The 105,712-nt window shown below is 32.2% G+C and overlaps 2 protein-coding genes across 4 annotated transcripts; one reads left to right on the top strand and one right to left on the bottom strand.

Moving 5' to 3' along the window:
• Positions 1 to 3,572: 3,572 nt before the first annotated feature.
• LOC134686131 (collagen alpha-1(XII) chain-like) lies at positions 3,573 to 11,414 on the bottom strand. Of its 2 annotated transcripts, XM_063545802.1 has the most exons (6): positions 11,211 to 11,414; positions 10,527 to 10,609; positions 8,954 to 9,259; positions 7,630 to 7,905; positions 4,347 to 4,413; positions 3,573 to 3,682 (listed from the first exon to the last, which is right to left on the bottom strand). In XM_063545802.1, the coding sequence occupies exons 2-5, from the start codon at positions 10,585 to 10,587 to the stop codon at positions 4,361 to 4,363; spliced, it is 696 nt and encodes a 231-aa protein (XP_063401872.1). In that variant the 5' UTR covers positions 10,588 to 10,609; positions 11,211 to 11,414; the 3' UTR covers positions 3,573 to 3,682; positions 4,347 to 4,360. The 2 variants fall into 2 exon arrangements, with proteins under 2 accessions (XP_063401872.1, XP_063401873.1); XM_063545803.1 differs by lacking the exon at positions 10,527 to 10,609 and having other exon boundaries at positions 11,211 to 11,274.
• Positions 11,415 to 14,557: 3,143 nt separating this feature from the next.
• LOC134687119 (cytochrome b5 reductase 4-like) lies at positions 14,558 to 97,094 on the top strand. Of its 2 annotated transcripts, XM_063547121.1 has the most exons (16): positions 14,558 to 14,692; positions 18,872 to 18,947; positions 55,026 to 55,324; positions 67,929 to 68,029; positions 71,067 to 71,151; positions 72,790 to 72,837; positions 74,092 to 74,140; positions 77,745 to 77,896; positions 82,422 to 82,454; positions 87,298 to 87,420; positions 89,111 to 89,251; positions 91,398 to 91,544; positions 93,454 to 93,607; positions 94,721 to 94,807; positions 96,181 to 96,348; positions 96,745 to 97,087. In XM_063547121.1, the coding sequence occupies exons 3-16, from the start codon at positions 55,093 to 55,095 to the stop codon at positions 96,797 to 96,799; spliced, it is 1,575 nt and encodes a 524-aa protein (XP_063403191.1). In that variant the 5' UTR covers positions 14,558 to 14,692; positions 18,872 to 18,947; positions 55,026 to 55,092; the 3' UTR covers positions 96,800 to 97,087. The 2 variants fall into 2 exon arrangements, with proteins under 2 accessions (XP_063403191.1, XP_063403190.1); XM_063547120.1 differs by lacking the exons at positions 14,558 to 14,692; positions 18,872 to 18,947 and adding an exon at positions 34,502 to 35,305 and having other exon boundaries at positions 96,745 to 97,094.
• Positions 97,095 to 105,712: the final 8,618 nt, after the last annotated feature.

Genomic DNA, 105,712 nt, shown 5'->3' on the forward strand with positions numbered 1-105,712 from the left:
TTAATTAGGCTGATCTACTAAAGCTTACTTTTGTCATTTTCTCCAGGGGCTTGTGTTTTCATTGATCTATGTTCAGTTTCATTATTTATATAGATCTGTTTTGATTTACTAAAAATTAGTCTTAATAGATTAGACAGATTTTCACTTAATTTTTATGGTCAACTGATTTACATGACGTCCAATAAAGCAGTAGGATGAGAAACATTTCGGTACAAATTTAACATGTCTACAGGTCACAGTACTGCCTTGCATAATTGGCAAAAAAACTTGATAAAGGGTAATCTACAAAAAAAGGCATAATCTGCCAAATGCCAAATTGGTTAATTCAAAAAATAAACAGCACTCAGGTCACAATGTCATGTCAGAATATTGTAAGGTGTTGATATAACAGTGGCCACTACCTGTTGCCAGCATTAGTTCAACTGAAATTACAAAAAGCACCAAAACAGCAATATACTTGTAAAAAAAGGTAATTGTTCTTTTAAAGGCATAATCAATTAGAAAAGCATAAGTTCTGGAAAGTGTATCAACAACATATAGTTTTTTAAGAATTATCTATGGAGTAGAATTAGAGATTTGGCGATTTTAAGACAAATTTTAGAAGGGTTTTCGCCGATTTAATGTGCTTTCTATACATATGTTCACCCATTTTGTAAGAATTCAATCAGTAATATTTCAAATGGTAATTGAGATAAATGCATTATTATTCAGATTTTCAGTTGAAGTTCATCAAGCCAGAGTTGTATGCTAAATTTTACTGAAATCTAAGACATAGCCCATTTACTGTAACTTGACCTTAAGTACAATTTTGCATATATAAGGAGTTGAAACCTTGGGTTTTTTTTAGCCTGCAACTTCTCTCGCAGAAAGGTCAACATAGGGATAGTGATCCTGCAGCCGTGGTGAAGGCGTTGGTTTACTTCTTGAAAACTTTATATTTCAGTCGATGAAAGACCTGGATGCTTCATACTTTGTACATAGATGCTTTATGTTACAAAGTTTCCGTCTGTCATATGTCCATTGTCCTTGACCTCATTTTCATGTTTCAATAAAATTGAGAATGGAAATGGAATGACCACTTGAAAAAAAAATGTTTTGTAATGTTAATCTCTTTCTTTTTATAAGTAATAGGATAACTATAATAAGTATGTGCGAACCTTGCAAGGTCCTCATGCCCACCAGACAGTTATCATTTGACCTCGACCTCATTTCATGGATAAATGAACAAAGTTAAGTTTTGGTGTTCTATATCGTAAAAAAGAAGATGTGGTATGATTGACAACTCTCAACAAGAGACCAAATGACACAGAAGATACTAAAAGCAATGTCTTCTTTATTTTAGTGTAAGATGTACATGCCCAACAGGCAGGTGTCACCTGACCTTGACCTCATTTTCATGGTTCAGTGGTCAAAGTCAAGTTTTTGAGTTTTGGTCATTTTATAATATTATATGGTTCGAGACCACAATTATTTCGTAGTGCATTTCTTTTAGAACGAAATGAAAATAAAAAATCCAACCTGTGCTCTCTCAGAGAAACTTTTACAGTGTGTTGTACTACTTTTGGGACAAATTATATTAAAATTATAAAAAAAACTTCATCGTCTCTTTCTCAAAATATGGACAATTTTATGTTTAAGGCTTCTTGAAATCTTTTGACAGCTTCCGAAGTGCTAATTTTAAACCTTTTTCAGCTGGACCAAATAACTACTTTCCTTTAAAATTCTGGACCCTAATTTTTTTACAGTGCAATTTCCCCCCCCCCCCCCCCCCTCCCTGCAATTTGAGGCATTTAACATGGAGAAATAAATTTGGAAGGGGTATAAAAATTAATGGCAAGTAACCCACTGTCAACACTAGGGACTATATTTGTGAACAACAAAAGAACAACGAAAAAAAAATGGTGGTCTCGGACCATATTCAATAGGTCAACTATATTTGGTGTATGGAATGATTGTAAGATGTAGATGTCTGTCAGGAAGATATCATCTGACCTTGACCTCATTTTCATGGTTCATTGGTTAATGTGAGGTTTTCATGGTTAAGTTTGTTTCTCAGATTCTATCAACAATAGGTCAACTATAATTGATGCATAGATTGATTGTATGGTGTTTACATGTCTGTCTAGCACGGTTCATCTGACATTGACCTCGTTTTCATGGTTCATTGGTCAATGTTAAGTTTTAAAGGTTAAGTTTGTTTCTTAGATAATATAAGCAAAAGGTCAACTCTATTTGGTGTATTGAATGATTGTAAGGTGTACATGTATTTCTTATTTGGTTTATCTGTCATTGGCATCATTTTCGTAGATCATGTAAAGTTTATGTGATACGTGTATTGTAAAACTTTATGTTTAGGACTATCAACTCAATGATTAGTATCAAAGGTTAACCATGTCGATCCCAATATGGCGACGGCAGAAATAGGTAAAAATTTTTCAGTCATTTTCCTGAAATGTAGCCCGTTGTTATCACGAGTTACTCATCTGCAAGGTTTTTCTATACCATAACATCATATTTGAATCGTAACGGTGCACTATGATTGTCTATAAGCGCTTAGAAAATTGCCGTCGATAAATTCGGGATGATAATCGTAATTCAATGGCATATTGCCATATTGGGATCGTTATTCCAATTACGGTTATCAGTTTAACACCAGTTATTACTGGTGGCCTAGACATTGTCGTTTTAAAACACTTCCCTGCGAAATGTGTTATCCAAAAGCCCGAAATATTGGAAGAGGGTAATGCCAGAAAATTGGTTAAACACCAGAAATGAGACATGGATACTATTTCCAAATGGACTTAGGCTGTGAGGTCAATGATACAAATGAGAACTAAAATAAATGAAAGGGTTCCGCGAAACCCAGTGTCTCGCCTACTTTTGCTGTAAATCACAGGCTCACTGACAAAAATGAGGGGAAAAAAAATTCAAATATTCCTCTTTATACTAAAAAGCTTCTGTCCAAGTTTGGAAAAAAAAAATCCAGGATAGTTTATGAATTTAAAACATTTGGTGCGTCCTCAGTGTGTTACTTAACAAAATTCCCCCCCCCCCCCCCCCCCCCCCCAATTCGTTTCCTGGTATATACTGCTTCTATTGAAGTGAATGGTATGGGTTCAAATTACTATTTACAAAGTTTAACATCATCAATAGTTTGAGTGTTATTACTGGAATCCTAGCTTTTCAAGGTCCCTTTCCTAGTAAAATCAATCTATGTGAAAGATAATACAATGTAAACATGTATTTCAAAACTCGTTATGATCACCGACTTCTATTAATACTTGTACCTAAATGGTAACTGTATAAAAGGAATATGGTTACTTTTGGTCTTCTGGATCGGGCGTTTGGCAGTAAGCGATGAATAAAGTCTTAACCACTGATGGTCAAAATGAAGACGAAACTTGACTTGAACAGTATAACGAAGCTATTATTCTTTATTTGAGTATTTTACCAAATCTTTTACATTAATTAATAAGATTTGAACAGAAAACGTGGTTTTGTTTTCAAAATGAAACAATTTGATGGGTCCCACACTAAAGATTAAACAATAACTAACGTTAACAGAGGGAAAAAAATATTCACAGACTTTTAATAAATATAACAAGTTTGTAATTTTTTGCAGGTTTAATTTAGTATCTGAAACATTGTTTAGTCTCGTCATACAGAACCTGGTACATGCAATCTGGAAAAAAAGGCATAACTTTATACATGGAATCAACAATGACAAGATAGTGGCATGGAATTTTCAAAATAGAAAGGTGAATTGAATTACAGAAATAACCAATAATTTCTTATATAATGCATATTTAACAAATGTTACTATATCAATATGGTGCAGAATCAAAGACAACTGATATTGAACTGAATTTTAATGTGCGTATTGTTATGCTTTTACTTTTCTACACTGGTTAGAGGTATAGGGGGAGGGTTGAGATCTCACAAACATGTTTAACCCCGCCGCATTTTTGCGCCTGTCCCAAGTCAGGAGCCTCTGGCCTTTGTTAGTCTTGTATTATTTAAATTTTAGTTTCTTGTGTACAATTTGGAAATTAGTATGGCGTTCATTATCACTGAACTAGTATATATTTGTTTAGGGGCCAGCTGAAGGACGCCTCCGGGTGCGGGAATTTCTCGCTACATTGAAGACCTGTTGGTGACCTTCTGCTTTTGTGTTTTTTTATTTTGGTCGGGTTGTTGTCTCTTTGACACATTCCCCATTTCCATTCTCAATTTTATGATAAGATGTAAGACTTATGTTATTATATTCTCCTTTAACACAGCTCGTATGCCGTGCAGACAAGATTATCTAAATAGAAGCTTTTGGATGATTTTGATAAAATTATTACCTTTTTTCTTTAATTCAATTTATTCTGAGTCCATTAAATCTAGCATGTGGCTTGATCACAGAACCAACTAAAAAATAAACATATGTTGTGTAGTTAAATACATCCTTAGATCTTTAAAAAGAGGTGATAGTAATTAAATTGCATTTGACATAGGTTTGATTGGTCATATTTTGGACAAAACATACCCTCACTATTGTGTTTATACATTTTGATGTACAACTGGACGAATTTGTTTTTAATACGTTATTGTCTCTCAAAAGTTACACAGAGGATGTAACTTATTTCGGACAGATCCAGACGTTTTTATATACAGTTCTTCGAAAGGACATTTAACGTATGGTACCGAAATACGCACGCAACACAAGTGCACTTTAGTATTTAGACCTTTATTTATATGACATAGTCGACAGAAAAATTAAGGACGCAACATGCAGTGTTGGGGACATGGACGCAACATACATAAATCAAAGTACTGACGTACTGAACATAGGATGACCGCAGGTTCTTGTGGATGGTCAAAAGCACATGTCACAGAAACAGATCACATCTCTATACCTGAAACTTGGGTTAATTTACAGAGATATTTTTTCTGATACAAGTTCGTGCTTGGATGATGAATAAATGACAGGAAATTCAACCTCACCGTAATAACTATTATATTGTAGTGCAAGAAATCAGTATACCTTGGACTATTATACTTATATAATAATAGTCGTAGAGAATACACTGGTTTGTTTTTATATATATTATTAATATTAAGATATTAAGATTGCATGTATATCTAATTTTCTATCTGTATATGATAATTCTATTCTACTATTATTAAAGTGCAGTGCAAGTGCATGGTGGACACTCTTCTGTAAAAAAAAATCAAAGCCTTAAAGGCTGTAAAAGCAATTGCTGCCATGTTAATGTTTTGGGGACTTTTAATTTTCATCTACATATATAAGAATTAAACCTGACAGGACATGGTTGTCTAGTGAAAAGCAAGAAGGTTTTGACTTTATATCAATAAAAGACTTAAGCAGGAAATCATTTTTAATATGTTTTATATTTCACAAGGAGACAACAAGTTTACCAGGCTAAAGTTGGGGGGTAATTATGGATTATCCCCTGGTAGTGTTTGTAACTGGGCAATAATTACTTTTATTTATTTAATTTTAACAATTTTCATAATTAATTTAAATTAACCATTCAGTTAAAATATTTCACCTTTCGAGACGCTAATGTTGAAAAATGGGACAGAAATAAAATAACTTGCAAGACATAAACATGTAAAAAATAAATATATATTTCAGCTTACTAAAAATATTTTCATAGTGTTACTTTGACATCATTTCTTAAAACTAAGTCCCACACATAATTGTTCATTTGATATGTGTCATCCTCATGCGATACGAGAAGTTTTCATGTCGCTAAATAGTCTTCTTGTCGCTTAATTTATTCTTCTTGTCCGTTCTCGACGCTTTTTGTCGCTAAAGATTCTTCTTGTCGTTATTAATGAGACCGCTATTTTTAGATTACAGGTGGTCATTTACACTACACGTATAACCTGTGTAGTGATTTTTATTTCACGATAAATTTATGAATGAACGATATTTTATGAATGAACAAGAGCACCTGACCTCTTTCTGAAACACCAATTAAACATATATAATCGTATTTATTAAGATGTAATTCAGTCAAATTTTCACCACTAAATCAACAACTGAAATGATTCCATATTTTGTTGAAACATCGTACAACCGGAGAACAGAAATCGCAGGTATGAAAATGCACTTTTTTCACTGGTGTTGAAAACCCAAAACTAATTTGACTATTATTTATGAATGACGGAAATTTAAGCGATAACAATACATCGGAGTGACCTCAAGGTCATCCTCTGTAAAAAGTAACATTTGAATCGATATCGATGTTTAGGATATTCAATAACAAACGACAATCGTGCACGTATAACTGGGTTTAACCCACAGCACAGACGGTCACGCTTAAAGCAAAGCATTGTATATAGATTACAAAAGTATGTGGTGTACGTTTTTCATATAATTACATCTTTGTTTGAAGTAATTTTTAGAGGAGTTGATTGCTGATGGGCTGTTGTAATGCATTGAATGTAAAATGTGTAATTCCTGTGATTCTTTTTAAGTGTCGTAACAGTATTCATGTAAATAGGATATACGGGAACCTTCTATGGGCTAGTTGGAAATTGGTTGAAAGTATGTAAACTGTTGTAGCGAGAATTTGTGAAAGATTTTATGTCTGGAGAATTTCAGAAAAGGTATCAAAAATTAAAATGCATAGGTACTTGGATCGAGACAGGACAAATTTTTTAAGCCCTCTTCCTTTTTTTCCAAAGTCAGTTATTTTTTTGCTTTCTGTTAAATTCCATTATTCCCGCTTGTGTATATCAGTACTATGAACATACTTCTATTATCTAAAATAAAGTGTATTTACTATTAACTTTCAATTCCAAGTTTTGTCTCCATGGCGATTACTACTGCTGTATTATATAGAGAGTCTCTATGAACGCAAAACGGGTTGTGTCCTGTCCCTGAGTACTCGTATTGAAAGTATGTGCAAGTTTTAGGTGGCACGGTAGTATTTGCTTTCCAGAATTTAGGTTGCTCTTTTAGGTAAATGTATCTAAACAGTGTGATTGGACAAAAAATACAGTATCAACTGAACATACTTTCCCAAACTGAGTGATGAAGCAGGTGTAGAAAAATATGAAATAATTTTATATACAGATGAAAATGAATTTTTGAGAATTTTTTTAAATTTTGCATTCACTACACCATAAAAGACCTAAAAGTACTAGTGGCCTTAGGATTTTAAAAATAGCAAAAAAAGTAAACGGTCATGGTACATATCCAAATTCATTTCTGAATGGTAAAATGAAATTACTTCAGTTAACTGTGAATGTAGAATTTTTTGCAGTGTTAGAAAGTGGTGAAAATTCTAAAAAGGCTATCATTATCCCTTATGGCCAGGAAATACTACCGTGCCACCTTTACAGGGAGTCTTTTATGACATATAATTTTGTCTGATGACGAAAACAATATCCGGACGCTTTTATTTTCATTTCCTCGCAATATAACCCAAACAGAATAGTCATAAAAATGGATGACAAATGCGACTATGCATGGACTGGTACCTATAGGACACATGGGCATGATGATTAATTTATAGTGGAAGGAAGAGAAGCGACACACAAATTGAGGTCTTCTCGTTTAATAGTATAGAAGATAGATAAGAAAAAACAGTGATTACAAAAGGAACATACCACTACATGCAGTCTCCGTAATAAGAAGACTAGTAGAAGATTTCGATAATTCGACGAAATTGTTCACTTTTAATGCCCAGTTCGGACTAGCTCTTTTCCGACCAGTAGATGATATACCGCGAACTTCACTCCAGTCAATACCACTGCCTATCCCCACAGAAAATATTTTGACGCCAGCATTCTTCAAGTTCCTAGCTGCCTTTAAGGTTCTACTTTTATGCTGAGATTGTCCATCAGTAAGGACAATGGCAATTCGTGGTACATTGTATCTGTGCCCTGCAGGCAATAAGAATAAGTCATTCAAAGAATTCATGTTTTGGGGGAAATTGTGATAATATTGTCAGACAATTACAGTAATTAAACAATGTAATACTTATATTATGCATATCGTTTGCAATTTTAGAAGTATGGTAGACAGTTATTGTTATGTAAATAATTTTCCAATATTTAACGTTGGTTATAAAAGGTGCGCGTCACACTCATTTCTTTTTGCGACGGTTAGCTCGGGAGCAAAAGTTTAGCAAATGGTTAGGAGTATTAAAACCAAAAAACCTTAATACATGACTAAGCTGATAGCGTTTGAGGTCAACTTTGCTTTCAGTAGTTTATTAGCCTTTTAGTTCTAACACAACTAAATTCATTGGCGGATATAGGGGGAAAGGGGTTGGAACCCCTTTTTTGGACAATCAATGCATTTGAATGGGAGCATATAGTTGGAACCCCCAGTGGCGGATCCAGAAATTTTTATAAGTGGGGGTCCGTTCCGGTCATGCTTCAGTGATTCCCTATATAAGCAACCCCCTACCTCCCATTAAATCCGCTTCTGACCCCCCTTTTTACTCTCGGTTGGGACCCCCCTTTTTAAAATGGCTGGATCTGCCCCTGACATTGTTTCAGATATGACTTCATAAACAAATTATATTGTTTGTCATCATTGGTTGAATGTATCATCTGGAATTATAGTCCATTTATTTATTAGTACTGCATGGTTAAGCTCTATTATTTCAGTTGTACGCGTAATATTATAATCACTATGTTTATAATATTATTTTCAACAACTGTCAAGTCGTTGTAATATATTATATCTTTATTTCCTGCAATAATTTCAATATGCAGAAGATGTTTTTTTTAAATTAAAATCATTACTACCAGCACATTTTTTACCATACATATTTATTTGTGATGAAAGAAAGACAAATGTTTATTGAATTACAGATATATACTTTAAAAGAAACGTGTAAATGAAATTTTTCGAGGCATGTAAAGTATGTCGACACAATATATTCATTCAACAGATAAGTGTAAATATTTTTTCTCTACATACCATATCTATATGAGAAGCTGTTATATTGAACATGATTCAGTCCATGGTGAGTATTGGTCCAACCTCCTTTATACTTTATTTTTTTTATGGCACGTTCAAGGTAGTATCTGTTGTTATAGTCCTTCAACTTTATTGCTGTTTTGACAGAAGTTGAAAAAACATCGACTCCAATTTGAGTATTGTAAGGTCCAATGTAGAAATTATCTGCAATGCTGGCAACAGTATTTAACATTAATTTGAAATTGCGAAGACCCACACTTCCTGACATGTCCAGTAAGAAAACAATATCTCGCTTGCCTTCACATCCTATAGAAGAGAAACATGTTTTAGAGTCTAAAATTCTTATTAAAAAGTCGAAATGTACGTTGAGTAAATGTAAATGGTATATACTATATAATATACAGTTTTCTGTTCTGCCTTTTCCAATCACATTGTGCATAATATTGCATAATATTGTTGTGAAATGATGCCCTTTATGGGTTCTTGATTAGATTAATAAAATTCTTATTCTTATTCTAACACATGTATATTATATTTGAATATTCGATTCAAAAATATTTAACAATTGAACTTTTATTTGAAAATCTTTACTTTTTAATTTGATTAAAATGGAAGATGTTTGATTTCCTATCATCAACTTTGCGCTTATTGTTGTGGACAAAGAACCAATAATGAAAAAATACTAAAGGGACATTCAAACTCATATTTCGAAAATATACTGACAACGCTATGGCTAAATCTGAAAAAGGACCAATGCTCAAGGGTGAAGGAGCAAGCCTGACATCGAATTAATTAAACAGCTTTGTCAATATAACATACCAACAATATATATATCAAAATGTTCTTCCAGTGAGGCGCTTTGCTAACCATAAATTATAAAATCAGGTATAAACCACTATAATCTACGGAAAATTTCTTTATCAGGAATATGACATTTATACTCCAGTCGTTCCAATGTTTCATGCAGTGGAGCTTATGATTTTGTAAGTTTTAATGGACTATAATTTACTTTATTTTGTATAATTGTCATTACATTTTTTGTACGCCCCGTTTATGGGCATTATGTTTTCTGGTCCGTTCGTTCGTTCGTCCGTCCGTCCGTTCATCCGTCCGTTCGTCCGTCCGTTTGTCCGTCCATTCGTCCGTCCGTTTGTCCGTCCGTTTGTCCGTCCGTTCGTCGTACCGTTCGTCCGTCCGGTAGTCGGTCCGTCCGTCCGTCCATTCGTTTTTTTGTTTCCGTTCGTCCGTCTGTCTGTGTCGCTTCAGGTTAAAGTTTTTGGTCGAGGTAGTTTATAATGAAGTTGAAGTCCAATTAACTTGAAACTTAGTACATATGTTCTTTCTAATTTTAAAGTCAAATTGGAGATTTTAACCCATTTTCACGGCCCACTGAACATAGAAAATGATAGTGCGGATAGGGCATCCGTGTTGCTTTTAAATATTGGTAGCAGAGTATTGACAAACAAGCCGTTACATGTTTATGACTACTGATAGAATATTTCATGATTGAAATCCGATTGTCCCCTTTTTACAATGATTAATTTCAATTTATTGAAATATACATCAAACTTACTTGCTTCGACTGTGATAACTTTCAATAAAATGAATAGCATGCTTCCTATCAACATCCTCATTTTGATGGGTTCTTTTACTTTGCTGAATAATATAAGATTTTAACATTAAATTTGAAAATACCGTACGAAAATAGAACCTCGCCCTTCCCCAGTTTCTTAGCCTCATACAAAAAAGTTTATACTTTTCTGACATTGACCTGATATTTTATATGGTTGAAAGTTATATAAACATGTAACTATACTATACAAATATTAATATAATATATAATAACAAACCAGAGTGTACTGATTTGTATCACTACTATATAATAGTTAATACGGTGAGGTTTAATTCCCTGTCATTTATTTATCTTATTTTTTTCTATGTCCCTAATACGCTTCCGTACACTCACAAACTTGTCTGAGAAAAAAAAAAATCTGTACATTAACTTCACTGCCAGGTAAAGAGATGTGATTTTTTTTTCTGAAACAAGTGCTTGTGATCATCCACAAGAACTTGCGGTCATCCGATGTTCAGTGCCAGTACGGCAAAAATAAACTTTTCGCACTATTAGTTTACTTGTTGATTTCTAACAATTGTTCGGTTTTTCATATGTTACATACTGACTTTATCAATATTGTAATAAAAAAAACCAATAGAAATATTTTAGAAGTAAGAATAAAAAAATATTTACGCTACTCACTTTGATTTTCGATTAAACGTCTTGTACTTTCAAACTGCAGGAGTGACAACTACAGCAACATGTTACATGCAAAGACCTATATATTTACATACAGCAGCACAAATACAATGTATTGAGTTTCATGATGTTTATTTTTACAGTTCTTGGAATTTTTTCTATTCGCTGAATAGACTAAATAAAATAGAACATCAACCGCATTTTTACACTATATTTGAATTATACTAAGTTTATAGATTGAAAGTGAATAAACATTGTTAAGAAAGTATAGCAAAGTGGTATACAACACAGATTTACCGTAATCAGATTCAAAATGCAGATTATAAAATTCAGAATTGAAATTGGGACACGTGTCAAGGAGACAACAAACCCGATCAAATGACAAATTATCGACGGTAGCTAGTGCCCATTAAAAGGGCTAAAAAACAAAAATGTGACCAAAGACTTGAACTTTTTGCGACCATATGGAAATTAAAATATAAATATTATTCTATCATTTAAATCATTTGCAGCCGTGTGTTATTCCGGAATATTGAACTCGTCTTTTTCAAGGTCAATTGCAGCAGTACGAATACATTGTGCTGTTGCGTAATACTTAGTAAATCTGACAACCTGGCAATCTCTGTTGTCAGACTATTTAATGAATGGCTATTATCTATTTTGAATTTATTGAACCATAAAACTAATTTTTGACTCTTCACATTGAATAATCCGCGAAGCGGATTATGTAAAATGTGAAGAGTCAAAAATTAGTTTTATGGTTCAATAAAATCAAAATAAATTATTGCCATTCATTATAAATAAATTTTCTATCAAAAATAAGTCTTATAGAACTTTCTATATTATTTATATTAACAATAAAAACGTGCACACATGTTGGCGTATGAATATACAACCGTCAGAGTGGGCGTGTCGCCATCAAAATTGACAACATTGAAAATAAAACTAATAATTTTAACCAATCAGAAAACAGTAAATACACCAAATTTATTTATAAACAAATAAAGGGAGGTTATCTTAAAATAGTTGTAAACCGAGTCACCAAAGTCTAATGAAAACTGCTCTAAGCATTTATGATTGAGTTTATTTCCTAAAACTGGAAAATCCCCCTTTTTTAATGAATGAAACCCAATAACTCGAAAACGCACGGTAACATCTATAAGTTTTATAAAAATCGAAAGGGAGCTAATGTCAATAGATAAAAACAATTGACCAAAGTTTCTTGCAAATTGGAGAAAGCAATTTTGAGTTATTGTCTGAAAACAGGGGAAAAAACAACTTTTTTTTAATGAATAAAACCCCAATTCTCAGAAACGTAAAATCTATGTCCGACATGTTGATGACGGACGGACGGACAGACAGACGGTCCACTTACGGTATACCTCAATATGTGCCGTAAACGTCCTTTAAAAACTTGAACAGCTACAATAAGCATGCATACATAGGCCTACAAAGCCAAAGAAAAAGGGGAAAAACAACCCGAAATGTCAGAAAGTACAGAAGAAATTATGTGAAAAAAGCACATGAAGTATTGCTTTTAATTATAATTTTAAATTAATCCAGTACACCATTGTCTTAGTTATTTTAATCGGAGACATGCTTATTAACTCTTACATTACAAGTTGGTTTAGTAAGGAAGTCGGTAAATCATTTTATAGTGACATTTGTAAATGTAAATATGCCTGGGCGATTTCAGCCATTTTTAAAAGGGTGTCCTAACCCAGGATAAAGGGGGTTCCAACCACATGTGCCCATTAAAATGATCCTAACGAATCAAAAAGCCATTAAAATTTTAAAATCAGATATAAACACACCATCTAAAGTTTTACAAATTTAGAAAACATCTGTGCAAAGTAGAATATCCCATGCGTAAGACTGACAGAAAGGTTTAATTGTAATATTTTCAAAGAAAGGTGACGTATACAGGATTGTGACAATTTGAAAGAGATAACCTACTATCTATACCAGAAAAAGTCTATTGAAAGGCCATCTAAGGCAGAACCGATGTTGTATTTGACAACAAATTAATGGAAGAACAAGCAGGTTTTGGTAAAGGCAGATGTTGCATAGAATAATTATTCGCCCTCCGAAATATATAAATAGAGCACTACATAGAGTGGAACACACCTTTGTTCATCTACTTTTTATATATTATAAAAATCCTTTGGTGTGACAACTTGCACAGAGAAATCTTGTGGAAAATAATTGCAGCATGATACGGAATTCCCCTAAAGATTATATAAAATACAAAATAAGAAGATGTGGCTCGATAGTCAATGAGACAACTCTTCAGAAAAAACCAAATGACACAGACATCAACAACTATAGGTCATCATATCATCGGTCTTCAACAATGAGCCTCGGAACCGAAATCCCATGTCGCACACTAGTAGTTAGCTATAACAGACCACGAAATTACAAATGTAAAACAATTCAAAACAGGAAAACAAACGGTCTAATTTATGTACAAAATAATGAACGAAAAACAAATTTATAATAAAACAAACGACCACTGAATTACGGCAGGCTCCCAGTGATTTGGGACATCCTTCAAAATGTAAGAATATACATAACCTCTAATCATATACAAATTTACTCAGTGTAACATATGCATGCGTAAACCATGCAGGATCATATAATAAAAGACCTTTTCAGTGAAATTTTACTTACAAATAGCAGAGACATATAATGTGTCTGCAAATAAATATATAAAATAATGAACTTATTGAAGATAAATCATGAATATAATTTGTACGGTTTGCAAGAAATCATATAGTGAAAATGTCACACAGTTCATTTAATAAAAGTGACTGCATCAGTGGAGGGTCAATTGAGTCTGGTGTTTTCTTACCTCTTTCTGATTCTACTATAACTCATGATTTAGTAGTCTCAGTTTCTTACAATATGTCGTTAAATTTTGTTCATAATTTACATCAGGGACCAGTGGCGGATCCAGACTGATCAGTTATAAAGGGGGCGCTGACTGATATAACAGGTGGTGGGGTTAGGGGTGTTACGCTCCAGTCATGCTTCAGTGCTTCCCTAATAGGCTATGCGACCAACAAATGATTCCCACAAAAGGGGGGGGGAGGCCCTGCCCCCCCTCCTGGATCAGCCAATGAGGACGTATAACTAATAAATAAATATAAATAATGTCTCCGATTAAAATAATTAAGACAATGTTGTATTGGGTTCAAAATTTTAATGACAATAGATATTAAATCCATACATTTGTATAATTATACGAAATAAAACATGGCCGAAACTTCCACTGCGAAAACAAATAAGGCCGAACTGGTTTCAAGGCCGAAACTACATGGTTCCTTTTGTTATTTATCTCCCTTCAATAACTTGTTTACGGTCTTCCTTTAGGTACCAGTAGAAGTATCTTCAATGACTTTTTGAGCTTTTTAATAGACTTTTTTAATATAAATTTCAATCCCGTTAACAGTTATCTGAATATTGTACACCGAAATATTGGAAAAGTATGAAACAATTCATTGATTTTATTAAGTTTTATGATAAATCTAGGTTCAAACAATTTACAGTGTAACAAGTTAAAATCAGTCAACATACAGTATGATGAAGTCAAACTCAATCCAGGGGTTTCACTTCATTTTGTTTGAAGGGGCCAATTAGAGATTTAAGCAGGCCCAAACCTAACAGGGGGGGGGGGGGTTTGGGGGGGCTTGCCCCCCCACGATTTTTTAAAAATTAGACGCAAAATCCTGCATTCTGGGCATTAAATTATAGTTCTGAAAATGTCACTTTTACCACTAGCCCACCTCAAAATTTTAACAAAAAGGCTTAAAAACCTGCATTCCTGGCATAAAACTATAGTTCTGAAAATGTCATTTCTACCACTTTCCCCACCATCAAAGATTAAAAAAAAAAAATAGACACAAAATCCTGAATTCTGGGCATGGCAGAAAATTATAATTGTTCTAAAAATGTCACTTTTACAGTACCACTGTTAATGTACAGTAGGCAACCTAAAGTTTTTCTAAGTAAAAAAATTGAATTTAAATATCTAACATCACTAAGTCAGAAAGTATAATATTGAAATATTTTCATTTATATCACTTCACTAAGAGATTAATTATTAGAATGATTGATGGATACAATTCAATGACACTTATGTATAAAAACATGTTATTCATGCCAAAATAGAGTTCACCAGCAACAATCGTCCTCAAAATCTGATCATCCTCAGAATAAAAAAATACTACATTGAGCATCATAATTTATTTCTGGCTATATAATAATTGTTGATAAAAGGTTACATGTAGTAGCAAAAACTCTGAACCTGAAAAGAGGTTAATTTTATTTAAATAGGGACATGGGACAATAAGAAAATTATGGTGCTATTTACATTTAAAACCAGATACTTGTCCTACCTTTGGGGACCCCTAAAAAACTTGAATTTGGACAGCACTTCCCCTGCACGCAGCAGTTTTAAATATCCCCCTTCCCATTATCCCGGTGGTATGAAAAGATGTGTTAAGAAAGAAAAAGAAGAAGTGCTGGCCAGGCTCATTTATAAGAAAACTTGAGCTTCCACTTCTTCTAAATTTCGTTTGATAGCTTTTAAAAGGGTTACATACCTCACAACTGAAAGTATTATCACCAGAAATATATCTATGATTTGGAACGGGACCAGAAGTTCTGCCAAAGCAATTTTTCATCGATGTACCCTGCCCCCTTTTCGGATGCTTTGTAGTTGCCGGCAGATCGACGGGGTCCGTTGTAGATCACCTAAACAGTAAAACTATGTATGTATGTACGTAGATCCCTCCGTTTACGGAACACCCCATGAGAGCTGCGAGGGTACAGTGGAATCCGTGTACATTACTATTCATTCAATCATAACAACGATAAGCACGTGTGTCAAACAGGAAGTCTGAAATAACAGCCAATGAAAATCGTCGTTGCAACCGCATGTCGGTTTAAAATATAAACACAAATCTTCGAACTCCGTTGTCATGATTTTAATATAAAAAGATCTGATAAAAAAAATCGGACTTTTTTTTTTTTTTTTTAAGGACAACTGAACCGGCCAGAAATTGATTTGAACAGTTCAAAATGGCCGGCGGCCGGTTCTTAATGAAAACACTGCCAATCAGTCAATAACCCTTAGGAGATTGTTTGGTGTGATTGTCAATGAGACAGCTATCTTCCAAAGTTCAATGGAGGTGGATGTAAGCAATTAGCAGAGTAGGGGCAACCATATGGCCTTCAACATTGAATGAAAACCGAACTGTATTATCTGCTATTTGTTGTGATCCAGAGTATAACTAAAGACCAATTATATATACCTTGGATGATTGTTCCTGCAGTCAGGAACTGCCGATTGCTCTTCTAGTCAGAATATAGACGTCTGCATTAGCCATTGGTTCAACCAGAAGAGGATGCTTTCTGGCCTCAGATCACAATTAATTCCCTTTGTTCGTGGTCTAGGAATATAGTTCCCAATTATTATATAGGGTATTTCTTCCCAAGTAATCTGTCTTCTTTGAAATGTTTACTTTTTAAGTGGTCCTATCAGTTGCATATATATTGAAATAAGTAAAACTGGTGGAAAAAAAATATTGTTGAAAGTGAAAGTAGTGATTTGGCCAAAATGAAAGTAGGGTAGAAATTAGCTGTCGTCATTTATTCAAGATTCAAATCCTACCATTGGCATGCTAATAGGGCCTTCAAAAGAAAAAGCACTGATGAATTGTCCTGGGACAAGCATATTTTATTAAAAAGATTAATGGTCTATAAGCAGTTAAATTTATTTCATGTTTGTAGCGGTGCAAATTTTTTAATTCAATTTGACTTTAACTAAAAAATGCATTGTAGCCAATGGGACGAATAATTGTGTTCTGAGGCCTTCTGTGAAGTTCTTCGGACATCTCTAGATGGTCTGTCTGATGGCCTAAAACAAACCCTATGAATACTACTAATTTAACTTAAAGCCACTAGTACCCAGGGTTGGCGTTTCTGACTAGCCTTTTGGGTATAACTCTGCTGACAGCACTTGCCTTATTAAACAGTTTTTCCAATAGATAGGTATCTGTTGACACAATTTGAATAAGAGTTCCTTCCCTTTTTAGCTCACCTGGCCAGAGGGGCCATGTGAGCTTTTCTCTTCACTTTGTGTCCGTTGTCCTTCGTTAGCTTTTAGAAAAAATCTTCTCCTCTGAAACTACTGGGCCAAATTGAACCAAACTTGGCCTGAATCATCATTGGGGTATCTAGTTCAAAAAATGTGTGATGTGACCCGGCCAACCAACCAAGATGGCCGCCATGGCTAAAGCTAGAACATAGGGGTAAAATGTAGATTTTGGCTTTTAACTCTGAAACCAACCCATTTAGAGCAAATCTGACATGGGGGTAACATTGTTTATTAGGTAAAGATCTATCTGCCCTGAAATTTTCAGGTGAATCGGACAACTGGTTGTTGTGTTTCTGCCTTTGAATTGGAAATTTTTAAAGAAATTTTGCTGTTTTTGGTTATTATCTTGAATATTATTATAGATAGAGATAAACTGTAAACAGCAATAATGTTCAGCAAAGTAAAATTCACAAATAAGTCGACATGACCAAAAAGGTCAGTTGACCCTGTTAGGAGTTATTGCCCTTTATAATCAATTGTTTATAATCTTGTAAATTTTGTAAATTTAAAAAAAAAAATCCTCTGTAACTAATGGGCCAAACATATTATAAATTGAGATAATGAGATAATTGTAAGAAGCAAGAATGTTCAGTTAAAGGTCAGATCTACAAACACATCACCATCACCAAAACACAATGTTGTCATGAATCCATCCAGTGGCGGATGCAGGTATTTTCGAAAGGGGGGGTGCTAGCCCAGGGCAAAGGGGGGGTGCAGGGGGGTGCAAACATATGTCCCGATTCAAATGCATTGATCGGCCAAAATAAAGGGGGGGTGCGGACCCCCGGAACCCCCCCTCTGGATCCGCCACTGCCATCTGTGTCCTTTGCTTAATATGCATGTAGACCAATGTGAGCAACACAGGCTCTTGAGAGCCTTAAGTTTGTTATTGCCATGTTGAAGGTCTTGTCCACAAATTATTTCATAAATGAGCTGAATTCAGTTTGTTATATATACTACCAATAAAAGTAATCATGTTAGTATCAATTTGCATTTTCATGGATTTTTTATTTCGTGGTTTTGCCATTATATTAGTAAGCCAATAGAAAATTTGTAATTTGATAAACATTTGAAGTTGTGGTTCTCCTGTCCCCATGAAACCTTTAAGAATAATAATGAATCTACAGTATGATACTGCATGATAAATAAATTTCACTATTTTTCTTGAAAAAGAATCTTATAAAGAACATAAATGTTTATTTTATAAACTTTTGATAATATATGTATCTCTTATCATTGAGAAAATATGTTTATTGTTTGTTTGTTTGTTTGTTTATTTTTGTATTTGTATTTTGTAAATGTCGGCTGGTATCATTTCTGTATAGGAATTTACACCAATAAAATCATTTAATTTGATTTAATTTATGTACGAAAGAATTGTCAAAACACATAAGATTTGGTTAGTGACTAAACAACATGAACAATGAATCAAAATTTAATTTTTGAAGTTAGCATCAATTAAATTGCACAGAAATGTTGATTTTTTTCAATTTCTAAATTACAGAATAAAAGAAAGACTTGAAGGTAGTTAGCATGGTTAGACAAAGTGTATGCTACATGTAGCTTAAAAGCCCATGAAGGTAAGTCATGTGCTATTACATTATGCCTTTGAATTTCTTGCTGATAATTGTCATATTAATATTTTAAGTAATGCTAACTGAAAGGACCTTTTTTTTGTCATCTGAATTTAACATGCCTAATGTCTGACTGTAACAATAGAATCAAATGGAAGTTGCTCCTTTAAATTGCAGATACAATGATTTGTTGGCAGTGTTATTGTTAGCCTCAAATTACCCCTGATATTCGGCTTTTTCCCCTAAAGAAACTTCCCAATTACAAAATAAAATGGCTTAAAATTCCACCCAATAAGCTGTACATTTTTCCCAAACAGTGATGGCATCGGTAGTAATGCTTCATAAATTTAGTATTCATGTTATTATTTTGATATTAAGAAAGCCTTATCAGGGATTCTTATTAGAATCATAGCGGTGTTTGTAACACACATGGTTTTCGATGTATTATATACCATCATTGTATTTGTTTCTTTTCCATCCCCCAAATGTTCCTTTCAAGTTAAATATGCCTCAAAATTTCCCAATTTCACTAAAAAAACGATGCATTCCCCCCAAAAAAAGGGTAGAGGTAGTTTTGAAAAAAGACAACAATATCACCGGTTGGGGCGCCACATCAAGGATGTGAGAAACCTATGGCTTCTACTTGGTCAGTTTTTGCCAAAAGAAGAATGGATAGGCCAACAGCGATTTTTTGCAGCCTTTTTCTTAATATTATGTTTATGTACATTATATTTTTTGTAGAAATCTTGCATATCAATTTTGAAAAAAACATAAGTTGCCAATTTTTATTAGAATTTTACACATAATTTAAGTTATGCACAAACACCAAAAATGTGGAATGAGGATTACAAAAATCACAAAATTGAAAAAAACATTTCTCAAACACTGAAAAGTCCCAAAATGTGGCTAGGATACCAATGAAATATTGCACAGTTGTTCTTACTATTTTGTACTGTTCTCAATTTAAAAAACCTTGATTTTGGTATAAAAAAAAAAGAAAACTTTTGAGTAACTTCTCTCAAAACAGTGGATATATAGGGTATTTCCAATTGAATTACAGTGTCTAACTATAGATTTTAAAATCTCCCTGTAATAGTATTTTTATTCCCCTGCATAGTGCAGGGAGCATAACGTTTAACCCATGTCTGTCCATCTGTCTATACATTACTAAATTGGTTTCCATTATTTTACTTTTGTTAATTAAGCTCAACCAAATGTTATGAAACTTATACACAATTTATATAACCACTTGACTATACACAAGTTAAGTTTGAATTAAGGTGGCATCACTTTTACCATTCTAGAGTTATGTCCCTTTATAATGTTGTATGTCTTCTGTTTGCTGTTTTGTCTAAATTATTTAAAGTGTTGGGATATTGTCTCTCACCAAGTTTTCTTTTGATATTTTTCTGATATTGGGATATTTTGGAAGTCAATTTTCACAGAACTTGCACTTATTGTTGAATCTGATGATGTATTATTTTGAGTTTCTTTTAGATTGATATCACAAGTCTCTACCCAATATTGAGAGGGTCAGACATGTAACCTTTTGTTTCTGATATATCACTTTCATGCCCATGTTATCTTAGAAAGAAAACTGATTTTTCAGTGGTAGATCTATGGGGTTTACTGGGGATGGAACCCTTTTTTTTTTGGATGATCAATACATTTGAAAAGGGACACATGGTGGGATAACATCCCAATATACATATACTACATGAATATATATATTTCTCTAATTCTATGGAAATTTATCCCTTTTCGAACCCATTGTATAAAAAAATTTAATCAACGTGTGGTTGCTGGTGATCTCAGAAGATCATTGGATGATTTTAAGGGTCATGACCTTTTTGGCTGACTGGATGAACCAAAATATGATAACAGGTGTTAATGAAATTGACAACTTCGTGCAATGTGAAAGGCACTCGAAGGGGATTTTCGGTAAACGAAAAAAGAAAATGTCTTTTTAATCATAAGAGAAACAGATTCTTACATAGTTACTCGTGGATTATCGGATTTATCCAATCTCGATAGTTAAATTATAAATTTTAAAGTACTCGCCGAGGCGGCTCGAACTTTAAAATTGATAATTTAACTATCTTGATTGGATAAATCCGATAATCCACTGGTATCAATGTAAGAATCTATATGTATCAAACGAAAAATAGAAAACTGGAAATTCAGTGTAACAGGACCTTATTTTACAGTCACTCTCTATAAATATCCTTTTCTCTGTTTTTTCCTTCAACTATTTTTTTCTGGCTTTTTTGTTTGTGCCTGGAAGTTGGTTGTTGAGTCAATAAAAGCTGAGACACTGATGTAATTACATCAAATTTCTAAATCAATTAAATTCATCAGATAAAAACCACTTCTTATTTAAGAACAATGGATTTTATTCTCTCAGAACATTTTTCCAGTATTAGATAATTATCTTTAGTTAGGAACTATATAAATCATGATGTTATTCAATATTTTAATTAAGAATCCTTGAATTTAATAAAATTGAATGAGGTTTGTTTAAATTGATGTTTGCTGATGTTATTGAGTTAAATTACATTGAATTTCTAAATAGATAAAATACATAGAATAAAATCTTATACCAGAATTTGAAAGGCTAATAAATAGTTTAATACCACATGTACACGTATACTTGAGGGTTGTGTGCTCACAATCATATTTAAACTAGTTATATTCTTATGATCCTGTCACAAGACTATTTAAGGAAGTTTGCTTGTCATGTTTTCTCAGATTTTCGGAATCCTCTGGTTTTATCCATTTGAATGCCTTAAAAAATTTTGCCAATGAACCCTAATTTTTGTCGAGCCTTCGATTTTAGTCGAAAAAGCGAAGCTAAGCGATCCTACATTCTGTCGGTGTCGGCGTTCACTCTGTGGTCAAAGTTTTTGAAATTTTAATAACTTTTAAACTATCCTGGGTTTGTACCAAACTTGGACAGAAGCTTGTTTATGATCAAAAGCTAGTAACTAGAACAAATTTTTATTCAAATTTTGTACCTGTTTATCTGTTTTTTTACTTATAAATGGACTTCGTTTTTCTTCCAGTTAACATTACAAACAGTCTGCAGTTAAGTTTTTAAAACATTTATTAGATTCATAAACTATCCTGGATGTTTACCAATCTTGGACAGAAGCTTCTTACAATTAAAATATAGTATCAAGAGGAATATTTTTATTGATTTTTCCCCTCATTTTTGTTGAGCCTGCGATTCACAGCAAAAGTAGGCGAGACACTGGATTCTGCGAATTTTTCTTTTTATAAATCTTTTACATGTATAATTATAAGCTATTTGTATTAGTCTCATAAAATCTTATTATACCCCCCCCCCCTTTAAAAAAGGGGGGGTATACTGTTTTACCTCTGTCCGTCCGTCCGTCCGTCAGTCCCATGAATATTTTTCGTCGCATTTTTCTCAGGAACTGCAATACAAGGATTTCTGAAATTTGGTTTCAGGGTTTATCTAAGTCAGCTATACCGTGTGATGCGTTTTCAGATTGATCACTTGACAACTTCCTGTTTACCGAACACTTGTATGATTTTACACATGATAGCCAAGTTGAAAATTTTCGTCACACTTTTCTCAGGAACTACAATACAAGGATTTCTGAAATTTGGTTTCAGGGTTTATCTAAGTCAGCTATACCGTGTGATACGTTTTCAGATTCATTACTCGACAACTTCCTGTTTACCGAACGCTTGCATATTTATACACTATTTATATTATCCACTTGCGGCGGGGGTATCATCAGTGAGCAGTAGCTTGCAGATTCACTTTTTTTTATTTTTTCATAGTATTTGAGAACCTTGACTGATCAATGTTAAAGCTATGAAAAATCAAGACAGTACATTTTCCCGCCAAAATTCCAATGGCTAATACCTCGAAAACGAGCAAATTGACCCCTATATTTTTTTTGCTTTTTTGAAACCTCAATTAATCCCCTATTAATATGTACTAGTTTCATGAAAAGTTATTTATTTTGAAACTGAGCAGCGAACATCCTTAACTGGGTTTGTAATAACATTATCAACACAATGGGTGCCACATGAAGAGGAAGATCTGTGTGAACTTCCAGAGCATCTGAGATCACCCTATTTTTTGTCTTGCTAAGTCTTTAGTTTTCTATGTTGTGTCTTGTGTACTATTTAATGTCTGTTTGTCTTTTATTTTTTAAGCAATGGCATTGTCAGTTTATTTTCAATCTATGAGTTTAAATGTCCCTCTGGTATCTTTTGCCCCTCTTTTAAATTAGTGGTTGTCTGTGGTTGCTGTCTGTAATTTTTTTCTTCTATTGTTCATTCATAAATTAAGCCCTTGGTTTTTCTTGTTTGAATTGTTTGGCATATATATGTCTGCGACTTCTATAACTGACTGTCTGGAATGAATTTTTTTACTATTAAAGCTGTAGTGACCTTTAGATTTTATCAAAATTAAATCCTTTTTTTTGTACAAAATGTGAGAAACTTTGATAAATTATGCTACATAGGTGTTACTTTTCAGACTGGGTTGAAGGATTAAAGCTTATACCCTTTGAATTTAGTTAAAATTAATTTGTCTTTGCAAACATTGACAAGGGAACAGAAGCTCATACAGATTTAATTTGATATCTTTATTGAAAACATGACTACAAATTATTTAGATGAAGAAAATTGTTTTCATTCTTTTATTTTCTACATAGAAACGAACTTTCTTAAAAACAGGTAAATTAATTTCTTATCAATTTAAAACTTTCATATATTAACTGGATGGTTCAATTTCCCTTGTAGCTTATACATTGAATAAGAGGAGTGGTTTTGTAATTTTATTAACCGGATTTTTGTGACAAAAATGTCGGTTATTGATTTGGGGATATAAGGCGGGCAGTCGGGCGGCAATCAAATGTTGTCCGTGCATTAACTCATGAACCATTCAACCAAAGCTTTAAAAATTTTAATATGTTGTTACTGACAACTAAATGAAGGTCAAGTTCAATAATGGCCATTTTTACTTTTACCGTTCATGAGATCTGGTTCTTGAAAGATTGAAAAATGGAGTTTCCAGTCGTGTCCGTGCATTTACGCATGAACTGTTTTACCAAAGCTTCCCAAATTTAAATATGTTGGTACTGATGACAAAATAGAGGTCAAGTTCAATAATGACGATTTTGACTTTTACCGTTTAGGAGTTATGTTTCTTGAAAGATTGAAAAATGGAGTTTCCAGTCGTGTCCGTGCATTTCCACATGAACTGTTCTACCAAAGCTTCCCAAATTTTGATTTGTTGGTACTGATGACAATATTGAGGTCAAGTTCAATAATGACGATTTTGACTTATACCGTTCAGGAGTTATGGTTCTTGAAAGATTGAAAAATGGTGTTTACAGTCGTGTCGGTGCATTTTCTCATAAACCATTCAACCAAAGCTTTTGAAACTTTTATATGTTGTTACTGATGACAAAATAGAGGTTAAGTTCAATTATGACAATTTTGACTTTTACTGTTCAGGAGTTATGGTTCTTAAAAGATCGTAAAATGGTGTTTCCATTCACGTTGTTGCATTTACTCATGAACCATTCTATCTAAGCTTTTCAAATTTTAATATTTTGATACTGATGACAAAATGGAGGTCAAATTTGATATTGACTATTTTCACTTTCACCATTAATCAGTAATGGTTCTTGTGATATTGCCAGGACACAAATAAATGTTAGTAAATCCGGTTTGTTGTCGTTGTGACAGCCTCTTGTTACATATATATTATATATGTATCCAATAAGAATATTCTTATTGCCTGGGATCATTACCTACCCAATCCCGTGTATTGAAGATCTTAGGGCAAATGCTTAAACATTATTTTTAAAAATACATAAATAAGTTAACAAACTTGGTTATTCTGATAAATTTGTATACTTGTTTGCATGATTGGTTACAGTTTCCTTTAACCTGCAGGGTTTGCGGACTGGCTGTTGGTTGTAAGAGTGTCCAAGAAAGAACAATTTATAATTTTTTTCCTTAACATACATTTGTTCATTTAATGTTCTGTTTTGTATGTATATTTAGGGAAAAATAATAAGTTCCTTATCAATTTAGAAATAAAATGGGATGATAAGTATAAAAAAATATTGATAGGCGAATTTATTTAAGAAATAATTAATGCAAGCTATACTTTATTGTAGTTTTAACATAGGTAGGCATTATATTAGTCATAAAATAACATGAATAAAATGCCTACCCATGTTAAAACTACAATAAAGTATAGCTTGCATCAATTATTTCGATTCTGAATAGGACAATTAAGGTAATTTCTATGTCCAATAAGTGTAAAAGTGTTTGTGTAGGCTCTTCTATGAACCTCCCTCTTTTGTTTGTAAAGAAGCAAACGGCTGGCACTTTTTCCTCAGACGGAGGAGTTTGAACAGCCAGCATGAACGGTTGTCGTATCTAGGTCAATTATGTCAACTTCGTAATGCAACACATTACAGTCATAATAAATGAATAAGTAACATCGTGTGCACCATTTAAGAGTATGAAACTGTTTTAAAGTTAAGGAAATATATTAAGTGGATGCTTATTAATTTGATAAAAAAAACTGTTTTAAAGTTAAGGAAATATATTAAGTGGATGCTAATTTGATAAAATTCATTATTCTGAAGAAGTCAGTATTGCATGTGTAAACAAAATTTATTGGATTTAGAGCATGGGTTTGTTCACAAAGCGAAAGAAGCATGTCAAAGTAAAATTCATATTTAATTTTAGCAAATAATCAGTAATCCTGGCTGTTGGTTGTAAGAGTGTCCAAAACAGAACAATTAATAATATCTTTTCCTAAACATACATTTGTTCATATACTGTTTTGTATATATATTTTTGGAAAAATGATAAGTTCCTTATCAATTTAGAAATAGAAAGGGACGATTAGTATCAAAAATATTTGATTTTTTTTGTTATTAAATTTTAGCACACAATCAGTTAGCCTGAAATAACCTTGCAAATGAAGTCATGAGATAAGTGAAATAGTTTTAAAATGATATTTCCAAATAAAGCTCAAATTTTCCTAGTATCTTAGCGTGTCAGTAAACAGGGGGCCTCAGTGGTAGAGTGGTCTAAGTAGTTGCTACTGTAATCACTTGCCAGTCTAAACCCCCCTCGTGTGGGTGCACTCAACTCTAATCTTAATTGACTAGGGTTGTAAGTCTTCCTATGGAAGGTCGTGGTTTCTCCAGTCCCTCTGACTTCCTCCACCAATAAAAACTGGCAGCCAGTAAATATACTAAGCCTTAATGCGGTGCTTAAAAAATTATAGCGTCAAAAACACATAAAATAAAATATAATCAAATAGTAAACTGATGTTTCCAATCATAAAATCCATGGTAACTGCACGTTTGAATCAAAAGTTTTAATATTTTCAAAATCTGGCAACTTTGATTATGATTATTTGCACAAAGTTTTGAATCCTTAAATGACCTAAACTGCAATCAGAGTAAACCATATGGTCTTGTCTGAAAGTCTCCATGCTGCATCCTAAAGTTACAGTGAATCAATAATCATTTAATATCAGATATATCTTCCCATTTCTACTTCCGCAACTATTAAGACCAATCAAAAACTTTCAGCTATGAAATAATACCAAATATTAACTTTTTATACACTTTAAAATGCAAACATATGAATAGTATAACGATTGCTTTAGCAATGACAGCTTGTCTCAATTTGTTTTGCATTTTATAATGGCGTTGTCAGTTTGTTTTAGATTTACGAGTTTGACTGTCCCTTTGGTATCTTTCGTCCCTCTTTTATAAAGATTTTTTTTTTTTGATCCTTTAAACATTTTAATAATGTTTACATACATATAGATTACAAATAAGAGTTAACTATATATCTTTATTTGCAAAACATACAAAAACCAATTTTGGTTGTGGCAAATACATTAACAAACAAACATATAAATGAAACATAATGAAAACTTGACAATATTATAAGAAATATGATAAAAACAGTTACTGTTCTCCTTTCCTCAGTTCTAATGACACAGTAGCTTAACATCTTTATGCAAATAATAACTTTTCAGTTCTTGAGAAAAACAAATGAGAATGGCCACAAATATGTCATAAAAAAGAAGAAAACTACTGAATTTATGCAGTTTTACAACCATTTTTAGCTCACCTGGCCCAAAGGGCCAAGTGAGCTTTTCTCATCACTTGGCGTCCGGCGTCCGGCGTCCGGCGTCCGGCGTCCGTCGTCTGTCGTCCGTCGTCGTCCGGCGTTAGCTTTTACAAAAATCTTCTCCTCTGAAACTACTGGGCCAAATCAAACCAAACTTGGCCACAATCATCATTGGGGTATTTAGTTTAAAAATGTGTGGCGTGACCCGGTCATCCAACCAAGATGGCCGCCACGGCTAAAAATAGAACATAGGGGTAAAATGCAGTATTTGGCTTATAACTCAAAAACCAAAGCATTTAGAGGAAATCTGACATGGGGTAAAAATGTTCATCAGGTCAAGATCTATCTGCCCTGAAATTTTCAGATGAATCGGTTAACCTGTTGTTGGGTTGCTGCCCCTGAATTGGTAATTTTGAGGAAATTTTGCTGTTTTTGGTTATTATCTTGAATATTATTATAGAAAGAGATAAACTGTAAACAGTAATAATGTTCAGCAAAGTTAGATTCACAAATAAGTCAACATGACCAAAATGGTCAGTTGACCCCTTTAGGAGTTATTGCCCTTTATAGTCAATTTTTAACCATTTTTCATAAATCTAAGTAATCTTTTACAAAAATCTTCTCCTCTGAAACTACTGAGCCAAATTAATCCAAACTTGGCCACAATCATCTTTGGGGTATCTAGTTTAAAAAATGTGTGACGTGACCATGTCAACCAACCAAGATGGCCGCCACGGCTAAAAATAGAACATAGGGGTAAAATGCAGTTTTTGGCTTATAACTCAAAAACCAAAGCATTTTGAGGAAATTTGACATGGGATAAAAATGTTTATCAGGTCAATATCTATCTGCCCTGAAATTTTCAGATGAATTGGACAATCGGTTGTTGGCTTGCTGCCCTCCAATTGGTAATTTTTAAAGAAATTTTGCCGTTTTTGGTTATTATCTTGAATACTATTATAGATAGAGATAAACTGTAAACAGCAATAATGTTCAGCAAAGTAAGATCTACAAATAAGTCAACATGACCTAAATGGTCAATTGACCCCTTAAGGAGTCATTGCCCTTTATAGTAAATTTTTAACAATTTTCATTAATTCGGTAAATTTATGTAAATTTTTACCAAATATTTTTCTCTGTTACTAATGGGCAAGGTTCATTATAGATATAATTGTAAGAAGCAAGAACGTTCAGTAAAGTAAGAACTTCAAACACATCACCATCACCAAAATACAATTTTGTCATGAATCCATTTGTGTCCTTTGTTTAATATGCACATAGACCAAGGTGAGCGACACAGGCTCTTTAGAGCCTCTAGTTATATATTGGTATCATGTAATCATCGTTGTCGGAAGACATTTGGTTTTTGTCTTATAACCTTAGTATATAAGTAAATAAAAATCCATGAAATTTAAACACTAGGTTAATGACCATAAAAGGAAGATTGGGATTAATTTTAGGAGTTTTGGTCCCAACAGTTCAGGAATTGGGGGTAAAAAAAGGGCTTGAATAAGCATTTTTCTTGGTGTATTTAGATTCTTAATTTTTAATCCTGTTTTCAAGTGGTCTGCATTAAGGTTCAAAGGGTAAAAAACTAAACTTAGTTTGATTTAAAAAAAAAAATGAATTCTTGGGGTGCTGAATCTGAACATGTGCTTAGATTTTTGATTGATTTTGAGCCCAGTTTTCAAGTTGGTCCAAAATAAAGATTTGTTTGATTTCAACAAAAATTGAATATATTGGGTTCTTTGATATGCTGAATCTAACCATGTATTTAGATTTTTGATATTTGGGCCCCGTTATCAAATTGGTCCCCATTGATGTCTAAAGAGTCCAAAATTGAACTTTATTTAATTTCATCAATAATTGGATTCTTGGGGTTCTTTGATATGCTGCATCTAACCATGTATTTAGATTTTGGATATTGGACCGTAATAGGTAAATGTCCAATTTAAATTTTTTAAGTTCATTTAAATTTTTTAAGTTCTTATACATATGTACCACATTCATTCTGTGTCAGAAACCTATGCTGTGTCAACTATTAAATCACGATCCAAATTCAGAGCTGTATCAAGCTTGAATGTTGTGTCCATACTCTACCCAACTGTTCAGGGTTCAACCTCAGTGGTCGTATCAAGTTGCACTCTGGAGCATTTTATTCCTTCATGAAAACATAATGCTAAGTCAAGAAACAACAAAATAAATATGAAGGGACTTTATTATAACTATTGACATAATCTTGCCAAATATAGAGTTGTTTCTTAGTTGCAATACATAACAGTTTTTTAATTTACAAATTAAAATTACAAAATATACAAGATTCGTCATGGTTTGTTGCCATGGTATCTCAATAAATGTGACATTTCTTCATATTTTCTTAACACCTTGTACCTTGGTATAGTTTGGACAAATTTAATAACAGGTATGATAAACTTTTAATTTGCACTAATTTTTGGTCTTTTCACCCACAATAACTTTTAAAGGAAAATGCAAACTGTTTGATGAATATTATAGTATTGTTGTAGTTAGAATTATGTGTAAATAAGGAGGTGTTGTATGATTGGCAATGGGAAAAATCTCTACAATAGATCAAATGACACAGAAATTGAAAATCTATAGGTCACTGTGTCACGGAATAGAAGTTCCTTCATAACATAAGTTCCAAAAGGAAAGAATATTCTGGAATATTATTTCCACAGGAATAAATATTACAGTTAATGTTCCTAACGGAATAAATGGTATAGAATATTTGTTCCATCAGGTACAGGTATTATGACAATGTTTATAATAAAGTTTCCATTGGAACTTCTGTTAGGTGGAACAAATATACGTTGACAACTGTACAGTATTTAACAATGAGTAAGATGGGGATACAGCATAGTGTCGTAATAGTGAGATAAAAAAAAGCCCCAAAATGACAACCCTCTCCTAACTGGGACAGTGGTGTAACAGTACAACATAAGAACAAATGAAATAATAAACTGAAAATGGTTTAACTAATCAGATCAATATAAAGCAGAACTACACATAACAAAACCACAGAGTGGACTTGGTTGGGTACTTGTACTTCCCAACAACAAAAAGACACTGATCTGAGAGAACTAGCAGTTATAATTATTGACAGCTAGTTCAAAACCAAAAACAACTGATAATAAAAAGATTATAAAAAAAACCATGCGTTTACAAGAGGGAAAAAAGATACCAGAGGGACATCCAAACTCATTGATCAAAAATAAACTTACAACCCCTTGGCTAAAAAAGAAAAAGACAAACAAACAAACAATAGTACACATGACACAACATAGAAAACTAATAACTTATAAGCAATGCAAACCCTCAGGTGCTACGGAAGGGTAAGCACATGAGACTCAAGAATATGTGTTTCTATTAATACGATTGCCAATGTCAGAATCAACTATCAATAAAGACCAAAGGACAAAGATTTGAGCAATTATAATTAATGGCTTTTAATGTCAAATAGTGAGGGAGAAAAAAAATGATAGTTTGAACAAACTGGCCAAGGAAATTAACAGCTGGAACAAATTTGCATTGTTATTTATAAATTGAAATATCATAGGAACTGATTAATCTTCTGAGATAATTCGGTTAAAATAGTGATTTTCTGATTGTTAAACTGAAAATATTGAGAGATCATTATTATGGATGTCTGCTTATTGTTGAAGATCATGTACATGTAGTATCCTGTAGATGATTATTTTTTTGCTTCATGATTTGAGTTTGTTGTGGCGACTCCTGAAATGTTTTTCCATGTCAAAAATGGCTTTTATCAATCTGACATTTACTGTTAATAGTAAATTGAAGTCAGACTTTCCTAAACGTTACTTTCAAGTTAAAAGCGGATTTTCCTCCAAGAGAGGTGATGACATTACATTTGAAATCATCATTTACATAAACTAATACTTTTTACAGGCATTCAAAGGTGTTTAAAATTGATATATTTTGTATACTGTGGATTCATTTATTTTCGTGTGTACCTTTTTCTAGGAATTAAGGAAAACTTGCATGTTCCTGGATATTCAATTTTGTTGTTTTGCCGAAGTCTGCATCATACAAGCCTATATAGAAGTTTGTATTGGTTGAACATTTATATTTGTGGTTCTGCTGTACCCACGAAATCCACGAAAATTGGTATCCAACAAATAATAATGAATCCTTTCAGTACTCATTCAAAACCATAAAATATTAGTTTTAAACAAATGGTTAAATAACTGTAAACTAATTTTAATAGTTCATTTGAATGGAATATTAAAAAAAAAAATCATATTGGGGAAAAATTAGAATTTCCATATTGTTAATGATCTTTGAAGAGTTTAGTTCTCCTTAAATAAATTTGAATTATATGAAATAAAACTGAGAATACATACATAATGACAAGAAAAACGTTTTTTTATTTTATAAATCAGATTTAAAAGGCCCATTTACTGATGTTGACACAAGACTTGATGTTGGAATTTGTTTAAATAATCATCTAGTTTTATGAACTATATTAGATTTATATGAAATGCCACTTCAGACATTATATTAAAGGTTTATGAAATGCACTTGAGACCTGATATGACATTATTTTTACTTGAGATGAAATTAATTGATAGAATGTTTAGATTATTTTGTCGCGGATCTAAATTTCAGTGTTGCCATGTATAATATAGAGAATGCATGCTAACCCTTACCGAAAAAATCAGCCTCCTGCACATAGTTGCTGCAGGTCTGCTGCGAAGTTGCTGCAGACTTGCAGCGAACATAGAGTCTGTGTTTGCAGCGTGTTTGCTGCAAATACGCCGCAGGTCTGCTGCAAACAATTTACCATGCAAATGAGTGTTTGCTGCAGACCTGCTGCAAACATTTTTATGCAAATGAGTGTTTGCGGCAGACCTGCTGCAAACATTTTTATGCAAATTAATCTTTCTCCTGCGTGTTTGCAGCAGACCTGCTGCGTGTTTGCTGCAGACCTGCTGCAAACATTTTTATGCAAATTAATCTTTCTCCTGTGTGTTTGCAGCAGACCTGCTGCAAACATTTATATTCAAATTAATTTTTCTCCTGCGAGCTTGCGGCAAACTTGCAGGAACTACATAAATGATTATACAATACTAACCAATTAAGTCATGTTGTGTATACACATGACATTATCTTTATTACACAGTAAATTCTAAAAGTTTGGTTACATACATACATATAATATTTCGAATAATTAATTATTTGCATAATTATCATAGTAAAGGTTTATTCCTTTAAAGATAAGTCTTAAGATTTCTTGTTGTTGAAGTAAGTGCTAAAATGAGTTGAATGCATATCTAAAATAAGATAAAAGGTTTATTTGAAATTTATTTTGTAAATAAATACTGCTTTTTAATTAACATTTTAATATAATTCAACTTGAATTAGAACAACACAATATCTTAAAATAAGTTATAATCTCCAAACATTCTTGACTCGTGTACTGTATTATAGTTGATGCGTGTTTGAAAATGTTTTTCAAAACTTCATGCATGTATTTATTGACGGGACGAATTTCATATACTTACACGTCTATGAAGAATCAATACTTACAACAAATGTCTTTGAAAACTTTTCTATTAATTTCCAATCTAAAATACTCCCTAAATACTAATCCATTGTATGATAACATGACTCAAACACCTTTAACATTTTCAAATTTTAAATCTGTATCTTCCAGGAAGTTACCAATGGGCATGCTCATTCGTTTTATGTAATTCTTGCAATGTTCTTGCAAACATATAGAATTATCAAAGATTCCTGCAATCTAGCTGCGAACATCCCTTAAATTCTAGAGTTTCCTGCAATCTTACTGCAAACATAAAAGTTTCTGCAAACTTGCCGCAAGCTTGCAGCAAAAAGCTGCAATGTTTGCAGGAGGTTCGCAGCTAGCTGCAAACTTCTGCAAACATTATTCAAAGGGTTCCTGCAAGCTTTTTGTTTGCAGCAGACCTGCAGCAAGTATGCTGCAGACCTGCTGCAAACATTTCAGTTCTGTAAGGGAAGAGATCAGTGGCAGATCCAGATTTTTTCATAAGTGGGGACCCATTGACTACCTAAGAGGGGGCCTGCTGAGGTCATGCTTCTATGATTTCCCATATAATGTACCAATTTTAAAATTATTGTCACTGGGTATATGTTCTTGCATGAGCAGCATGTATAGGTGTGACAAGTGGAGCAGAATCTACTTACCCCCTAGCACCTGAGTTCACGTCCAGTTTTTTTATGGGTTTGTGTTGCTCAATCTTTGGTTTTCTATGTTGTGTTTTGTGAACTATTGCTTGTCTTTTAATGCCCCCACCTACGATAGTAGAGGGGCATTACGTTTTGTGATCTGTTCGTCCATCCGTCCGTACATCCCAGTTCAGGTTAAAGTTTTTGGTCAAGGAAGTCTTTGATGAAGTTGAAGTCCAATCAACTTGAAACTTAGTACACATGTTCCTTATGATATGATCTTTCTAATTTTAATGCCAAATAAGAGTTTTGACCCCAATTTCATGGTCCACTGAACATAGAAAATTATAGTGCGAGTGGGGCATCTGTGTACTGGGGACACATTCTTGTTTATATTTTATTTGACATTGCATTGTCAGTACCTTGAGTTTGAATATGTCAATTCTGCATACAAACCTATAGAAAACTAATACTTTAAATTTGTGTTTAACCTTTACCCACAAAAAAATCATGAATCTATCATATAGTCTTTAATATTTTGATTCCTGTCAAGGTTTAGAAGTCTGTATCACAAAAAAACTTACGATTGAGATAAATCGTAAGTCAGGAAAAATTCAGTATACTTAAGATAAATCTTAGTCGTAAGTATTTTTTTGAAATACTCTTGTCTTTGACGTCATTTATAAGGCAAATTTTGTCTTAATGTGAATCAAATGAATTAAAATGGACACATTTAAATGTTATTCATCTACACTAGAAAGTGTTAATTTTTTAACTGAAAATGTTGTTGGATCTATGTGCAGTTTACAACAGTTTACACATACTAGAATAGCTATGAATATAAGTGTGATGGATTTATGGAACTTTTTAGCTGCTGTGTTTGTTTGTATAAAGGGAAAAAACGACACCAACAACTGGAAAATCAATTTTTATTTATGTTTGATTTAACTGTATAGATATTAGTTTCTATTGAATTAACAGCATTGCAAATACTGATAAGTGAAAGAGTAATAAAGTCTGATAAAAATTTACTTTATAGAAATGAGGAGAAATATTACAATCTTTTATTACATTAACTGTCATTTATAGATATAGATTGCATTATTTAAGCATAATTGCTCGAAACTTTAATAATGTTATAGATTTTTATGTGAATTGGGCTTTAGCTGTACTTATTGTCATATGTCGTGATTACTGTATTTTTCTGATACAAAGGGAAAATTCAATATCATAATCAGATGCTATGTATTGAGGTTAAGCACAGATTTATTCAATAGCTAAAGGATATTGACGTGAAAAATGGTAGTGTTGTAGATGTGATCTATTTATAAATCGTACATTGCACATGGTTGTTTATTTCTGTCAAAACAATCATGTTGAATTTTAAGCTTATAGCATGGGTTGCTATCTGATCGAAGCTAATCGGCAGTATGGAACTCAGTTTGACACAGTGGAAGCATATTGACGTTGATTACTATTGTACATTTCAGCGAAATATTTTATTGGATTTTCAGACATGAACATGGCCAGTTAGAAGTTTATTAGCTAATGATTTTCACATGTTTCTATACAAAAATTTGTGTAAAAAGTGAGTTACATTATAAAGCGATAGAAATTAAACAGCTAAAATATTTGAAGAATGGCAGATCTTATTGTATGGAGTGTATTGATTACTATAACTGTGGATAATTAAGAAACTAGGCAATTAAATGTTAATTTTACAAATTGGACAAGACAAATAATGCCGATAAAGGAATAACTATGTAGCCACTGCCTAGCAATGCTTAAAAGTGGTTGCTTTATATAAACATGCTAAAGAACATTGCTCAATTTATTACCATGTAAATTGTATGCACAGTTAACATTTTATGACATTTCGGTATACAATCACCGGGGACAGCATTCAAAAACATTGAAACCATTTTATATTCCTCATGATTCTGAGTACAAATTAACAGATGAAAAGTAGAATTTGCTTCATATGATTTTATAGGATTTAACATGGGATGCACAAGGTAAGGTTATAAATCTGGTTTTTTTATGGAATAGGTTTTTAAATTTGTGTTTCATGACATATGGTATAGATTTTTTTTAATTTTTTCGGGGGTGAGGGGGAGGGGATTTGTTGTGCAATTGCCCTGGTTTAACCCCATGTCCATATGAGTGTGGAGTTGGTAGTTCAGCATCACACATGATTTGTGAAAAAAACTATCTGATATATATATGATACTCCCCCTTATCCTATTCATGTATGACAAAATTTATTACCCTTTTGCCTTTTGTCATGTTTGTATGCAATAATACTAAGACTGATAGTTTTACTACTGTATGAATATCAGAAGCCTTGAAAAAGAAAGTGAGAATCAACCCAACAACGAATGACATTTTATAGAGGTCACTGTACAAACTGTAAGTTTGTCATACTTCAAGAACTAATAATTACATTAGATGTATGTTTCATTATAATACGTTATTGTGATTGGCTAATTGCACATCACATGTTATTCCTCAAGCAATTGCATGAGACAATAACATTTTTCATGATGACACGAGGTCCCACAATAAAGTGCACAGGTGAATTTAAAAATTAAACTTCATGAAAATCGTGTTTTTATAATCCTAGCTAAAAAATGTAATTATAAGTATTGAATGCTTCTTTTTGTAACTTTATAGGGTTGTAAAAGCGTTGACCGTGCATACATTTTTAGAATGAAGCGCGGAAGTACTTTGGTCAATGCTTTTACAACCCAATAAATTTACAAAAAGAAGCATTCAATTCTTAAATGAATGTCACTGTTTATGAAATAATATCAAGACAGCAGAAATGACTTTAAATCTGACTTCAAGTATCTGCAAGGTAGAATTTTATGAAATACTGAATACTATAAAGAATATGTCCACTTGTATTTGTAGTATTTGTATCCATCTGATGAGTTAAGTCTTTTTCAGCTGAATTTTTTAGTTCGTACTTTTGTTGTACTGTTATAGCACAGGGAGTTTCCCAGGTTAGGGGGAGGGATGAGGTCCCACTAACATGTTTAATCCCGCCACATTCTATATGTATGTGCCTGTTCCAAGTCAGGAGCCTGTAATTCAGTGGTTGTCGTTAGTTTATGATTGATTGATTGTTGGTTGCTTAACGTCCAGTGCTTTAGTTTATGTGTTGCATATTTGTTTTTCGTTTGTTTTTTTTTATAAATAAGGCTGTTAATTATTTTGTTTGATTTGTTTTACATTGTCATTTCAGGGTCTTTTATAGCTGACCATGCGGTATGGACATTGTTGAAGGCCGCTTGATGACCTATAGTTGTTAATTTCTGTGTCATTTGGTCTCTTGTGGAGAGATGTCCCATTGTCAATCATACCACATCTTTTTTTATAGACCTCTAGATCTGCAAACACAGAAATTCAATTTCCTATAGGAACTCATTTTATGGTGTCACTTGGAAATTTTTATAAAAAAGATATACAGTCATTTTGACAGTGTATAAAAAATAGAAAGTTTATGTGCAATTCTATTTTTTTCAAATGTCAAAACAAAAGGCTGTGCAGCATATTTTCAACCTTTAAAGGCCCCATGCAAACTTTAAACTTATACTATAAAATTCTGTATAACCCTTCTATTAACTTTGGGTCTTCCTCATCAGAATTCAATTTGGTTGCTATCCATGTGTATTTACTCTGGTAACCTACACCAGTTGTGTCCCTCTGAGATGAAGCATATCATTAATAACTGGAAACCAGCAGGTTGACAAAACAAATTATTTTTGAATATTTAATTTCTCCCCAAAAATTTTAGAAAAAATCTGCATACATATATATTTGTAATGTAAAGGATATAAAAATGTTAATATTTGATATTGCGTTAATCACCAATTTGCATATTCCTATTTATAACAATCTCACAATTATTTCTGAATTTTCCTGATTAAATTTCTATTGTTAACATTTGTGGTTGTATGTGTTATATGCTAAACTTGATATTTGCATCACATTGATATTTTCAAGTCTAGAAATGCCTGAAATGTTTGCCAATGGATGTCAAACCCCAGCATATCATTATCATTATCATCATCACCTGAGCATTACCATCAATGTTGGTAACAATTTTTTAACATTTATTGACAGATATAAACTACGCATCTGTAAAATTAGTAATTTATTTTTTTCAGTATTAAAACATTATTACTCATGTTAATTGTCGATATTTTTTTTCTTCTTTTCTCTGCGAAAGCACAACTTTTCCTTGTGAAAACACATGTTTCTTAAAGAGAGTGTTGATTTTTAACTTGAAAAGTAGTTGTTTTGTAATTTAGATTCAGGCTTTCTGCTTCTTTTTGAGATTATATGCAAATGTTTGTTTTCCACAGTGTTCATTGTCAATAGTTTGTTGTATAACATTCAAGGTTTTTCTCTGACAAAGCTTGTTTTGCTGGAGAAAAAGCTTTAAAGAAAAACAAGTAATAAGCTATTTCAGAAAATTTAAAAAACACATGTAAAGCTGTTCAAATAAAATAAGAGTTTTGCAGGAAATATGATTGCTCAGACAGTCATATTTACATATTTTTGTGTGTAGATCATATATTTTCTTTTGTTTATTTTTAAGTTTGGCAGTTTGCTAACAAAAAATCATTCAACCTATCTTATTATCCAAATTATGTGCACAGTATTTACTCACATGCATTACCTTTCTTAAAAGTTAAAAACCATCTTTGTCAGAGGCGGATTTAGATAGGGGGGGCCCCCCTTTTGAAAAAAAAATTTGGTTGCTTATATAGGGAATCACTGAAGGGTGACGGGAGCAGGCCCCCTCTTACAGCAGTCAGTGGGCCCCCACTTATGAAAATTTCTGGATCCACGACTGATTGCCTTTAAAAATTTGAATCTGTGTTCCAGTTTAATATGTAGCTTACCACTTTTCATGTCTACTGCCAATATTCCTTCTCATTTTTTTTTTAAAACAAAACCCACCACATTTCATGTCTACCAGTTCCAGCTATCTGTTAGGAAGGTAGCTACCAGGCAGTATCTATAGTACATTCAGATGCAAGGGTTGTAAGAAACAGAGCAGAGTATGTATGCTGGATTTTCTCTCTGTGTGGAAGACCCATTGGGGACCTTAGCTGTTTTCTGCTCTATTAGGTCGAGTTGGGGACTCTGACACATTCCCCATTTCCATTCTCAATTTTATCTGTGAGAAAGGTGGCTGCCAAGCAGTGTCTATACATGCACATGATGTAAGATAATGAGAAGAGGGAGTCTGTACCAATTTAGGCATTGTGAGATATTTGTCTACCAGGCAGTTATTCTGTTCTATACATGCAGATGATGTAAGAAACTGAGCAGTGTCTGTACTAAATTCATGCTATCTGTGAGGAAGATGTAAAAACAGCTATCAGACAGTTTCTGTTCATGCAGGTGATGGAAGAAACAAAATTGTGTCTATACCAATTCAGGCTGTATGTGAGAAAGAGGCCTTAGCCAGGCAGTATCTATACCTCAAGATGATGGAAGAAATAGAGCAGAGTGACTGTACCAAATTCATGCTATCTGTGAGGAAGATGTAAAAACAGCTATCAGATAGTTTCTTTTCATGCAGGAGATGGAAGAAGCCAACAGTAGTGCGTACAAATTCATGCTATCGGTGAGAAAGTTGGAAAGATAGTTGTTCGGTGCAAAAATGTGTTTCTACTTATGCAGGGGATGTAAGAAATGTCGGTGCTATATACTTTCACCAGTTTTTAACTGCTCAACCTTTTTGGAAAAAATGCTTTACAGAAACTAAAAGATACAAAATCTAAGATAATATATATAACATATAAAAGGTCAACAATGTTTGGTTGTAAATTAGTTGTAATGAGCATGTGTGTATGTGACAGCTAGTTTCATTTGATTTAAGTTTAATGACCTGAAATGGGAGAAATTTTCTCACCTCAACTCTAAGGGAGGTCAGCAATGTATTAGTTTGTGGTTAGTGTTTAGGTCAGTTAATATAGTGCCACTAGTAGTAGGTCAATGCTATTTGGTAAGAAGTTTTATTACATCTCATTTCCATGGGGTTTATAAACTTTATTATGCCCCACTTCCTCAGTCCTAATCTATTGCCTTAATGACACTTTTGCCTAGAGTTTACATGTTAAAGTTCCTAATTAGGTCAGTATGAGACGAACCACTAATGGTAAGTCAATGATATTTGGTATGCAGTTGTATGAAAATTTCAACAATTCATTTCCATAATTATTATATGGCTCTACCCTCTCTTCGTGTATCTTATACTTCAAAAGTTTGGCATAGTTAATGTGTCAGTGTAAAAAGCACCACTCATGAAAAGTCAATGAATTTTGGTATGCAGTTGTATTAGCATTTGCAACTCTTATTTCCATGGTGAATATTTGGTACTTGTGTACATATGTTATTAAACAATTGATAGTCTGTTTTTTTTCATGACTTAATTTTGGCATGGAAAATGTTAGTTCGCTTGTACTCTCACCAATATTCATAGAAAATAATTTATATTCCTCAGTCACCTTGAATCCCTCATTAATTTCTCATCTCTTACATTGATTGATTTGTTTTTCCTGGATATAATCCTGTATTTATGTTTTAATGTGACAAACCCTCATATCATAATCTTTCATCAATATAATTAGTGGAAGAAAAATCATACAAAATTAATATAAATTTTGCAATGTTTTTATAATGCAATGAAAACTCCTATATATATATATATATATATATATATACAACTCGTCTAAACATCAACCCAACAATGTTAGATCTGTAAATTTGCTTTCGCAAATTTTTGGTTCTTCCCTCGCCGGGATTCGAACCCATGCTACTGTGATATCGTGACACCAAATCGCCTGCACTGCAGCCGTCCCGCTAGACCACACGACCACCTGGGCTCTCTAAAAAGAGCTTTCGGTGGCCATATGTTACCTTTCCACGTCAGTTTTAATCTAGCGGCGTACTACAGTACATGTTATATAAGGCATGAAGATGTTATTGTTACAGATCAGCTAAATTATCTATAGTAAAGGATCCTACAAATTAATGTAAGATACAGTCACAGAAAATAATTATATTCATAAGTACGTCTGAGTCAGTGACAACCCTACAACAGATGTATCCATCGGATCGCCATCAATGATGGTGATACATGGCTGTGTACATAATGTATATACAACTCGTCTAAACATCAACCCAACAATGTTAGATCTGTAAATTTGCTTTCGCAAATTTTTGGTTCTTCCCTCGCCGGGATTCGAACCCATGCTACTGTGATATCGTGACACCAAATCGCCTGCACTGCAGCCGTCCCGCTAGACCACACGACCACCTGGGCTCTCTAAAAAGAGCTTTCGGTGGCCATATGTTACCTTTCCACGTCAGTTTTAATCTAGCGGCGTACTACAGTACATGATATATAAGGCATGAAGATGTTATTGTTACAGATCAGCTAAGTTATCTATAGTAAAGGATCCTACAAATTAATGTAAGATACAGTCACAGAAAATAATTATATTCATAAGTACGTCTGAGTCAGTGACAACCCTACAACAGATGTATCCATCGGATCGCCATCAATGATGGTGATACATGGCTGTGTACATAATGTATATACAACTCGTCTAAACATCAACCCAACAATGTTAGATCTGTAAATTTGCGTTCGCAAATTTTTGGTTCTTCCCTCGCCGGGATTCGAACCCATGCTACTGTGATATCGTGACACCAAATCGCCTGCACTCTAGCTGGACGGCTAGATACAAATTTTGTGTTCAAAGTTCTAAATCTACAAAAAGAAGTAATGTTTTTGTCATCTAAAATATCAAAGTAAGTTTCGAAATTTAAACTATTTTTGAATAACTTATAATTTAGAGCTTATTCTGTACAGTAGCATACCATGTCTGCCTGAACTGGTCAGTTAATCTTAATTTAACAGTATCATGCAACCAGTTTTTACTTATAAAATATTTAGAGTTCCATATATTTGATAGTCCACAATTATCAAACACATTTTTACATTCTTGAACCAAGCTCAATTTCCATTATAACTACCAGGAACAAGATTGTATAGAATAACAGGAAGTTTCTTATCTTCTCCAGTTACAAGCTTTTCCCAATAATTAATAGTACTTAAATATCCAATGGGAATCGACCAAGTTCCCCATACATCATAAAATCAGGCATGGACTTTTTAAGATTAAGCAGTAATTTACAAAATTTTAGATGAACACGTTCTATAACAGAGGTGTTTATTATGTAACCCATTCCCCAGACTTCACACCCATATAATAATATAGGCTTAACTACTTTATCAATTATTTCTAGCTGGCTTTTAATATCTAAATTATGTAATCTCCCCTTTTTTAGAAAATTGTACATAGCCCTTGTTGCTAATATCAGCGTGTGCCTTTTTATACGACCGCAAATTTTGAAAAAATTTTCGTCGTATATTGCTATCACGTTGGCGTCGTCGTCTGCGTCGTCGTTGTCGTCGTCGTCCGAATTCTTTTAGTTTTCGCACTCTAACTTTAGTAAAAGTGAATAGAAATCTATGAAATTTTAACACAAGGTTTATGACCATAAAAGGAAGGCTGGTATTGATTATGGGAGTTTTGGTCCCAACATTTTAGGAATTAGGGGCCAAAAAGGGTCCAAATAAGCATTTTCTTGGTTTTCGCACTATAACTTTAGTTTAAGTTAATAGAAATCTATGAAATTTTGACACAAGGTTTATGACCACAAAAGAAAGGTTGAGATTGATTTTGGGAGTTTCAGTTTCAACAGTTTAGGAATTAGGGGCCAAAAAAGGGCCCAAATAAGCATTATTCTTGGTTTTCGCACAATAACTTTAGTTAAAGTAAATAGAAATCAATGAAATTTAAACACAATGTTTATGACCACAAAAGGAAGGTTGGTATTGATTTTGGGAGTTTCGGTCCCAACAGTTTAGGAATTAGGGGCCAAAAAGAGACCCAAATAAGCATTTTTCTTGGTTTTCGCACCATAGCGTTAGTATAAGTAAATAGAAATCTATGAAATTTAAACACAAGGTTTATGACTATAAAAGGAAGGTTGGTATTGATTTTGGGAGTTTTGGTCCCAACAGTTAAGGAAAAAGGGGCCCAAAGGGTCCAAAATTAAACTTTGTTTGATTTCATCAAAATTGAATAATTGGGGTTCTTTAATATGCCGAAATCTAACTGTGTATGTAGATTCTTAATTTTTGGTCCCGTTTTCAAATTGGTCTACATTAAGGTCCAAAGGGTCCAAAATTAAACTTAGTTTGATTTTAACAAAAATTGAAACCTTGGGGTTCTTTGATATGCTGAATCTAAAAATGTACTTAGATTTTTGATTATTGGCCCAGTTTTCAAGTTGGCCCAAATCGAGGTCCAAAATTAAACATTGTTTGATTTCATCAAAAATTGAATAACTGGGGTTCTTTGATATGCCAAATCTAACTGTGTATGTAGATTCTTAATTTTTGGTCCAGTTTTAAAATTGGTCTAAATTAAAGTGCAAAGGGTCCAAAATTAAACTAAGTTTGATTTTAACAAAAATTAAATTCTTGGGCCTCTTTGATATGCTGAATCTAAACATGTACTTAGATTTTTGATTATGGGCCCAGTTTTCAAGTTGGTCCAAATCAGGATCTAAAATTATTATATTAAGTATTGTGCAATAGCAAGTCTTTTCAATTGCACAGTATTGTGCAATGGCAAGAAATATCTAATTTCACAATATTGTGAAATATCAAATTTTTTTTTAATTAAGAGTTATCTTTCTTTCTCCAGTATAGTAAGCAAGAAATATCTGCAAGAATTTTTTTTAATTGGAGTTATCTTTCTTTGTCCAGAATCAACTTAAATCTTTGTTATATACAATATACATTCACTTTTTACTACCAACTGATAAATTTAAATAATCTTTACCATTCAGTGATAACAAGCAGTTTTTTTACATCTTAATATTTTATGATGTATTTAAATGAGTAGTAATTGTTGCAAACTCCATTAGAATATTTTAATTGAAATTAGTTTTGGAATAAGGGAAAGGGGGATGTGTTTAAAAAATTGGGTTCAATTTTTCTCATTTGAAATTTCATAAATAAAAAGAAAATTTCTTCAAACATTTTTTTGAGAGGATTAATATTCAACAGCATAGTGAATTTCTCTAAGAGAAAACAAAAATTTTAAGTTCATTTGAATACATTCATTCTGTGTCAGAAACCTATGCTGTGTCAACTATTTAATCACAATCCAAATTTAGAGCGGAATCCAGCTTGAATGTTGTGTCCATACTTGCCCCAACCGTTCAGGGTTCAAACTCTGCGGTCGTATAAAGCTACGCCCTGCGGAGCATCTGGTTTGCTTTTGTGTAACCTCCTGTTCTAGAAAATAATCCTCGTATAAATTTTTAGGGCATAATGATGATTAAAATAGTATGCAGCATTGCTTAAAATGGCAATAAGAAATGCACTTCAAAAAATCTTAAATTTAGTAAATATGATTTTTTTTCTAAGCTTATATATTATTAATGGAAGTTTATACAATTTTGGTAAACAAAGAAAAAAAGGCAATACAAGGTGTTTTTTTTTAGAACATATTGTCTTGAAATACATAGAAAGTTGTTTTATGTGTACCTTACCGGTGTTCATAAAAAATGTCAGATGTTTTTAAGTTGTTATTTAACTCCAATTTTATAGTAGGAAATCTAGTTATAAATGCATTGAAAAGTGAATAAATCATGCAAAAAGAATCTATTTCAATTAAACGTCAATTTAAAGTACTCTGACGTTTTTTTAAAAACATTTTTTTTTAAGAGACAATTAAAAGTTTTTTTTCAACATTTTATCAAGGATTTGTATAGTAAGACTTACTATACAAATTCTTGATTTTATACAGCTGATTTTTATTTAGAGAATCACTTGCCCATATTTGTTACCTTTAATGTATTTTGTCTGATCTAAGATATTGAAACGAATTTATCAGTGTCTTTAATGTTTGTTTGAGAAGCTAGTTCAAGAGTTCTTAAAACATCTATCAGAATCATTGATACAAAATAATACAACCAGATAAGATGAAATAGCTGTAAAAAATAACTTCAAAGCTGTCAGTGTTGTAATTCTGTTATGAGGGTCTTCATGGGGTTTATAGAATAGAGAATAATGGACCAAGTCAACGAAAAAAGATAGAATAAAAAAATATATAGAGTAAAGAAATAAGAGCAAAATTGTAATGAAAACAGAATACAATTTTTACAAGAGTGTAAAAATTAAAAGAATAGGGAATAATTGATAAAATAGAAAAAATAGAGAAAATATTTACATCCTAAAAAATAAAAAAAATACTGAACTGACGGACCATAGCTTCCAAAACAGGCATGTATTCCAGACATTTATAATTTTACCGGACATTGTCCACTTGGGAAAAGCATGAAATAATCATCTACATTTTGGTTTACAAGATTTTCTTCAAAGTCATTTTAACATAATTCAATTTGAAAATAAAGTGATCTTTTTGACCCGTTACCCTTTTGCCTTAAACAGCCACACGTTTCCAGTCATAAAAGTGATGTGATGATTAAAAAGTACTACCAAAACCACCCCTACTTTAATACCTTCTCAGAAATAAAGGACCCCCTCTTTGAGACCCTCTATTATTGGTTCTTAGTATCTATTTCATCTATGTTAGAATTAGAGATACAACTAATGTGTTACATTAAAAAGCCTTTTACATCTTTCAGAATCATTAGATATCATTTTGTTGTTATATTCTTCAAGGAATAGCTTCTAGGACATTTATTTACGGTAATAAAGAAAATTGATAGATTCAATATCAGTTAGTCTTCTGAAAAGATTGGTCCAAAAATGGTGATTTAATGGTGTAGGTCTATTGATTTTTCAGCTTTTGTGGATTGTAAACTAATAGCTTTGAACTTGTCTATCTTTTCTCTTTGAAAATAATTGTTTCTTGTATTGGAGAAATGTTTTTTTTGTAATTAATTCATAGATGTTGTATTTGACCAGTACATTCCATTATTTCGTCTGATTGGTGAATGGTTTATAATGAAACACTTAAAGTGTTGCATTGTGGGTATTCGTTGAAATAATTTTTATTGTCTATTCTTTGCAGAACGTTGATTGTAATGCTCCTTAGTATGAATTTCAACCCCTTCAATATTTGATAATAAATGCACCCCTGTAATTAAAACATGACTGACCACGCAAAGGACAATTTACGATTAAGGCCATTTTTTTGGCCCCCTCTTCAAATAAGTTTACAATGATATCATTGATGGTCTTAGTGTAGACACTTGAAAAAATAATGATTGTATTGTGTTCCGGTGAAAGGAAGGTTGCCTAGCAACGGTTTTTATTAAAGTTTGGAAACTGCTATTTTTCTGCCCTTTTCACAAATCTTGAGGTCTTTACAGCAACAGAGCATGAATAATATCAGGGGAAGTTGAAAAATCTATGATGTTAACAAAAATATAGGTGTTAAACTTTAAAAATATAGTATTATGATTAATGGCAAGTCACTTTTAATTTGAACAAAATTAGGGGGCCGTTCTCTGATGCATATCGTACCTTGTCCTTTCCAAATAAAAATCACATGTTGATAATCCTTGCATGTAAATAATTTCAGTTGTCAAATTAATGGCAGCCCATTTTTAATGCTTCCAATAGGCAAAGTTGTGCAATACAACACCGTCATCAGAAAAAGCATAATTTCCCCCTATGAATGACAGCTCAACAGTTTGTTCTTTCGGCTAATTTGTTGAGCACTGTGAATGAAAAATGCTTCAGTTTGCCACAATAGTTTGTTTGTTTCAGGTCTCCTTGACTTTTGCTTGTATTTTGAATCTTAGAATTTAATCTTGAAAGGTCAATTAGGACCAACAGTGATAACTGGCTCTGCACTCTAAATGCCAATGCGTAGATATCTGGAAATGTATGCAAACTGTTGGCAGAATGTGTCAGATCTTAAGGAGGTAAATGTGATCAAAATAAACAGAGCAAAATTAACTGTATTAACATTTATTGTAACAAGTTCAGAGAAACTTATGTCCTACCTCTTTTATAAGTAGGTGAACAACATCAGCATCGAAATTAGATTTCACACATATCAAAATGTTATTAAGACAAAAGTTCAAGATATACAAACTGATAGTTAGTAAGATATGTAAACTTGTTGTACAGTGTCATTGACAGATTTTATATGAAGAAATGAATGACATTGCATTTGACTGATCTTTATATAGATATAGGAAGATGTGGTGTGAGTGCCAATGAGACACTGTAACTCTCCATCCAAATAACAATTTAAAAAGTAAACCATTATAGGTTAAAGTACGGCCTTCAACACTGAGCCTTGGATCACACCGAACAACAAGCTATAAAGGGCCCTAAAATTACTAGTGTAAAACCATACAAACGGGAAAACCAACGGTCGAATCTATATAAACAAAACGAGAAATGAGAACCATGTATATATTACATAAACAAACGACAACTACTGTACATCAGATTCCTGACTTAGGACAGGTGCAAACATTTGCAGCGGGATTAAACGTTTTAATGGATCCAAACCTTCTCCCTTTTTCTGAAACAATAGCATAACATCACAACATATAAAAACATACGATGAAATATCAATTGTCAGACTTAACTCAATCAAAAAATGTTTATGTTTATAAAGTCTCTGTAGCAAACTCTTTCAGATTTGCAGTCTTGTATTTGTAATTTATTTTGATACTATCTATGACATTTTCTCTAAGGTTGTAATGAATGGTTGTTTTATCAAAAAATATTGTCTTGAAATGTACCTAAATGTGCTAAGAGTTGTATCTTTACTCTGTGTTATCAAAAATGCAGAAAAATGTAAGGTTTTTTTTTTCTATTTTACTCAAGAGTTGTATCTTTACTCTGTGTTATAAAAAATGCAGAAAAATGTAAGGTGTTTTTTTTCTATTTTACTCCAATGCTTTAGCCAAAAAGTTTAGTTATATATGTTAAAAAAAAAATGCATGCAAAAAAAATTACAATAAAAAATTTAAAGTCCTTGCAACAATTTGCTGAGGGTTCCATAGGTGTAAACTGCATGACAAAAACCGTGAGTCCTCCAGTATCCCACATACCTCATTTTCCAGTCCAAACGTCATGCCCTTTATCCCTGTTGACTTACCTTGAAATAGTTGCCACTGGCAGTTAAGCAAGCAAAAATCAAAAAATTCATAATTGTCTTTCAGTTTAGATTAATTAAGATAATGATTTGTTGACTTTAGAATTTGATTGGTTTCTGTCTAAATAATTAATATAATTATAATTACAAAGCTATTGCAAACAAGATGATTGACTGGAGGGGCAAACAAATCACAATCAATCACTAAACATGGGGGATAATCTTAAATGAATTTTGAACTTGATAAATTTCCTGTGTCAGAAAATGGAATTCCTAGATTGAAATCAAATGATATATCCTTATGAAAAATGATTTAAGATTTTTGACTTACAAAGATTTATCATGTAGAGAGGTTAAATCAGTTTGGAGAACTTAATATTAATGAATTGGATGATTTTGTGATGTTTATTTTCAAATTTTAATTGTGAATCAATTTGTATAAGGATAAGCAGATTTGGCATCATTGTCTAAGAGACAACTTACCACCAGATCCTTTTCTGGATATATATTGTAAATAAATAAAATTAAGAATGGAATGTGGAATGTGTCAAAGAGACAACAACCTGACCATAGAGCAGACAACAGCTGGAGGCCATCAAACTGTTGTATACCCCATTTATGGTAATTATGTTTTTCTGTTTGTGCATCCATTTGTTAGTTTGTTCATCCCTCTGTTTGTCCTGTCCATCTGTCCCTCTTCAGGTTAAAGATTTTGGTCTATGTAGCTTTACATGAAGTTGAGGTCCAATCAACTTGAAACTTAGTACGCATTTTCCCTATGAAATGATCTTTTAAATTTTAATGCCAAATTAGAGTTTTGACCTGAATTTCATGGTCCCCTAAACATGCTAAACATATAAAATGAAAGTGCAAGTGGGGCATCGTGTACTTACACATTCCTGCTTTTTTTCTAGGTTCATAAAATTTACTTTATATACTTTGCTTTTTTTACTGACCGATCAAATTGTTCAAAAATTTTCCATGTTATATTTTTTTTCAGGGATGCATTTGCTTTATTTAATTTTATGTTCTGAACTCATCAATGAATATTTTTTGTGGCTCGATATTTTATGAAAGTTATTGGTAGATTGAATGATTTTTAAAAAGTTTTGAAGTTACAAACTTTCAAAACTAAAAGCTAAAAGCCAAAACTTAAAATTATAAATAATTTCGTATTTATATAATGAATCATGGATGTATATCATAATAAAATAATTTGCCAAAAATGTGTACTTCAATAGCAAAATGGATCCATCCTCTAGGTATTAATTAGAGTAGCATATTGTAACCTGCAGAGTACTTTATAACCTCTAATTGTAACCTACCTAGGAAACTAGCTACTGGTATGCTAATTACTTTTGACATGTAGTTGTCTATAGAGAAATCATAGTTATATTGTTTTATTTTTGTTACATCCCTTCACAAATTGCTTCATACAGTGATATTGGTCCAATTATATTCGGTTTATGTGTTATACCTGTCTGACATGCAGATACCTGGAGAGAGTTCTTAACATGTAGCTTTCCTGCACCAGAAGCAATCATCATGGAGATGGAAATATATGAAATAACAGATGTAAATCAGTTTTGTCCTAATTGCATCAGTATTTGTACATTATCTGAGCAACAAGTCTTTTGATTCATAAGCAATATAATAATCCGGTTACATATGTTATGTAAAAAGCCTTTAAATTCATGGGCAATGTACCAATCCTTAAGTTGCATATGTTATGCAACAATCCTTGAAGTTCATGGGCATTATGCAACAGTCTTTAAGTTACATATGAAAACTTACAAGCCTTCAAATTCAAGGGCAATGTATCAGAGCCTTTAAGTTCATTGGTAATGAAACAGTTTTTAAGTTACATATGAAATGTAACAAGCCTTTAAATTCATGGGCAATATAACAACCCTAAAGTTCCATATGTAATGTAACATTGAGCCTTTAAATTCATGAGTAATGCAATAGTTCATAAGTTACATATGTAATGTAACAACCCTTAAGTTGCATATGTAATGTAACAACCCTTAAGTTACATATGTAATGTAACAAGCCTTTAAATTCATGGGCAATATAACAACCCTAAAGTTCCATATGTAATGTAACAAGCCTTTAAATTCATGGGCAATGTATCACTATTTAAGGCCGTGTTCACATTGACCTAAACTCGGTGTTGTGTTAGTGTAACTCACACATAAACTAAACATCATTACGTTCTCATTGATAAAACGTAGTGTAAATCATGTTTTGTCTACATGCAGTCGATAGTCGATGTATGCCTTGTGTAGGTTTAAGTGTACACAAAACTAGGCATTCAGAACTTTAATTTTCCCATGTATATTTAAAAAAGAAGCAATTTTTATATAAAATTGATACTTATTACACTTATTAATAAAGTTCTTTGCAGAAGTATTTGTCAAAACTTGATATATTTATTTGTTATAATTTTTTTTACGTAGCCTTATTAACCCCTTATTAAGACAAACAAGACCCATCCATCATCATTGCCGAACACATAATGCATTTGAAAAGGTCTTCCCGAATCGACTGGACGTACACACTGACAGAAATACTTGCCACTGGTCTTTACTCAAACAATGATTCACTATTAAATGCATTACTGAAAAGTGTGAGGCTAATTGTTTGTTTGTGCAGTATCTCAAGTCCGTTAAAATACAGTTAGAAAAAACCATAACCCCCTCCTTTTGCTAAATACTCCTTAAAGAAAAAATACCATTTAAAACAAAAAGATAGAAATGTAGTGATCCTTAACATCGCAATTCTATTTCTTCGTCTGCGAGACATCTGAGTCGGAATTTTTTCCCGGGCGAAAGTTTATATATTTTTTTTTTCTTTCTATGGTACCAATTCAATATTTGACACTATAATGTATGGGCAAACTTTGGATTCAGAACATTTGTTCATTCTAATCATTTGAATGACCCGATTTTAAAAAAATCAAATAGTGGTAGAGTTACCCCCTTTTTTTAAAGTCAAGTGGGCGTTCCCTAACTGCTAGAAAAGTTGTTCGGAAATTTGAATTCTGTTCTATGTAATGAACATTTAAAGGAGCACTAGCTACGATATATATAAAAAAATAAAGCATATTTTTTTTTAGATTAATCATTAATTAGATTGGAATAATGAAATAATAATTTGCTTTTAGCAATCAATTTGCTTTAATTTTGTTGAAATAAGCGATTATACATAATTTTTGACTGATTCACTTGCAAGTGAAAACGTCATCATCATTCTAACCGGTATTCATGTGAACTTAATTTAACCCCCTAGCTAGAGACTGACAACGCATGCATTGTACGTGAACTGGTTATTTAAAGAAAAAAAATGTCAACAATGAAAGTGAAACTACGGTAAATCATTTGATTACTAATTCGATCCACTTAAATCATTCTTATACGGTTAAAAACAATGAGAAACTTATATTTTTAATCTATAAATTCAAATCAAACAGACCTATAAAAATCCAATTGCACGTGCTGGTTTAACCTATTCATATCTTTATTTGTGTTTACCATGTTTACATCGCTTATATGGTCATCTGAGGTCAAATCGATAGTTAATTAGATGGCGTCTGGATTTAAATACACACGAAACGAACCTACATATCATCTACCCCATGCTCTGTAAACTGTTTATTTTAAACGTTTGATAGATTGGATAAATGTTTTACATTGTTATTAATAAAATATGAGAATTTGAGTCAAATTGGTGACCATGAATTTGACAGCTAGTGCCCCTTTAAATAACATAATAATATAGTTTACAAGTGTGAACAAAACTTATGTACAGGTAGCTAAACAAGGTGTATAGATGTGAACAAATTTAATGTGAAACTAGTGTGCATTACATTAAACCAAATGTAAACATGTTTACTGTACACAGCGTTTGGTGTGAAGACGGCCTAAGTTACATATGTAATGTAACAAGCCTTTTATTTCATGGGCAATGCAATAATTCATAAGTAACATATGTAATGAAACAAGCCTTTAAATTCACGGGCATTATGTAACTGTAATTGAGTTACATACGTAATGTAACAAGCCTTTAATTTCATGGGCAATGCAATAATTCATGAATTACATATTTAATGTAACAAGCCTTTAAATTCATGAGCAATGCAATAATTCATAAGTTACATACGTAATGTAACAAGCCTTTAAATTCATGGGCAATGTAACAATCCTTAAGTTACATATGCAATGTTGCAGTCCTTAAGTTACATATGCAATGTAACAAGCCTTTAAATTCATGGGCAATGTAACAATCCTTAAGTTACATATGCAATGTTGCAGTCCTTAAGTTACATATGCAATGTAACAAACCTTTAAATTCATGGGCAATGTAACAATCCTTAAGTTACATATGCAATGTTGCAGTCCCTAAGTTACATATGCATTGTAACAAGCCTTTAAATTCATGGACAATATATAATAATCCCTAAGTTACATATGCATTGTAACAAGCCTTTGAATTCATGGACAATATATAATAATCCCTAAGTTACATATGCAATTGTTAACTGAAATCAAAAGACATTGATTCTCTTTCATAAATTTCTTTTTACTAAATAACGAAGTTACATCTGTATAATTGATTACTTTATCCTATTTGAATAAAGGAAGGAAAAAACCTGAAGGAAATCCGTAAGAATTCATAATCAGACCATTAAGAGTTCAAAGACATTATGTCTTATTTCTTGAAGTCGATAAGAATAATAAGATCATGGTATTTGTCAGTTTATCAATAAAACACTCCAGTTTCTGTGGCTGTTTTGATTATAACAAGAGGTTCAATACCGTGTAGTTAGGCTGACATGAAAGAATTGTATATGACTTGATGAAATCATCTTGTCTGCCAATAGATCAAGATACAATAAGACAGAATGCATAGTCCACAAGGAAGCAATAAAACTAGATTAGAATAAATAGGAAGAGTATAGTCACATGACAGAATGCATAGTCCACAAGGAAGTAATAAAACTAGATTAGAATAAATAGGGAGAGTATAGTCACATGACAGAATGCATAGTCCACAAGGAAGTAATAAAACTAGATTAGAATAAATAGGAAGAGTATAGTCACATGACAGAATGCATAGTCCACAAGGAAGTAATAAAACTAGATTAGAATAAATAGGAAGAGTATAGTCACATGACAGAATGCATAGTCCACAAGGAAGTAATAAAACTAGATTAGAATAAATAGGCAGAGTATAGTCACATGACAGAATGCATAGTCCACAAGGAAGTAATAAAACTAGATTAGAATAAATAGGAAGAGTATAGTCACATGACAGAATGCATAGTCCACAAGGAAGTAATAAAACTAGATTAGAATAAATAGGAAGAGTATAGTCACATGACAGAATGCATAGTCCACAAGGAAGTAATAAAACTAGATTAGAATAAATAGGCAGAGTATAGTCACATGACAGAATGCATAGTCCACAAGGAAGTAATAAAACTAGATTATAATAAATAGGGAGAGTATAGTCACATGACAGAATGCATAGTCCACAAGGAAGTAATAAAACTAGATTACAATAAAAAGGAAGAGTATAGTCACAAGACAGAATGCATAGTCCACAAGGAAGTAATAAAACTAGATTAGAATAAAAAGGAAGAGTATAGCCACATGACAGAATGCATAGTCCACAAGGAAGTAATAAAACTAGATTAGAATAAATAGGAAGAGTATAGTCACATGACAGAATGCATAGTCCACAAGGAAGTAATAAAACTAGGTTACAATAAATAGGGCGAGTATAGTCACATGACAGAATGCATAGTCCACAAGGAAGTAATAAAACTAGATTAGAATAAATAGGGAGAGTATAGTCACATGACAGAATGCATAGTCCACAAGGAAGTAATAAAACTAGATTAGAATAAATAGGAAGAGTATAGTCACATGACAGAATGCATAGTCCACAAGGAAGTTATAAAACTAGATTAGAATAAATAGGCAGAGTATAGTCACATGACAGAATGCATAGTCCACAAGGAAGTAATAAAACTAGATTAGAATAAATAGGAAGAGTATAGTCACATGACAGAATGCATAGTCCACAAGGAAGTAATAAAACTAGATTAGAATAAATAGGAAGAGTATAGTCACATGACAGAATGCATAGTCCACAAGGAAGTTATAAAACTAGATTAGAATAAATAGGCAGAGTATAGTCACATAGGTCTTTACTTATAAGGTTGTAGTTGTCATTCTATCTGATATTTGCCATTAATTGGAATTACCATATGCTGGTTTGATATTATCATGCAGACTTTCTGGTGCCTTTGCTCAAAAATAAATTTGAAAAAAAAGTAAAAACATCTTTACTTGATATTTGTAAAAAATGTCATTTTCATCTAGAAATAGACGATTTACATGACTGATCCTTTCAAAATTTAAACAATAGTTGAAAGTTGCCAATGACTAGTAATGTAGACATGTTGTGTTACTCACTTATAAGTGGATACAGACAAGATTCCTGGCATTTTGGATGTAGTTTCTTGGTAATTAGATATAGGAAGATGCGGTATGAGTGCCAATGAGACAACTCTCCATCCAAATAAAAATGTATCAAAGTAAACCATTATTGGTCAAGGTACGACCTTCAACACATAGCCTTGGCTCACACTCACTCAGCAAGCTATAAAGGGCCCCAAAATTTACTACCGTAGTATAAAACCATTCAAACGAGAAAACGAGAAAATATCTAGATTTGAACATAACCATAGCTTTACTTTATGTTTGTTAAAAGGACAAGAGTCTAGAAAGATTTAAAAATATAAGATAGATAGACCCTGAAATAGCTATTGTAGATGAAAGATGAAATGAAAGAATGTAACTTTAAAGCTAAATGCTGAGATATATATCAATAACATATAAACGATATTCACAAATTCCTGATTTAGATGGTATGAAATAATGTTTTGTACATATACTACCAGTACTATGCAGATATTTTTAGTTTATCTTGAACAGTAAACTCGCAGAACTTTAATGCGGATTGACTGTATCAGAATCTAAAGGACTATGGATAATTTCATTGTTTGTACCCCAAAATGAAAATACTGTCACATCATTGGTGGAATTTTCAGAGTTTTAGACATTTTATTAAAATCAATCAAAAAGTTATATACACTTTTGAAAATATTGCCCTGTAATTGCATTATGTTTTTAAACCGTGGATTAGTTACATTTGTACATAACAAACTGTTATTTATACTGTAAAGTTGAGTTTTTAACTAGCTGCAAAATATAGTGATGTTTGAGTTGTGACTGAACTTGGACACAATTTTATTGGAGAGCTAGCTGAGGGCCAGCTGAGGACCATCACCGGTGCAGAATTTTCTCGCTGCATTGAAAACCCATTGGTGGCCTTCAGCTGTTTTCTGCTCCTTTGGTCGGGTTGTTGTCTCTTTGACATTCCCCATTTCCATTCACAATTGTATTTTCTAGATAAGTACCATGTTAAAGACATTCCTTATTATTAATCTGCTGATAATTATTTATATTTTCAGCTCATCAATTGCAAGTGAGAAGAAGCAATCACCTTCCCATAGCAGTAATAGTTCGGTAGATTTCAAAATGGCGGGACAAAATCTCCTCCCAGCATTCCCTGCAGCAAACAGTCCACAAAGACTACAGTCCACAGGCAGGGCAAAGGTTGCACTAAAACCTGGGAGGTCTCTAATGGACTGGATACGACTTGGACGTAGTAATCAGGACTTGAACGGATTCAAAGGCAGTACTATGGATATATCAGTGGAAGAATTAACAAAACATAACAAGCAAGAAGATGCATGGATTGCTATCAGAGGTAAGCTTTAATAACCTTAAGAGACAGCAACCCAATGCAGTCTTCATGCTGAATGGCAGCCCAGGTTTGTAAAATTGCTCTCTGGTCTGTAAAATTCATATCTACAGGCCAACAGAATCTAACTTAAAAAAATCAAAAATTCAGCTCCAGGCCTGTAGATTCATTGTGAAGACTGCCAATGACAAGAAATAACTAAAGACTCTTAGATTGGTCTAAAACATTGGAAACAAGTGCATACACAAAAATAACCAGTTCTGAATCATTCAAAGTCTAGAAAGGTTATTGAAGAAATTAATAATGTGGATTCATTTATTTTGTGGATTACGAAAAACTTGCATGTTTGCGGATATTGAGTTTCATGGTTTTGCCAAAGTCTTAGCATGTAAGCCTATAGAAAATTTGCTATTCATTGAACAGTTATTTTCATGGTTCACCTGTACCCATGAAAATTGGTATTCAACGAATACTAATGAATTCACAGTAGTCTGCCCAAGACCTGCCAACAGTATATACGTCTCTGAATGACAAAATTCATTGAGATATCTGCTGATGTTTGTCCTATGGTTAAACTCTTTTTGACCAGTGTATGGATTAAACTCAAGTATGTCTGTGTCTCCTATTTGTAAATTTTGCTTTTTATTGAAAACAAATAAGTTAAAAAATCTATGATGTATCATGTTGCATGCATGTATAGTGAAATACCAGTATCTTTTAAATGTCATTTGCCTACAATTATCATTAAGCTTTCTAATCAGGAAAATTTGAAGTCTAGATGAGGTTCATTTGTAAGATTAGATTATATTATGTGTTAGTTTGCCATTCTACAAGTTATATACTACCAATAAATAGATTAGCTTCACATCCCACATCTTTTCATCAATGTTTCAGACTTCTAGAAAACATCATTATTAACTTATACATAAATAGCCTCCATACATCTTAGAACTCTTAGATATTTGAATCATAATACCATAACCGAGATTTGTTGACTTACTGTAAATACAGAATTTGTTATATGTATTTGTTATTGTGTTTTTAAAGAATGGATAAAATGCCAGATTAATAATTCCAATTTCAGAAAAAATCTGCATTTATCAGGTTGTGGTTATTAACCGAATTTTTAAACGAAAAATCGGTAATTGATTCAGGGTTGTAGGGTTCATACGGGTGTGCAGCAGTCAGCTGTCAAAATGTGTCCATTCATCAACAAGAAAACATTTGGATGAAATTTTCACAAATTTAGATATGTTGTTTCCTTTGTTTCCTTTTAAAAAAAGGTCAAGTTCAATTTTCACGATTTATCTTTTATTGTTGTTTAGTTGTAGAATTTTCATTGTCATTGCGATTTATCTTTTATTGTTGTTTAGTTGTAGAATTTTCATTATCATTGCGATACCCATTGCATTATTGACATTAATTAAAAAATAAAACCAAGTCTAGTTGTTGTTAAAAGAAAAAAAAATAATATATACCTTGAAGTCCACCTCTGGGTGCAGGTTTTTCTTGCTGAGTTGAAGACCCATTGGTGGACATCATCTGTTTCTTGCTATTTGGTTGGGTTGTTGTCTCTTTGACACATTCCCCTTTTTATTCTCAATTTTAAATAAAATTTGTCTGTGGAAAAAGGACAATAACACAGATAATTTTATTTTTATTGTTTCCCTTTTTTGAATTGAGTGAATGGGGAGATTAATCAACTGAATGTATCTTCCATCTATTATTTTTGTCTTTCACTCGCGTGGAGTAGTAACTTTAATAAATATTTTTAATAATGACAGAAATTCCCCTTGCATCATGATTTTATTTACTTCAAACAGAGGTTAATTAATCATATTTCGTGAGAAAAAATTATATGCAAGAGCTTGATAGTCAATGTTCTCAACCAAATAATTTGAAATCGCCAAGTGTGATATTGTTTTGTCATAAATATATGTAAAACAGATCAATTTGAACATATATTTAATGAATATGTATGCAAAAACCTTGATATTCATGTCAGGTCTACAGGCAGATTAATTTGGCTTCACACCGAAAAGCTCATGCATGAAACAAACTTGTATCACAATAAAAGAGTTCTTGGAGAAAATGAGGGATAATTTCAAAAGAGTTTTAATTCTCCTGACAATTAGACTCTTGATTGGCTTTAATGAGCATGTAAATGTTGAAGTGTTTCTTCGTACTTTGAGATAGTCTCTAAAGAAGCTTTAATTAAATTGATTTTTGATAAACATGATCAACCGAAAGCTTAAGGAAGACATCAAATCCTTATTGGAACGTTGAGTTTTAAAACATGTTGAGGATTAAATTGTTTATTGAAACTAGCTGGTATTAAACTTTTATACAAAAAAGTAACAATGTTTAGAGGTTACACTGCAGTGCAGATGCACCATAGTTTTACTATTGTTTTCATTTTTATGTATTTTTCTCTTGATTATATAAACATGGTTAGGTTTTTTTGCAGTGAAACATCTGCTCTGATGAAGTAAGAAACTTCTTGTTTTCTGTTATGTTTAACAAAGAAAGTCTGTTGTACCTATCATAGTTATTAGCAGCATATTTATTTTGTTTTGGGGCCTCTAACTTTATAAGTTCAAGAACTTAGTGCAAATTTATCGATACGAGAGTGGATGATTTTGTCTTTTGCAGTAATATTTTCTAAAAAGAGACTATTAAGTTGGCAATGGACAGTACAGTTTAACAAATGTACAGAAAATTACAAATTTAATGTATCCATCTTTTAATGTAAATCTTTGACAACTGACAGTCCGTTATTGCTGACTACATGAGTACATGTATACACTATAGGTTTGGTTTATTGTTGAAAGCCGAATGGTTAATTACCAGTGTAGTTGCTTAATTTTCTTAATTTAGTACTTTTTTTATATTTGTCTTCACTGACTCTTCAGTGGCAATCATACCCCATCAGGCCATCACCCTATTTTATAGTTATATGTGATTCTTTGTAAATTATAGTACTGTTGGATTTCCATGCTTTATGTGTAACTTTAATTACCACACCTTTTCTACTTTTAACTTCTGTACTTGTTCTAATACTATTAAAGGTTGCAACTCCCTCAGGAAAGTTCACCAAAGACAGCTATGGCTTTTCTTTTTTGGCTTGCTTGGTTATAAGTTCATACAAGTTTATATTAGCATGATTAACATGATTAACATCTAAAGACAGTCTGTCTTGGAGGATACACCTAAAATAACAAAGGCAAAGATTAAAGAGATCCAACCCTATTTATGCTCTGGTTCAACATTTTTGAACACTTTTGATATAATCTGTTTTTACAATATCAATATGCAGATAATCTGATAATCGATTTATCAGGCTATATTTGCGTGTTTCGGAAGTGTTTTCTTTGTTTCGCCAGCACACAAAAGATGACTTGATAAGTTCGGGTCAAAGTTATTAACGTCGGTTCAAACATTATGACGTCGCTGATAAGTCCGGGTCAAAGTTATTAAGGCCGGGTCAACGTATTTGACGTCACAAAGACATGATACGGAATAATATTAAGAGCTGAACAGAGTGATATAGACAGAGGGACGACCGATAAACCTTTCTATAGGTAAAACCATGGTATCAAACATCAACAAAGAAAAAGAACTTTTCTTGATAAGGGACGATACAAAATATCGATGTAGGATAAAAAACTTAAATCAAATAGTTTGGGGGTGGGGGGTCAACATTGCTGCAACTTTTGTTAATCCAAAATCGATTTTACATATATCCATGTAGGTAAATAATTTTTTCCCGAATTAAGTTAAGGGGGGGGGGGGGGGGGGGGGGGGTCTGTGAAAAAAAAATATGTGAATTAAGTCTGTGAAAAAAAAATATGTGAATTAAGTCTGTGAAAAAAAAATATGTGAATTAAGTTTTTATCCTACATTGAACTTTTGATGTTGTCCCTAACTGACCAGTTGCAGAGCTATATGGACTTTGTACAATAATGTTTGCAATTGTAACTATACTATATATATATATATATAATTGACAAAATTAAAGTGATTTCAGTTCAGAATTGAGTGAAGGAAATAGGTTTCAAGGTTTAAACAACAGATCAGTTGCAAGTCTATATGGATTTAGTACAGGATTTTTACAATTATAATTAACACGAAAGAAAAGAAAGAGATTTTAGTAGGAAATCGTGTGATGATGGATAGGAAGCGTATTTTCCATTACAGCTTTACAGTCATGTTAAGGTGTAATGGTTATACTCTCAATCAATAACTGTTATTGGTGTTTATTGACTGTTCTGTAAAACTTAAAGAAGACTTGCACCAGTAATTAATGAACAAAGAAAACACTATTGCGGTGTCAATTTTCATTAACTTAATTGCCATTTTCACAGACGAATTGGAATCTGTTTTCTCTAACAAATTCTCTGTTTGAGATGAAGAAGTTGTTCTGATGTGTAAAGAATTTGTAAATCGGGAATGTCAGAAGCTATTATTTCTTCGTTAGTTTAATGGTAATAAATGAACAAATCATTCATGTAGAATGACGTTTTAATACTTCAGATCCAACGTAACTTGGAAATAGAAATTAAGCATATTGGGACAAATTGTCTCTATTTATTTCTGTTCATTTGTCAGTCTTTCTGTCTGCCTGTCAATGTAACAAAATTTTGGTTTCCATATGTTGCTTTTTAAAAGTACATGGCTTCATGAAATCTTTGTAAACTTTACCATTTCATTTTAAACCATTAATTTAAAATAATTTGATTTCTTTTTCATATTTACAGTGAAGAAAATTATAAAACAAATTAAGATTATTCAAATTTACTAATTAAATACAAGTTTAGAATAAATCTGGTAAATAACATTTATTAAAATATAAGAGTAATGCTCCTTTGATGTTGATCAATTAGAATATGCTGATGCGTCTGAATGAATTGATACGAAAAAAACTGTAAAAATAAAGCTCTTGTATTTTGAAATTTTCTGTCATCTTTCTATGGACATTATAAAAAAAGAAGATGTTGAATGATTGCCAATGAGACAACTCTCAACAAAAGACTAAAATGACACAGAAATTAATAATATAGGTCACCGTATGGCCTTCAACAATGAGCAAAGCCCATACAAGCACTTTTCTAGTTTTCAATTTTGAAATCTTATGAAACTAGGTAATTTGACTCTTTTCTGGTTAATAGTCAAAAGTCACATCAAATAAGGTTCTAAGACTTTTGATAAAATTGTTGTTTTTATTGATCTTCACAGACATTACATATGGTTTATTGCATTCCGTAAGGTTTTGCAGCAAACAAATTGGTAATTGCCATTTATAAACAAATTCCATCTCATATCAGTCATAAAAGACGCTCCGCACAGATTGAATCTGAATCTGCAAAAAACACATTATCTACGATTTCTTGGAAACATAACAATATAAATCTCCGCACATAATAAATCGTGGTTTTCATTTCTTCTATCTATACTATCTTTACAGTATGTCTTGTATCTCATTTAGTTTTATAGCAGATTCGAGATCAATCGTAGAAAATTTGATTAAATTGGATCCGCTGACATCTTTTGTCATTATCATAGGATTATATACTAATATCAATATGAAATGGCCTTTGTTGTTTACTGAACTTAGATTGATAGAATGGTCTTTGTTCGTTTGCCGAACATACATTGTTCCTGCTTATTTCTAGTGTTATATGTTTTTGTGTTAAAACAGAAGAATCATTATTGATTTAAAAAAAGCGTGATAAAATGTATGCTAGAGTTCTTCCCATTCCAAGGACAAAATGTGAATTGTATAAACTGAACATTTTGTTGTTGATCAATTTACAAGAACACAGTGTAGCTTGAAGAAAATCTCAATGAAATATATTGTTGAAGATATCACCCACGATTCAATGATAACTATGTAAAGTGAGCTACCAGTTGATTTTTAGGGGGAGGGGGGGCTAGGATGAAATTTGAAAAAAGAAAGGCAGGATGAGACACTTTGCAACAAAAAAAAACAGGATGACAATTTATGTAAAAAAATTGGGATAAACTTATAAAAAAAAAAGGAAGACAGGACCAAATAGAGTGACAAAAAAGGCAGTACAGAGATTACAACTGAAAAAAAAATGCAGGATAAAATTTTCACCATAACCCCCATAAAAATCAAATGGTAGCTCCCTAATCAAACTTTCTACATAAAGTCTGCCATCTGAAGAGGATTTAATCTTTTTTCTTCAAGATACATGACCTTCCTACTATGCAACAAAGAGTAAACATGGCTCATGTTTTGCTTTCTCTTAGTACAATTTCTGTTCAGGCCGAGCAATAGTTTGCTGTGTCAACTTTCCACATGTTTTCCATTTTTCCAGATTTTACTAACAAATGGATTTTTTTTTTTACAGTCAGCATTTTTAAAACTCTGTGGTTACAAATTAAATGTCAAATAAGTTTGTCAAACGAAATATTACAACACTTGGACAGAGCTTCATCTTAATAAAAAGATATGTACATGAGCAATTTTCAAATTCATTTTCCCGTATTTTACTTTATGGCATGCATAACACTTTTACATTGACATCAGCAATATTAGATGAGACACTTGGGGAAACCTTTATGAATTTTTAGATTGGAAATTGACACCTAAGACATGATAGATAATCCTGGAAAGTATTAGAAAATCATTTTATGTCAACTAATCTTATCCAATTACTTATACAAAAACAAAATAGTTTTTCTTGCATAAAGCATTATAAAAGTACATTTGTACCTTTTGATTAAAGGGAGCTGACTTGTCATGTTTTGGATTTTTTGTCATATTTTCAGAATCCTCTGGTTTTATCCATTTGAATGCCTTGAAAAAATTTGACCGGTAACCCCATTTTTCTTTTTGTATATCTTTTACATGTATAGTGATAAGCCATCTGTTAAATTCTTATAAAATTTTAAGTACTTTTTAACAGTTTTTTGAGAAAAATTCAACTTGTCAATATTAAAGAAATGAAAAGTCAAGAGAGAATATTTTCCCGCCAAAATTTCAATGGCTAATATCTCGAAAATAAGCACGGTGACCTATATATATTTTTTGCTCTTTGGATTCCTTTATTAATCCCTAATCAATATAAACTAGTGTTTTGAAAAGTTAATTACTTTGAAACTGAGAAGCAAACTCCCTTAAAGGGAATAAAGGGTATAATTGTGATTCGCTGCAACTCAAGAACATAACATTAAAAGAATGGATTAAGGAATTCAATCACAATTTTAGCTAGAACCACACTTGAGCTTATGTTTTGAAATTGATAACTATACCGAATTTCAATATATCTTTTGTATTTTCATATAAAAGTTTGTTGGCAAAATTTAAATAAATTTGAATAAAACTAGTTCTTAGACCATATGAAACATTTTGGCCCATTCAACTTTTTTGCCCAGTACAAAAATAGAAAATCAATCATTCATAATACTGAGTTTTATGAAAAACTATTGTCTGGGTTTGCTTTTGGGATAGTACAATTTACCTTCAGTGCGCAGGATCCAGGATTTTTCATAAGTGGGGGCCCACTGACTGACCTAAGAGGGGGCCCACTCCAGTCACGCTTCAGTGATTCCTTATATAAGCAACCAAATTTTTTCCCAAAATCCCTAAATCCACCTCTGACCTTTAGTTTTTATCTGTCAGAAAAAAGTACATCAGACATTTATCCACATGTTTATTAAAAACGATCCCAACCTATTAATTATCATCTTCTTGAATATGGATCATTAACAATGATAGATTTATATATATTTTGTTTACACCATCATATTTCATATTTTTACATTCTCTTCAAAGATGATTGATTAAATGTGTAGGAGTCATGCATTGTTATGGAATAAATTGTAAAAACAGATGAAATCTTTCTCATCAACATCCTATAGCTACTGTGTAAATCTTTATCCGATTGATGACCAATATAAAACAAAATTTTCAGAAAGGTAAATGCAATACATGTATATGCAAATGTTGATAGCAAATAATGGTACACGTACAGTGTAATCTGTGTTATCTGACACACTGGGGGACCAGGAAAAATGTTGGATTTATCTGTTAGGGTGTTTAATTTATTTACTCAGTTTTTTTCTGAAGGACATGCATATTTTCTAACCATGAAAACGTGTCAGTTAAAGCAGGATGTTGGAATACTCAGGTTTTGGATTAGGCAGGTTACACTGTAATTTGATTTTTATTTCATATTTGTCACATTTCAGATTGTGTTTCATCAATTTTTACAACATTTTTCTTTTTCATTAGGCTTATATAAACATGAAGAATCTTTTTTTTACTAGGTCTTGAAGCAGAAACTTATTCTTACAAACACAACTTACTTTTAGCAACTTGTTATTTGTGAAAGTCATGGTAGCCTGCTAATGGCAAACAATTAAATAACAAAAACATAAATAAAATGAAAAGTTCTGTTACATCAGTGTGAATTTTTTGTTTTTTGGACTGAGAGTTTGTTTGTTCGTCTGACTGTCCTGCTTCAGGTTAAAAAATTTGGTGAAAGTAGTTTTTGATGAAGTTGAAACTTAGTACACATGATATGATATGATTTTTCTAATTTTAATGCCAAATAAGAGTTTTGATCCCAATTTTACGGTCCACTGAACATAGAAAATGATTGTGCGAGTATGACATCCATGTACTATGGACACATTCTGTTTACAGCTAATTTCCTAATGCATGTAAAACAAAACTTTGGTTAGCTTGCTTGGTTGGTTTTTATATTGTACAATCCATAGGATAAAACCCAATTAAATTCAAATATAATATATTCAGGTTAAATAATGCCTATATATATTGTTTAAAGATGTCAATGTTATTTACAAAGCTTGTATTAACAATTATACAAACAAAGCAAACAAGCCAAACAAAGTTTTATTTGCAAGCATTAGGAAATCAGCTGTAATAGTATTTTGATAAAGAACAGGTGGTTCCTCTCATACGGATGGAAATCATAGGTTCAATTAAAAGGGAAAAGGACAATCTCTGATTGTTAATGGCATGCTTGTGGATTTTCAAAAAAGATCTATATGAAAAACTTTAGAGCTAATTTCCTAATGCATGTAGAGAAAAACTTTGGTTGGCTTGCTTACTTTGTTTGTATAAATATTTATTCAAGCTTTGTAATTAAGATTGACATCTTGAAACAATACATATGAGCATAGTTAAACCTATATATTAAAAGGAGTAGGTCCGGTAACGGCCGATTTTGGCCTCAAATTTCAGATTCATCTTACGAAATATTTTGGACACTATTTAAATAATTTAGTGTCTATTTTACTTGATTCAATTCGTTTATGTGAAAGATTTTTAAGTGATTAAAAGTCATTAAAATTGCTCCGATTTGAGCTTAAATATGAAATATCTATCAAATATGCCAAAATTCATCATTTTTCAGATGGTTTTTGTCAAAAATGAAAGTGGCCGCATCTGTGTTCATCCTCAACCTTTATATATGTTATGTAATATCATCAAATACAATTTATGTTTCAATATTATGAATGAACCAAATGCGGCCACTTTCATTTCACACGTAAACTGTCTAAAATTTAACAAAATTACTGAAATTGTGAAGATTTCAGTAATTAAATAGCATGACTTAATGATAGTAGTACACAATATATGCGCATTGTATTGTCAAAAACAGGCCATATTTGTGTAGCAGAAGCATTCTGCTTTCCAATAAATAGCTAAAAGATTACATTTTCCCAATTTTGTAAAACTGCTATATTTTGGGGCCAAAAAGCGGTCTTACTGAACCTACTCCTTTGATTGGAAGTTAGTCAAATTACTATATATTGTACAATAAACAAACAAAGCAAGCAAGCTAACCAAAATTTTGCTCTACATGGATTAAGAAATTAGCTGTAACACATCCTTAGATCTGGAGGTCACTGATATTATAACTGCTTTCTCATTATCTAAAATGGTAATTTTTATGTTCCGGATTGTTAAGCAATATATCATATATTGTTCTTAAAATCTGTAGGGAAAGTGTTTAAGATTATAATCCATCAAGAAACAGGCATTTTTACATAGTTTTATCAGTAAAATGGTTGTTTTATACAGAAATCAGTTTTTGTTTGGATGCTTGATATAACTGTGGGCTCTTGGGAATGGATAAAACGGTTAATATATAAGAATCAATACCTGTTGGCAGTGATTTAAGAAAACTTGAATAAATCGGAACTAAGCGCTTATTTAAATACAGTCTAATCCTTGATTTGTGTGACTTTCATGAACTAGCATTGTTCTTCTCATCAATATATGTCTGACTATCGACAAGTTCTTTGTTTCAAAATTAGATCAACGTCAAAGAAGAAATTAATAAAATGAATTATTCAAATTCTTAAAGCATTTATATATCTATCTCTTGCTTTTAGTTTTGGTCATAATAAATATTTCTAGAATGAAAAGTCAAAGATATATATATAACAGTAAGATAATTCATGGATTGCTGTAGTTTGAATTTTCCTATAGAATTTTTATCATCAAATAGGGAAAAACATGTTTAATAGAGACTTAACTGACCTAAAATAAGGACATTAGACATAGATAAAAATATAATTCCAGGAAAAAATAAATTAAGTGTCTATCTCCATTTTTTGGTTTTAAAAATGTTCCTCCACAGTGGCTTACAAAAAGATTTTAGGCCTGTATTTGATAAACTCATATTTGTGTATTTGCATTGTGACCCATGGTCATCCATCTCCTATGTAACATTATTTACTAGATAGAAGAGATAGCCTGTATCCCTGCACTATAAAAGTTCATCAAGCCTCATCCTAGTTGTCATTATGCAGGAGAAAGTAGAAATAACTAGATATAGGAAGATGTGGTATGAGTGGCAATGAGACAACTCTCCATCCAAATAGCAATTTGAAAAAGTAAACCATTATAGGTCAAGGTACAGCCTTCAAAACAGAGCCTTGGCTCACACTGAACAGCAAGCTATTAAGGGCCCCCAAAATTACTAATGTAAAACAATTCAAAAGGGAAAATCAATAATGTTTGTTTTGCAGGTACTTAACAATCAAAATTCCATTATGACAACAGTGCTGACTATCAATTATAATTTTTTTTTTTTTTTTTTTTTTTTATAATGAATTTTCTTTATTGTAACAAATAGACTAGCACAACATGTATGAACAAAGGTGTACAGAATGGCATTTTCGCACATAAGAATTTAATCTGCTGAATAATTCTTGAATATAGGCTAGCATCATACTTTTCAACAACTCGCTCAACATGGGAAGAAAGTGATAATATCCCTAAACACAAGCAACATTGTTCACTATTGAAAACCAATCCAATTATATTACGAAAAAAGCAACAATCTTGAAGGTGGACTATTAAGGCATAATGTATTATGATGTTATAGTGTTGCAATATGTCCTCTTATCTTTCCTTTAAACATTTTGTTAGAACTTAAAAATCTCACTAATTATATACCTTGATTTTTTTTTTATTAATAAGATATTATGATCTGACTGCTAACCTTTCCAAGTGTTGAATTACTTTCTTAAGTGAAAATTTCTAATTTTATTGTTACAAACTTATGTGGCTTTCATAATTTATCATTTGACATTGACTATAACTCCAGTTTGTTCCTGACAATTTCCGTCAAGATTTACTAATGATTAGAAAAATAAGTCTGATTGTCTAATCATGGAAATAACATAGACAATAACAGTTTCATGGTCTTATCTAATTCGATGATTTCCTCACTTGTCATTGCAGTATTATTGTTGGTTCTTAGTGAAATCTTGATATTATTCAAAGATTTGAAAATGGGCATCTGCTGCTTCTTTATTTAGCTTTGGTATTAAGAGTAAGAGCAGGACTGGTTGGCCATACCTGTCAACTGACCCGTATTCTGCGGGTGTGACCCGAGATTTTCACAATTCTGAGGGATCACCCGGGACACCCGCCGGGTCATTGAATAACCCAGGAATTCCGAAAACTTGGCTCAAAGTTGAATTATATAGATATAAAAAGATGTGGTATTAGTGCCAATGAGACAATTTGTAAAAGTCAAAGTACGGTCTTCAACTCAAAACCTTGGCTCAGACACCAAACAACAAGCTATAAAGGGCTCCAAAAAACTTAAAAGTGTAAAACCATTTGAATGGAAAAAACAACTTTCTTATATGTTTCGATATGGTGACACGTTTTCCTACATACTGTTTCCTTGTGATCTACACACTAAGAATCAGACCTTGAGCCAATAAGTGAGTAGAGGGTTGATTTCGTTCAAAGCAGATTTTACATTCATATCACATACTTTGGATTCACTTATTTTTGTGGGTACCAATTTTCATTTACCTGCATTATCGTGGATATTTGAATTCGTGGTTTTTCAAAAATTTTCATTAACTTCTTATTAAAAATATGGGATTTGTTGAATATAAATTGATGGCTTACCTGTACCAACGAAATCCACAGAAATTGGTATCCAAGGAATAGTAATTAATCCACAGTATTCTATATAAGCGTGCAATGTTAGCCACTGAACATTTAAAAAAAAAAGATAACCCTTCTATGCTTATTGTGAAGAATAATCACAAGGTAAAGATTGAAATTTGTGTGTTCTATTTTTAGGTAAAGTTTACAATGTAACTCCATACATGGAGTACCACCCTGGAGGAATTGAGGAACTGATGAGAGGTGCTGGGCTGGATGGTACACAGTTGTTTGATGAGGTATAGTTATGTAATCAATGAGAAGTGATTTGCTCCTTGTTGAAGGCTGTATGGTGACCTATTTCTGTTTTATTTTGTCTCTTGTGGAGAGTTGTCTTATTGGCAATCATACCGTGGTGTAGTGGTTAGTGCATCGGACTACTAACACAAAGGTTCCTGGTTCGATTCCCGTTTGGGATGAAAATTTCAGGAATTCAATTTTCGACTCTCCCTTGACACCATTTGCGAGTATGGTCTTGATGAAACGATGATAGTCCGTCGGACGGGGACGATAAATGGCTGACCCGTGTTAAGAGAGAGCAATATCTCTTGCACGTTAAAGACACCCTTGTAGATTTCGAAAAAGAGTAGGCTAATGCCGCTACAAGGCAGCACTCGCACCCGCAAAGTGGAAAGGGATTTATATAAGTTGTAAAACTTGTTTCCCGATCCACTATAAATAAATATGTTTAAACTAAACTAAAACTAAACCACATCTTCTTTTTATATTGGCTGAATAGAACATAGTTATATGAAAAGGTATAAGTTAGTGATCTTAAAAACGTTTCTGTTTATATCAGACTTTGTCCATTGCTCAGCTATTGGAAGACTTTGGATTTTTTTAAAGTTCAAGGTCAGGTTTCAAAGGTCAAATAAAGTCAGTGACTTGCAGGATTACAGATTTGTAGGCGTAGTAGGGATCTAGTCATGCTTCATCTTCATCAACTGTAACATCATCCAATAATGAACACTGCATAGAACTTATTTAATCCAGAAATCTTTGGTAAAAAGTCATGATGACCTTATAACGATTTAAAAAAAAATTAACCATCCAAATAAATTTGAATTGTGATGGAATGAAAAATTTTGCAGTGCCCTTGATCTGATTCTTGAAAAAAATATCAAAGGTTCTATAGGTTTTGTCAGTCAAGAAGTTCATGTTTGATTTCGTTTGAATAAAGATATAATCAGTTTTCTTGGTAAAGGTCATTGACTTGTTCTTAGGCAATCTACAAGCTTTTATTGAGATTGATGCATTCTCAATGAACAAATGGCTGCTATGGCATGCTTGTCAAACTTTTAAATGGTATTATATACTTCTAAAAATTGATACATCTCAGTTTAGTCAGCTAAAAAAATCGATATATATTAAAAGCCCAGATTTAATTTTTTTTTCTCCCAATTTTCCCAAACCCTATCAATTTATATTTTTATCATGTTTATTAACCTTGATTTTAAAATGTCTTTGAAATATATTTATTAATTACCTGTTGTATGTTAAGAAAGTCATAACTCTGAATTTTTAATAAACACTTCAATGATAGAAAGCAATTTATTCTGAAGCCTGTGTATATATTAGTTGTATTAACTTTGGCTGTTTACATGTTTTGGGGGTGTTGGTTTAATTAGTTTATGGGTGAAACTGTTATTTTATTTATTGAAAGTTCTGTATTGAAATTGTGTTTTTTCTTATTATGATTGCTTTGAAATTCAATATTACTTTCATCAAGTTTTTCATTAAAATAAGATGAGAACATGTCTGCAAAATGAAATTTCATTATTTTCTTTTTTAATTGGCATTCTTATATTGCAAACTGTATCCAAATTCAAATGTTAGAAACATAAAATAATACAGAAACTAGGTATTAAGGTGGTACCCAACACTTTCACTAAAATAAATTTGGCTCGTTTAATTTTCATTAAATTTTGTTAGAAAACTTACACTGGTTATATAAAGTAGTTTGACAAACACCAATTTTGATCATTGAGAAGCTTATTATTACCTTTACAACACAATGTAATTAAAGCGTTAAGCTGATTTTACAGAGTTGTCTCCCTGTAGTGTTAGGTACCACCTTAAACAAAATGATTGATTTATGAAGATGCTTTTTAATTTACTGTATCTGTTTTAACATTTCCAGTTAATAGCATATAGCCTTTAGATTGCTTATAAGTCCAGTTATGAATGATAATTTAGTTTCCTGATCTAAGATGTTTTCCCCTCCCCTGTTATAAACTGTTTTTAAGGGAAGTCATGGGTATTGATTTTTCCAGCATTGATAGCATATACAAATGTTACAGTTTACCCTTTTCTAGTCAAATTATAATTTAGAAGAAAGTCAAAAGTTTGCTTCAATACTCTTGCCTCTACCATTGGTAATGAAATTTGGGTTTTTGGGTTGCTTCACTATTAACATATAATTGTTTCCAGTGGCAGATCCAGGGAAGGGTTCCAAGGGGTTGGACACCCTCCCCCCTTTTAATTTAAATGATCAATGCATTTTAACTAGGATATATGGTTGGAACCCCTTTTGAAAATGTCTGGATGCACACTTGGTTTCTCACAGACCCTTATATTCCCATAAATTATATTGAGATATCTTTGAAAGTCAACAATATAAAGGTGATGTTGTATGATTGACAATGAGACAACTTTCCACCAGAGGCCAAATGAAGTGGATTTAAGCAACTATACTTCACAGTACATCCTACAACAATGAGAAAAAAAATTGTATGTATATAGTAAGTCATAAAGACTCTGTCAAGACAAAATGGAAAACTATTCAAACGAGAAAAATAACAGCCTGATTTATGATCTGTTGTTGTTTTCAATTCTGCTGCAAAACAGACAAGATATATGGCTATGTAACACATCTTTCTTCCATCAATTATATAACTGTTCATGGATATATTCTCAATAAAAATGATGAATTATTTTCTTTTACAGAACTTTGCATCGCTTGTCTGATATATACTTTATTAAATCATACAAGCCTTTTCTGATATATACTTTATTAAATCATACAAGCCTTTTCTGATATATACTTTATTAAATCACACAAGCCTTTTCTGATATATACTTTATTAAATCATACAAGCCTTTTCTGATATATACTTTATTAAATCATACAAGCCTTTTCTGATATATACTTTATTAAATCACAACAGCCTTTTCTGATATATACTTTATTTAAATCATACAAGCCTAAAAATTCACTGAAATAAAGATAAAATATAATTTCACATGCTCAATCTATATATGTTTGATATTTTGAAGGTCCACAAATGGGTAAATTTTGAGTCCATGTTGGAGAAATGTTATATCGGTAAATTAAAAGTCACTACTCCTATACACAAAAGAGGTTTGTATTAACATTTGATATTGCATTTATAATGTATGTCTGTCTGTCTGTCTGTCTGAGATCCACTGAACATATTAAATGATAGTGCGAGTGGGGCATCAGTGTACTATGGACACCTTGCTGTTTTATCATTATTTGTATATATATCATACAAATCAAAAATTCAATAATAAAATATATGAACACATATATAATAAAATCAAAAATAATGTTTTGATAATCCTTATATAAGTAAAAAAATCTTAATTTTTACAGTTCAACTTCTGAAAGAAAAGATTTTATGACAATGACTCGCTAAAAGATTAATTGTAGGGCCAAAAAAATATATGTCTGTTTAAGGTTACATACTTTAAAAAAAATAGGGTAGGTAGGTTAGTTCTTCCAATTTATTTTATTTTTTGGGACATGATTTTGAGTCATGCAGTTTTGTCTTGTTGGGGTCCGAGTTAATAATTGGCTGAGTTTACCCGTATTTTCAATGATTAGATTATTTCCCTTTGTTATTGGTTGGAAAAAAACGGTGGCAAACTGTTTATTTCATCACACGAGTTGCGAATTTCTTTAAAACAGCTGTCATATTCATTAGGTTGTATCAGGCAATTGATTTATAATAATTGTTTCACCTATGACACGAGTTCAGTTTATTTTTCACTCTACGACAGAAATAAAATGACTTGGGGTCGGTGCTCAAAAGTAGGGTTAGACGGGTACCCGCAAACAGTCATATATTTTTTTGGGGCCTAGTAGGGCATTCAAAAATATATTTATGATGAACTGTAGTATTATTTAATTTTGGATAAAAAAAAATCCATTTTTGAATTGTTTAGTTGTCATAATGATAATTCGATTGCATATGAATTAAGTGCATCAATGACGCTACTAACTCCAAATAAACATCTCTCATTAAATTTGTTTATAAACATCTAAAACAAAATGTCAAACTATTTTATAATTAGCTTTTTTGTAAATTTAATGTCAATTGAGCAATTTCATTATGTTCAGAATACAAATTGTATCTAAATGAGTATGAAAATTGTAAAAATATAAAGATGCAAAAACCATTAAAATAAAAACTCACAAGTTGTACGATTTGATTGATTTTATAACCCAAAAGTATGTAGAGTTAATTGCTTTTTGAAATAATCTAGCTATTGCAGTCGGATTTCATCTTGGGGTTAAATTCTTATTCACCCTGTAAGAAATATCAATTTAAAAAGGAGTTAAGTGTACAAGACTGGGTTGGAGCTGGAACAAAGACTGACTGATTTTCAAATAGTCCATTGAAAATTGAACCATTTTGTTTAATGACTGCGGTTAAGGTTTTATGCTCAACCTGTTTCAGAGGGGGCATTAACTTTTGCCTTTGTTGGTCTGTACGTTTGAACATATGTATGTCTGTCCTTCCAGAAGTTTATTTCTATTCTCTAACGTTAGTTTGCCTCAACCAAATGTTATGAAACTTATACACAATGCTTATTACTTTTAGATGTACTTGGATACTTCAGGGTGTTAAAATACCGATATCTGCAGATATGAATATAGATAACTTATGATATACTGAGTAGTTAGGAAATAATGTTTGATAACTATTATATGTAGTATAAAACAAGTCATAATATTTATGATTCTTTTTTCCAGAAAGCACACCTGCTCAACCAGCTCAGATAAAAAATTTACAACAAAATGGTGAGTTCTTTTATATGTAGTGAATATTGTAATATCTAAATACTGAAATATAAAAAAATCAGCACACTTGTCTTAATGAGCTTATTATGTTGCTTTGTTCACATTAATAAGACTATCACAATCTTGGTTTAAGATGCATACAGAAAATAGCCAGGTCAATCTTACCTGCTTTTTGTATTTCATTGACTTGCTCTTTTATTGATACAAAAAATCCAGGCTTTAAATCAAATTAAGAATTTATTTAAGACTGAAACATGTATTTTTAGGACCCATTTATGGGCATTATGATTTCTGATCTGTGCATCTGTCCGCTCTTTTGTCTATTCGTTCGTTTGTCCCAGGTTAAAATTTTTGGTGAGGTAGTTTTTGATGAAGTTGAAGTCCAATCAACTTGAAATTTAGTACACATGTTCCCCATGATATAATCTTTCTAATTTTAATGCCAAATTAGAAATTTTCCTCCATTTTCATAGTCCATTAAACATAGAAAATGATAGTGCCGATGGGGCATCCGTGTACTGGGGACATATTCTTGTTTTTCTCAATTTCTATGATGTGGAATAATATACCACTAATGTATTGGCTATTTTAAACCATATTTTCCGTTACTCTTTTGAAATGTTATTACTGTCAATATCAAATCTAAATATAGATAAAGTAATGGCTTTTCTCATCACTTCGTGTCCGTCGTTGTCGTCGTCTGGCATTGTCTGTTAACTTTTACAAAAATCTTCTCCTCTGAAACTACTGGGCTAAATTTAAACCAAACTTGGCCACAATCATCATTGGGGTATCTTGTTTAAAAAATGTGTGGGTGACCCATCCAACCAACCAAGATGGCCGCAACGACCTAAAAATAGAACATAGGGGTAAAATGCAGTTTTTAGCTAATAACTCAAAATACAAAGCATTTAGAGCAAATCTGACAGGGGTCAAATTGTTAATCAGGTCAAGATCTATCTGCCCTGAAATTTTCAGATGAATCAGACAACCCGTTGTTGGGTTGCTGCCCCTGAACTGGTAATTTTAAGGAAATTTTGCTGTTTTTGGTTATTAAAAATGGTGTTATTCTTTTTACCATCAATTTTGTATTAACAATGATTTTTATTGAGAATATAAAATAAAACTATTTATACCACTTTTAAAACATTTTAATAGTTGTTCTATTGTCTGTATGAAATTGCACACATTAATTCATTTGTGTATTTCAGAAAAAATTAGCAAAATTTAAACAGCCTGAATATTTTTTTACAGGGCCTTCATTAGCAGCACTAAAACCTCCATCAGGACCTGTACCTCCCAGGTAGGTTAAAGCTGTATTTTTTACATCAGAATCTCGTGATTTAAATGGCATGTTTTCGAATGAAAATTGATTTACATGTATTATGTCATGGACATGCTGTTATATGTCTGCAGAAACTGTTTTTCCTCTTATATCTAGTTGTAACCTGATAAAACTTTGATAAGTTGGTTTTTGGCATAAAGAAAACTGATCGATTTACAGATTCTGGCAATAGATATTAGAAGATGAGGTATGAGTGCCAATGAGACAACTCTCATCCAGGTCACAATTTGTAAAGTACCGTCTCCAACACGTCAAGCCTTTCTTTAAAAGGAAAGGCTAACATGGAAAAACATCTATGTGTACTGAAAACTTATTACATTAGACTCTAAAATAATGTTCAATGGAATTATCTTATATTTGATTTCTGGAGTTTAATTATGTTTAGTTGTTTTATGTGAGTTAATTTCAAGCCTGTCATGTAGAAAATAATGTTTGTCGATGGTTTGAAATTCAACATTTTCAGTTAGCTTTTAACATTTTTCAAAATTTACTCGGCTCCTTGACAGTGATTTTTGTCGAGCCTTGACTTTAGTCGAAAAAGCGAGACTAAGCGATCCTACATTCCGTCGTCGGCGGCGGCGGCGTCAACAAATATTCACTCTGTGGTTAAAGTTTTTGAAATTTTAATAACTTTCTTAAACAATACTGGATTTCTACCAAACTTGGACAGAAGCTTGTTTGTGATCATTAGATAGTATCCAGAAGTAAATTTTGTAAAAATAAAATTCCATTTTTTTCGTATTTTACTTATAAATGGACTTAGTTTTTTCTGCGGGGAAACATTACATTCACTCTGTGGTTAAAGTTTTTAGAATTTTAATAACTTTCTTAAACTATCCTTGGTTTGTACCAAACTTGGACAGAAGCTTGTTTATGATCATAAGATGGTATCCAGAAGTAAATTTTGTAAAAATAAAATACCATTTTTTTCGTATTTTACTTATAAATGGACTTAGTTTTTTCTGCAGGGAAACATTACATTCACTCTGTGGTTAAAGTTTTTAGAATTTTAATAACTTTCTTAAACTATCCTTGGTTTGTACCAAACTTGGACAGAAGCTTGTTTATGATCATAAAATAGTATCCAGAAGTAAATTTTGTAAAAATAAAGTTCCATTTTTTCCATATTTTACTTATAAATGGACTTAGTTTTTTCTGCATGGGCAATTACATTCAATCTGTGGTTAAAGTTTTTAGAATTTTAATAACTTTCTCAAACTATCCTTGGTTTGTACCAAACTTGGACAGAAGCTTGTGTATGATCATAAGATAGTATCCAGAAGTAAATTTTGAAAAAAAAAAAATCCATTTTTTCTGTATTTTACTTTTAAATAGACTTAAATTTTCTTCCAGTTAACATTATGTACAGTCTGCAGTTAAAGTTTTCAAAACATTTATCAAATTCATTAAATATCCTAGATTTTTACCAAACTTGGACAGAAGCTTCTTACAACCATAAGATAGTATCAAGAGGAATATTTTCATTGATTTTTTGCCACATTTTTTTTTAGCCTGCGATCAACAGTAAAAATAGGCGAGACACTGGGTTCCGCGGAACCCTTACAAATTTTTATGTCCTTTTTATGGGCATTATGTTTTCTGGTCTCTGTGTCCATTCGTCTGTCTGTTTGTTCATTCGTCTGTCCTGCTTCAGATTAAAGTTTTTGGTCAAAGTAGTTTATGATGCAGTTGGAGTTCAATCAACTTGAAACTTAGTACACATGTTCCCTTTGATATGATCTTTCTAATTTTAATACCAATTTAGGGTTTGGTATCCAATTTCATGGTCCACTGAACATTGAAAATGATAGTGCAATTAGGGCATCCTTGTTCTATGGACACATTTTTGTTTTCATATTTAATGTGGAGCTTAACTTTTTTTTATCAGAATTAAAAACAGAGGTACTCCTTATTTTTATGCCCCTCTATGATACACCTACGATACTAGAGGGGCATTATTTTTTCTGGTCTGTGTGTCTATTTGTTCCTCCGTCTGTTTGTCTGTCTGTTCGTCTGTCTGTCCTGCTTCAGTTTTTAGTCAGGGTAGTTTTTGGTGAAGTTTAAGTCCAATCAAATTGAAACTTAGTACAAGTGTTCCCTATGATATGATATTTTGGTCATTTATTTTTTGGTTTATACAAGTAGAAATTTGTTTATACTTTATAATGTGTAGCTAAGACGTTGCTACTTTGTGTTTGGCAAAAGTTTTTAATTTTACTGAATCCTCATAAATATTATAATTGATTGTTGTCTGTTTCGCATGTATACAGTTATCTTGATATGAATGTTTCATTGATAGTTTTCTTGGCTTGTATTCAGTAAGAGCATTTGTAATGTCAAGTTTCTATTGTAAAAAAGTGGATTTTCATATCTGTCATGCAGCAATGCAACTTCATGCTTGCACACAAGCAAATAAACGAAAAGCATGAGAAAAGTGACATTTACAAATATTTTAACAATAAATGCATAAAATAATTAAAAACAAAAAGCATGAGAAATGTTATGAACACAAATGTTTTTACAACAAATGCATATTTTAATCATAAAACAATGAAAATTGATATCCCACAATTTGGTATATGATTTGAATAGAATAAAACAAAACAAAACACAAAAATGATACATGTCTTTGGAGAATTAATTTGTTTTCACTTGATAAAGAGATGGATGTTGAACATGCAACAAATTATATAACATGATAAGATATGTTAGAATAATGAATGAGATAGAGAGCCTAGGAATCCTTTTTTATTCCAATTCTATCTATTTTATTGTGTTATTTTATTATGTATCAGTTAAATGAGGGGGGATAGGAGGGGTCCTGATCCCGAAATCCCGAGCTTAAAAACATGAAATCCCGTGGCCCCGAATTTAAATAAACTAAATCCTGACGTCCCGAAATCAGAAAAGAAGAATTCCCGGATCCCAAAAGGGTCAATCCCGAAATCCTGGGCTTAAAAACACCCGATCCCGGAGTCCCGATAAAGGTCCTATCCCCCCTCTTAAATTGATAGGGTGACTTAAAATAATTTGAAAAAGTCACTTTATGATTTTTTCCTTTACTTACAGTAACCTGCTTGTAAAATCTTAATAAAACTTTCTTCTGTTCTTTGCATTTTGTTTCTTGTAAATGGAATGCAAAAAAATGCAGAAATGAAATAGTCATTAAATTAACTCATCAAAGATACCAGGCTTATAATTTTGAATATTTGATGAGAGGGAGTAGAAAGGGTACTGATCCCAAAATCCCCGGCTTAAATACATGAAATCCTGAGGCCCCGAAATTGAAAAAAAATAATTCCTGGATCCTGAAAGGGTCAATAATGAAATCCAGAGATTAAAAAACGCCCGATCCTGGAGTCCCGATAAAGGTCCTATCCCCCTCTTTGATGGCATGAGTGTTTGTACCAAAGACTCATCAGTGATGCTCAAGTAAAAAAATTGAAGAAAAAAAAACCCAATAAAATATATTGTCAACACCAGCTAACTTTATACCAGCCCTATTTTTATATCCATGTTTTTTTTTACAGTATCTCATATTTTTTTGTGTGTATTATTTCAGATTTGACTGGTTTCAGAATAAAAACTCTGTGTCACTAGTGATATATACCAAGTGTAAACATATGAGAAGAGACTGTGTTATAATACGAAGATTGGAATTAACATTATTATGTATATTGTATATAGAAGATTATAATTATTTTGTAAATATTGGTAAGTATTTTTTACTCAGTCAGAAGTTCAAATCTTGTAAATCCAGTAGGAAGAGACAAATTTCGTTTCAGGGTTTTTAATGGTCAGCTATACTGTGTGATGCATTTTCAGATTCATCACTCAACAAGTTCCTGTTTACTGCACACTTGTACCATTTTACACATGATAGCCAAGTTGAAAATTTTCGTCACATTTTTCACAGGAACTACATTACAAGGATTTCTGAAATTTGATTTCAGGGTTATATTTAAAGTCAAAAATTATTTGGGCTAAGGTATCATCAATGAGAAGTAGCTCACAGTTTTACTTGTTGAATTTAAAAAGAATGAAAAAGCTTGTCAAAAATGAGAACATTTTTTGTATCAGCCACTTGTTTGTAGTGCTAAATGTTTTAATCTTTTATTTGTCATATAAGTAACATTATACTTGTGACATAAACAAAAGTAACAACAACAATAAAATAACTGAGTTGAACACACACATATCTATATATATATTTAAGTAAAACCATGGAAGTATTATATTAACAGGAACTCCAACAAGTGGACTTCAAACGTTTATAGTGCGATGCCGCAAAATCATTAAGTATCTGTTAATTAACGCAACATGTCAATGGATGCATGGGTTCCGATCAAATTTTTGGAACCTCGTGAATGATCGTAATTACAGAACATACCGAAATAACTGGATGTGTACTTAATTGTCAAGGAAATGACATTTACCGACCATGTGAATGGCAAATATGTCAGTTTTTACGGGTATTGCTGCTTAAAAACAAATAAAAAGAAACGAAACGAAATCCCAGCGACTGTTTTCACAAAATAAAAAAAAGAAAAACTGAAGAGTAAGAAGATTTCAGTTTAAGTTGCAATCAATTTTAAAATAGTAAGCCTTTTATTCATGAGAGGGCCGTTGGCTAAACACGTGTAACTGTTACATACATGTTGTCCCATGTTAGGCTTGCAAATCATAAAATTCTCATGTAAAGTAAACGAAAAAGTACAGGATTTAAGAGCTCTGATCCAAAAAAATATCAAATATTTTGATTTATTGTTTACTGAAAGTCCATTGGCAAAAATTTCATGCAATTAAACAAGAAACAGAAACATAATTTCTTAGCATACGGTGTAAGATATTTCAGAACTGTTAAGCTTTTAAACACATAAATAAATTCTAATTTGGTTTCCATTATAAAAAAAAATTAAACTGCTTAGGTCCCATCATGGTGATCTCTTTAAATGCATTCAGATATATTTAAAGTCATCTGTAAAAATAAATCCGTCAGATGTCAAAGTAATCTCGGACTAGGTTGAATGTTTAAGGTTTTGGAATTATCATAAAAGGTGTAACAATTCATCTGCTTGTCTCATAACCTGATATTGCCATGTAGAGGTCATCACATGCGTGTAATTATTAACCTCTTTTAGTCTTTAAAACATATTTGATAAATAAGTTAATAACATCCCAAGAGAAAATAAATCTGGAATTCCACTGGAATCCCAGCTGGAATTTTGATGGGATTCCAAGTGGGATCCCACCTAATTCCACCGGGATAAAATTTCGGGAATCCCACCAAAAGTCCGGGATTTCCGATGTAAATCCCAGTTGAAATATACTGGGATCCCACTGGGATATTGTGGGAACTCAATTGGGATCCCACTGGGATAAAATTTCGGGATTCCCGCTAAATAAGCGGGATCCCGATGTAATGTACTGGGATAAAATTTCGGATTCCCGTTAAAGAAGCGGGATCCCGATGTTAATCCCAGTGGAAATATACTGGGATTCCCGGAAAAAAAAGCGGGATCCCAAAAATAAATACCAGCAGGATATACATGCACCAATTCAAATTGCACTGCCACTGGGATTCCTGGGTTATTTATGCAAAAGGATACATGTCATGTTTTCCTTTCTGTTAATTAATTTGCTGTCTGTACGTCCAACTAAAGTTGCTGAGTAAATTATGGTAACTGGAATATCTGCATGCAATCTGTTTCGTTGGCAGCTCCATTTAAAAAGATCAGTATATCCCCTAAAAGTATGAAAAAAATCCACAAAGAATCATTTGTTCAATACGTTTTGAAGCAACAAATTCAATAGAAATATTATTGCATTTTAATGTTTATAGAAAACAGTAGATTGGATTAGCTAGTCCAAATAATAATGAAGTCTCGGAAGGTTATTTTAATCTTTTTGCAAATTAATTACCTTCCCCCTTTTTTTAATCCCCTGAAGATAAATAACTAGCGACTTATTATTTTCACCAAATAAACATAAACACAACTGAATTAAATTTTGACATACCTACTATTTATGCCTGTTATGTGACAAGTTAACAAGTTTATTCATTGTATATATGTTAAAAATAAATACGTCTGAGTCGGAATATATTTTCAGTTTATGCTTTCAGACTTTCTGATGTTGATTTGCTCAGATAAAAATCATACAAATCATAGTTCCTCAATTAATTATATTTATAATCATTATATGCACATATACACATGTTAGAATCATGTTAAATTAAATTATTAATGCACTTATCTGAAAACATCCAGTATCTTCGTCCTGTCCATAATTCAGCGTAAACAAATTTTGATGACGTTTTTACCAGTACACAAACGTCGACGTGACAATCTCGCCCCAAATTATATCGGCCAAGTTGATCTGTCTCCGTAACGGTATTATTAATAAATTAAGGTTATCGCATAAAAGTATTAATTACTGGCCAGTTTTTACTAAATATAAGAAAGGAATACTTTAGTAATCGGCACCTGGTGCATGCGGATAAGATAGTGGCCCCATTATTTAGGACAGTATTTTCTTGGGTCGAACTGTTCACTACAATTGAAAACAAAGCACGTGGTCATCATTTTTACATAAGTTGAGAAACCAACGTTTAACTTTTACGACGTCAGTCATTATCTTATCATTGATACCGGACGACAACAAATAGAAACGCACTTATGAGAACTTGGGGAACATTAGAAACGCCGAAGCTTGTCTGGCAAAACACCCGTTGACATTTCCTCGTACGACTTGTCATTTTTATCGCGAAAATCTCGGCATTTTTCTGACTTATAAATATCTGTCAAACTGGATATTAAGTGACACTTAAATGTGATTGGCTTCACCTGACAGCTTTGGTGTCATACACACATAAATTAATTATGGTTCATACAATTTCCCGTTTTAACTAGACTGGGATCCCAGCATCAGAAAATTTTCCCGATTGGGATCCCGGCTTTAAACAGTTCCTATTGGGATCCCAGTGTCTGATATTTATCCCGTTTCATCTACACTGGAATCCCGGCTTCAGACATTTATCCCGAATGGGATCCCAGTTTCAGATATTTATCCCGATTGGGATCCCGCCTCCAGATGCTTATCCTGGCTTATCCCGACAATTTCACCGGGATTGCATTGGGATCCCGATCGATCCCGTTTTCGTTTTCTCTTGGGATTTTACAATATTTTACGATAGAGAAAACCATAAATATTTGTGATACACTCAATAAAAGTTTTCAATCTTTAACTTAAAATTTGGGTTATCTGGCAATATCTGGCACACTACACGTGCATCCCATTATTTTCTGCAAACACTCTACTTCAGAATCATGTAATTTTCATAATCGGATATTTCCCGATTTCCAAGTTCCAATGATTAAAACATACTCAACAAAACTAAAAAATAAGCTTGCCCTCTTTCCGAATGCAGTTAATTTTCTTATGTTATTCTGTTAAATGTGGACCAATTTTTTCGATCTTTTCAGCTTTGTTCTTCATTTATTGAACGGACACAGGTGTTGTTATTCATGTGGCGATTCACAAATAACTACGGGAGTTTCCGTGTTTATATTCATTGGTAGGTAGATAAGACAATCGATATCAAATCACGTGATGAGACCAGCTTCAGTTAAAAGAACAGGCGAAGGCGGCATCACAGATACCCCACAAAGGAGTTATCACGTACTTGACAAACTGAGTCGGAACCTTTTATTTTCTTTAAGAAATCAGTGGGATGGGAATGTGCTAATTTTTCGTTGGAGTTCCTGTCAATATAATACTTCCATGGTAAAACTAACTAAGAGTCACCTGTCCTCAGCTCTAAAGACTGTTTTATAAAGGAACCTGTTTTTTTTTCACTTTGTTTATATTAGAAGGATTTAGGAGGACTACTAGTTTTTGAGTATCAGATAGATTTGGAAACATAGGATTATCTATTGCCATGTCTCTAAAAAGTTTTATACATAAAACATTATTAATTTGACAGTGGAGGAGAAAGTGATTTTCATCTTCTAAGGTTTTACAAGTTGGACATGTTCTATTGTCTCGAGGTATTTTTAGATATCTGCCCTTCTCAATGAGCAAATTATGGTCACTAATTCTAATTTTTGTAAATAAACGTCTAGTTTCAAAATTTTGATAGTTTGATCAACACTGTTATGTCTTATGTGTTTTTTTTTGTTCTTGTGTTATTCTTAAAAAAACAAATATGTATTTTTAAAAATGCCTTTTTTCATTTCAGAATTAGAAAATAAAATTAAAGATAATTATGATGGTAAGCATGCTAAATCTTATAAGAGATATGTTTTTCCTGCAATTACAACCCTTTTTTCATGGAAATTACTTAACATATGTAAAGAAATTGTGTGCATTAGAAACATTGATATGGAATGAAAAAAACTGATGATTTTGTGTATAAAGGAACCTCATGTTCATAATAACTTGCATACATTTTTCACTAAGAAAACACTAATTTGGCTGTTTTTACTTATTTTTATTCAGTAAGCACATATAGATTAGACCGTTGGTTTTCCCGTTTGAATGGTTTTACACTACTAATTTTGGGGCCCTTTATAGCTTGTTTTTCGGTGTGAGCCAAGGCTCCTTGTGGAAGGCCGTACATTGACCTATAATGGTTAACTTTTATAAATTGTTATTTGGATAAATTTTCTCATACCACATCGTCCTATATCTAAGCATATAGCACAAACAAATATTATCAAAGATACCATTGTTATTTCTTCTTCATTATCCTAATCAGACACTCAAATCAAAACATTTTGAAAACAAAATCAAATATCGAAAGGTAAAGTGCACTTAAAACCCAAAATTCTCACAAAGTTGGGCCAATAAAATCTTATATATAAGCGAATCAACAAATTAAAGTAGAAATTCTTGTACTTGCTTTGTCATAGTAAATTGATTTTCTGTTCATTTAGACACAATCATTTATGTCTGCTGGTAAAACTAAATGTTCTTAAAATTGTCTGTGAAAAACTACATTTGGAAAAGGATCTGAAATCAATGTCAATGAGCTTTGTAATCATCTAAGTTATCAGAATCAATCTCTTATAATCACTTTACTTACTGTATTCATTTACATATCAAAGCACTCACAGTCCTTTAAAAATTGATTTAAAAGAAATTATTTGGATTTTATTAGTGAAAATAGATTGTCAGAACTAATGAAGATCAGACTGACATTAGTTCAGGAAACAAGCTATGATATATAGATATCATCAAACTTGCTGGGTGTATCATATAACTTAAAATTAGAAGAACATACTTTTGAGATTGCTTTTGGGTATGAATTTGATATATGCTGTTGGGAAAGAGAGTGGTTAACTGTACAATACCTGTCTGTATGTTCCATGAAATTTTGGTCTCATTTTTCTTCAGGACTATAGTTCATTGGTATCTGAAATGGGGCTTTATATGAGCATTTTATACTGTGTGATGCTTTTCATATGCATTGCTCATCAAATTGCTTATATACATTTTTTCACAAAAATGGCCATGTATAAGATTTCCATCCTATTTATCTCAGCACCAATATAACTACAGATTAAAACTTTCTGAAGTTTTCTATCCAGCTTCATGCCACCATTCACTGTGTGATGTATTTTCAGATTCATTAATTATCAACTTCCTATTTCTAAAATTCTTATTTTTCTGTACACATATTAGGAAATTTTGCTGAAACTTACATCCTTAAATTTTGTACCATGCTTCATGCTTTACTCGTTGTTTAAGGCAGTACAGTGACCTATAGTTGTTAATTTCTGTGTTATTTTGGCCTCTTGTGGAGCGTTGTCTCATTGGCAATCATACCACATCTTCTTTTTTGTCGAGTCTGCAACTTTTGATGCAGAAAGCTCGATATAGGGATAGTGATCCGGCGGCGGCGGCAGCGTTAGCTAACTTCTTAAAAGCTTTATATTTTAGAAGGTAGAAGACCTGGATGCTTCATACTTTGTATATAGATGCCTCATGTTATGAACTTTCTGACAGTCACGTGTCCAATGTCCTTGACATCATTTTCATGGTTCAGTGACTACTTGAAAAAAAAGTTAAGAATTTTTGTAATGTTAAATTTTTTCTTATTATAAGTAATTGGATAACTATATTTGGTATGTGCGTACCTTGCGAGGTCCTCGTGCCCATCAGACAGTTTTCACTTGACCTCGACCTCATTTCTTGGATCAGTGAACAAGGTTAAGTTTTGGTGGTCAAGTCCATATCTCAATTACTATAAGCAATAGGTCTTGTATATTTGGTGTATGGAAGGACTGTAAGGTGTACATGTCTAACTGGCAGGTGTCATCTGACCTTGATCTCATTTTCATGGTTTGGTGGTTATAGTTAAGTTTTTGTGTTTTGGTCTGTTATTCTTATACTATATGCCAAAGGTCTTCTATATTTGGTGTATGGAATGATTGTAAGGTGTACATGTCTAGCTGACAGGTGTCATCTGACCTTGACCTCATTTTCATGGTTCAATGGTCAAAGTTAAGTTTTTTAGTTTTGGTCTTTTTTTCTAATATTTTTTGCATAAGGTCAAAGTTCTATATTTGGTGTATGGAAATATTTTATTATCTATATGTCTGTTACACATATGTCAGATTTTATTTGACCTTGAACTCATTTTCACGGTTCATTGCTAAGTGTTAAGTGTTTGTGTTTTGTCTGTTTTTTGCATGGTTTATCTGACCTTGACCTCATTTTCATGGTTCATTGATCAATGTTTCGTTTTCTTGGTTAATGTTGAGTTCATGTGACAGTTGTAATAAAGCTTTATATTTCGGGCTGTCAACATAATATCAATGATTAGTAAAGAAGGCGAGACATTTCAACGTGTGCACTCTTGTTCCTAGGAACTATAGTTCATCGCTATCTGAAATGGGGTTTCAGGCTTCATGTGAACATGTTATACTGTGTGATGCATTAATTTCATATGCATTCACTGATTGCTAATCAAATTGCTTATATATATATTTTTTCACAAAAATGGCCATGTATAAGATTTCCATCCTATTTATCTCAGCACCAATATAACTACAGATTAAAACTTTCTAAACTTTTCTATCCAGCTTCATGCCTCCATGCACTGTATGATGTATTTTCAGATTCATTAATTATCATCTTCCTATTTCTAAAATTCTTATTTATCTGTACACATATTAGGAAATTTTACTGAAACTTACATCCTTAAAATTTGTACCATGCTTTATGTTTTACTCATTGTTTAAGGCAGTACAGTAACCTATAGTTGTTAATTTCTGTGTTATTTTGGTCTCTTGTGTCTCATTGGCAATCATACCACATCTTCTTTTTTTTATATTTATATGAGCATGCTATATTGGGTGATGCATTTTCCTATCTTTATACTATGGTATAGGATAGAAACGCATTGTTAGTGTACCATACAGTATTAAGCTTAAGTTTTGATAAAATGTAGTTATAGATTTGGTTAAACACAGTGAAATCAACTTGAAATTTGTACACATGATCAATAGATTTTTAACTGCAAAATTGGGGTTATGACCAATGATTTCATGGAAATCTGATTGTGGACACGTGCAATAAATATACAATATATGTATGTTATCGGAAAATATAAAATTTATTAGTATGAGCTGTAGAAACAGGATGAAAAGAGAGGCTCCACAGAGCTAAATTTTCTCCTGTTTTGTAGCGAGTTCATTTGTACAATAATTGGCTAAATGGCAGGATGAATAAAATAACTATGTGCTATGGAGACATATTCCTGTTAAAACATCAAATCGTCTTTTTTGAAGTTTAGTTATTAATATTTACAAAAAACTGAATCAAGTGACAATAGAATCCAATAAATAATCAATTTGTTATCTAAAATGAAATGTCAGGTAGCTTTGGCACTGCAAATATTATGTTGACATCTCCCATTACTCTTATACAATGCTCCAGGAGTTATTAAAATAAGTGATGATAAATCGTTGTAGTTGCTATCAATACAATACTTCAGTGCTTTGATTTATTAGTTTTTAGTTTAAACAATATTGTTTTAATAAATCATCACATTGTGTAAAGATAGCAATATAATGCAAATTCATGAAGTACATATCTAGGAGGGTGGTAAAAAGGGGGGTTATGAACACGGAAGTATGTGAAATAAAAATCGCAAAAACGTTGCATGGAAAATAAAAATCAGGGAAAACCGAAGCCCGAGAAATAAAATCATAAATAGTAACCTCAAAAGTACCGGTACTAGAAATTATTACTCGGCCGTTCTTAGAGAGCATGCAGTCATTATTGATAATAATTAAGGAGGAAAACAAGCATACACATCAAACAAAACATGAGAAAACGAGAAATAAAACGGCAAAACATGAAAAGATGCAAAATAAAAAAAAAAAAATGTTGCATTCAAATAACCCTTTAGCACCTTCATCTAGGACTCAGATACAAGCAACATTTCCTTTTTTAAAAATCAATCTCAGCTGTGAATAAGGATGTATTTAGGTGAAATTGAAAAAAAATCAACAATTTGAATTTAATACTAATAGTCGAAAATGCATTAGTTAAAGAATCAAAAAATAATCTTAAAATATTGATAGGTTATGAAGCTTCTTTTTGCGATATAAGAGTTTTTAATAAATGGTGGATTGCGGAAAAAGGTGGACTCAGTCTTTTCCCTTATATTTGCTTTCATGTTATTTGGGTTTCAAATCGAAAGAAAAGAAATTATTAATTTATGCTTAAATTTTGGTAAATCATCTTTTAAGAGCTATTTTATAAAGTCTTATATGAAAAGAAAAATGGGATAAAAACCAAGGAGTCCCAAAAAATCTGATTCAAATTCTAAAACCCCACCTAAGTACATCCTTAATTAAAGGACAAAAAACTAGTAAGTTTCAGTTAAACAGTGGTAGGAATTTTTAATTGTGTATTTTGCGAGAGATTTTTGAAAAAAAGTTATAATTATTATATCTGGATATTTAACACCTGAATGAACTTTCAATTTTGCAATGTTCATGGTTTTATACAATTTTATGTAGATATGCAGTAATTTTCACAAGTACAGAAATCAAACCATTCTTCATATTTCATATATTTTATTTGTATTCTCTTTATTTCAGTACGAATACAAAAAGAGACTGGGAAAACCGAGATTGTATTCCCTAAAGAAACAGAAACCCAGTGGTCTTCTATAGGCCGTTTTCTAGACCAACATAATACATTCAGGAATACCAAAGATGTTGGTTAGTATATTGATAGAACCACATCAAAAGTTTTTATGCCCCATTTATGGGCATTATGATTTTTGGTCTGTGCATACGTCGGTTTGTTCGTTCGCCCGTCTGTCCTGCTTCAGGTTTAAGTTTTTGTTCGATGTAGTTTTTGATGAAGTTGAAGTCCAATCAACTTGAATTTAGTACTCATGTTCCCTATGATATGATCTTTCTATTTTTAATGCCAAATTAGAGATTTTCCCCATTTTTATGGTCCACTGAACAAAGAAAATGATAGTGTGGATGGGGCATTCGTGTACTGGGGACACATTCTTGTTGTGCCTCATTTATTGGGCATTATGTTTTTCCGTCTGTTTGTCTTTTCCTCCGTCCTGCTTCAAGTTAAAGTGTTTGGTAAAAGTGTTACGTCAAGAGAGTTTTTGAATAAGCTAAAGTCCAATCAACTTGAAACTTAGTATACATGTTCCTTATGTAATGAGTTTTGACCCCAATTTCAATGTCCTCTGAATATAGAAAATAATAGGAGAAGAAAAGGGCATGGGTACAGGTGAACCAAGAATTCAAATGTTCAACGAATAACATATTTTCAAAAGGCTTTGTATACATATATTGGAAAAACCATGTAATCAGATATCCACGAAAATCTAAGTTTTCAGCAATCCACAAAAATTGATACCCCCAAAAAAATGAATCCACAGTGCATGCATGAAATTGAATTTAAAATAAAGTTAGCCTCAGCAGTTGTAAGATAGATAAACATTTTTAAAAAAAAGGGGGGAAAGCATAAAAATTGTCACACTAGCTTTAGATTGTACTGAATTCACGTGCAAAAAGTGTCAGAATCTAAGATCTTATTTATTTTATTGATGTGAACTTATACATAAATGCTAAAAGTCACATAGATATAAAACTAATCTGAAAAGCCCACTTTCATTATACAAGTCTCGCCATTTTAAATATATCAATACCTTAGAGTAAACATTTTATTTTTTCCCCATAAAAAGTAATAAGCTTCAATTACTGAAAGTTCTGTACTGAAGCATTAAGTGGCCAAGTTGGCAATAAGATCTTGTAAATGTAATGACATGTCTAACATGTTGACATAAAATATAGTAAAAAATAATGCATTAAAAGTGACATGGGTAACATGATTCAATAGGAACGGATAGGGAATAGGAAATAAATACACACTTTACAATCATTTGGGAATGTATTTTTTCATATCTGTCGTCTGCAAACAAATTTTTAGTGTTTAGCCATGTCACTCATAAAAATGTGTCAAAAAATGTTGATAAACTCAATTTTTACATTGTTTGATAAAAAAATCTCAGTTTGAATTGCACAAAAAAGTTTCTTGTAAAATTAAGAGGCAGAAACATACTGAGCCCCCCCCCCCAATAAAATCCCTTGCAAATTTTTTGAAATATGGACTGGCAATTCTGATAAAGAAGATATTAAATTTATATGGCTTTAAGGAGGGGGGCACGAAATAAAAAATCGGCTAACAGGTTAAGCACCTCAAATTATGAATAGAATTCTGTATAAAAAATCTCATTGGGCGCATTACGTTTGCCTGCATTTGGGGATTAAAATGTTTTATGTTTGCACGCAGCTTTTAGATCTCATTACAGTATTCATATAAGGTACAATAATTTCTCAAGTAAATTTATTCTATATTTTGCTGTCTTTTTTATTCCAGAAACAACATATCATAGCTGTAATATAGAATCTGTTTCGGAAGTGTCACATAACTGTAAATTATTGTGTATCCATCTACCTCCAGAGTTATCTATGTGTGTACCTCTAGGTCATCATGTACATGTACAACATAATATATCAGGTAAATTATTGTGTATCCATCTACCTCCAGAGTTATATATGTGTGTATCTCTAGGTCATCATGTACATGTACAACATAATATATCAGGTAAATTATTGTGTATCCATCTACCTCCAGAGTTATATATGTGTGTACCTCTAGGTCATCATGTACATGTACAACATAATATATCAGGTAAATTATTGTGTATCCATCTACCTCCAGAGTTATATATGTGTGTACCTCTAGGTCATTATGTACATGTACAACATAATATATCAGGTAAATTATTGTGTATCCATCTACCTCCAGAGTTATCTATGTGTGTATCTCTAGGTCATCATGTACATGTACAACATAATATATCAGGTAAATTATTGTGTATCCATCTACCTCCAGAGTTATCTATGTGTGTACCTCTAGGTCATCATGTACATGTACAACATAATATATCAGGTAAATTATTGTGTATCCATCTACCTCCAGAGTTATCTATGTGTGTACCTCTAGGTCATCATGTACATGTACAACATAATATATCAGGTAAATTATTGTGTATCCATCTACCTCCAGAGTTATATATGTGTGTACCTCTAGGTCATTATGTACATGTACAACATAATATATCAGGTAAATTATTGTGTATCCATCTACCTCCAGAGTTATCTATGTGTGTACCTCTAGGTCATTATGTACATGTACAACATAATATATCAGGTAAATTATTGTGTATCCATCTACCTCCAGAGTTATCTATGTGTGTACCTCTAGGTCATTATGTACATGTACAACATAATATATCAGGTAAATTATTGTGTATCCATCTACCTCCAGAGTTATCTATGTGTGTACCTCTAGGTCATTATGTACATGTACAACATAATATATCAGGTAAATTATTGTGTATCCATCTACCTCCAGAGTTATCTATGTGTGTACCTCTAGGTCATTATGTACATGTACAACATAATATATCAGGTAAATTATTGTGTATCCATCTACCTCCAGAGTTATCTATGTGTGTACCTCTAGGTCATTATGTACATGTACAACATAATATATCAGGTAAATTATTGTGTATCCATCTACCTCCAGAGTTATCTATGTGTGTACCTCTAGGTCATCATGTACATGTACAACATAATATATCAGGTAGATTATGGTGTATCCATCTACCTCCAGAGTTATCTATGTGTGTACCTCTAGGTCATCATGTACATGTACAACATAATATATCAGGTAAATTATTGTGTATCCATCTACCTCCAGAGTTATCTATGTGTGTATCTCTAGGTCATCATGTACATGTACAACATAATATATCAGGTAAATTATTATGTACACAAGAAACCAAAATTATAATAATACAAGACTAACAAAGGCCAGAGGCTCCTGACTTGGGACAGGCGCAAAAATGCGGCGGGGTTAAACATGTTTGTGAGATATCAACCCTCCCCCTATACCTCTAGCCAATGTAGAAAAGTAAACACATAACAATACGCACATTAAAATTCAGTTCAAGAGAAGTCTGAGTCTGATGTCAGAAAATGTAACCAAAGAAAATAAACAAAGTGACAATAATACATAAATAACAACAGACTACTAGCAGTTAACTGACATGCCAGCTCCAGACTTCAATAAAACTGACTGAAAGATTATGATTTCATCATATGAACATCAGGCACAATCCTTTCCGTTAGGGGTTTAGTATCATACCATCATAACATCATAACATATATGAGAAGAACATAACCCGTGTCATGTCCCTTTGTGAAAGATGAAGGTTACAGCAGTTATAGATATACATTATTGTAGCAAGTCAAAGTTGGTTTTTTTCAACGGTATCTTCTGAAACATAACCAAATCTTCAGCAAACTTTGCTGGGTAAAGTCTCAAAGTGATGGAAATACATCTAAAGATTTTTAGTCTCAAAGAAAAAGACTTAAATTTCAGTAAATATTTGGTTAGCAAACCATATGCTTTGAACCATACATCATATTAAACGAAACTGGGTGGATAATAAATACCTCTTTGAAAGGACAAGAAAAATTTGATAGTCTCCTGACGGCTTAAATCCTAGTGTTTCTTTTACTTGAATTTAATAATTTACAATTTTTTCGGTATCATTTTGTATTAACTTATAAATTCATATTTATTTATTTTTTAGGAATGACAATAGCTCGTAGTTATACAGCTGTGATAAAGTCATTACTACCAGACAAACAAGACGACAGACTGGGTTCTGTTATATACCTAATGATTAAAATATATAAAGATGGTGCATTGACTCCTTGGATTGGTAGTTTGGCTCCAGGTATTTATAATACAGTCTATAAATAGATACAGGATTTCCTGTTTCTAAAATCAAGGAAGTAAATTACAAAATGTTCAATTTACTGTATATTTATACACGTTATGGCTATTTGGCTGCCATTACTGGACATCACTAAGGTTTCCGTAAAATTTTGACGTCATAATACAAAATATCTGACGCCACAATCGAAAAGTGATTGTTGTATGACGTCAAATGTTCAAGCTGGACAGATTATTTGGTCAATAGGGATAGTTTTCCAAATAAGGTGTATTATCATTCATAGGATGCCAACTTTTGTGGATTTAGTGTATATGTTCCTGACCATATGAGTATTTAGACTGTGTAATATACTTATATGGGTCAATATCTTTAATTGTTTTTACATAGGCGGTAATGGTAATGTTTTTCCTGTAGCTCAGTCCAAATTGTAAACCTCGATATGTATGATAGCTTGTTTCAAAGCTGTGACATTTTCACATATGTGGTTAAATTTTCGGGGTACGACGTAAGATTACTTTTTCCGTAAATTAGCAAACCCCAAACATCCTTTTGTGATGCGGCGCCTTGTGGTAAAATATTCCCTTATTAACACAATAAGTTATTTGAAAATTTAATACTTTGAACACATTCAATAGCTTTATAGTTTTTACACATTTATTCTATGTTCCTCTACTTTCCTAATCACCACAAGTAATTAAGTTCAGTCATTTGTTAAAAATAGAAACATGTCCAATATCACTACACAGAGATTTTTTCTTTACACATGACTTTTGAGTTCCTCATTTCGAGGGGCATTAGGGATGTTGTCCCATATGGTCCGACCAAACATGTATGATCTGACGGTACGCGTATGGTTTGGGTAATTAACACTCTGTTACAGTTTACTTTGAATGCTTCTAAACTCTTCATATATGGTATGACTGTTCCTTAAAAAAACGCTATCATATAGGTCATTTTATTATCGTATCAAAATAAAGAGATTAACTAAATAAGAAAAGAAGTTTCACATAGTTAATTTTACTACCTAGTCAAAACTCACATCTTATACCGATGTCCATTACTGATTTGTTGTTATGAGTGAATAGCAATATGTGGACTTGAAAAGATAACTTCCAAACATTTCTAAATGAACTGTTACACAAGAAGTCACTGGAAAGTAACATATTTTATTTAAGTTATTTTGTGAATATGGTGAACTGTAGTCATATTACAATATTTGAAACCCAGCCCTTCATAAATACTGTAGATACATTGGAATAACCCAAAACATCGGCATCACTGTATGCAGCTGCAAAGAAGGCTATCTTTTACTTGCAAACAAAAGGTGTAACTGAAAAGAATCTCCCACAACCATGACATGCAAATGTGAAAAAAAAGTTATGTTACTGTGTGGAAGTAAATGTCACCATAAGCCTACGTGCAAGAATGTAATAAGCAATGAAAATTAACTCTGGCATCAATATTTAATTTTAAGGTTGCCTTTAAATTAATACATTGTCATGTAACCATGATCATTGGTTTGTTTTAGATAATGCTTATTGTATTATTGAAACGTTTGTAATGCATATTTGAAAAAAAAATGTGGTCAAAAACTTGTATGGTCCAGCCTGTTAACAACCATACAAGTATATACTCATATGGTCCGACCATTAGCATACGGTCGGACCATATGAGTATATATTAAATTTTGTTAACAAGTACTGTAAAGAAAGAAATGATTAAGAGGTTTTTATTATTGCCAATGATAGGACAGATTTGTAAACGCAATAATTAAAACTCACATTTTGAAATATTTTATTCTGAATTAAGCAGGACTTTTCTCAAAATCGCTTTTAAGTTAATAATGACAAAGTAGCAATAAAAAATGCACGCAATAATTTCTGAATTAACAATAATTGATTCTTTCCAGGAGATACAATAGATATAAGTTACCCAGAGGGTACTTTCAAGGAAGAGAGTCTAAGAGATGTAACAGATTTAGTAATGTATGCTGCTGGTACCGGCTTCACTCCTATGATCAGACTTATATACCATTGCTTACATGTTGATCAGAAACCGTCAAGGTGAGTTAGCTTATTGTGAAAATAATAAATGGATTTAACACCCAATTTAATGCAAATTAGACTGCCATTACTGAAAGCAAAATATTAATTGCATCACAATAAATACATTTGACTAACACCCTTATGCAAATTTGTCTGCCATTACTTAAAGTTATACTATTTCCTGAAAAATATTGCATCACAATAAATACATTTGCGGGTGCCAGATTTTCTCGATATGTTGAAGACCAATTAAAGGCCTTGGTCAGGATGTTTTTTCTTTAACACATTCACCTTTTCTGTTCTTTATTTTATTTGATATAAAAATTAAAAGTTGATTGTTAAATGATGTCAAATGGATATTCTTCAGAAAGTTAGATCTAGATTCATTCAAAGCAAGTTCAGATAAATTCCTTAAAGTGTATTCTGTTACAGATGAAATTTTGCTTTAAAAATCTGAATACTTGAAAGTTAATTATTGTTGAAACATGGAATCTTGAGATTTTTATAAAAGCTTAGATTTATTATTTTCAAAAAAGCAAATATGTTGATGTCTTTTATCTTTTCTTCGTAAATTGTATGCAAGTTTAGCAATATTTAGAAGTAGGTCCAAGGACACAGTTATCTTCCTTTGGTTTTCATTGTCTACGAATATAGTCCCTAGTGTAAACAGTGTATAACTTGCATGTTTTATTTGATACACTTTCCCAATTTATTTCTTGATATTAAATGCATGAAATATTAAGTAGGGGGATGTAATTACATGTCAAAAAATTTTGGTGCTGAATCTTTATGTTAAGTAGTGAATTGGTCCAGTTCTAAAAGGTCAAATTTTATCACGTCTGAAGCTGTCAAACTGAATTTTACACCCTCTTAACACAGAATATTTTGAGTTAGAGCTGGTAGAAGTTTCTATAATTTTGATATTATTTGTCTCACTGGTAGTACACTACACTGTAAAAATCTTTTTGAGAAAGAGCAGGTGCGATTTTTTTAATTTGAATTTATTGTCTAAAAGAAATGCACTACGAAATAACTGTGTTCTCGGGCCAGTAGTGGTATTTATGACAATGAATCATGTAGAAAACTACTTATTATTATTATGATTTAATTCTAGCTAACTTTTTGTTTCAGAAATATTAAACTTATGTTTTTCAACAAAACAGAAAAAGACATTTTATGGAAAGACCAATTAGATTCCTTAATGCAAGATTTTAAAAAGTAAGTGGCTTATGTATTTCATCTATAAAATAAATGCTTTAATACCCTTAATAAAGGAACAAATGCATTGCAATTTTCTCTCCACAATTTTAGAATAAAATCTTATCTGTCCATAAAAAAAATAATTTCAGATAGATTTATTTATTTTTGTTGGCATCAATTTTCGCTGATGAAAGAAAACTTGCATATTCGCGAACATTTAATTTCGTGGTTTTGCAGAAGTCTTTATAAAAGTCTAAAGAACATTTGTCCTTCGTTCAACATTTAACTTCTTTGTTCACCTATATCAACGAAATCCATGAAAAGTGGTATCCAACGAATTATAATAAATCCACAGTATCAACACATCCTAGCAATATAGCATCACATTAGCAAGAAGATGTGGTATGATTGCAATGAGACAACTCTCCACTAGAGACCAAATGACAAGGAAATTAACAACTAATAGGGCAACGTATGGCCTTCAACAATTAGCAAAGCCCATAACGCATAGTTTCATTTATAAGGAGAATGGTATCAGAAGGAGTACTTGTGAAATTTTTTTAGGAATTTTTTGAAAATTATTGGGAATTGAAAGTAGCATTGCATTACCATTTCTTTTCTTCAATATACTGTTTTACCAGTCTTATATTAAACAAAAGAATTTACAAAAGGCCTTGTGGAGAACACTGTTGTCTTTAACACAGATTAGACATTGCTTATATCTTTCAAGTACTGTAATTTCAGAAATTATTGCTAGGTTTAAATTATTGTGAGGTTTAAATTATTGCAAGGTTTAATTATTGCGAGGTTTTTATTATTGCGAAAAATGCAACAAAGTTACAAACACAATATTTAAAAAAAAATTAAACTCACATTTTGAAATTCTTTTTATGAATTAAACAGTAAAAATTGAAATCCCATAATAAATGCACGCAATAATTTCTGGATTTATAGTATTACAAATGTTCTAAACCTTCAAGATTAATTTATACTTACATTTATAGGCCAAAAAGAGACTGTGAGACACCTCTTTCTTGAAGATGAACATGATGTTCAGTGTTTTTTGTTTGTTGATGTGGTTCATGAGTGTTTCTTGTTTTTTTGTATAGATTCGACCGTTGGATTTTCCTATTTGAATCGTTTTAAATTAGTAATTTTTGGACCCTTAATAGCTTTTTGTTCAGTGTGAACTAAGGCTCTGTGTTGATGGTGGTACATTGACCTATAATGGTTTACTTTAATAATAGTGACTTGGATGGAAAGTTGTCTCATTGGCGCCCATACCACATCTTCTTATATTTACTTATAGGTCAACAATGTTGTTCACTTCTTAAAACTTTAAGTCATCTGGCATATATAAAATGACATTTAATGTTTGTTTCCTTTTACAGTTTTACTGTTGAGTATGTTTTATCAGAAGCAAATGATAATTGGCAAGGTCAGAAAGGTCGTGTTACTAAGGAAATAATGGAAACCTTCACACCTGCATCAACTAAAGACAGCTCAAACTTGCTCATCTGTGCCTGTGGACCAACTGCATTCACAGAAATAGTCTCTCAGTATGTAAATTCACATTTTGTACATTAATGATTAATGATTATAAAATAATAATACAGAACAATTTTGAAGGAAAAATTGTTTCAAAATTGGAAAAATACTATTTTGATTTGGGATTTGATAATAGACAGTAAAACTCAATAACCTCATTTATAATGACATTGAAAACTTTTCAGAAAAAAAGTATAATGCAAATATATAGAACTCTTAGGAAAATTTGAAAGGGAAAGTCCCTTATCAAATTACAAAATCAAAAGCTCAAACACATCAAACAAATGGAAAACAAGAGTGAAATGAAACTTTTATAAAATTTGGGTTGAATTTTATAATCGTGTTGTTAACAGACAGTGTTATTTTTTTAAATGCCATAAAGAAATCTTTTTTTGTTTGTTTTTCAGATATTCAAAAGAATTGGGATATAAAGATGACAGCTTTCATGCTTTTCTTGGTTGAAAGCCCAGCAGACGGACGAGACAACATTTGTGTACAGTGTAGTGATGATATTTATGGCATCCATAAATGCAGAAATAACTGAAAACATAAAAAAGTATTAACATTTAAAAACCTTAAAATAAAATACCGGTACTATGTACAAGCTGTGATTAACAAAACCACAAAACTTACATTATAATTATGTTATTCCCTATTTTCAGGGAAAAATTACTGACAGCAGGGGAGATAAATTTGTACAAAATTATTTCTAACTGTGATCTTTACGTTTTTATTTATTTGTTATTTATTCTGTTTTTATATTAATAGAAAATATAGCAAAATAAATTGACCTTATTTTATATGAAATGTGTTTTTCTTAAAGACTTCTTGATTTTCATCAGTTCTGGAAAAATGTATAGATAAAAAGTAAACGTGGTATGATTGCCAAAGAGACAACTCTCAACTAGAAACCAAATGACAAGGAAATTAACAAGTAATAGGTAAACGTACGGCCTTCAACATGAGAAAAGCCCATAGCGCATAGTTTCATTTATAAGGAGCATGGTATCAGAAGGAGTACTTGTGAAAAGTTTTTAAGGAATTTGTTGAAAATTTTTGCGATTTGAAAGTAACATTGCATTACCATTTGTTTTCTTCAATATATAGTTTTACCAGTCTTATATTAAACAAAAGAATTTACAATTGTAAATGTAACACTAATTTTTTTTACTGTGGATTCCTTTTATTTGTTGGATTCCAAAATTCATGGATTTCATTGGTAGGGGGTACATGAACCACAAGTTGAAATGCTCAATGAATTACAAATTTTTTAAAGGAATATATGCAGACCTTGGCAAAACCACCAAAAACAGGAAAATTAGTACATATACCAATGAAAATAAATGAGTCCACAGATTTAATCAATTTGTTTACCGATTATACTCATATTTAGGACTGACATAGAATAAGATTTACTTTCAAAGATTTTTGCAGGCATTTTAAGTTTTCAACCCAGGCATTAGCACATAATTTATGTTCATGTCAAATATTCTATAGACAAAATATACATGTTACTCATAATTGCTTTGAATCTTACCTAAGGGAGATAACTCACATTGATCATTGAACTATGAAGAGGAAGTCAAGGTGGACAGACATGTACATGCACAACAAACATGATTCTACACAAATCAAAACAAATCATAGTTAACCCATTACATAGAAGAGTGGGGGTCGAAGGGGTCCTGATCCAGAAATCCTGGGCTTAAAAACATGAAATCCTGAGGTCCCGAATTTAAAAAAAAAAAATTCCAACATCCCAAAATTCAAAAAAAGAAATCCTAGATCCCAAAACGATCAATAATGAAATTCCAAGCTGAAAACACCTGATCCTGACGTCCTGTAAAAGGTCCTGCCCCTCATAGAATGTGATCTGATGAGGAAATCTTAACATTGATAGAACAAAAAAAATAAGGTAAAGGTAAGGTTACCCCTTGTCAAGACATTTTAAACTAAATATAACTCCTATAACGCACCACTTTATGGCGTTATTGATTGAACCGTGTCAGGTGGTCACCACTTTATAGGAAGTTTGTAAATGTCATAAAGTCAAATCTACAATAAGTTATATGGTTCATTACTGACCCCTACAGATCCATAGAGGGTTAGTAAAATCCATAGGGGGTGAGGCTGAAGGCTTATTATCCTATTATTATCCTTTGTTAGTCTTGTATTATTTTAATTTAAGTTTCTTGTGTACAATTTGGAAATAAGTATGGCGTTCATTATCACTGAACTAGTATATATTTGTTTAGGAGCCAGCTGAAGGGCGCCTCTGGGTGCGGGAATTTCTCGTTACATTGAAGACCCGTTGGTGACCTTCTGCTGTTGTTTTTTTTATGGTCGGGTTGTTGTCTCTTTGATACATTCCCAATTTCCATTCTCAATTTATTATTGATTTTACTCATCCTCTATGGTCCATAGGGTGCGCAGTAGCAAATTTATAGCGTGCTGTAAATTTCTGCCACGTTTTGTATAACAATAAACAATGAAATAGAACTACAACAATAGATGCCTTCATAACATTAACTCACCCCGGGTAAAATGATATTGTGATTGTTTTAATGCTGACACATGGTGACCCCTCATGGTTCGTAGGGGGTTACCGTAGTAAAATTTTATAGGGGTTCATGACGTAAAATCAGGAAAAGACCTGTAGTCAATAAATTTGTTTTGCTGTTCACTACTGATCCCGTATGACCCATAGAGGTTGAGTAATAAATCATAGATTTGGATTTTTATTAGTGTTGTCAAATCGTACACTTTTGCGTAACCGGTTACTCGGATAATCGTTCGACCGATTAACCGGTTAACCGGTAGTTTAAGTTGTCGTTTAAAAACCTTATCAATAGTACCCTGCATGTACAAATAGTTATAAGGTGTGGTATGAGTGTCAATTTGACAACCTTTCATCCAAGTCATAATATTACAATTAAAGAATTGAAGTTTGTCCTTTGGCATAATAAGGCTTGTCTGTGAGGATTTCTGGAGAAATTTGACTTTTAATAAACAAATACACCGTATCAACTATAGCATTTGTACCAACTTCAGATATAAAAAAACCCATCTTGATCTCGTAGAATTGAATTTGTCTGAAACCGATCATTGTTTAATTTTCTGTTTCTTTACTTTGTTTGCTTGTTTCTTTAAGCATGTTACTCGTACTATCACATATACCTTGAGTACATTCACATTGGTTTGCATTTCACAATTTTTGAGGTAGCATTTCGTTTAAAGTAAGACTAAACCTTGCACAACGGAGGTTACACATTTAGATGTTGGTTTACACAATATAAGATCAAAAACAAAATAATGAACTAATTAGTAAAATTTAATCGCATCTCTGATTTAAAGTGATTGTTAAAAAAACATGTTTACCAATCATGTTTCTTTAAGGTCCTGCCCCGAGCTCTAATTAATTTATGTATTTAGGATCAACAATAGCAATCAATATACTGGACAATTGATCTGTCAAATAAAACATAACTTTTTAATGATTTCCATGCAAAGTTATATGAAAACTATCAAAATGGAAAAAAGTCCGGTTAACCGGTTAGCGTTTTTGGTATTCGGTTGTTCGACTGGTTAACCATTGACAACACTAATTTTTATGGATCCATAGGGGGTTAGGAGCGAACTTTATAACTTGCATTCATGCTCAAACAGAATAAATGGGGAATATGTCCATGGGACATAGATGGTGCCCCAACTTGCGTCTAAGGTTACAAAGGGTTGTAACTCTAGAACTGTAAAAGTGATGCCACCAAAATTTTCACTTGATCTGTGTTGGTATTGGATTATTAGTAATAAGCAATGTGTATAAGTTTCATAACATTTGGTTGAGATAAACTAAAGGAAGAGAACAAAAACAGAAAACCGAAATAAAAATTCAGCTGATTTTCCATTTGTAAAGGGACTTAATTCTAAAAAGTGAAGCCACCAAAATTTAATCTTGATCTGTGTTTAGTGTTTATAAGCATTGTTTAAAAGTTTCATACCATTTGGTTGAGGCAAACTAAAGTTGGAGAACTGAAATAAAAACTCAGCAATTTTTCCATTTGTAAAGGGGCATAACTCTAGAACTGTGAAAGTGACCCAACCAAAATTCAAACTAGATCTTGTGGTAATATGCATTCTATATAAGTTTAATAATAATTGGTTGAGGAAAACTAAATTTAATGAAAGTTAACCAATTTGAGGACCTACAGACATACATGACATACATTCATGCAGTATACAAGGGTAAACTTAATGCCCCCTCCACTAAGACGGGGCAAACAAAAATTACCCTTGCACCAAAACTTAGTTTGGTTCAAAACTTGCAGAGGTAAAGACACTGTTTTTGATCACCTTTTTGTATACTGGATATTGTTTACCTATTGCTCATAGTGACAAAGAAAATCTTACTGCTGATCATTTAAAGTGAAAAGAGGTTACAGTATGTTAATTTGTATACTGGATATTGTTTACCTATTGATCATAGTGACAAAGAAAATCTTACTGCTGATCATTTAAAGTGAAAAGAGGTTACAGTATGTTAATTCCATCTAGACTTATACAGATTCTATAAAAAAATATATTATTGACACAAAAACTCATGCTGGATTTTATTGCTGTATTGAAAACCCATTAGTGACCTTCTACTGTTTACTGCTCTTTGGATGGGTTGTTGTCTCTTTGACACATTCCCTATTTCCATTCTTAATTTTATTATTTTAAATGCAAAAAGTAAAATCACAAAAATACTGAACTTAGAGGAAAATCAATTTGGAAAGTCCATACTCACATGGCAAAATCAAATAACAAAACACATCAAAAACGAATGGACAAGAACTATCATAATCCTGACTTGGTACAGGCATTTTCAAATGAAGAAAATGGTGGATTAAACCTGGTTTAACAAACCTAAGAACAACAATGTTGATAACCTACCTGTAAAAACCTGCATAAGTCAGGTGTCATTTGATAGAGCATTCTTTAGTTTACCTGTTACACATATCTACTAAGAAATTGACCTTTATAGCCTGGAACCTTTAATCACTGAACCATGAAAATAGGTCAAAGTCAGCAGACTCCTATCATAGCAATCTGAATACACCTAACAACTGTCCTATAGACATAATAAAAATTTACCTTAATTTTGAAATCTTGAACATCGATTACTAAATTACAAGACTACTACACCTTGCAGCCAAGGTTATTCAACAAGATTCTACAGAAAAATAAAAGTTGACCTAGAACTCATTAGAATATAGCAAATGATCTCGACCAATGAAATTGTAGAATTTGGTGTCTCTTAAAGAATGAATGTAAATCATGTTCTTAGTTTCAAAAAGAGACCTAAACAGGAAATCTTAGCATTAGTCGAACAATGACAATGATTACTGTTTACCTTGAAGCATTTACCTATAATGTACTTTACTATCAGTACTCACTGTTCACTAGAGTGTATAGCCTTTCTTGTATTCTGATTAGTTTATTAAGCCTTGCCCATAGTTTTGGTGGTAGTTTTGCAAACAGTAATGGAAGATGGATGTCTTTGTTGTGATCTTTATATATTCATATATTTGGATGTGCTTTGTGCCCATAGACTTTATTTTGTGTTTGATTAGTAGTTTAAGAAGTTCTAATGGAATTCATTCTGGAACAGACCTTCGTGACTTTAGATGGTAAGTTACATTTTGTACTGTTTAAAATGGCTTGGATGAACTGAATCCTAATCTTTGAAATGTTCATGTGCCTGTCCTGAAGTACTGAACCTCATCAATAACTTGTCTTGTGTCATAAATATTTTTGATATTTTGAGAACTTGGACTGAATGACAGATCTGTGATAGTATCTGTACAATATTTTTTTCACAACTTTATAGACTTATGTCAAATACAGATCTTGACATACTGTAAGAGGGTAGTAATGCCTTTACTGTCAGGCGTCGTACAGTCATTTTTGACTTTTGTCAGTGTCAAATTAGTTAAAACTTTACCCTGATTTGTCAAAATACCCCTATCATGATTTGTTAGAGGTCTCAAATAATTATTGTAGTGTCATTTTTTGAAAAATTTGAAGTGATGCATCAAAATTAATCAATTTTTTCCTAGTTAGCAACACAATTACCGTTAATGTCACTAGGCAATAATTTTTTACCGTTATTCGTCATGAAAGGTACCCCATTACTACCCTCCTGTACAGTCTATAAACAAATAACTATATCTTTTGATTATCTGTCTCAATTTTAAAACATATGCCCAACATACTCATCTATTCTCACTCATCCTGTGATTAATGTATACTTCTCATGTTGAACTTCTTTTCCATTTTGTTTTATCAAAGGTAATTTAAACGTTTGTGTATAGAAAAGATAGTAATTCATTTCAATTTTTAATCAATCCGTTATCACTCAAGAACTGTAAAAGTGATACTTCCAAAATTTTAACCTAAACTGAGTTAAGTGGTATTAAGCATTATATACATTTCATTATATTTAGTGAAGACAAACTTGTTAAAAAACAGAAACAAAATATCATATAAGGTTATAAAAGGACAAAACTGAAGAACATTAATCAAAGTGCTTGTAAAGATTGTTTTTATATTTTCAGTGAACATTGCATTGTATAAGCATTGGTTGTAGTTGTTAAAAATTATTTTATAAATGGAGTTATCTTCCTTTGGCCATAATTGCAGTTGTTTAAAATTATTTTTTATGCCCCACCTACGATAGTAGAGGGGCATTATGTTTTCTGGTCTGGTGGTCAGTTCATTTGTTCGTTCCTCCATCCGTTTGTTCGTCTCGCCTCAGGTTAAATATTTTAGTCAAGGTAGTTTTTGATGAAGTTGAATTCCAATCAACTTGAAACTTAGTACACATGTTCCCTATGATATGATCCTTGTAATTTTAATGCCAAATTAAAGTTTTTATCCCAGTTTCACAGTCCACTGAAAATAGAAAATGAAAGTGCAAGTGGGGCATCCGTGTACTTGGGACACATTCTTGTTAAAATTGATTCAACTACAATTGTGGACAAAGGAAGATAACTCCAATTTAAAAAAAAAAAATTTAACAGTTATAAGATTGATATTTTTTTAACAGATATAAGATTCCTTTTTTAGTTCACCTGGCCCAAAGGGCCAAGTGAGCTTTTCTCATCACTTGGCGTCTGGCGTCCGGCGTCTGGCGTTAACTTTTACAAAAATCTTCTCCTCTGAAACTACTGGACCAAATTAAACTAAACTTGGTCACAATCATCATTGATGTATCTAGTTTAAAATTTGTGTTTTTTGACCCGCCCAACCAACCAAGATGGCTGCCATGGCTAAAAATAGAACATAGGGGTAAAAATGCAGTTTTTGGCTTATTACTCAAAAACCAAAGCATTTAGAGCAAATCTGACGGGGGGGGTAAAATTGTTAATCAGGTCAAGATCTATCTGCTCTGAAATTTTCAGATGAATCAGACAACCCATTGTTGGGTTGCTGCCCCTAAATTGGTAATTTTAAGGAAATTTTACTGTTTTTGGTTATTATCTTGAATATTATTATAGATGGAGATAAACTGTAAACAGCAATAATGTTCAGCAAAGTAAGATTTACAAATAAGTCAACTTGACCAAAATGGTCAGTTGACCCCTTAAGGAGTTATTGCCCTTTATAGTCAATTTTTAACCATTTTTCGTAAATCTTAGTTAACTTTTACAAAAATCTTCTCCTCTGAAACTACTGGGCCAAATTTTACCAAATTTAGCCAGAATCATTATTAGGCTATCTTGTTTAAAAATTGTGTTTTGTGACGGAGGAAACCAACCAAGATGGCCGCTACGGCTAAAAATAGAACATAGGGGTAAAACACAGTTTTTGGCTTATTACTCAAAAACCAAAGCATTTAGAGCAAATCTGACAGGGGAAGCAGGGGGGGGGGGGGGGGGGGTTAATTGTTTTTCAGGAAAAGATCTATTTGCCCTGAAATTTTCAGATGAATCAGACAACCCATTGTTGGGTTGCTGCCCCTAAATTGGTAAATTTAAGGAAATTTTACCGTTTTTGGTTATTATCTTGAATATTATTATAGATGGAGATAAACTGTAAACAGCAATAATGTTAAGCAAAGTAAGATTTACAAATAAGTCAACATGACCAAAATGGTCAGTTGACCCCTTTAGGAGTTATTGCCCTTTATAGGCAATTTTTAAGCATTTTTCGTAAATCTTAGTTAACTTTTACAAAAATCTTCTCCTCTGAAACTACTGGGCCAAATTTTACCAAACATAGCCAGAATCATTATTAGGCTATCTTGTTTAAAAATTGTGTGTTTGTGACTTGGCAAACCAACCAAGATGGCCACTATGGCTAAAAATAGAACATAGGGGTAAATTGCAGTTTTTGGCTTATAACTCAAAAACCAAAGCATTTAGAGCAAATCTGACAAGGGTAAAATTTTCCATCTGGTCAAGATCTATCTGCCCTGAAATTTTTAGATGAATCGGACAACTAGTTGATAGGTTGCTGCCCCTAAATTGGTAATTTTAAGGAAATTTTGCTGTTTTGGGTTATTATCTTGAATATTATTATAGATAGAGATAAACTGTAAACAGCAATAATGTACAGCAATTTAAGACTCAAAAATAAGTCTGAATGATCAAAATGGTCAATTGACCTGACCCCCTAAGAAGTTATTGTCCTATATAATCAATTTTTAACCATTTTCATAAAATTTGTAAATTTTTACGAATATTTTCCACTGAAACTACACGGACAAGTTCATTATAGATAGAGATAATTGTAAGCAGCAAGAATGTTCAGTAAAGTAAGATGTACAAACACATCACAATCACCTAAACACAATTTTGTCATCAACTGTCTGCTTCCTTTGTTTAATTCGCATATACCAAGGTGAGCAACACAGGCTCTTTAGAGCCTCTAGTTTCCATTTGTAAAGGAGCATAACTCTAGAACAGTTGAAGCTACACCACTAAAATTCAAACATGATCTGTATTTAGTGGAAATAAGCACATGTGTATATATAGGCTTAATAACATTTGGTTGAGGCAAACTAAAGTTAAAGACCCAAAACCAAAACTTCAGCATTTTTGTATTTGTTAAGGGTCATTACTCAACAATGGTAAATGTGATGCTACCAAAATTCAAACTTGATTTTTGTTTCATGTAAATAAGCATTTTGAATCAGTTTCATAACATTTGGTTGAGGCAAACTAAAGTTAAAGAAAGGAAATCGGAAATGAACATTGTTGTGTTAAGTATCTGGCCACATCCGCTCTGGGTTTTTATTAGATGTATTTCTATTTGTATCCTTTTGATGAGTTAAGCTTTTTTCCACTGATTTTTATATTTCGTCCTGATGTTGTACTGTTACACCAGTCCCAG

Source organism: Mytilus trossulus, chromosome 10 (genome assembly GCF_036588685.1).
Source record: "Mytilus trossulus isolate FHL-02 chromosome 10, PNRI_Mtr1.1.1.hap1, whole genome shotgun sequence".
NCBI classification, from domain to species: Eukaryota; Metazoa; Mollusca; class Bivalvia; order Mytilida; family Mytilidae; genus Mytilus; species Mytilus trossulus.

Bases quoted from the DNA above. Each gene is read 5' to 3' on its own strand.
- LOC134686131 (XM_063545802.1), bottom strand. From the start codon at position 10,587: ATGAGGATGTTGATAGGAAGCATGCTATTCATTTTATTGAAAGTTATC. The intron at 9,260-10,526 runs GTAAGTTTGATG...TCTCTTCTATAG, and splicing joins AGTTATCACAGTCGAAGCAA to GATGTGAAGGCAAGCGAGAT. The intron at 7,906-8,953 runs GTATGTAGAGAA...TATTGCCTGCAG, and splicing joins CAGCTTCTCATATAGATATG to GGCACAGATACAATGTACCA.
- LOC134687119 (XM_063547120.1), top strand. The intron at 55,325-67,928 runs GTAAGCTTTAAT...TTCTATTTTTAG, and splicing joins TGCATGGATTGCTATCAGAG to GTAAAGTTTACAATGTAACT. The intron at 96,349-96,744 runs GTATGTAAATTC...TTTGTTTTTCAG, and splicing joins TTCACAGAAATAGTCTCTCA to ATATTCAAAAGAATTGGGAT.